This window comes from Ranitomeya variabilis, chromosome 7 (genome assembly GCF_051348905.1).
Source record: "Ranitomeya variabilis isolate aRanVar5 chromosome 7, aRanVar5.hap1, whole genome shotgun sequence".
NCBI classification, from domain to species: domain Eukaryota; kingdom Metazoa; phylum Chordata; class Amphibia; order Anura; family Dendrobatidae; genus Ranitomeya; species Ranitomeya variabilis.
Genome location: NC_135238.1, coordinates 233222934 through 233344829, shown reverse-complemented (window position 1 = coordinate 233344829; position 121896 = coordinate 233222934). Strand labels below are relative to the sequence as shown.

General features: G+C 45.7%; 1 protein-coding gene across 2 annotated transcripts; it reads left to right on the top strand.

Annotated features, from left to right (window-relative positions):
* The first annotated feature begins 6426 nt into the window (after window positions 1–6426).
* Window positions 6427–65302, top strand: WNT10A (Wnt family member 10A). Of its 2 annotated transcripts, none has more exons than XM_077273180.1 (4): window positions 6427–6894; window positions 25375–25637; window positions 49225–49598; window positions 57950–65302. In XM_077273180.1, the coding sequence occupies exons 1-4, from the start codon at window positions 6758–6760 to the stop codon at window positions 58424–58426; spliced, it is 1251 nt and encodes a 416-aa protein (XP_077129295.1). In that variant the 5' UTR covers window positions 6427–6757; the 3' UTR covers window positions 58427–65302. The 2 variants fall into 2 exon arrangements, with proteins under 2 accessions (XP_077129295.1, XP_077129296.1); XM_077273181.1 differs by lacking the exon at window positions 6427–6894 and adding an exon at window positions 10811–10951.
* The last annotated feature ends 56594 nt before the right edge of the window (window positions 65303–121896 follow it).

Below are 121896 nucleotides of genomic sequence, written 5' to 3'. Positions count from 1 at the left end.
GTAGTGGCTGCATATAGATCTATGAGTATATACACTGCTCAAAATCAAACTTCTGTGAAATCAAACTGTCCACTTAGGAAGCAACACTGATTGACAATCAATTTCACATGCTGTTATGTAAATGGAATAGACAACAGATGGAAATTATTGGCAATTATCAAGACACCCTCCATAAAGGAGTGGTTCTGCAGATGGGGACCACAGACCACATCTCAGTACCAATGCTTTCTGGCTGATGTTTTGGTCACTTTTGAATGTTGGTTGTGCTTTCACACTCGTGGTAGCATGAGACGGACTCTACAACCCACACAAGTGGCTCAGGTAGTGCAGCTCATCCAGGATGGCACATCAATGCGAGCTGTGGCAAGAAGGTTTGCTGTGTCTATCAGTGTAGTGTCCAGAGGCTGGAGGCGCTACCAGGAGACAGGCCAGTACACCAGGAGATGTGGAGGGGGCCGTAGGAGGGCAACAACCCATCAGCAGGACCGCTACCTTAGCCTTTGTGCAAGGAGGAACAGGAGGAGCACTGCCAGAGCCCTGCAAAATGACCTCCCGCAGGCCACAAATGTGCATGTGTCTGCACAAACGGTTAGAAACCAACTTCATGAGGATGTTCTGAGGGCCCGACGTCCACAGATGGGGGTTGTGCTCACAGCCCAACACCGTGCAGGCTCTTGGCATTTGCCACAAAACACCAGGATTGGCAAATTCGCCACTGGCGCCCTGTGCTCTTCACAGATGAAAGCAGGTTCACACTGAGCACATGTGACAGAGTCTGGAGACGCCCGTGGAGAACGATCTGCTGCCTGCAACATCCTTCAGCATGACCGGTTTGGCAGTGGGTCAGTAATGGTGTGGGGTGCCATTTCTTTGGAGGACCGCACAGCCCCCCATGTGCTCGCCAGAGGTAGCCTGACTGCCATTAGGCACCGAGATGAGATCCTCAGACCCCTTGTGAGACCATATGCTGGTGCAGTTGGCCCTGGGTTCCTCCTAATGCAGGACAATGCCAGACCTCATGTGGCTGGAGTGTGTCAGCAGTTCCTGCAAGATGAAGGCATTGAAGCTATGGACTGGCCCGCCCGTTCCCCAGACCTGAATCCGATTGAGCACATCTGGGACATCATGTCTCGCACCATCCACCAACGTCACGTTGCACCACAGACTGTCCAGGAGTTGATAGATGCTTTAGTCCAGGTCTAGAGGGAGACCATCTGCCGCCTCATCAGGAGCATGCCCAGGTGTTGTACGGAGGTCATACAGGCACGTGGAGGCCACACACACTACTGAGCATCATTACCTTGTCATTAGGTATTTCCACTGAAGTTGGATCAGCCTGTAATTTGATTTTCCACTTTGATTTTGAGCATCATTCCAACTCCAGACCTCCATGGGATATTAGCTGTGACTTACATTGATCATTTTTAGGTTTTATTGTTCTCAACGCATTCCATTATGTAATGAACAAAGATTTACAACTGGAAGATTCCATTCAGAGATATCTAGGACATGGGATTTTAGTGTTCCCTTTATTTTTTTGAGCAGTGTAAATATCTGTATACTAGTGAAATAGTGCATCAGACCCTTGCTAAATATATGTAAAAAATGTTTCAAATACTTTAATGATTTCCTAGAAAGATGAAGTGTGAAGTTCCATTCCCTTTAAACCTACAGTGTAGACACACACAAAGTCCTGTGTGTAATTAGCGATGGAGTAGAGCAGTAAATATGCGAGCGGTGTAATTACACATTGTGCTGCACTTCTAATGCTCTTTCATCATGCAGCACAATGATAAAATCACAGGTCTGCACAATGACACAGCGCATATTACAGAAAACCTCGCTGAGCTACATTGTTACTGAAATTCCTGTTATGTTGTTGACGCAGATAAAAGCATATTTGCGTAATTTATGAGCAGCCGCTGTCAGCGTGCGGCGGTGGAGTCTGGGACGCCGCGGCATTACAGGGACGCGTGAAGCTTTACATGTTACTGTATATTGTAATGAGAAGAGTAGGACAAGAGCTCCAGGCTGCCGGCGAGAAGTATGTGACCTACCGAAGAGGAGCTTCCCCGGCACAGACTTGTGCATCATCGCATAGAAATGGTGCGTTTCATCAATAGGAGGGAGGGAAATATTCTAGTGATACTTTGCTATTAAACAGCACGTTACAAGTTACATTAACATGACTGCGTTTGCAAATACATTGCTTTTTTTTTATTATTGATTTTTTTCCCCACTCACATCCCCATCTACAAAGATACATTTCACCTGTGGTGATACATTGTAACAAACTATCAGGAGAGTAGGAATGTCTACACCATGGATAGGAGAGGCCCCTGTGCAAAGAACGGTATATGGATCCTCTGCAGCCCAATAGCTCCTCACAATGCACAATTCCACCTGCTTTGGAGGCAGTAGTGGCCCCTTCTTTACCTCTGGGGCCCCTGTGCGGCTTCACAGGTTGCACCAATGATATGTCCGTCCCTGGCCTATATCACAAAAAATGATAAACTGTGGAGTTAAACAGGAATGTTTGCATTCACTGACAGGAAGCAGTGATCTTGAATGCAAAATTAAAGGGTTAGGAAGTTATCCCCTAATTTTAGGACAGTGAATAACTTGCTGAATGCAGGGGTCTGACCGCTGGGACCCCCCATCTATTCCAAGATGGGGGCTCTGTTTTTGAATGGAGCAGAGATGCACAAGCTAAACCTCCACTCCAGTCATTGTCTAGTGGAGTGCTGTAGACAGCTTTCTCCAGCAGTCCCATAGACGATGAATGGAGGGGAGGCCGAGCATGCACATCTCTGCTCCATTTTAGAGGGGGCTCTGCACCTGCTCTCTGGGCTGCAGAGACATTCTTGGCAAGGCTGGGGGGTCTCAGTGGTCAGACCCTCAGCAATCAGCAAGTCGTTCCCTATCCTATGCATAGAGGATACATTGCTCTTCTGAGAATAATCCTTTAAATTCTTTAGATGAATTTTAAGAATTGATGCAACTGTTACAAAATCATTTTCTGGACGATTTCGTTCACTGACATCAAGCGGAAATAATAGAAACTGCAAAGAATTGGAACACAAAAGTTTATTAGAAAGTTGAAGAACTTTTCGTTACACATTGATTTAAGCGACTTCCCCTCCACAAACATCTCCTTTTATTGTGATCGCCGTAATTTATTTTATGTTCCTCCCGCTTGGCTGCAAATGAGCCAAGATATGTCAAATGACTAATAAATTATCCCGGGGTCTTTCCTTCCTCACTGCACGGGATTCTGGTTAATACTGTGGCCCCTGTTGGCAGCAGTCAGCAGTGAACATGTTAACAGGAATCCCCGAGCGCAGGTCCTGCATCCCTAGCTGTGAATTCTTAGGAAATTGTCCATGACAAACATGCAGCACCCATCCTGAGACTTTCTCCTCCTGGGCCTTTACCCTCCTGGGCTCAAAGAGTTGGGCCGTCAGATTAACCCATTCATTCCCAACTGTTTTTCCAAATTCCTGCCGCAGCTTGCTGTCTCCTATTCACCCCCAGACATTTTGACCTAATACTTCTCACAGCTGGGGATTTATTAGCCAATGTTCCATGAGCTGAAACACACCAGATTCAGCAGCTCTAACCTCCTGTGATGAGTGTTTGTTACAATGTATCAGTACAGCTGAAATGTATCAGTCTGGTTCCAGGTTCTTTAGGTCATAGATTATTGCCTCATCTGGAAAAATAAGTAAACTATTAGGTCTGGACAGGCTTTCAACCTCTAAGTGAAAAATTCAAAGTTTCCCATTCAATTACAGCAAACAGAGATCTATAAAATGAATCAGGTCTCATTTTTTTAGGCCCTTTTACAAAAATCCAGAACAGATTTTGTGTCCCTTTCTTTTTGCTACTTTGTGCACATTTTCTCTTTGCAGTGTGATGTTAGAGCTGTAATCTGTGCTCTAAGCCAATCAGATTGCAGCAGGCAGTCTCACAGACACAGTGAGAAGCTGCAGCTGCATATCCCTCCTCTCCCCTCCTCTCTGTCTTTTCTATAATGAATTACACCAATTTACTATTTGGGATCATTTCTGACACAATTTACAGAAAAAAGGAACTACAAGCTGCTGGAGGGTGAGGAAGTTGCTATTTCCTCCTAATAACAGATATTTCTTCTATAGTTTGATGTATTCACAATGAGTCCACTTTACCCCTTTTTGGGCTGTGACCCCCATGTGCTTTTCACATCGGTGTGCTATATCCTCCATCAGGTGACTCATAGGTAAAACGGAACTGGCTACATTTAATATTTCCGTCACGGGAATTATGTAACAGAGCTGTGGTTAAATAAAGGCTTGTCAGTGGTTACTGCTCCTTAAAGGGGAAATGCAAGGTTCCCAAATAATTACTAATATATCAATATTGACCACTGTCCCGGTCACCTGACCCCGGCATTGTCAACAGAACGGCTCTGAAATAATCCATAAAGGGTCTAAAAGGTTCTCTGATGAATAATTTACCTTCAAAGCTCTGGTAATAAAAAGAGAAAAGAGCATTAACCCCCCAGCATCGGCCATGGAGTCTACTGCATCTTCACACTTACTGTATACAACCCCCTCCTTAAAGGTAAAGCTTCCACAACTATGCTACTTTTATGATGGTTCATCCTTCACCCTTAGGCGACAAGTTAAAAAAGATCATTTCTACTTTGAAATGTCACCAAGTCCTCGAGTCTTTCCTTTCTATGAAATTTTTGAAACATTTTCTCCCTTTTGTTATTGATAATTATTGAATGACAGCCGATATTACGGCCCCCACAGATGATGCCCCCCAACGTTCCCAGACTTCTGGGGTCTTACTTATCCAGTGACAGGCTTCTACAATTCCATTATCAGTGTGACAACCCCTGTGAGAGTTGTAATGGTGGGAGTATTAGTTGTCAACCCTAGAAAGGCAAACCCTTGTATATACGGGGTAGAAGATTATTATTATTATTATTATACATTTTTTATAGCGCCATTTATTCCATGGCGCTTTACATGTGAAAAGGGGGCAAACATAGACAAATACAATAAACAAGAATGTGCACTACACTTATTCGTGACTAACAACACAAGGAAAATCTAGGAAGACTGTCTGACAACCCCTATGAGAATTGTAATGGCAGGAATATTGGTTTATGGGGTGTCAGATCCTGTGCTACAATGTTATTGCTTAGGCTGGATTTACACCTCCGTGTGTCATGGCCCGGGTGCAGACTGCGATACATAGAATGGCCGAGGGTCTGCCGATCCACACCTGACCCCCGATATATCAATAGGAAACGGATGACTTCGGGTCAGGAGACCTGCGGCCTCTCTGTGCATCACGGATCATGACACATGGAGGTGTGAACGGAGTCTAACAAAGCAGAATGATCTATGAAGTCTGTGTGACAACCCTTACGAGAGCAGTGATATTGGTTGTCAGACTTTTGAATGGCAAACCCATAAGTTATAATGTAGCACCCTACCATTTTACTGCCTAACAAAGCACATTTACCAACTGGGATTCTGTGAAAACTGGTTGACAACCACTTTGAGAGTTGTAACATTGGAAATAATGGTTGTCAGCTACATTTAGGCGATTGTTTACCAAGTAGCATACGCTACAGTGACATTTTACTGCCGAAATATAGCAGATTTGCCAAATGTGAGTCTATGAAAGCTGGCTGACAACCCTTGTGCGAGCTGTAATGGTGCAAATATTGGTTGTCAGCCAGCTTTCCCAGACTCCAGAATGACGAACTCTTTCATTACCAGATCTCGCGTCACTATTAGAGTATCTAGTAGTTTTCGGTGAGTTTTCTTACACAAGTAATCTATTTTACTTAATAGAGACCTAGATAAAGACCTAAGAAGGTCAAAACGCGTTGTCTGCATGCATAACGCAGCTGTGTACTCTTTCTTTGATTTCTGCAAAATGGTTTATTTTAAAGATGAAACAATAAAATGGATTTTAACTGCCAAGTAGGATAGATCCGCTGGAATTATTTGTTGTTTACTTAATAGGTGCAGAAAATCTGCAACATCAAAACTCACCAAATACTCATCGTGGGAACGGCGCCTTATTATATGTCCTAAAAAAAGAGATAGGATTGCCAATTGGGAATCTGGCTGACAACTCACATGAGAGCTGAACCTGTGGGAACGTTGGTTGTCAGCCAGCTTTGTCAGAAGCAGAGAGAAGAGCCGCATCTCCCGGAGACTGTGTATTATTTTAGAGGGAATTGCCCTGTAATGGACTCCTTTGTAAGTAATGGGTATCATTAAGAGGGATAACTTGTGTGGTGAGCGGAATACTTGCTCCTGTCAACAGATGATAGTAGGGGAGGGAAGGACAGAGACAGGGGGAGTGTGTGACTGTCAATGTGGAGAGGGGAATTTAAAGAGGTGGAGAGTCACAGGGGAAGCAGCTCTCAGCAGGAGAGCAGAGTGGTGTGTGACAGCTCCCTGCAGCCAACAGCCCAAATCCTAAACTTCTAGCCAGGGATCACAAGGGGGAAGAGACCGCCGGAGACTGCCCGGAGGAACACTGAGGATTATAGGACAGGACAGAGATAGAAGACCTTGAACCTGTGCAGAGGATGGGATTGGGACTGAGCTCCAGGCATCGCTGATCCTGAACTCTGGGAGGTGTCAGAGAAGGAAAAGACCGATCCTAAAAGTTGTCAGGTCTCCTCCATCAGGAAAAGTTCTCTCCAGTGGAAAAAGAAAGATGAACCTTGGAGAGTTACACATCCATGAAATTAGGAAGCAGGGAAGGAACGGGTAAAGGTGACGGGAGCATCCCAGGCGCTGGACAGACAGGCATCATGGCACCCTGGCACCTTCCTGGCATCTTCTCTATCCTGGTGGGACTCCTGCTCTCCATGCAGAGGTAAAGCAGCTGAGATGAGGGATGCAGCAGAGATGAGTTTGTCATTAGTTCTGCATTGATTGGGTATCTGAGTTAAGATAATGCAGTAAGTTTACCTGCAGTCCTATGCAAAAAAAAGACTAACACATTGGGGAATCATGGGACTCTCAACTCTGCTTCATAGTGACATAAATGTAACAGAACTGGTTAGTTCTTTACTGTTTGATAACTAGCGGAGTTGAGTTCATGTAGTAGGTGTATCAGCAGTCCTATGTAAAAGAGACTATAACACACTGGGAAATCATGAGACACTCAGCTCTGCTTCAGGCCACGTTCACACGTCCAGTATTTGGTCAGTATTTTACATCAGTATTTGTAGCCAAAACCAGGAGTGGAACAATGAGAGGAAAAGTATAATAGACACAAGTCACCACTTCTGTATTTATCACTCACTCCTGGTTTTGGCTACAAATACTGATGTAAAATACTGACCAAATACTGCTGGTGTGAACGTGGCCTCATACTGTAACAGAACTGAGTTTGTGGTCAGCTCTTTACTGTTTGATAACTCTCTGAGTTGAGGCAGTAGGTGTCTCAGCAGTCCTATGTAAAGGAGATTACAACTTTGTGATATTATTATGAGTCACTCAGAGCTGCTTCATAGTGACGTAGATGTAACAGAACTCACAGTTAAATTAATTCTTCACTTTTTGATGACTCTCTGAGTTGAGATAATGCAGTAGGTTTGCCCGCAGTCCTATGTAAAGGAGACCATAACATTATGACATCATCATGAGTCATGCAGCTCTGGTTCATAGTGACGTAGATGAAACATACCTCAGTTTGTCATTTGGGGCTGAATCATTTGGCCATTTTGATGACTCTAAGTTGATATAATGCAGTAAATGTACCTGCAGTCCCATGTAACATTGTCAATGTGAAATTATTATTAATCGCTGCTCTTCCACATCTGCCTCTGCTGTGATATAGATTTTGCAAAGCTGAGTTTACTATAAATGGGAGAACATTTTTTAAGACTCTCAAAGTAACGATAATGCAGGAGATTTACGTGCAGTCCTGTGTAACAGTAAATAGCACGCTGTGAAATCATCATGAGTCACTGATCTCTGCTTGTTGTGGCCTCGCTAAGTAACCTAGTGAGGCAGGACTTAATCACCTAACTCTTTAGGTGCACCATAAGGGTCTACCTGCAGTCCCATGTAAAATTGCTAATGTGAAGGTATCTTGTCGCATTGTTTATCGGAAGCGTTTTATGGTCATTGTAACTGTCCTAAAAAGTAATATAAACAGTAAAATATTCCCCATTCTGATGCAGACGTTCTGATATTGGCACATTCATCTGTGGATATTTGGCAAATTAAATTCACCTTGCAATGATTCCCTTTTAAATCGATTTATTCAGTTTTCCACGCCAAATCATAAATAAATGGCGAATAGGTCGGATTATTTCGTTTTCTCACCATAATAATAGTTCTTCATGATGATTTGCTGATCTAAGCTCTTCCACTGTCTTCAAAGCGTCGCAGATACCTTGCTGCGTCCAAACCACTAATTGTCCACATGTCTCGCTGGTGGAGAAGAATGTAGTGAATTCTGCTCTGCGTCCTCTCCATCTATCGCCATCTACACGGTGACATATAATGTAACGTTTACAGATAAAGCGACAAGTATTTCATTTTTTTTTTCTTGAATTCAGTAATTTAAAAAAGGGATTAAAAAAATTTGGATTAATAAAATATTGGCGCAATTTTGATTGGATGCAAATGTAACAATTCTGTTCCATTCCAATATAATGTGGTTATTATCCCCCCCCCCCCCCCCCAAGGGGCAGAGCTGGACCCAGTGCAGCAGATAATAGACCCCTGTGTGGTTCCTATATGGTCTGTAGGATGGGGGGGCGAGGGAGTCACGATTTACCCATTCGCCTCTATGGAGTAAATATAATTGCATTACAGCAAGTACAGGAAAGTCAAGTGATTAAATCACATTAATGCGAGCGGTGGAGGGAGGAATTATACGCCCATTTTGATGACATTTCCAACATTAACCGCTCGTGCGCCAGCTGGTGCTTTACACCTTCAATCATTCTAGTGGTTAAAAGTAAATTTGCATTCAGTTGCTCCATAGTTATATCCATTCCTGGAAAAGCTGGGTCTGACAAGTGGCAGATTTTCCATTCACATGCATGGGAAAGCTGGGTAAAAAGGCTATAAAGTGCTGCCATATTGTCTGCCGCCCAGAGTGACTATACTCTAAGCAGGGTGACAAGGAGGTGGGAGTTGTAAGTGTCACACTTTGCATTTTATCACCCAGCTTTCCCAGATTCTTCATAAATCTGTCCTGACTCACACAGGACTCACACCCTGCAGGAGACTGAGAAAGCTGAGTGGTGCCCCCTGGGCTACTTCACAGGTAGCGGTATTGACGCATCTTTACATTTCGTTATTTGAGGAGAGAAAAGCTCCCCATAGCATTTCAAAGTAGCAGAAAAGGAATTACATTTTTAACATTTTTCTCATGTTTTTTTCCTTTAACTTGCTGTAAATTTAATTTTATAAATTGCGACATGTCCGTTATTTCAGCATTTTTATTCCTTTTTTTTTTTCCTTATTGAGACAAATGAGAAAACAAATTGGTCTCAGCATAAAAAAAATCATAATTTAGGCTAACGTTCACACGGTGCAAAAAGCATGGAGGGTTTTTCCTGGAGTATTTGCTTGCAGAAAATCTTGAGCTTTCTTAAAATCTGACACACGTGCTGGCAAATATAATCGGCAGCGCAGATCGGCCGGCGGTGAGGGTCTGAGATCCGCCACATGTCGGTGTATGGCGCTGATGGAGGTGACATGTGCGTCTTCCCCGATCCTCCTTCACAATCATGGCTGCGGATATCACTGCGGCGCTGGGGACGCTACGTGAGGATGAAGCTCAGTGCAGATTTACCGCTGTTTGCTTCCTGCGAAAAATAACACACAGGAAATGCCGAGTGTGAACAGTACCCTATGGGATACTCAGCAGCCATATTGATGGTCCCTCAGCTGTCCCAGAAAGATACAGGTCCTCATAAGGGTATGCTGACAGGCAGCAGAAACACCGACAATTACCAGAGAATCGTAGCGTCAAATACGCATTAATTTGAGTGGATTTGTTGCATTTTTATTGTCCAGAAACTAATGTGTATTTTTTCCACTGATCTCAATGGATAAAGAAAGCTATAAAAACACTGAAGAATTGACATGCTGCATTTATGATTAAAAAACAAAACGCAGGTTTTAGAAACCTCATTCATTTTGCTGCTACTCTAAAACATTGTTTTTTTCCTCTTTCTACATAACTAGATGGAAAAAAACATCCAAAATGCTCGGTGTATGAAGAAGACCTTACAGGGCAATGGTCTTTGTTGCCCATGGCAACCAATCAAGGCTCAGCTTTCATTTGTTTAACTGTGCTGGAGAAATGAAAGCTGTGCTATGATTGGTTGCTATGGGCAATAAAGGCAGTGTTGATAAAGCAGGGCCTACAGTAAGTAATTTAGACATGGCAGCCTATGGCAACCAATCAGGGCTCAACTTTCATTTTTCAAACTGCTCTTGAGAAATGAAATCTGCATTGTGATAGGTTGCTATGGGCAACAAAAACAACTTTGATAAAGCAGGGCCTACAGTAAGTAGTTTAGACATGGCAGCCTATGGCAACCAATCAGGGCTCAGCTTTCATTTGTTTAACTGCGCTGGAGAAATGAAATCTGTGCTACGATTGGTTGCTGTGGGCAATAAAGACAGTTTTGATAAAGCAGGGCCTACAGTAAGTAATATAGACATGACAGCTCATGGCAACCAATGAAAGCTCAGCTGTTATTTTTCAAACTGCTCTGGAGACATGAAAGCTGCTTTGTGATTGGTTGCTATGAGCAACTTTGATAAAAGAGGGCCTACAATAAGTACTTTAGACACTTCAGTACTTTAGGCCCTATGAACACTGGTCGCAGACAGCAGGTTCTCACCAGTATTTGCCCTGAGTACAGCGAAACCTATGATATTAAAGAGAAAGGTTCCAGGTAATGTGTTGTGGGCAATGTGGATGATCCGGTCGCACTGGGGAACAACTCAATTACTAAAGGTTGTAAAACTGTCATCTCATAATATACAACCCAAAACTGCCGCCATAACCAGTTTCTACAGTCATTTCTCGGTTTCTAGGATGATCTCGATACAGACTACCGCTATAACCCTGCGAGTCATCCAATATGGCTGCCACTACAGCTCGGTACCCAACTCTCCTGGAATCCTGGATGGCAATCCAAGTCACTCATATAACTGTGTGTATTACTGCATACGACGACTCGCAGGGATACAGGAAGCTGAGCTAGAAGGAGCTGCTTGTTGGGCGTCCGCATCATGTAGCTTTATTGCATTATTTGGTACTGTCTGGCGGAATTATTTATGAACAGTATAGTCACTGATTTGTGTTCATTATATGGTACTATCATATACGGAGTGCACGTTATGGAAGTATTTCATTCATGGTATGACACGGCTTTGTGCAGTCATATATTAGGAAATCCTTAAAGAGTTATTCTCAAGTTTGAAAGTTATCACTGAAGTATAGGATAACTTCCCGCTCCCTGGGGGTCCAACTGCTGAAACCTCCACTGATCCAGAGAACTCATGTGAATGGAGCAGAGGTTGATCACGTGCGTTGCATGGGACTGCTGGAGATAGCACAGCGCTGCGCTCAGTTGGTCCTTGGCACTCCAATCAGAATGGATGGAGCAGACGTGCGCATGATCGACAGATCTCGGGTTCTCGGCATCGCTGGGGGTCCCAGCAGTCAGACCCACAGCTATAAGAAAGTTATCCCCTATCCGGCGAATAGAGAATAACTTTCAAACCTGATAAAACCGCTTAAAGTACAACTATATAGTATGGTTCTATAATGTAATCACTATATGGCAGTATAATGTGGGCGCTGAATGGTACAACCAGGCAGCTCTGTACAGTGGTATTACTTAGGCACTGTATAACGCCGTAATGTGTTCACTGGGTGCTGTTATACCGTATTAGCATTGTACTGCAAAATTATGTAAGCACCGCATGGCATTATTTTGCGGTCACTATGATAGCTCATGATTTCCCTTTTTTGGTAGACGCGCCCCAGATTTTTCCACAGACCTTTGTCTGTCCTGGCATAGAAGTAGCTGAGCATAATCTTTTCTGTACTCAAATTATTGATGTTTGTAATTAAAGTGAAACTCTTCCAATGGGAGCCGTCCCTTTAAGACACATGGAAACAGCCGCAGATATGAAATCCCTTAAAATAAATGAAAGATTTTTGCTAAACAAAATATTTTGTCTGACACATGAATAGCAGACAAAAGCCGTCGGGACCCTGGTAATGACTTGTGTCTATAGAGGGGGAGGGGCAGACATTATTGAATCACCTAGCAATGAGGAGAAATTGTCACTTTATGTATCACGTTTGGCTTTATTATGTATTTACTAGCGTGAGCCAACACACGTCAGTATCATGATGGATCCCCCTAATATCAAGCCCCCCATGGAAGCCACAACGTAGTAGAAGGGGTAGAAAAATTGATTTCCCTAAAGATCTCGGATTAGATCCAGTTCACCACTACAAAGTCACTAAAACTTATTTCCACTGCACCAAAATAAAACCACCAAATAGTGGTCACACATAGTGCCATACAGTACCCACATATTGCCAGTGTATAATGAATGTATAGTAATGGCACAAAATACCCACGTATTACTGCCATATAATGAAAACATAATAACGCCATATAGTACCTGCATATTAGGACTAATTAATAGCATCATAAAGTGAAAACAAAATAGCACCGTATAGTGCCACCATAGTAGCACAATAAGGGGAACACATGAGGTGGCCACATAGTGCCTGCATAATAGCACCATACATTGAACACTTAATAGGGCCGTATAGTGCCTAAATAATAGCTTTACATAGAAGAACCATAGGATGAGCACAAATTAGCACAATGTAGTGTCCAAATAATAGTATCATACACTGGACGCAAAATTGCACGATATAGTATCCACATAACACTCATGATAGTGTCTTATACTGCCTAGATAATAGCTTTTCATTATATCACTGCAGTGTGAACTCATGATAGCACCATATAGTAGCTATATAACAGTGCAGCATCATACAATGAGCAGATAATTAAACCGTATAGTGCTCAAATAATAGAACTATAAAGTGAACATCTCATATCGCCAAAATGTCCCTACATGTTAGCACCATACAGTGAACACTTATTAGGGCCATATTGTTCCACTTTAAAGTCCCATATAATAGCATAGAAAAAACATATTAGGGCCATATAGAGCCATCCAGTGCACATGTAATATCACCATATAGCGCCCACATAATGCTGCAAGGTCTATGGGCCTTCATCTTGTAGATATAAATAAGTTCTATATGAAATTGTCCCTGAATAACTGAGCAGTTAGTTTGCGGACTGTAAGAAATCTGGATGATAAGCCCCATAGGAGCTATAATGGTGTCCAAAATGGTTGTCACCCATCTTTCCTAGAGAAAGATAATATTAAGAATTAAATTAAATCGTGCTGCTACAGTATTCCCACTAATTACAGGGTATTCATTGGATGCTTAGCTATAGGGTGCTGTTTGCAAAGCATACATTCTGTAATTCAAAAGATGTAATCATAAAATATTTAAAAGTGATGATGAAATGAAACCCTGTGTCACAAAGTGATCACTAAACTAAACCCTGTGTCACAAAGTGATCACTAAACTAAACCCTGTCTCACAAAGTGATCACTAAACTAAACCCTGTGTCACAAAGTGAACACTAAAGTAAACCCTGTGTCACAAAGTGATCACTAAACTAAACCCTGTGTAACAAAGTGATCACTAAACTAAACCCTGTGTCACAAAGTGATCACTAAACTAAACCCTGTGTCACAAAGTGATCACTAAACTAAACATTGTCACAAAGTGATCACTAAACTAAACTCTTTGTCACAAAGTGATCACTAAACTAAACCTTGTGTCACAAAGTGATCACTAAACTAAACCCTGTGTAACAAAGTGATCACTAAACTAAACCTTGTGTCACAAAGTGAACACTAAACCCTGTGTCACAAAGTGATCACTAAACTAAACCTTGTGTAACAAAGTGATCACTAAACTAAACCTTGTGTAACAAAGTGATCATTAAACTAAACTCTTTGTCACAAAGTGAACACTAAACTAAACCCTGTGTCACAAAGTGATCACTAAACTAAACCCTGTGTAACAAAGTGATCACTAAACTAAACCCTGTATCACAAAGTGATCACTAAACTAAACCCTGTCTCACAGTGATCACTAAACTAAACCCTGTGTCACAAAGTGAACACTAAAGTAAACCCTGTGTCACAAAGTGATCACTAAACTAAACCCTGTGTAACAAATTGATCACTAAACTAAACCCTGTGTCACAAAGTGATCACTAAACTAAACCCTGTGTCACAAAGTGATCACTAAACTAAACCCTGTGTCACAAAGTGATCACTAAACTAAACATTGTGTCACAAAGTGATCACTAAACTAAACTCTTTGTCACAAAGTGATCACTAAACTAAACCTTGTGTCACAAAGTGATCACTAAACTAAACCCTGTGTAACAATGTGATCACTAAACTAAACCTTGTGTCACAAAGTGAACACTAAACCCTGTGTCACAAAGTGATCACTAAACTAAACCTTGTGTAACAAAGTGATCACTAAACTAAACCTTGTGTAACAAAGTGATCATTAAACTAAACTCTTTGTCACAAAGTGAACACTAAACTAAACCCTGTGTCACAAAGTGATCACTAAACTAAACCCTGTGTAACAAAGTGATCACTAAACTAAACCCTGTGTAACAAAGTGATCACTAAACTAAACCCTGTGTAACAAAGTGAACACTAAACTAAACCTTATGTAACAAAGTGATCACTAAACTAAACCCTGTGTAACAAAGTGAACACTAAACTAAACCCTGTGTAACAAAGTGATCACTAAACTAAACCTTGTGTCACAAAGTGATCACTAAACTAAACCCTGTGTCACAAAGTGATCACTAAACTAAACCTTGTGTCACAAAGTGATCACTAAACTAAACCCTGTGTCACAAAGTGATCACTAAACTAAACCCTGTGTAACAAAGTGATCACTAAACTAAACCTTGTGTCACAAAGTGATCACTAAACTAAACCCTCTGTAACAAAGTGATCACTAAACTAAACCCTGTGTCACAAAGTGAACACTAAAGTAAACCCTGTGTCACAAAGTGATCACTAAACTAAACCTCGTGTCACAAAGTGATCACTAAACTAAACCCTGTGTAATAAAGTGATCACTAAACTAAACCCTGTGTAACAAAGTGATCACTAAACTAAACCCTGTGTAATAAAGTGATCACTAAAGTAAACCCTGTGTAACAAAGTGATCACTAAACTAAACCTTGTGTCACAAAGTGATCACTAAACTAAACCCTGTGTAATAAAGTGATCACTAAACTAAACCCTGTGTAACAAAGTGATCACTAAAGTAAACCCTGTGTAACAAAGTGAACACTAAACTAAACCCTGTGTAACAAAGTGATCACTAAACTAAACCTTGTGTCACAAAGTGATCACTAAACTAAACCCTGTGTAATAAAGTAATCACTAAACTAAACCCTGTGTCACAAAGTGATCACTAAACTAAACCCTGTGTCACAAAGTGATCACAAAATTGCACAGTGTCACAAAGTGCTCATGCACATGCCCATAAAAATCGTACAAATGTTATCCATACTTTTAACGGATAGCACTCGTCCCCATGTTATTATGGTGGGGAAAATAAGTATTTGAAATTCTGACAATTTTGCAAGTTTTCCCATCTACAAAGAATGGAGAGAGAATCTAAAAATAAACACCAGAAAATCACATTGTAGGATTTTTACATAATTAATTTGCATTTTATTGCATGAAATAAGTATTTGATCACCGACCAACCAGCAAGAAGTCTGGCTCTCACAGACCTGTTAGTTTTTCTGTAAGAAGCCTCCTACTCGGCACTCATTACCTGTGTTAATTGCGCCTGTTTGAACTCATTACTTGTATAACAGACACCTGTCCACACACTCAATCACATTCCAACCTCTCCACCATGGCCGAGACCAAACAGCTGTCTAAGAACACCAGGGACAAAATTGTAGACCTGCACAAGGCTGGGATGGGCTACAAGACAGTAGGAAAGCAGCAGCTTGGTGAGAAGGCAACAACTGATGGCACAAGTATTCTAAAAGGGAAGAAACACAAGATGACTATAAATATTCCTCGGTCGGGGGCTCCATGCAAGATCTTGCCTCGTGGGGTAAAGATGATTCTGAGAAAGGTCAGGAATCAGCCCAGAACTACATGGGAGGAACTGGTCAATGACCCAAAGAGAGCTGGGACCATAGGCTCAAACATTACCGTTAGTAACATACTACACCGTCATGGGTTCAAATCCTGCAGGGCATGCAAGGTCCCCCTGCTCACACCAGCACATGTCCAGGCCCATCTGAAGTTCACCAATGACCATCTGGATGATGCAGAGAGGCATGGGAGAAGGTCATGTGGTCAGATGAGACCAAAATAGAACTTCTTGGTATCAACTCCACTCGCTGTGTTTGGAGGAAGAAGGATGAGTACAACACCAAGAACACCGTCCCAACTGTGAAGCATGGTGGGGGAAACATTATACTTTGAGGTGCTTTTCTGCAAAGGGGACAGGATGACTGCACCGTATTGAAGGGAGGATGGATGGGGTCATATATCAGGAGATTATGACCAACAACCTCTTTCCCTCAGTAAGAGCATTGAAAATGGGTCGTGGCTGGGTCTTCCAGCATGACAATGTTCCGAAACACACAGCCAGGGCAACTAAGGAGTGGCTCCATAAGAAGCATTTTAAAGGTCATGGAGTGGCCTAGCCAGAATCCAGATCTGAACCCAATAGGAAATCTTTGGAAGAAGCTGAAACTCAATGTTGCCCATCAACAGCCCCGAAACCTGAAAGATCTGGAGCACATCTGTATGGAGGAGGGGGCCAAAATCCCTGCTGCAGTGTGTGCAAACCTGGTCAAGAACTACAGGAAATGTCTGACCTCTGTAATTGCAAACAAAGGTTTCTGGACCAAATATTAAGTTCTGTTTTTCTATTACGTCAAATACTTATTTTATGCAATAAAATGCAAATTACGTAAAAATCATACAATGAGATTCTCTGGATTTTGTTTTCAAGATTCCGTCTCTCACAGTTGAAGTGTACCTACAATAAAAATTACAGACCTCTCCATTCTTTGTAGGTGGGAAAACTTGCAAAATCGTCAGTGTATGAAATACTTCTTTTCCCCACTGTATATGAGTCCGTGCACATGTTCGTTTTTTCCCCGGCCCGTGTTGGTCCATCCAAGTTGCAGCATCCATGAGTTGCATTTGATTCAATCACACTCGCCCATTCATATCTATGGGTCCCTGGGGAAAAAAAATTGCACTGCACTCGGATGACATCTTAGTGAAGTCCGATTTTCACGGACTGACAGAATGGAGAAGACGGAGAACTTTTTTTTTCTTTTGCACATCCAAGAAAATCAGATCCCACTCTGATCAAACTTTGATCGAACTCTGATCATAGTGTGATTAGTAGAATTGGACAGATGTTCTCGGATGTCATGTGATCCCAGCCTTACACTGTTTCTAGAAATAAGCACTTTCTAATTAACTTTGAAACCCCTTTGGCAGTAAAAGCGATAAATGACGGGGGGCGGGGGGTCAAGCAATCATAACTGGTTTGGGAGAAGGTTGCACAGGAACGTGTAGGACTCGCACACATAACCCACTTCAAAGTGGAGCTCCTGAACCACAAGGCTGCGCCTCCTTTCATCGTGCCCAGTGCGACCGCAGGGCTCCCCCTATCCACGTGCTCGCTGCTCACAATGGAAATCGACTTTGGAAATGTGAACTTGTGGCCTGTTGTGAAGGGCGAGGGCACAAGTACACGTAAATAAAATATGTCACAAGTAAATTGCGGACGGGAAATGTATCAGAGACTTTGCTTTGATCAGGGGAACACAGGACGTGGAGGGATCACTGGCTATTTTTGGCTGGATTCTTGTTTCATCTGCTGGGGGAATGGCCTCGCTTTGATCTAAGGGCCATGAATACAATAAAATAGCAAGCTAGGCCGGGGGTACAAACTTATCCCGTGTACCCCTGTAAACTGAGAATGCTGCTCATGGTGTAAACTGCAGCCAAGTGTAAAGAGTATGTCAGGTCAAGTGCGGTTCCTGTACAATGTGCTGCAGATTCCTCCACCGTAATCATGTCCTTAGATACACCATAGGAAAGTGTCACACATGATGAGATACACAGGATATGTATCATACATGACAGAACTATTATTACACTATGAGTAGTCATAAGCTTTGATACAGCGGCCGAGCAGACAGTATCACATTTAATTGGCTTGGATACATCTTTTATAATATCAAATATAATACGCTTAGATACACCTGTCACACTCTTACATTGTTAGACTTAGGTTAGGGCTACATTGCGACCAGCAACTCAGAGAATTCATGCAACAAAAACATTTGTGCAGCTCGTCTGCAACTTAATTCATTCATGCAACAACTTTAGTGCTCTGATGTTTCTGTAAAGAAAATCGCTAAGTTACAAATAAGTCACAGACAACCTGCACTGAAGTCTATGACAAGTGTGTTGCTTGTAACGTGCGACCAACAACAGAAAATCCAACACATTTGGAAACCATGTGTCAGTGGCAGCACGTCACAGATCGCAACACCATAGGAAATCATTACATCCAATGTTGCAATGTGTCGCTGCGATTTCAGTGTCATGTGACAAATGTCGCCATGTATCCCTAGCCTTAGCTACATCATATGACTAATTGTAACCTTTTAATTATGCCCCATTATGTACAATACTTGCTGCAGTATTATATAGGATAGATTATCTGATCACACAATGTCACACTTGATATGCTTGGATACATCTATGACATTATCATTTATAGTGAGTTTGAGTAAACTTATTACAGCAATACACATGAAAGAGTAAGATACACTGACAGACCAGACAGTATCACCCATCATGTTATGTTACAGTGTAATATTGTTATTATTTATTTATATAGCACCATTGATTGCATGGTGCTGTACATGAGAAGGGGTTACATACAAAATACAGATATCACTTACAGTAAACAAACTAACAATGACAGACTGGTACAGAGGGGCGAGGACCCTTACATACTACATGATGATGGGGATGGAGGCAGTAGCTCGGGGGGGAGGGGGTGCAGCAGCTCCGATGGTGCTGAGATGGCAGCGTGGTCATTGTAGGTTGTAAGCTTGCTAGAAGAGACGGGTTTTCAAGTTCCGCCTGAAGGATCCAAATGTGGTGGATAAGGAATGGCAAAAGAATGGTGGTTTGATTCAGTGATGTCACGGAAGAGGAGGTGATATGCCACTGGAGTACTACATTCGAGAAGAGAGATTAGTCGGGCAGCAGAGTTAAAGATAGACTGGAGGGGTGCAAGAGTGTTAGCAGGTAGGCCACATTAGAGGATGTTGCAGTAGTCAAGGCGGGAGATGATATGGCATGCACTAGCATTTCAGTAGATTGAGGGTTGAGGAAAGGACGGATTATGAAAATATTTTTGAGCTGGAGGCAACAGGTGGTGAAGAGAGCTTGGATGTGCGGTTTGAAGGACAGGGCAGAGTCAAGGGTTAGTCTGAGGCACCAGATTTCCGGTACAGGGGAAAGTGTGGTGTCATTTATTGCTATTTATAGATCAGGTAGGTATGGAGGAAAGATGATGAGTTCAGATTTGTCCACATTGAGCTTGAGGAAGCGAGAGGAGAAGAAGGAGGATATGGCTGATAGGCACTCTGGGATTCTGAACAGCAGAGAGGTGACATCTGGGCCAGAGAGGTAGATCTGAGTGTCATCAGTGTATAGGTAGTAGTGGAAGCCATGGGACGTTATGAGTTGCCCCAGGCCAAGGGTACAGATGGAGAAGAGTAGGGTCCCAGGAAAGAGACTTGAGGAACTCCAACAGAGAGAGCGGGATGTGGGGGTGAGAGACGCTAAATGTGCAGTTGGAAAGGTATGAGGAGATCCAGGATAGGGCGAGGTCTTTGACACCAAAGGAAGAGAGGATCTATAGTAGGAGGCAGTGGTCAACTGTGTTGAAGACAGAGGACAGATCTTGAAGGAGGAGTATAGAGTATTGTCTGTTAGCTCTGGCTGTAAGTTATTAGAAATTTTGGTCAGGGCAGTTTCAGTGGAATGATGAGAATGGAGGCCAGATTATAGATTGTCGAAGAGCAAGTTAGATGAGAGGTGGGAGGAAAGTTCAGCGTGGACGTGCTGCTCAAGGAATTTGGAAGCGAATGGGAGCAGCGATATTGGGCAATAGCTGGACATAGCGGTTGGGTCAAGGGATGGCTTTTTAAGTATAGGCGTGATTGTGACATGTAAGAAAGCAGACGGGAAGGAGCCAGAAATTAGTGATAGGTTGAAGAGATGGGTTAGGGACAGGATAAGTGTGGTGGTGGTGAGGTTGGGGAGGAGATAGAATGGGGTCAAGTGTACAAGTGGTGTGGTGTGATTTGGAGAGGAGTTAGCTCTCCTTCAGTGATGTTGGAGAGGGAAGTTATGGGGGAAGGGCATTGGTCTGGTATACAAAAAGGTTGTGGTGGTCGGACGATAAAGACTTGCCTTGTTTGGTCAATCTTATTTTTGAAGTGTGTGGCAAAGTCCACAGCAGAGATGAGGGAGGTCGGAGGGGCAGTGGGGGGCGGAGGAGGGAGTTAAGTGTTGAATAACTGTTTGGGGTTGTAGGATAAGGAAGACATGAGGGTTGTGAAGTTGCCTTTTTAACAGAGGTGAGGGCTAATTTGAATGCGAATGTTGCTTGTTAGAAAGCGTTGAAGTCATCTTGCGAATGTGTTTTCTTCCAATGCCACTCTGCAACCCTGGACACTTACCGGAGATTTTTAGTGATGTTGTTGTGCCAGGGTTGTCTAACATGCCTCTCTGAGTTCGCTGCAATACAAGATAAAGAAGTAAACATATTCACGTCCCAAGTTCAAGTTCATAAAATCTATCTATATTAATTTTTTTTACCATCACATGCATTTTTTATGTTCTTCTTTTCTTTCTTTCTATTCATCACCTAGGAATCAGTATAAAACAATATAGTTTAGACGACAATAGTTTGTACATTATTTTTCTATATGTCAAGTTTATACTACCAACTCGAAAAAAAAAAATTCCTAATGAACGGTGATGAACTTTGAGACATCATCATCATGTATCTATTAGGCTCCAACATTTGAACTTTACTGTAACTTTAACCATAAATGTAACTGCATTGTGTTGTGGACTATGCTTTACTTGTGCTGATGAAGAACTCTGTAGTACTTCGAAATGTGTTGACTGAATAAAGGAAAAACACATATACTTTCTTTCTGGACTTGGATCTTTTATACGGGATATCAGCAGCACAGATTATTATTTTTATGTGTTGCTGAATTGCTTGTCCTTGTTTCTATGTGGAAGGTTTAGGTCTTCATCCTCAGTTGTTCCATGAAGACGACTCCTGGTCAGTCTTTTCCGAACAATAGATGGGTGTTACTGGTCCCACTGGTTGCTGTCAGTTCTGAGCTGATGGCTCTGCTGGACATCTTCTGATTTTGAAGGGAATGATGTGTCTTTCATCTGCTACACTAAGTTTCATTTGCCAACCACTGTATCTACAGTTCTCAGTGTTGTTCATTTATTCGTGCTTCTTCAAAAGAGCTTTAATAGTATATCGTGAAACTCCAGTTTGCTTTAAAACCTTTGCCTGGTAGAGACCTGGCAGATGCAGTATGACTACCTTGTGATTTCTTTCTGCACTCAATATTTCCATAATGTATGACCTGTGACATGAAATAGTCTTCCCCAACCTCAACTTTGTAGCAGGGTTTGGATGCTCCTCACCAGTTCTAAGCCTCCTACTCATCTGTTTCTGTTTTAGTTAATGACTATGTTTCAGCCTATAAGAAAATGATGATGCCTGTCACCTGTTTCTTATAATTGGTTACTCTTCTCACTGACTGTAAGCAAACAATATCCATGACTTTGTGCAATTGTGTATAGAAGAATTGATGCTTTGCTGCTGCGACAGGCGGTCACACCAGATACTGATGGGATTTACATTTCTCTTTTGTTATTTCACTTTGTCAGTTGTTTATTTATACAAATAGACTATTAACTCTTCTATTTTTAAAGCTTTATTACTTTGCAGAAATTTTTCCACACCTGCCTAAAACTTTTGCATAGTTTTTTACAGTGGCATGTAACAGTTTGGGCATCTCTGGTCAAAATTACTGTTATTGAAACAGGTAAGTAAGTTGAAGATGAAATGATCTCTAAAAGGGCTAATGTTAAAGATGACACATTTCCTTTGTATTTTAGGCAAAATGAAAATTTTAAATTGTCATTTTTTACATTTTAAAAATTACATAAAGGAAACTGGACAGTTGCAAATCCCTGCATGGTTGTACCTAGTATCACCCCCTTTTGCAAGTATCACAGCTTGTAAACGCTTTTTGTAGCCAGACAAGAGTCTTTCAATTCTTGAGGGATTTTCCTCCATTCTTCCTTGGAGAATTCCTCTAGTTCTGAGAGATTCCTGGGGCGTCTTGCTTCCTCTGCTATTTTGAGCTCTCGCCACAGATTTTTAATAATGTTCAGATGAGGGGACTGTGAGGGCCTTTGTAAAACCTTCTTCTTGCACCTTTTGAGGTCGTCTATTGTGGATTGTGAACTGTGTTTAGGATCATTATCCATTTGTAGCAGCCATTCTCTTCCTCTTTTCACCTTCAGCATTTTTACAAATGGTATTATATTTGCATCAAGAATTTGTTGAAAGGTCATTGAATCCATTCTTCCATCTACCTGTGAAATGTTCCCTGTGCCATTGGCTGCAACACTACCCGAAAGCATGATTGATCCCCCCATGGTTAATTGTTGGTGAGGTGTTCTTTTCCTGAAACTCTGTGCCTTTTTGCATACTTCTGACACTGAATTTTATGGTGAGGATGCAGGAGAGGTTTTCTTCTGATGACTCTTCTATGAAGGCAATTTTTATGCAGGTGTCTCTGAGCAGTAGAACAAAGTACCCCAACTCCAGAGTCTGCTAAATCTTTCTAATTTTCCTCTCTAGCATTCCTAAGAGCAGCTCTCACTTAAATTTTGCTTGGTCTTCCAGACCTTATCTTGACCTCAAGTGTACCTGGTAACTGTCATTTCTTAATTACTTTTTGAACTGAGGAAAGGACAACTTGAAAACAATTTGTGATCTTCTTATAGCCTTCTCCTGCTTTGTGGCCTCCACCATTTTCATTTTCAGATTGCTGGGCAGCGGCTTAGAACAACCCATGGCTGCTGTTTTTGGCACAAGGTTAGATGAGGCTGGGTTTTTATAAAGCTGGGAAATTTGCATCACCTGGTCTTTCCTATCGATGATAGTCAACAATTCATAACGCTAACAGGCTAATTAAGGGCTGAAACCTTGGTCTAAGTTATCTGTGCACACAAATCCCCAGGGGTGCCAAAACTTTTTGCATTCGTGGCCCATTTTCATTTTTGTAATTTTTAAAATGTAAAAGATGGAAATGTATATATTTTGTCTAAAATACAAAGGAAATGTGTCATCTTTAACTTTAGCCCTTTTAGAGATCATTTCATCTTCAACTTGCTTAACTGTTCATAATAACAGTAATTTTGACCAGGGGTGCACAAACTTTTACATGCCACCGCATGTTACTCTAAAATAAGTCATAAGCTTGTTACACTTATATGTAACACTCAGCTGACGAGACTATGACATATAGCTACATCTGTTCAGTATCATTTCACGGGGTTACATATGCCAATTACAGCATTAGATATGATACATTTAGATATATTTGCTGTTCAGAAAGTATCAAACATGTTTGTATCACACCTGAAAGGCTTCGATAGGCTGGATCATTAGACAGTATCACACATGAAGGCTTAGATACACTGTATCAGTAGGCAGCATCAGACATGAAGGCTTAGATACAAGGGATAAGTAGACAGCATCACACTGGAAGGCTTAGATACACTAGGTCAGTAGACAATCTGCCGAGCACAGCCACTAACATTGGTGTTGGCAGCTTAGAACTAGAGTTGAGCGAATTTGTTCGGATTTGGGTCCGAATACGATTAGCAGCGAATATTGTTTTTGCAATATTCGTTGAACACAGCCGAACGTCATTAGTGTCAATGGAAGTAGAACTTACCAAATATGTTCGGAACCGATTATCAAACATACATTCGGCACGGATATGGCAAATTCAGATTTGGCGACCGAATCCAAACAAATTTGTTCAACTCTACCTAGAACCACTTTAGTCTCGCCCATGTTCCCAGCAGAGACTGCCCCAATCCTGTTGGAAATGCCCATTTGGAGACAGGGTTTGTACAAATGGGACACCACAAATTTGCTGGGACCAAAAAAACAAATCAGGACACATGGCATATAATGGCGCAGTAATACAATGATCCTTTGCTATTCAGGAGCCTAGGAATACGGGGTGACAACCTATATGGCACAGTTTGGGCACCCAGAATAGTTGTCACACAATGGCTGAACACAAATTTTTACGTTTTAACAGAAGAGGACGAGGAATGTTAGGGAAGCGGGTTGCATGTTCACAGCGACAGAGCTCATCATGCTGCCATTCTGTGTTATTTTAGGGAAACATTTGTGTGATTTTTCACAATCAGTCACAGAGAAGCTGAAAAGTATGTGAAGTATGGCATCATTCCTGGCGATTTTCCGGGAGGCACATCTCTGCTGTCTTTTCTACCGGCACCTGCGTCTTTTCACCATAACGTGTCGAACATCCGTCAATCCGAGAATCCCCTCTGAAAGAGACATAATTATTTTAATGGCGCAGAGGCAGCACTTGAGAAGAACACACCTTGGGGCTTGTGTAGATAAAAGCCAGAGATGTCTGCACAATGTCAGGCAGGGACAGGTAAAGCTGCAGGATTGATAGGAGATTGACTAAACATTCCAGGTAAGTAGGAGCTAAGCTCACGGACGGTGAAATAAAGACACGACGCGTTTCATGTGACCTCATTCAGGTCCCTGTAGCTCCTCATTTGTTCAGCCATCAATAGTGACTTGCACACAATGGCTCGATTCTTACCACCAGGTGTTTGCGTTTAATACTGTCAGGTGAGACGGGCGTGCTTACCGCCATGGCCTGTCAATCACAGCGCTCGCTCAGCGCAGCTATGTAAACTCATAATTGTGGCAGTGCTGTATTCTTAGCCTGCTTCTCCTGCAATTTTTTTTTTATCTTTTCAGATCATTGACCAATGAAATTCTGGGCCTGAAGATACCGCCAGAACCGGTGCTGAACGCCAATACGGTGTGCCTGACGTTACCGGGCTTGACTCGTCGACAGATGGACGTCTGCATGCGGCATCCGGATGTGGCGGCGTCAGCCATACAAGGCATACAGATCGCCATCCACGAGTGCCAGCACCAGTTTCGGGATAACCGATGGAATTGCTCAAGTCTGGAGACCAAGAATAAGATCCCGTATGAGAGCGCCGTGTTCAGCAGAGGTGAGCGCCACATGGTCAGCTGTAGCATAGCGCCAAATTCCTATGGGAATTAGGTATAAATGAACGTATCATACATGACCGCCAGAAACTTAGACTAGGCTTAAAATGCGTCAAGTTTATCACGATATCTCATGCAGTTTGATAAATCGGGGGCATCTTTGACCACTTAGTCTTTGTATACATCACCTATTATTTGATTTAGGACCCCCATACACATTTGACCAATCAACGGGTCCGGCCAAAGTGTATGGGGGCCGGCCAATGGGAGAAAGGTTAGCTGCACATGTCCAATTTCGGACTGCTGATCGCATTGCTTTCACGGAGATAAGTTGCCCCCAGAAATGTCAGCCGGCGACTTTCTCATAGGGAACACAGGAGTGTTCAGACGAATGAGAGCTCATGTGTGTGTGAGAGACGGCCGAGATGGCTGACAGCCGGATGATTGGCTAAAACTTCATTTGTCTGCTAGCCATCTAATGGGTATGATGACAGCCTTATTCTGTAACAGCAATGTGCGCCAAAATTTGGGCACATTTTTTGAGCACAAAGTAACATGTTAAGACACACCGCCTTTCTGCTGAGTCACTCCCCTTTCTGCAAAGCCATGCCACTTTGTTGGAAAAGGCACAGAAATGGGCATAATTATTTATTTATAGTGCATGGCGCACTTATCTAAAATGTTGCACAATTTGTGACAATTTGCATGTTTTTTTGATAATTTTTCAGACTTCTTTTTTTTTGCAAAAAAACTCCACCTTGATAATTATTCGCCAAAAGTGTTTAATAGACATACACAATACATGTCATTACGCCGTGCCCCAGTAGTCACTCCATTGTTGGTCAATGAGACTCAGGTTTTGTATCCAGTCTATTAGTTGTTCTTACTCTCATATTGATCAGTGATTTCTGGGTTCACTTGACTGGTGTGTGTGTGTGTGTGTGTGTGTGTGTGTGTGTGTGTGTGTGTGTCTGTGTGTACACGTGCGTGCATGTGTGTGTCTGTGTGTGTGTATATACAGTTGTGGCCAAAAGTATTCACACCCCTGCAATTCTGTCAGATAATACTCAGTTTCTTCCTGAAAATGATTGCAAACACAAATTCTTTGGTATTATTATTTTCACTTAATTTGTCTTAAATGAAAAAACACAAAAAGAATTGTCCTAAAGCCAAATTGGATATAATTCCACACCAAACATAAAAAAGGGGTGGACAAAAGTATTGGCACTGTTCGAAAAATCATGTGATGCTTCTCTAATTAGTGTAATTAACAGCACCTGTGACTTACCTGTGGCACCTAACAGGTGTTGGCAATAACTAAATCACACTTGCAGCCAGTTGACATGGATTAAAGTTGACTCAACCTCTGTCCTGTGTCCTTGTGTGTACCACATTGAGCATGGAGAAAAGAAAGAAGACCAAAGAACTGTCTGAGGACTTGAGAAACCAAATTGTGAGGAAGCATGAGCAATCTCAAGGCTACAAGTCCATCTCCAAAGACCTGAATGTTCCTGTGTCTACCGTGCGCAGTGTCATCAAGAAGTGTAAAGCCCATGGCACTGTGGCTAACCTCCCTAGATGTGGACGGAAAAGAAACATTGAGAAGAGATTTCAACGCAAGATTGTGCGGATGTTGGATAAAGAACCTCGACTAAGGGTACCGTCACACAGTACCATTTACATCGCTACGACGGCACGATTCGTGACGTCGCAGCGTCGTATGATTATCGCTCCAGCGTCGTAGACTGCGGTCACGCGTTGCAATCACGGCGCTGGAGCGATGCCGAAGTCCCCAGGTAACCAGGGTAAACATCGGGTTACTAAGCGCAGGGCCGCGCTTAGTAACCCGATGTTTACCGTGGTTACCAGCGTAAAAGTAAAAAAAAACAAACAGTACATACTCACCATCTGATGTCCGTCAGGTCCCTTGCCGTCTGCTTCCTGCTCTGACTGAGATCCGGCCGTACAGTGAGAGCAGAGCGCAGCGGTGACGTCACCGCTGTGATCTGCTCTCACTTTCCGGCCGGCAGACAGTCAGAGCGGAAAGCAGACTGCAAGGGACCTGACGGACATCAGATGGTGTGTATGTACTGTTTTTTTTTTTTTACTTTTACGCTGGTAACCACGGTAAACATCGGGTTACTAAGCGCGGCCCTGCGCTTAGTAACCCGATGTTTACCCTGGTTACCAGCAAACGGATCGCTGGATCGCTGTCACACACAACGATCCAGCGATGACAGCGGGAGATCCAGCGACGAAAGAAAGTTTCAAACGATGTGCTACGACGTACGATTCTCAGCTGGGTGCCTGATCGCAGTAGCGTGTCAGACACTGCGAGATCGTAACGATATCGCTAGAACGTCACGAATCGTGCCGTCGTAGCGATAAAAATGCCACTGTGTGACAGTACCCTAACATCCAATCAAGTTCAAGCTGCCCTGCAGTCCGAGGGTACAACAGTGTCAACCCGTACTATCCGTCGGCGTCTGAATGAAAAGGGACTGTATGGTAGGAGACCCAGGAAGACCTCACTTCTTACCCCGAGACATAAAAAGGCCAGGCTGGAGTTTGCCAAAACTTACCTGAAAAAGCCTAAAACGTTTTGGAAGAATGTTCTCTGGTCAGATGAGACAAAAGTAGAGCTTTTTGGGCAAAGGCATCAACATAGAATTTACAGGAGAAAAAAAGAGGCATCCAAAGAAAAGAACACGGTCCCTACAGTCAAACATGGCGGAGGTTCCCTGATGTTTTGGGGTTGCTTTGCTGCCTCTGGCACTGGACTGCTTGACCGTGTGCATGGCATTATGAAGTCTGAAGACTACCAACAAATTTTGCAGCATAATGTAGGGCCCAGTGTGAGAAAGCTGGGTCTCCCTCAGAGGTCATGGGTCTTCCAGCAGGACAATGACCCAAAACACACTTCAAAAAGCACTAGAAAATGGTTTGAGAGAAAGCACTGGAGACTTCTAAGGTGGCCAGCAATGAGTCCAGACCTGAATCCCATAGAACACCTGTGGAGAGATCTAAAAATGGCAGTTTGGAGAAGGCACCCTTCAAATATCAGGGACCTGGAGCAGTTTGCCAAAGAAGAATGGTCTAAAATTCCAGCAGAGCATCGTAAGAAACTCATTGATGGTTACCGGAAGCGGTTGGTCGCAGTTATTTTGGCTAAAGGTTGTGCAACCAAGTATTAGGTTGAGGGTGCCAATACTTTTGTCTGGCCCATTTTTGGAGTTTTGTGTGAAATGATCAATGTTTTGCTTTTTGCTTCATTCTCTTTTGTGTTTTTTTCATTTAAGACAAATTAAATGAAGATAATAATACCAAAGAATTTGTGATTGCAATCATTTTCAGGAAGAGACTGAGTATTATCTGACAGAATTGCAGGGGTGTCAATACTTTTGGCCACAACTGTATACAGAAAGAGGAGAAGAGAACTGTCTGAGGAATTGAGAACCAACATTTTTGAAAAATATCAACAATCTCAAGGTTACAAGTCCATCTCCAGAAATCTTGATATCTTTTTCTATGGTGCACAACATAATCAAGAAGTTTATAACCCATGGCACTGTAGCTCATCTCCCTGGATGTGGACAGCCAATAAAAATTGATGAGAGCTTGCAACGCAGAATAGTCCGGATGGAGGATAAGCAGCCCTAATCAAGTTCCAAAGAAATTCAAGCTGTCCTGCAGGCTCAGGTGCATCAGTGGCAGCGGAAACTATCTGCCCACACGTGAATGAAATGAAATGCTACATCAGGAGGCCGAGGAGGAGCCCACTGCTGACACAGAGACATTAAAAACATAGTCTGCAGTTTGCCAAAATGTATGTGAGTAAGCAAAAATCCTTCTGGGAAAGTGTCTTGTGGACAAATGAGACCAATATAGAGCTTTTTGCTAAAGCACATCATTCTACTGTTTACCGAAAATGTAATGGGGCCTATAAAGAAAAGAACACAGTACCTACAGTCAAACGTGATGGAGGTTCAAAGATGTCTTGTGGTTGTTTTGCTGCCCCTGGCACTTTCTCCCTTGACTATGTGTAAGGCATCATGAAATCTGAAGATTACCAAAGCATTTTGGATGGCAACGTAGTGTCAAGTGTCAGAAAGCTGGGTGTATGTCCTAGGTCATGGGTAATCCAGTAGAACAGTGGCCTCAAACATACTTCCAAGAAGCCACCAGAAATGGATGGAAACAAAACTCTGGAGAGTCTGAAGTGGCAGCAATGAGTCCGGATCTAAATCTCATTGATCACCTGTGGAGAGAGCTATTGCTGTTGGGAGAAGGCGACTTCACATATGAGAGACCTGGAGCAATCAGCAAAAGAAGAGTCCAAAATTCCAGCTGAGAGGTGCAAGAAGCTTGTGGATGGTTATAGGGATCAAACATGTAGAACAAAACATGTAATTGCAATCATTTTCTGGGAGAAATACTTAAATTTTCTGGAACAATTTCAAGGGTGCCAACACTTTCGGATATGTCTTTATATATATATATGAACTCTGCTGTGGAGGTGTCACTTCTTGGGTGTAGGATCTTTTCAGCGCTCTCTTTGGATGTTAGTTTTTGTCATCTCGACTTTCGGACAAATTGTTGCTTTTCATACAAATCTTTTTTGCAGCCTCTGTAAATCAGGCCCCTTCTTTCCCGCTTACACTGAAGCTCCAACATGGAAAGTTTTACTCTTTTGCCAACTCCATAAAAGTTGTTTTACAAATATAATTTAGCGCCTGGTTCACGGGAAGACGGCGACTTGTGATATAAACCCGTGGATGAAGACTTCATATTGTTACATTCTAGTGAAAACATCTGAAATGAACAAAAGCCCCCAAGACCCTGAACTCCCACCACGTCATTTACTAGCAAACCCCAGACGATCAGCTCCCTCCCTTCCTGAAATACTTTGTGCTGCTTCTTCTAACACAGCAGCAGCACGCACCTCCCTGACTACTGAGAGCTAATTGCCTGCACGGAGTAAATCAGCTTCCCCCACATATCGAGGCTAGCCCCAACCTCCCACATTACTATCTGATGGTTTTGTTTCATGCAGTTTATAATACACTGACTTCCATGTAACCAATTTTATCAAGCAGAGCTGCAGTGTAAAGCATGGGACCTGACGCACAGGTTACCATAGATAATGGAATCAGACTAGAGTCACTGATCGCGGCTCAACTATTACCCAAACATAGTGACTAATGCACAATGTGAAAGGGATGACTCTTATGCTAGGATAGGCCATCAAGGTGTGGTCAGTGGGGTCTGACCTGCACGATCAAGGGTCTTTTGCACTTATTACAGTTACACCACTGAAATATATACCAACAGTATTAGTGTTGGGGAGGGAAAGGGATCTCTAAGTCTCGCCCACCGTGGTGTAACTACAGTAGGTGCAGGGGTTGCAGTCGCACCCGGGCTCTGGAGCCTAAGGGGCCCAAAAAGTCTCTTTGGCCTATATGAAAAGACCAATAATATTAAAGACTTGCCCTAATTGGGGACCCATTGGAGCTTTTATATTGGGGCCTCTGAGCTTTAAGTCACACCACTGCTCGTCCACTTCTGGCCCAGGAGAATGCCCCTCTAAGGAGCGGTTGACAAGTACGTCACTACTTCAGGAGATGGAAATATCCTTCTGATCTTTCTCTTCTGACATTAGGCAGCATTTGCCTTTAAAAATGACATCCGTCATTCGCCTAACATGGGATTACTGGAGATGGAGTGCAGATATCTGAGGGGGTCAGCGGAGGAGAGGCAGAGAGGTGTGAACACAGACACCGTTCGGCTTTATCCGCGTGCTCACACTTAGCGGCAGATAGATGCCGGGAGTCCTCGGTAATGGCTCTCTGCCCCTCTGGGGACGGCGGGTTCTGTACAGAATGTGCCGGGGAGGTCATCAGCCCAAATAGGAAGTGACAAGGTCTCGTCAATATTTAATCCCGTTTTCCCACTTCTCACCATCAGCCCAGCGGTGCGTGTGGCCACTGCTGAATAATTTGTGGCTCAGATATTTATACACACAGAAGAAAGTCAATCCTCCACGCTCCGTGTATGAGATCAGCTCTCCGGCCCCTCGCAGTGGTCGCCTGGTCGTTACATACCACTCAAGCTGTTTCTTCATCAACGTTGTTACACCGTGCCTGAAGAAGGGACCGAAGAAGTCCCGAAAGCTGCACGGTAACATCATGTATTTTATTTCTGTTAGCCATGAAAAGGTCTCATAACTACAAGATCCTCTTGTTTTTCACACTGAGAGCATTATTTTTTCAACTGGCTAGCACGGTACCAAACCCCTTTTTTTTCTTATACCACTCGAAGGGATACTTCCATCAGTAGAGCGGAGACAAAGTAAGTACTGCTGGCCCCGGAAACAGAAATAATAACCCATGATTGTCACAGTAAAACAAATAATGCCCCCATGAGCGGCCCCTGAAGAAGGTATAAGTGACTTCTTGGTGCCCCCTTTAAAAGTAATTATTATTTATTATAGCACCATTTATTTATTTATTGGTGCTTTACATGTGAGGAGGGTTATACATAATAAAAAAGAACTACAGAAACATCCAAAAACATATCAAAGTTTAAACAAGGACTATTCTGACTCATGGGTATGTAGAACGCAGTGGTGCCTGGATAGGCCAATTCTTTTGGGCGCTTCCGTATTGACCTGTACTCACGTTCATACCGATTTATCAGATAGCTTAACTCAGCCACGTTCTCATGTAAGAAGACTCCAGGAAAAGAGGATTGCTTTAACTGAAATTCTTGTATTATGATGAAAGCAGCAGGTAAAAAGGAATATTCAACAGAGGACATGTAATAGGATGCATACAGATATGGGGATGATGACAAAATGGAGAATAAGGGCGTGAACAAACATACATCACAGGACTACAGTGAGAGAGTTGGGACAAAATAAAGGGAAAGGCAAACTTCTGCCTAGAAAGAAAGGATGGAACACAAACAATGCAAACATTAAATGATTTCTCAAGTCGTGGGACATGACACTCCCCGTCTGAAATCCTTGGATTTCACGATGTCCGTAATTTTTCGAAGTCGTTCGAACCTGAAAAAACAAGAGGAAGAAAACATGCATGCAATAATAAACATAAAAGATTTTTAAGTCCAACTCGTTGTTGTTGACCCGTAGATCACACCGAAAGATAAGTTCAAGTATATAAAACCCATCTTCAGATTGGGGAAGCCGCAAACATGCAAACTCTTCCACCAACCCAGAATCCAATGGGAATGTTAAGGGTTCAATCCAATGGAAAATGTCAACATTCAATAAACTGGGGAATGAGGAGGAATGCTCCCCGCCGTGAACAACGTCCAGGAGCATGTTCAGTTCATGTGATGTCCTCCTTTCGTAGAAGCAGCACGAGTTCAGTGACCGGGCGGAAGAAGGTTCGGGTAGAGCCCCCTTTTGTCACCTTAACTTCTACCTTACGAGTCTTTCCGTCCTCACCGGGTAGGACTTTGGTGATAAGTCCCATTGGCCAGTCATTACGATGAGCCTCTTTGTCCTTTAAGAGAACAAGGTCTCCTTCTTGGAGATTGGGACTGGGCGTCTGCCATTTGTGACGGTTTTGAAGCAAGTGTAAATATTTGGTCTTCCATCGATGCCAAAACACGTTAGCCAGGTGTTGTACTTGCCTCCACTGACGTCTGTAAATGTCCTTATTATCGAAGTTCGCAGGCGGAACTGTAGCAGCTCCAATCTTCTGTGTGAGAAGTGTGGCTGGAGAAACATCAGAACCCAAGTTGAGGTCCTTTAGGTTTGTGGCGTGGTCCTCAGATGGAAACGCGTTCATTACGTCTTGTACAACTTCAGCAATTTCTACTGCCAATACCGCAGCGCAAAGCTCGAGTCTGGGTACAGAGTGTGCAGGCTTTGGAGTTAACTTGGCTTTACCCAGGATGAAACCACAGTGTACCTTGTTAGCTCCTAAGGTCATCAGATAAGCTACTGCGGCTATGGCTTCTGTAGATGCGTCAGAGAAAATATGAACTTCTCTTCTGATTGCAGTCAAAGGTGATCTTGGAGAATAACAACGTGGGACTTGGAGTTGCTCTAAGAACTTCAGAGACTTCTTCCACGCCTCCCACCTTTGCTGTTTCTGAGTTGGGAGCGGGGTGTCCCAATCCGTGTTCTCGGCCGTAAGCTGTCTTAACAGTATCTTGCCTTGAATAGTGATGGGTGCTACAAACCCGAGAGGATCATAGATGCTATTTATGACAGATAGGACTCCTCGTTTGGTAAAGGGTTTGTCATAGGGTGACACTTGGAAAGTGAAGGTGTCCCGTTTGATATCCCACAGTAGACCAAGGCTGCGCTGTGTTGGAGGAACATCGGAACCCAAGTTGAGGTCCTTTAGGTTTGTGGCATGGTCCTCAGATGGAAACGCGTTCATTACCTCTTGACTGTTAGAGATAATCTTGTGGAGTCTGAGGTTTGATGTGGATAGCATTTCCTGTGTTCTGGAGAGTAGGTCAATTGCATCTTCGCTTGTGGGCAAGGACTTGAGCCCATCGTCCACGTAGAAGTTCTTCTCTACAAATTGCCGAGCATCGGAACCGTACTCTCTCTCACCTTCCTGGGCTGTCCGTCTCAGTCCATAGATCGCCACAGCAGGTGAGGGACTGTTGCCGAAGACATGGACCTTCATCCGGTAGTCTATGACCTGATTGTTGACGTTGTTGTCCTTGTGCCATAGGAACCTAAGATAGTTTCTGTTGTCTTCTTTCACAATGAAGCAATGAAACATCTGCTGAATGTCGGCCATTATGGCAACAGGTTCTTGTCTGAAGCGGATCAATACTCCAAGGAGGCTGTTGTTCAGGTTGGGCCCAGTTAGGAGCAGGTTATTGAGAGAGAGGCCTTCAAACTGAGCACTGGAGTCAAACACCACTCTGATCTGATTAGGCTTGCGAGGGTGATAGACACCAAAGGATGGAAGATACCAACATTCTTCTCCCTCCCTCAGTGGTGGCGCAGGTTCAGCATGATTTCTGTCAAAGATGTTCTGCATAAAGTCAATGAAATGCTTCTCCATCTCTGGTTTCCTCTTTAGGGTACGCTTTAAGGATGAGAACCTTGCAGTTGCTTGCTGCAGGTTGTTCGGCAACCTCACTCTTGGGAAACGAAAGGGTAAAGGAGCTACCCAACTGTTGGAGTCGTCTTGAACAAATTCTTTATCCATAACCTTTATAAATTCTTTATCTTCCCTTGTGGGTGCCAACTTGTTGTCATTACTTGTGGAATCGAACACTGATGACCCGAGGTTTTCTTCCCAGGACTGGAGTGTGTTCATGTTGTTGAAGGATTCCTGTTGCCACTTGGTGTTGCTCACTTTCTCTTTCACCCAGTAGTGATGTGGGCATGGTTGGAAATGGGTGCTGCGACCATTTGACAAAATGTGTGTCTTGTAAGAGGAGATGTTGTTAGGTCTCTTCATCTTGTGTATGCAAACATTGCCTATGATTACCCAGCCTAGATCTAAGCGTTGGGCAAATGGTGCATCGTGTGGTCCATTAATTTGCTGACGCACCTTGTGCAGCCGGAGGATGTCTCTGCCTAGCAGAATCAGGATATCTGCACTGTTGTTGAGGGCTGGTATCTTGTTTGCTATCCCCTTGAGATGTTGGTGATGAAGAGCAGCCTCTGGCGTTGGGATCTCTTCTCGATTGGATGGAATCTGGTTGCACTCGACCAGTGTAGGTAACGGTATCTCGACGGTGTTCTCGAGAGATGTCGCTGTAAGACCACTGGCCCTTCTCCCATAAACCTCTGTAACACCACTGCAGGTACCTAAGGTGTAAGGGTAGGCATTTCCCTTTAAGTTAAACATATCAAAGAGTTCTGACCTTGCAAGTGATCGGTTGCTCTGATCATCCAGAAGGACGTACACCTTCACGGCTTTCTCTGGGTGACCGTTGGGATATACGTTCACCAGGCAAATCTTCGCACAGGACTTGTCCCAGAGGTCTTCTCCGCAGACTTCTGTGCATGAAGAAGATATTGTGGTATGGCTTGCAGTTTGAGCTGCGTCCTCCCCGCCATGGCTCGTGGTGGGGGAAGGAGTAAGTGTAGAGTCAGGACGGAATGGGTGGAGTGCTTGTACGTGGTCCTCACTGTCACACTCCATGCACTTAATTGTAGTTTTACAGTCTTTAGCAAGGTGTTCAGTAGAAGCACAACATCTGTAGCATACCCCGAACCTCTTTAGAAGCTCCTTGCGTTCCTGGAGCGGTTTCTTCCTGAAGCCGATGCACCTTTTTAAGGGATGTGGCTTCTTGTGGATGGGACATTCACGATTTGGGTTCTCTATCTTTTCACCTTTGTTACTCTTGTCTGGGGCTGGTGTTGGTAAGGGAAGAATATCCGTCTTCTTCACTGACACTGGACCTCTGCGGTTTCTGTCGTTCGAGCGTGCGCTGACGTATTTAGAAGGAGGTGAAGCTGGGCCACTGGATTCCTGGTAAGAAAAGCTTGGGTCGTTCTTGCGCTCTGCCACGTCTTTTATAAACTCACAGAAGTAGGAGAATGGAGGAAATGACACTTGATGGTCTTTCTTGTATTTTGACCCTAGTGTAGTCCACCTTTCTTGCACGTTGTACGGTAGCTTGGAGATAATGGGATTTACTCCACGAGCAGTGTCCAGGTAGCGGAGGCCAGGTAGGTGGGTGTCTGCCTTGGCCAGCTGGAGCTCTAACAGCAAGTCACTGAGCTCTAGGAACTTTGAACTGTCCTTGCTTGATATCTTTGGAAAACTCTGTAATCGCTTGAACAGTGCGTCCTCTATGGCTTCTGGACTGCCAAAGTTTTTCTCTAGTCTTTCCCATGCAGCCATGAGACCAGCCGTTGGATTACTGATATGTACAGACCTGAGTCTCTTGACACGCTCGGTGGATTGTGGTCCTAGCCATCTGATTAGCAGGTCCAGCTCTTCGGCAGCAGTGATGCCGAGGTCACTAGTTACGGTTCTAAAGGCATTTTTCCAACCTCTGTAATTTTCAGGTTGGTCGTCAAACCTTGTGAGACCGGTTTTAGTAAGTTCGCGGCGAATCATGTACCTTGCGAAGTCGGACATGTCTGTTCTTTCTGACTTAGGATGCACGAATGTGGGCTGAGCGGTGTTGTACATAGGAGTGGAGACGTCTTGGACTTGAAACGTGGGTAAGTATGGAGTGGCATATGCATTTAGTCCAGCAACCGGTTTGGTGGGTATAGTCTCTGCTACATGCGGAGCTGGCACTGTGCGGTTGTCGAGAGTATAATGACCTGCCGGTATATTGGGTTGCGTGTAGATAATAGCCTGTGGAGTTTGATGAGATGCAGGGTCTTGGCGCATACTGGAATACGAAGGAAGTTCAAGTTTGGGAGCATTGTACTGACCTTGAGTGTAGGGTTCTGTAAGTTGATCGGCATCCTGGTGTCCTGGAGAAGCATGAACGCCATCAGAAGTGTTAGTGATGATCTGCGGTTCGCCATTTTGGCTTAGCACGTAGTCTCTTGTGCGTTCAATAGGGTCCTCCGCCTCCACTTCACACAAACTGATGCTGTCTCTTTGACTCCCACTGATAGCTCGCTCCAGGATCCTTAACTCCGCCATGGCTGTTGCGTGCTCACATTCCTTCTCCAGAGCTTCCTTGCGTGCTGCATCCGCATCCATTTCTGCTCTCTTTTGTGCTGTGGCTGCATCCATTTCTGCTCTGGCTGCTTCTATTTCTGCTCTCTTTTGTGCTGTGGCTGCATCCATTTCTGCTCTCTTTTGCGCAAAGGCTGCTTGTATCTTAGACGTTTCTGCCTTAGCACGTGCCCTTATAAGCTGCTGGCTGAGAGTGGAATATTTTGATGAACTTGACCTAGATGAGCGTTTTGAGTGCTTAGACGATTTGGATGAGCGAGATGATGTATCTGGTGTCCGTGCAATTTTAGCCTCTATCTTTGTCTTAATGTCGCGTACGGTGCAGTCCCTTTCAGAATTAAGCTGCTGGAAACTTTGCAATTCTTTTAAAGTCTCTGGCAAATTCAGTTTCTTCAGGAGAATAATGTATTGGTCAGTCTTCTCCATATACCTTTGGTATGCTGTGCATAATTGTTCTAGGGCTCCCTCAAGTGGTAACTCATGAGAAGCAGGCCTTGATACAGTGTCTATGTGACTCAGCACTTTCTCCCACAGTGAAGACACATCACTATATACAACACATTTTTCAGTCTCTAAATTCTCCATGACTTTCCATGTAGGTTTAACTGTACGTTTTCCTCTTTCACTAGCTGGTGGATGGGGATCTGGGTCTCTGTCCTGTGTTTGTAAGTCTGGTAGGGACATTGTATTCCTTGCTTCAGACATGATTTGCTTGCAGGCAGGAAGAGTGGATGATGAGGGTTATACTTCTCACTGTTTATCTGCAGTGTGTGCTTCTATGCACACTGGGGTCTGGCTGGGAACTGGGTTACTGTGTATCTGGGAAATGTCCTTTTCCACTGAGGTTCAGCACAGACCTTGAGTTACTGTCTCTGAAGGCAGGCTATTCCTTTTTACTATTCTGACTCATGGGTATGTAGAACGCAGTGGTGCCTGGATAGGCCTTTCTTTTGGGCGCTTCCGTATTGACCTGTACTCACGTTCATACCGATTTATCAGATAGCTTAACTCAGCCACGTTCTCATGTAAGAAGACTCCAGGAAAAGAGGATTGCTTTAACTGAAATTCTTGTATTATGATGAAAGCAGCAGGTAAAAAGGAATATTCAACAGAGGACATGTAATAGGATGCATACAGATATGGGGATGATGACAAAATGGAGAATAAGGGCGTGAACAAACATACATCACAGGACTACAGTGAGAGAGTTGGGACAAAATAAAGGGAAAGGCAAACTTCTGCCTAGAAAGAAAGGATGGAACACAAACAATGCAAACATTAAATGATTTCTCAAGTCGTGGGACATGACAAGGACCCTCAAGTCAAAATAACATTTGACCCATTGTAATTAAGAAATGGGGTGTGTAAAAATTACATACAACCTAAGAGGTGGATATGCGGAGCGCCCCCGCACCGCCGCAGGGCCGAGGGGTACCCGGAACCGGGCCTCTGGGATCTCAGTCCTGGGGTTGTCACGGTGGCTAGACCCGGTCCGTGGCCCTGTCTGTCAGTGGGGGACGTCCGTTGCAAATAGGTGCTGTTAACGGTGGTGTAGCGGTGCGGTTGTGGGGTGCAGGTCGCGGTAAATAACGAGGACACCAGGTTGCAGTCTCTTTACCTCTTTACTGGAGATCTCTCGGTCCTCAGTCCAGAATCCGGTCCACCAGGCTGCGCAAGTCCGGCCGGTCCAATGGCACTTCCAGAGTTCTCCTCACAGGTGGAAATCAGTGCCTTCCTTCTTAGCGCTTTGTGTTGTAGTCCTTCCCTGCTGTGCTTACGGAAAGTACCCCACAACTGTTGTGTCTGTTTCTTAAGTTCCCTCACAACTCGATTAACTGATCTTCTGCTAATCTTCCGTCCCTTCCTGATGTTACAGTAAGAACGGCACCCGTTTGTCAGGTAGGCCTGGAGTTCTTCCGGGACCCTAGAGACGCCCCTCTCCCGCAATTGCCCCCCAAGACTTCATAGGTGATATGTGGTAGACAGCCCGCCTGAGACTGACTGTCCTGCCGCTGTTTGGAGTATGGCTTAAAGCTGTATATTATTCCACTCCCTCGGCGTTCCGGCCACCGGTAATGCGCCTCAGCAAGGTGCTGCCTCTTTCAACAAAACCCCTGCTGGTATTCTCCTTCTGCTTGATTTCGTTTCTCACTCAGCACAATCTATCTCGCTTCTAATCCTTTCTTAGAGCACCGTCGCTATTCTGAGCAGGCACGGTCCCGTTACGTTCTTTCAGGATCCCACCCCTGGCAGAGACCCTACTGTCTCTTCCTCCACAACACCCTCTCTCACTAGGTGTTGCTTCGTTCGATCCAGTCAGCTTTCTCTACTAACTTCCTGCCTGACCCCCAGTTTACCCACTATGGTGGGGAGTGGCCTAATGAATAGCATCCTTAGCTCCCCCCGGAGGCCCAGCTGTGAAACATATTGGTGTCTGTGATACCTGATTGGAGGAACTCCTTCAGTGCCATCGAACGCACCATGGCTCCCCTTAGTGGCGGAGCCACAGTACTGCAACGACCAGGACTCTGGGGCGCTGCACTCCCCCCTGGTTAAACACAGTACTCCGGGACTGGGAAGAAAACAACAATACAGGTTAGCAAAAAGACATACAAATTTGTTGAGTGCAAAACAATAAGCATACTTGAACAGGCTTCCCTTTATGGGAGGTGAGGACACTTTAACGTTACAAAACATAATCAAATATCATAGCAACAGGCTACAATTAACTCTCATTACCCAACCGGGTATTCTACTAAGTGCAAATGCTGGAACAATAAATTAACATTGCCTTTAAGAAACATACACTCTTAGTTTATCAAAGGCCTTCCTATAATCACATTACAGGGCAAGGTAACTTCACATTCTCCTACTTTGAACCTGCAGGACCGCCTGTCCCTATGGCACCAGACCTACTGCCTCTCCTTTCTTTTACAGGACCGCCCCGTTCAGCCAGGGCCTACTGCCTTTCTCTACTATACATAGTATAGACATAACATTCCTTTCAATTTGAGAGCATGGAGCTCACTCTGCTTGGCTCCTATAAGGACTCACTCACTAACCCCTACGGGTCTACTTTCTGTCCTTAGTAACGAACTAACTTTCTATGGGGACGCAGGGTTTACCTTCTATCCTCACCTTCGTTATTACTTCTTTACTTTTAATTAAACGGAACTCTACATCTACCCCTACGGGCTTTCTGCATCTTTCTCTTCAAAGAACATTATCTAGGTCTCACATTTTAAACAAATTAAACACACATAACTTTTCCATGAAAAACAGTTACATTTCCTTCAAAGCATTATCTTGACATTACTGTTCTAAAACAGTATCACTTTCAAGTTCCATTCTAACCTCCCCTTTAAGAGGAGATCAAGTCTTTCTGAGGTAGCTCTTCTTCTCAGCCTACCAGTCCATGTAAAGGCTCCGGAATGGTATCTTCGCAAAATGTCTTTAAACAAAACCAGTAGGAAGCACCTTTAAGAAGGTGCAAACTATTTACAAGAAAGTTCAAATCATGCACAGTCCATGATTTCGCAGTTTTTATAACATTGTGGAACAAAAAGCAAAAATGAAAGTGAAAGCAAAAATAAAAAGCAATAGGGATCCCGGGTAAACAAAGGGATCCCTTTAAGAGTTAACCCAGGACGGGTTTTAGCAGCAAAACAGCAAGGAAATAAACAGTTAACTATTTACAGTTTCAGGTTTCCGAGGCTTAGTTGGACGGCTTCCAGGGCTGCACCTGGCACTTAACCCTTCTTGGCCTGGGCAAAGTGAGGTCCAGGGTTACACCCAGTGCTGGACAAACGCCGTTAATCCGTCTTTCATGTACGATTAAATCATGCGCAGCGATGGAGGTCTGCGCAGCTTGAGTATGGGCATCTGCTGCAGCAGAGGTAGCGGCTGCTGCAAGATCAGTCACTGGAACGGAGTCAGCAGCTGTGGCACTAGCAGTCGCTGGGGTGGTGTCGGTCGTCAGGGCAGGGTGGCTCTTCCTACCTGCTTCAGATGCGGTTCCTCCGGTGCCGGTCTGCTCCGTCTCCGCTGGGGTCTGGAACGCTGGCTGCAGGGCCTTGTTCTGCGACACTGTCATCTCTGCTTGCAGCACCTCGCTTTCCGGCAGGGCCTTGCTTTCCAGCTTCGGAGCGCTGGGACTTCTTCCCTGCTCCGGACCAGATGAGGCTGCCGACAGATGTCCGGTGAGGCTCCTGATGATGGCCTTCTTCCACCCGGCCTCGGTGCTCAGCTGCGTCCGCCGGGGTCGGTCGCTGAGCTCGTCCACTCCGGCCTGCAGGAATTCAGCATCAGCGGTGGAGGCCTGGTTGCGGTGCCCCTCCGGGTGGCTGGGGGAGTCCTCTGCTCCGACCCCACGCTCCGGCTCCGGGTGGCTCGCCATGGCGTCCTCCATGTCGCTCGCTCCTTCTTCCTGGTCCTTTTCCCGCTCTCTTCTTCGTGGGCGGTTTCGTTTTCGTTGTCTCTGCCCACCATTAAGGATCAGGAGGCGGATCTCGGCTGCTGACGGACACGTCCTCAAGGGGCCGAGATATTTAGACTGGGCGGCCATTGTCTTTCGCGCTCTTCAGCTTGTTCACGCCCACTTCCACGCCCTTCTTCTTCTCCTGCGCTTTCCTTAGCGCTGTAATGGCGGCGGTTTTGGCGGGAACTTCTGGCGGCAAGTGGCAACACACAGTCCTTGTAATAAAGCACAGTCCAAGCACGATAAATCACAGTTCCAAGGCACACATGACCTGATTCTTCAGGCTTAAGTAGATCCTGTTCGTGACGCCAAGTTGCGGAGCGCCCCCGCACCGCCGCAGGGCCGAGGGGTACCCGGAACCGGGCCTCTGGGATCTCAGTCCTGGGGTTGTCACGGTGGCTAGACCCGGTCCGTGGCCCTGTCTGTCAGTGGGGGACGTCCGTTGCAAATAGGTGCTGTTAACGGTGGTGTAGCGGTGCAGTTGTGGGGTGCAGGTCGCGGTAAATAACGAGGACACCAGGTTGCAGTCTCTTTACCTCTTTACTGGAGATCTCTCGGTCCTCAGTCCAGAATCCGGTCCACCAGGCTGCGCAAGTCCGGCCGGTCCAATGGCACTTCCAGAGTTCTCCTCACAGGTGGAAATCAGTGCCTTCCTTCTTAGCGCTTTGTGTTGTAGTCCTTCCCTGCTGTGCTTACGGAAAGTACCCCACAACTGTTGTGTCTGTTTCTTAAGTTCCCTCACAACTCGATTAACTGATCTTCTGCTAATCTTCCGTCCCTTCCTGATGTTACAGTAAGAACGGCACCCGTTTGTCAGGTAGGCCTGGAGTTCTTCCGGGACCCTAGAGACGCCCCTCTCCCGCAATTGCCCCCCAAGACTTCATAGGTGATATGTGGTAGACAGCCCGCCTGAGACTGACTGTCCTGCCGCTGTTTGGAGTATGGCTTAAAGCTGTATATTATTCCACTCCCTCGGCGTTCCGGCCACCGGTAATGCGCCTCAGCAAGGTGCTGCCTCTTTCAACAAAACCCCTGCTGGTATTCTCCTTCTGCTTGATTTCGTTTCTCACTCAGCACAATCTATCTCGCTTCTAATCCTTTCTTAGAGCACCGTCGCTATTCTGAGCAGGCACGGTCCCGTTACGTTCTTTCAATGCCAAGCCTCTGCCAGGATCCCACCCCTGGCAGAGACCCTACTGTCTCTTCCTCCAGAACACCCTCTCTCACTAGGTGTTGCTTCGTTCGATCCAGTCAGCTTTCTCTACTAACTTCCTGCCTGACCCCCAGTTTACCCACTATGGTGGGGAGTGGCCTAATGAATAGCACCCTTAGCTCCCCCCGGAGGCCCAGCTGTGAAACATATTGGTGTCTGTGATACCTGATTGGAGGAACTCCTTGAGTGCCATCGAACGCACCATGGCTCCCCTTAGTGGCGGAGCCACAGTACTGCAACGACCAGGACTCTGGGGCGCTGCAGATACAAGGTATCCACACACCACTAAAGAGAGAGGTATACTGAATGTATTGTACTGAAAATATAACATTTTATTCAATACAATACAAAATATAAAATATCATGAATCACATGGTAGATCTGTCACATACTTACTTATAGCCTGTTACTACTCCACTTTGCCACTCGTATCTTACTTTAGTAACTTTTCCTCTTTTGTATCTCTTGTGCATGTTTCATAATACCTGTGATTCATGATATTTTATACTTTGTATTCTTTTGAATAGAGTTTAATATTTTCAGTACAATATTTTCAGTATACCTCTGTCTTTAGTGGTGTGTGTCGATACCTTGTATCCACCTCTTAGGTTGTATAATAAAAAAGTACAGTGATCTTAAACAGTACAAGTCACGACTGGTACAGAAGGAATGATGGCACCTGTATGCCATCCCCCATGGAAAAAATAAATACATTTTATATTTGGTCAATCCGATTCCTATTGGGCCCGCATTGCACATAGAGCTGGACGGCACAGGCGACATCATTGCTCTATGGCACACATGGGCTGCAGCGTAAGGGATGGAGTCTTACGTCTTCCTGCTCTACCATAGGATGATGGGCTGTCAGTGTCATGTTGGCCCTCACCTGGAGATCAGGGGCATCGAGTAAGAATTTGAGGACATGTAAGACTTTTGCACCCAGTCGATCACTCCCGCGCACCCTCCTCCTCCTCCCTTCCCTCCCGCACTGATTTCCCTTGTATATCGTGATGCCATATTGACTTGACCGGTCGGGGTCCATCCTCTGGGACCCCCAATGATCCTGAGAAGGAAGGACAGGGCCCTTCTGAAAGGAGCAGAGGTCGATTACATGCAACTCTGCTCCATTCATTGTTTATGGGACTGTCGAAAATAGTGGAGGGTCGTGCGGGGCAACCTACAGAAGTCCTATAGACAATGAATGGAGCAATGGTGCAGTGCTCATCCATCACTCCAATCAGACGGGAAGTTCCCAGTGGTCGGCCCCCCAGTGATCCCCCGTTCTTTGGAGATAACCCTTTTATATCAGTCTATTTATATACTACAACATAGGGGCAGATTTACGTTAACTCTTTGCTTGCTATGGGAAACCATCACAGTGCAGCTTTCTTCATCCTCTGAGCTGGTATGTCTCGCTCTGGGAAGTAAAGACCCTTCCGATAAAGGTGCCCCCATGTAATACGGGATGCTACCCCCGGACGTGACCTGCCGTCAGACACGAATGTGCAGAAATTCCACAATCTCCTTATTTTCTTTACACGCCGGGATTCTTTTTTCTTTGCAGGAGACAGAAGGTGTTTGGATGAATTGCGACAAGTTGGGATATGTGGTTGGTTTTGAGCCGAGGCAGGTTCACCCTCAGTTTAGGTGGAGTTTGGATGGTGGGGGGTTATGTGTTGGTTGCATAGGGGAGACATGTCCGGGCCGGTTCCGTGGAGGAGCACGAGGAAGGACGGCCTTGGCTCTCTCTCGCTCCAATCACTTTTCTCAGGAAGGTTGGTAAACAGAAGAGTCGATAAAGAGGATTAATGTAAAGAATGTCTTATAAGGAGCCGCCAAACCCGACGAGAAAAAACGCACATTCTGAGAGGAGAGGAGCGAGCACCAGAGACTATACCGCTGCGGTGTCATTACAGGAGCAGAACCGTGGACATACAACATGGAGGAGCGCTGCAGACGATCTGCTCCAACACGACCCGGCCTGCAGCTGCAGATCTGAGGGCCACTGACAGCTGTTAATATAATGTCACGGGAAGGAATTCACATGTAAACGTATTAACACCCCAGGCTCATTCACTAATTAAACCGTTTACAGAGATCTGGCCCCGTTATTAGCACCCGGCCTGTAATAACCATCATCTCAGCGCTGCTGAAATACGGAAGATGGAGGAAAGAACGGCGCAGATTCAGCAATAAGCTGGAGTGGGTGGAAATGGCGCAACTTGTGCAAAGCGAGTGAGAATGGTGCACGTGGCTAAGGGCATTGGATGTAGCGTGGTGGGCGTGCTGTCTAGACCCTGACCATGGGGTGGGCACCGCTGCTTTCTGATGGGGCATTTCTCAGCCCTATTTTCAGGATTTGTGGGGATCCCAGTAGGCCCCTTTGGAGGCTATCCAGTGCTGCCCAGTTCTGCACACTGCCACAACAGAATTGAGCGCTAATGATAGCCTGTACGCAGCGGCGAAACTACAAAGTTATGGGCCCCGATGCGAACTTTCAAATGGGGGCCCCCCATGCCAAAATACTTTCTACCCAAATTCACATTTTCCCTATTCATTTCACACACTATAGTTTTGTTGTAATGTTTTATTATGCAATATTTAATAACTATAGGCATAGTTAACAAATACAGTATTTAAAGCAAAAAATATTCAAATTATAGAGAAACAAAGGTCACACACCTGCCTGCCACCATGCTGCTCCGGGCTGCCCCCCTCACCTGCTGGCTACTGCTGGTCACATACAGTGGCACTGCCTGCCACCATGCTGCTCTGGGCCCCCCTTCACCTGCTGGCTACTGCTGGTCACACATCCTGGCACTGCCTGCCACCATGCTGCTCTGGGCCCCCCCTCCTCCCCTGCTGGTTACTGCTGGTCACTGCTGGTCACATACAGTGGCACTGCCTGCCACCATGCTGCTTCCCCCCCTCACCTGCTGGCTACTGCTGGTCACACACCCTGGCAGTGCCTGCCACCATGCTGCTTCCCCCCCTCATCTGCTGGCTACTGCTGGTCACATACAGTGACACTGCCTGCCACCATACTGCTCCGGGCCCCCCCCCCCTCATCTGCTGGCTACTGCTGGTAACATACAGTGACATCAAAATACAAACTCAAAAACAGAGATATCCAAACTCAGCCAGAGGCATACGCATTATTGCCTCCCCATCAAATTTTATCCAATCAAATAAAGATTAGTGGACAATATATGAAGTTCTAACAAAATGAGTAACTAGTACTCATGGACCACCATATCACAAAATCCCATAAAATCAGTGAAGTTTATTGAGAACATTTTAAAAAGATAATACAAAATATAAATTATTTCCAAAGAGGATCAATCAATATCCCAGATACAGCAGGAATTTAATACCCAACCATGTTAATGCATTATAGAAAAACATAGATAAACTAATACATAATTCCACAAAAACATCCTTTAAGGTAATGATATGTCCAAATCCCGGATGATGAGAATTCAATGTAAAAATATTAAGAATGGATCAATGCTTACCCATGGTTTGTGTGCCACTGCCTGGGAGCGCCCCGACGCGCGTTTCGCCCACGTGCTTTCTCAAGGGGAGTGTGCACTCCCCTTGAGAAAGCACGTGGGCGAAACGCGCGTCGGGGCGCTCCCAGGCAGTGGCACACAAACCATGGGTAAGCATTGATCCATTCTTAATATTTTTACATTGAATTCTCATCATCCGGGATTTGGACATATCATTACCTTAAAGGATGTTTTTGTGGAATTATGTATTAGTTTATCTATGTTTTTCTATAATGCATTAACATGGTTGGGTATTAAATTCCTGCTGTATCTGGGATATTGATTGATCCTCTTTGGAAATAATTTATATCTTGTATTATCTTTTTAAAATGTTCTCAATAAACTTCACTGATTTTATGGGATTTTGTGATATGGTGGTCCATGAGTACTAACATACAGTGACACTGCCTGCCACCATGCTGCTCCGGGCCCCCCCTCCTCCCCTGCTGGCTACTGCTGGTCACATACAGTGGCACTGCCTGCCACCATGCTGCTCCGGGCCCCCCCTCCTCCCCTGCTGGTTACTGCTGGTCACTGCTGGTCACATACAGTGGCACTGCCTGCCACCATGCTGCTTCCCTCCCTCACCTGCTGGCTACTGCTGGTCACATACAGTGACACTGCCTGCCACCATACTGCTCCGGCCCCCCCCCCCTCATCTGCTGGCTACTGCTGGTAACATACAGTGACACTGCCTGCCACCATGCTGCTCCGGGCCCCCCCTCCTCCCCTGCTGGCTACTGCTGGTCACATACAGTGGCACTGCCTGCCACCATGCTGCTTCCCCCCCTCACCTGCTGGCTACTGCTGGTCACACATCCTGGCACTGCCTGCCACCATGCTGCTCTGGGCCCCCCTCACCTGCTCGCTACTGCTGGTCACACATCCTGGCACTGCCTGCCACCATGCTGCTCCGGGCCCCCCCTCCTCCCCTGCTGGCTACTGCTGGTCACATACAGTGGCACTGCCTGCCACCATGCTGCTCTGGGCCCCCCTTCACCTGCTCGCTACTGCTGGTCACACATCCTAGCAGTGCCTGCCACAGTGGGCCCCTAAGCACTCCGGCCCTGTCGCAGCTGCGACCCCTGTGACCGTGGAAGTTACGCCTCTGCCTGTATGTGACTAGTAGGCAGTGAGGTAACTTGAAACTCATTTGCTCCGATGCAAAAGCTCCAATGGGGCCCCCAAATATTTTAAATCTTTAATAGCAATAGTCTCTTTCTATTGGCCAAAGGGACTTTTATGGCCCCCTAGGCTCCAGGGCCCGGGTGCGATCGCAACCCCTGCACCTGTTGTAGTTACACCCCTGCTAGTAGGTTTCATGCATGCGTCTTGGCAAGTGTGCAGCATCATAACATCATCGGCATCACTCACTTCTAAAGTGGAAGTGAGCGTATCTGGATAATCCCTTTAAATGTTGAGAATAACCCTTTAAATAAGAAAATGTCTCCAAAGGGGTTCATTTACTTTAGAGTGCATTCATAGTATGCAGTTCGTTCTCAGACTGTGATATTTTCCGTGGCTGGGTTGGGTGTTGTGGACTGAGCACTAATAATAATAATAATAATAATAATAATAATAATGATCTTTATTTATATAGCGCCAACATATTCCGCAGCGCTTTACAGTTTATCAGTTTCAAACACAACAGTCATAAGTAACAATGTTAACAATACAATAATAAAGCACAATAAGCCGCCCCTGCTTGTGAGAGCTTACAATCTACAATGAGGGGAGATACAAAGTACTGGGGTGTATTTACAATGGTGTATTTACAGTGATGGTCCAGCCATCTTCAGGGGGTGGGGGATAGATGGAGATAGTGAATGGGCTACACAAAAACAAAATAACTGATTAGGGAACATGATAGGCCGCTCTGAAGAAATGTGTTTTGAGGGAGCGCCTAAAACTATGCAAATTGTGGATGGTCCTAATATCTTGGGGTAGAGCATTCCAGAGGATTGGCGCAGCACGGGAGAAGTCTTGGAGTCGGGAGTGGGAGGTACGGATTAGTGCAGAGGTTAGTCGAAAGTCAGCAGTTAAAGGCGTTTTGTGTAGTTTCTGTTAAAAAAACAGACTGTGCTTTAATCACCCTCCCTGGGTCCAGCGCTGAGCTTAGTGATCGGGTGCAGCCCTGTGGATGGGCCATCAGCGCTGCAGGCAATTACAGAACTTAGAATTGGGCTGGACAAGGGCGAGTGAAGATCAGAATGTTTTATTGAAAACAAACAAGGGACAGGTTTTTTTTAAAGCCACAAAACCCCTTTAAGGCTTCCATACACAACCTTAAAGGTGCATTCACACCCCTCTAATTTCAGCAGGACCAGCGACTGATAAATGTATATTGTAGGGTCGAAATTCATTCAGCAAATGTTGTGAAAGTGAATCGGCATGTATAATTTCAGTAATATTAATCCTATACTCTCAGAGGATCTAAGACGCTGGTAGCTGAAACCTCATGCACACAGTGAGTTGCCTTTAATGTAGAAGGGACTAGCCCTTTAATAACAAGTGGCTTCTGATAGCAGCTCTTAGATGTGGCTGTTTCAGTTCCTCGCCATTTTCAATTTCTCTGCTTGCTGGCAGTGAATAGAAATATTCCTATGTATTTCGGCAGCCCGTCCGTGCGGATTTGATACGTCGCAGCGCTCTGCTAATATTGCGTCCAGTTTACACTTGTCCCTCTTTCTTCTCCAGGCTTCAGAGAAAGCGCCTATGCTTACGCCATTGCGGCAGCCGGAGTGGTGCACGCCGTCTCCAATGCTTGCTCCATGGGTAAGCTGAAATCGTGCGGCTGCGATGAGAAGAGGAGAGGAGACGAGGAAGCCTTCAGAGCTAAACTCCACAGACTTCAGATGGAAGCCATGAACCGGGGGAAGGGCATGGTACATGGGGTCATGGAGAACATCCCGGCGGAGGCACCCGGGCCCCAGGACTCCTGGGAGTGGGGCGGATGCAGTCCGGATGTGGAGTACGGAGAACGCTTCTCCAGGGAGTTCTTGGATTCTCGGGAGTTGTACAGGGATATTCATGCCCGGATGAGGCTGCACAACAACAGGGTGGGCCGGCAGGTGAGTTACCTGAGGTACCTGCTGATTGGATGGCAGGTAGACCTTCCTTTGATCATACACGTCTAATCGCATTCTTAAAGTAAATCTCGTAGATCCAGGTCATTTTAGATTGTGCAGTTATTCTTATAATATAACAAGAACTGAGCTGCTGTTTAGAGAAGTTTTAACATTCTGACTGCCCACTGCCACCACTAGGGGGAGCTCACTGCATGCAGCTTTATTATTGAGTATGTAGTGAGCTCCCTCTAGTGGTGGCTACAGAAAACTAAAATCATCAATATGAAGAGGAACTCTGATCCCTGTGAATAAACGTCATGGAATTACTGTATAGAGAGTAAAACACAATTATATTACTATCGTGTCCTGTGGTCGGATCAGGTTAGCGGTTGTAGTATTCTACGGAAAGTGTAAATAGAATTGCATTGTGACCATGTTCAGCGGTCAGTGATGCTGGGAGTTGTAGTGCTCCATGAATAGAGTATACTAGAATTGTATTGTAATCATATTTGGTGATGCTGGGAGTTGTAGTGCTCCATGTATAGAGTATTCTAGATTTGTTTTGCGATCATATTTGGTGATGCTGGGAGTTGTAGTGTTCTGGGATCCTCTCCCCAGCCTCGGAGCAGACGGTGCTGCTTGTACCTGGAGCTGCAGTGTGTTGTGTGTGTGGATACGGCATCTCTCAGATCCAGACCCTTCTGAGGCTGCGCCGCTCCGCAGATTATCCCCTCCTGTCATCTTGGTAGCGGTCCTGGGCCCCGGCATTGGGTGGGGAGTATTCGCCTCTGATCTTGGCTCCTCTCTTGTTCTCTTCGCTGTGTTTGATGTTAATGATCATCTTCTATAATGACACAAATCACCTGTACAAGTTCCTGGTAAAAAATCCCAGCTGTGATCGACCCAGCATTACCGCCGCACAATGGGGCCATGCCGAGAAGCTGGAGGGAACATAAAAGCATCCCAAATGTTCTCACACAGGTGCATAGTGGTGCGACCAGCAGCAAAGTCATAGGGGCCACAGTCAGTACAAAGCCCCCCAGCATGGAGGCCCAGTGCCAGTGAGGGGATGACATCATGCTGTCCATGTAATGATGTCATCACGTGTCACCGAGCTCGCAGACCTTAGTGGAGACTGCTCCATTCATACAATGAGGGCCGGGAGCTGTGGGCCGGGTGTCCACATGGCAGCAGCAGGGCAGCAGTGTCCACATGGCGGCCAAGACCCCCGTGGTGAAGCTTATCCACCAGTTCCAGATTGGCTTTTTCACCCGGATTTACCTGGATCCACTGGCAGGTTCATACAGGACATGCAACTTTCACAACTAAAGTATATTTATTGTTCCAAAGCATCTCAAATAAAAAAATGTATACAACTTTTACAGAAAAATAATAGGTTTTGTGTACACAGCAACTATGCAGAGCTATGTGCATCAATGGTTCCAGATGATCAAACACCCTGCATAGTCTGACCCGTATATATACATTTATTCCGAGTGATCTCTGTACGCTGAGGATTTTCAGTGTTTGCAGCAGATTTCAATGTGGATTTCACCTTTCTACATTGGAAGAGGTGAAATTTGCAGAGAAAATCCACACCAGAAATTGCAGTGGATCCTGAAATCCACACAACATGCCATTGTCCATGCAGGGAAACTCACAGCTCGACTTTCAGTGTAATCCACAGAGGATTCTCCAGGATCCGCAGCATTTCTGTCCGTATTAGGAAAAGTGCACACGAGCGTATAAAAAATGATCAGAGGTCCATCCAAAAAAACCAAAGTTTTTCATCTGGACGGAAGAGACTACTGTATAGTGTGGAAAACACTCATGTGAACGGCCCAGTGGAACAACATCGGTCCGTGTGATGTCTGTTTTTACTACGGACAACACTGAGTCCAAAAATACAGTCGTGTGAACATGGCCTTATAAATAGGAGGACAGAAAACATGGCTGTAGGGTCCGACTACACAGGGTTCACTGTAGTCTGTCACCATGGAGACGCATTGGGCTGCACAGGACTTCAGGCATAAACTGAAGTTGCTCTTTTTGCTACCTTTGTATCTTAGATGCACTGGAAGAATGGACAACTAAGCAGGACACAACCTGTAAGTAGCAATTCTTGGAAATTTGATAGAGGCAGCATTATAGATCACAATCATTAGGACAAGAGACAGTAATGGAGGAACAGACTGGCTCACAGGCGGACCACTGGGGTAAGGGACTAGTGATAACTCGCCCCATCCTCAACAAAACCTGTCAGACTCAGGAGACCCACTAACAAAACCCTTCACAATGCAATGGGCAGCAGGCCTGTACATGGATATCCGGGGCCCCATATCAAAGGTTCACATTGGGCCCCCCCAAAACCCATGGACCCTCTTACTACAAAAGCTTCACAGGGGTCTAATGACAGTGATAAACCCAGATAACAACCATGGAGTCTAAAGTGGCTATCGACCAAGGCTTGTAAGGGGTTAAACTACGGCAATCAGCGCTGGCTCCAGTTGCAGCGGGTACCGGAGGGGGTCAGCAGCCGGTGATGGAGCGGTCAGGGTTCATGACTCTGCTCCATGCAAATCTTCCTGACCTGGCTTTAAATATGTGGTGGAGTCGGGAGATGTGGGGAACCCCAGGCAGGGAGAGGGGCCGTTCAGTACCCGGACCCTCCCTGGACACCACTTATGTAGACAGTGCTGATGTCTAACCACAGGCCTCAGTACGGTCTCAGACAACGGCTTCATCCCATAATGTCTTAAAGACATGGTGCCACGGTCCTCTCCATCCTCAAGTGCCTGCGAGAACGGGGCTGTCCACGATTACACCCAAGGTTCGGTTTTTCTTTCCAGAGACAGCGCCACTTTTGATTATGGACTGTATCGGGTACTGCAATGATTTCTGTGGATAGTTTGCTGAAATACCTGACCCAGCCCACGGACCAGAGAGGCGCTGTTTTTGGAGAAAAATAAAATCAGTCCCTTCTGGATAAAAATTGAGAAATTTTTGGCAAATCTTCCCAGAACTGTTGATATTTCTAACCGTCCCGCGAGCAGAATCTGAGCTTGAGGTGTTCAGCGTGCTACTATTGCGACATGTCAGCGGGAAAGATTTACACCTTTAATTGTTCCATTGCAGCCGAGATTACAAATAAAGTAGTGTTGAAAACAGCCTTCATTAAAGCTTTCCTACCATCGCTGTACGCAGCTCCTGTGCAGACCTATGTGTCTCCCTGGTGGCAATCTGATCCTACAGCCATATTCACTGTCATCTTCCTCCTACTTATCGCTAATGTACCAAATGTTTGTCAGACGTAGAGGACAGAAGGAAGGAGCATCCGACTACACAACAGGGTGTGTTTGTTGTCTGTTACCATGGATACACATAGACCTGCACTGGAGCTGTAACAGTAAGAGAAACAAATATAATGCGTTGTCAAGATGGCCATAGCCTTTAAGTATAGTCAAAGCAATAATCAGGAAGATGTCCCCATCATGTACAGATGAGACGTCAAGGCCAAAAGAGATTCCGGAGATTCCAAGATGTCCCAAAGTTCCAAACAGCTGAACGACATTGTGCGATGTTCTCTGATCTCGTAATCAGCTCCACGAAATGACCAGTGTGACCACTGCTATGTAACCAGGGCGAACAATGAGCGCAGGACGGATCCACGGGAAGTGGGCGTCTGTGCAGAGAGCGGTCACCACCGAGGAAGCACAGATAGTACCGGAGGGTGATCCCCGAAGGATCAGGAGATTGAGGCGGCTAAAGTTATGAAATGTAAGCTGCCCAGACACATGGGACAAAGGGAGGACAATGTGGGCTATTTTTCATAACTGTATCTAGCCATCTTTTATTTATGGGATAACCCCTTTAACTATTAAAGTGACAGCTGCTTGCCAAGACATAGCAGTTCATTGTGTTCTTTCGAACTACAGCTGGCGCTAAATAGTTAAAATAAATCAGTGGCGCTTCTATATAGAAATACCTCTATATACAGTAGATAACACAGGATCCACCATTCACAATAGGGGATGTCACAGCTCACCTCCTCCTCCTGTACAATGACTGATAACCTCTATATACAGTAGATAACACAGGATCCACCATTCACAATAGGTGATGTCACAGCTCACCTCCTCCTTCTGTACAATGACTGATAACACCTCTATATACAGTAGATAACACAGGATCCACCATTCACAATAGGTGATGTCACAGCTCACCTCCTCCTTCTGTACAATGACTGATAACACCTCTATATACAGTAGATAACACAGGATCCACCATTCACAATAGGTGATGTCACAGCTCACCTCCTCCTCCTGTGCAATGACTGATAACACCTCTATATACAGTAGATAACACCGGATCCACCATTCACAATAGGTGATGTCACAGCTCACCTCCTCCTCCTGTACAATGACTGATAACACCTCTATATACAGTAGATAACACAGGATCCACCATTCACAATAGGTGATGTCACAGCTCACATCCTCCTGTATAATGACTGATAAAACCTCTATATACAGTGAATAACACAGGATCCACCATAAACATAGGTGATGTCACAGCTCACCTCCTCCTCCTTTCTGTACAATGACTGATAACACCTCTATATACAGTAGATAACACAGGATCCACCATTCACACCATTCACAATAGGTGATGTCACAGCTCACCTCCTCCTGTACAATGACTGATAACACCTCTATATACAGTATATACAGTTGTGCTCAAAAGTTTACATACCCCGGTAGAATTTTTGCTTTCTTGGCTTTTTTTTCAGAGAATATGAATAACACCAAAACTTTTTCTCCACTCATGGTTAGTGGTTGGGTGAAGCCATTTATTGACAAATTACTGTGTTTTCTCTTTTTAAATCATAATGACAACCCAAAACATCCAAATGACCCTGATCAAAAGTTCACATCCCTGGTGGTTTTGGCCTGATAACATGCACAGAAGTTGACACAAATGGGTTTGAGTGGCTACTAAAGGTAATATCCTCACCTGTGACCTGTTTGCTTGTAATCAGTGTGTGCATAAAAGCTGAGTGAGTTTATGGGATCCAGACAGACTCTTGCATCTTTCATCCAGCCACTGACATTTCTGGATTGTGAGTCATGGGGAAAGCAAAAGAATTGTCAACGGATCTACGCGAAAAGGTAGTTGAACTGTATAAAACAGGAAAAGGATACAAAAAGATATCCAAGGAATTGATAATGCCAGTCAGCAGCGTTCAAACTGTGATTAACAAATGGAAAATCAGGGGCTCTGTAAAAACAAAACCACGGTCAGGTAAACCAACAAAAATGTCATGCACACCTGCCAGGAAAATTGTTTGGGATGCAAAGAAAAACCCACAAATAACATCAGCTGAAATACAGAACTCTCTGAAAACTAGCGGTGTGGCTGTTTTAAGATGCACAATAAGGAGGCACTTGAAGTAAAGTGGGCTGCATGGTCGAGTCGCCAGAAGAAAGCCATTACTGCACAAATGCCACAAAGTATCTCACCTACAATATGCAAAACAGCACAGAGACAAGCCTCAAAACTTCTGGAACAAGGTAATTTGGAGTGATGAGACCAAAATTTATCTTTTTGGCCACAACCGTAAACATTACACTTGAAGAGAGGTCAACAAGGCCGATGATGAAAAGAACACCATTCCTACTGTAAAGCATGGAGGTGGATCGCTGATGTTTTGGGGATGTTTGAGCTACAGAGACACAGGAAACTCAGTCAAAGTTGAAGGAAAGATGAATGCAGCACGTTATCAGCAAATGCTGGAGGCAAATTTGCACTCATCAGCCCGGAAACTGCGCATGAGACGTAGTTGGACGTTCCAACATGACAATGATCCAAAACACAAGGCCAAGTCGACCTGTCATTGGCTACAGCAGAACAAAGTGAAGGTTCTGGAGTCGCCATCTCAGTCTCCTGACCTCAATATCATTGAACTACTCTGGGAAGATCTCAAGCACACAGTTCATGGTAGACAGGCCAGGAATTTACAGGAACTGGAGGCTTTATGCCAAGAACAGTGGGCAGCTTTACCATCTGAGAAAATATAGAACCTCATCCACAACTACCACAAAAGACTTCAAGATGTCACTGATGTTAGCGGGGGCAATACACGGTATTAAAAAATGTGAACTTTTGATCAGGGTCATTTGGATGTTTTGGGTTGTCATTATGATTTAAAAAGAGAAAACACAGTAGTCTGACAATAAATGGCTTCACCCAACCACTAACCATGAGTGGAGGAAAAGTTTTGGTGTTATCATTCATATTCTCTGAAAAAAGGCCAAAAAAGCAAAAATTCTGCCGGGGTATGTAAACTTTTGAGCACAACTGTAACACAGAACTCGCCATTCACAATAGGTGATGTCACAGCTCTCCTCCTCCTCCTCCTGCACAATGACCTCAGCACAGGTTACAGAGCATGCCCACAGCACTTTCTTCTATAAGTTTTTTCCTGCTGTTTTCTTTGATCCATATATCTGCTGCTAACAGAAGTTCAGGAAAGATGGCCGCCAGTAAAATCATGTACAGAAAATAGAATAAAGTCTACAACCAGAAAATGACAGACTGTGTCTCAGAATACTATAGTATAAAGATGTAGGCAACACCTCCCCTTTAAGAGTAGGACCAACATGGCGGACACCATTCCTGGCGCTGCATCCATTGTCATATGACACGTACGTGACACCAGACGCTCGCCGTGCCCCAGAGCGAGCGACTCGCAGCATAACTCCAGTCTGACCCTTAACCCCTCGGCTGCCTGCCCTACCTGTGACCCCCGCCGTCACCTGCGGGGCGAGTACCACTTTTCAGAAAACAACTTGTCAGGAGAGCTTTAAGCTTTCATACCAATTTGCTCCAGGCTTGTTTCCATAAATCTTTAAGCCTTCCTTTTATTCACCAAGTCTCATATTGACAGTCGTAGCAAAAAAAAATAAAAATATTGTTAACCCCTGAAAAGCTGCAACAGGATCTGGCTTCAAGGGGCTTTCTAGTTTACAGTGATTGAAGCCCCTGGTCGTGGAGTAATAAAGCTCCTCAACTTTCTTTGAAATCTGTTTTGGCTCCTTATCACTTTCAAGATCTCCACTTGCTTTTCCTGCACCATCTAATTAGCTGAAATTCAGATTTTAATGATATGCAAATTAGACTGGTAGTGGCGGGAGTATGGGTGCACTTGCAGTCCTCCGCTCCTCTCGGCCTCTTCCCACCAGCGCCGTCTCCACTTCTTGATTGACAGCAGAGACAGAGGTGCTGCAGGGAGCAGCATGGAGGAGCCGCGGACTGCAAGTGCATGGGTGGAAGTATGGTTGCACTTCACTGACAAGCCTAATTCTCTCCTCAATAAAACCCAAATAATGGCACAGTGGACAGTGCGAATGGTGTCTTCCATAGCATTTTACACTGCCCTATCTAGCATTGCACAGGGGCAGTGACTGACAGCTTCCCTTTAAATGCATGAATTTTGGGCCAAAACGAACTTTTGAACTTGGTTTTCAATAAAAATCTGCATTCTTTGATTCTGGTTATCGCTTGAAACTCTTTTTCTGACCTCAGTCTCCAATGATTTGTGACTACATTAAAGTTCAGCTCAACTTTCGCTATTTTATAATCTCTCCTATCAGAACAAGCTCTGGGACAGATTCTCAGCTAACAATGTACAGTGAAACAAAGAGCTTGTAAAAGTCAAAAGGTGCAAACATTTGAATTGCAAAAACGATTGTTAATCCAAAATAAATGTATTTAAGTAAAAAAAAAAGTCTCTTAAGGTTTCTATATCCCTTAAAGGGGCTTTCTCTGGCTACATCTGAGTGCACACTGATCCCAGGCCCCAGCTTCCTGCTTGCTGGAGGCGGTGCAGTTACAGAGACTGACAGTTCGGCATAGTGGCGCCACTCGTCTGAACTGTGCGCTCATCTTGCTTTGACTCTGCGGCAAGAGAGAAACCCAGGAGAACGGAGGCTTGAACGGATGAAAACAGCAAAAGAGTCGTAAAGAATCTCAGTGTAAAATGCATTCTGATCCTCATAGAACATTCATTGTTCACAGCTGAGCGTTTGCTACAATTGTATCCGGCGCAGAACATCTCTTTCAGCAGAAGTCTGAACAATAGACTGATACATTGTATCTATCAGGGCAGCAGGAGGGAGGTTTGCGCTTTGATGTGTTTGGCTCCCAGACCATTTTCTAGACTGGATACAATTGTAACAAACCCCCAGCTGTGAGAAGTAGAAGGTGTTTGTGGGGTCTTAGCTTCGTGGTACCCGGCGTGGACAGTGCAGAATTCTAGGATTTCGTGTAACTGATATCTTGTGCTCATTTTCCAGGTGGTGATGGAGAACATGAAGAGGAAGTGTAAGTGTCACGGCACCTCCGGCAGCTGCCAGCTGAAGACCTGCTGGCAGGTGACCCCTGAATTTCGGATGATTGGCTCTCTCTTGAAGGAGAGGTTTGCATTAGCCACCCTGATCCGGCCTCACAACCGGAATAACGGACAGCTGGGTCAGCTGGACCAGACTCACGCTCCATACAGGAGACGGGCCGGGATCACAGACTTGGTCTATTTTGAGAAGTCCCCGGATTTTTGCGAGCAGGAGCTCCATTTGGACTCAGCGGGGACGCAGGGGCGGATATGCAACAAAACCAGCCCGGGAATGGACAACTGCGAGAGCCTGTGCTGCGGCCGTGGCCACAACATCCTGCGGCAAACGCGCAGCGAGAGGTGTAACTGCAAATTCCACTGGTGCTGTTATGTGGTGTGCGAGGAGTGTCAGATCACGGAGTGGGTGAGCGTCTGCAAGTAGAGACGAAATATCACACCGCCACTGTGTGCCGAAAACCACCCGAGCAGGACGGACAGGCCATACTCCACCATGACGGGATTACTGCCTAGATCATCAATGTGTGTGAATGGATCCATCATTGCTTGAGTTCTCATGGCAGAGACGTGTGCAACGATACTGTATGGCGGCACAGGTCCGTAACATGCAATGCCATATGGTGCCTCCACACGTCACAAGGCACACTATGAATACTTCCATATATCAGCAGTTTTTCTGCTGGATACATATGGATAACAGAGGTAAAGTGGGACCCAAAACACTTCATGGACGCCGTATTATGGATCAATACAACTTGTATAAAGGGCACGAACCCTTAATCTGACCAAAGACTTAAATGGAACCAATCCCCTCCCGTTTTAAACAATGCCGGCATTCTCCATGAATGACAATACTGGAGCCTCTTTTCTTAAAAATTCTGCATTGTGCTGTTCCTGTGTTATCCCTCCTGGAAATAATTAAATAAATGGCTATTTGGTAATTAGTAGGGCGACGCCCCGCAAATTTGGATACTGTCCAATCATCGATAAGTGTCAGACTATATAGACGAGATTTATGGAATTGTCCAATGGCCAATTTATTCCTGCATTTCCAGGAGGAATAACAAGGAAATTACACAATGTTCATATCTCAAAAAGATGATTTCAAATAGGGTTTTTTCTTCTTTTTAATTAGTAATCTGTTACTGAAGGAGACAGTAGTTTTCAGCTGTGTTTAGTTACATCTATTCCTGGGAATCCAGGCGGATTATCACCAATAATGTGAAATTTGAGGTATGAATATGTCATTGGAAAACTAGGGGGATTGGTCATGCAGGATCCTGGGAAAGCTGGGGGAGGACATGCTCCTGGGCAGATACAATGCTGATTTCCTCTCTGGCCTTGTTTAGATAAATCTGCAATATTTTACAGCAGCAGCAAAGTGCTTGAGATTTTACCACAATTTGAAAATACAATTTATTCTACAGATTTTTAAAGCACAAAAAAACGAAATCCACAGCAAATCACCATCAAAGTCAGAGACAAAGCCACATGTAACATGTGGAGTTTGTCAGAGATTTTGATGTGTCATGATTAGGACATGGTTAATGTCCTGTTCTCTCAGGGTTAATGTTGTTGGCCTCTCTTTCAAGACGGGAGGGGTATTTATACTCACTCCTAGCTGGGTTTCTCTGTCAGCTATACTTTCTGCTTTAGTATGTGTGCTTGATCCCTGGAGTGTGTGTTCGGTTTGCATTGTGTTTATCTTGCTCTCCGTGCGTTACTCTGTTTGCTATTCTGGATTTCTGACCTCTGGCTTTGCTTCTGACAATCCCATCTCTCCCTTTTGGTACCTCGTGATCTCCTGGTTCCGATCTTTGCTTGTTTGGTAACTCTGTAGTGTTTATCCCTTCTCTTTTCCCTGGTGTCTGGGTCCACCCCCTGACCGCCCCCACTCTGTCACATGTCTAAGGTCCTGTTGGTTACCAGTTTAGTACCCGGTGTTTAGCTCAGCTCCTTTGCTGCTGTGTGCAGCTCTCCCTGCAGCATTAATACCTGGGAGCTGTGACAGATGCTGATTTGCTTCAGATCTGCAGCAGAAAATTTGCACGCATGAACGTTTCTACAAGAGCTTTGAATTTCCAAAGAGAAAACTCCACATCCACAGGCATTTCTGTAAATGCCACCACAGGCTTATTGTGGGAAAGGTGCAGATTTGCTGCGGAACTTAACCACTTTACAGACATATATGAGGCTGTCGAGTTCACGCCAGGAGACCCACGGTCTGTACTTGGAGCGTGAATGTCGGAAGTGTGAAAACCAAATGTTTTTAAGTCACCGTAGTGCAGGGATAAAAGAAAGAAACAAGCCTTACTTTCTGCAGGACTTAGGCCCCGCTCCAGCACTGCTGGTCCGCCTGTCTCCACCAGAAGTGATGACATCCTGATCCGCAGCCACCGGACCACACAGTGCACTCAGAAGTCAGGTCACCGGTGGGACGGATGGCCTCCGTTCTGGTTTTGTGGATCGGAGTGGGGGTCAGATTCTGAGGTTTTGGTGTTAAGCTTGGCTTGTTTCTTTTATATACATCCTTACTCTATGGTAATTTAAAAAAAAAATTGGAGCAGAAAACCCCTTTAAGGATTTATATTAAAGGGATTGTGTAAAACTTGAAAAATATGGCTGCTTTCTTTTCGAAACACATTGAAGAATCTGCTATTGCAGCTCATCCTTATTTACTAAAGCTGCAATACCAAAAACAACCTATGGACAAGAGTGGCGCTGTTTCTGTAGGAAAGCAGCCGTGTTTTATTAGTTTCATACAAATCCAGCATCGCATAGGTTCTGCATTGTGGTTTTGACACCCGGACCCCCATTACTAGGGACCCAAAGTGATAGATCCATTAGCAGAGAGCGTAAGAAAGGGTTAACCGCGGCAGCCATCACCTGGCGCATACGCTCTAATAAACAATTATTCCGGCTGACAGCTAGAACGTTCTGCGGATACTTCGAGCTCATTACATGTAAACCTGAGATTAAATAAAAACCTTCACACCTGCTAGAATCCCCCGCGGACTCCTGGATACATTCTAGCATCGTCCTGAAGGCCGCGATGACACATCGTCTGAGCCACATACCACGAATACTTCCGCAGAATAATGTTTGTCTATAGGTGACGGTTTTATTTATTCTACCGGATAGCATGTGACTTCCCAGCTGTTGTTCAGCGAGGGGCGTGCTGAGACTTGTAGTCCGAATTGGAAAGTCACGACTTGCCTAGCCTCCGGCGGTGGTCTCTGCGTTATCATCTCAGGCTTATAGCAGTGCAGACAACTGTCTGACGTGGAGTCAATATTAGTTTCTTAGATTCACCCCGTCATTTTTTAAGAATTTTGTGGTGCAATTTTTGTGTTAAAATTGCACACACAAAAATTGATTGACACACGGACACCCGCCTTCAGGTTTATACAAATAGAGATTGAAAATTTCTACAAAATTCGATTTAACTTTTTTGTTTAATTCCTCGCCATGTTCAAGCTCTCTGCTTGCTGTCAGTGAAAGCGAACATTGCTGTTTCCATTCAGAGGCTGAATACAGATCTAATACTTGTTTGCTACAAATGTTGGGATTCTAGACAATTTATTATGAGCCACAACACACATTTTCCAACCATTCTGATAGTTTGCTACAATGTATCAGTGAAGGGCAAATCTCACAGGGGATTGTTCAGGTTGGATACAATTCTAGAAAAGCCCTGGCTGTGAGAAGTGTCCAGGTAAATTTACATGGCAGACATTTCAGGCAGATTTTAGCAGGTATTCTCCTTCACAAGGGGCGTCCTCCTTCCAGTCCATCCACGTGCAGATCCTTGGTACGTCACACTGTGAGGGTATGTGCAGACGTTGCGGATTCTGCTGCGGATTTTTCCGCAGCGGATTTTGAAAATCCGCAGTGCAAAACCACTGCGGTTTTCACTGCGGATTTCATCGCGGTTTCTTCTGCGGATTCCTCTGCGGGTTTTCAACTGCACTTTCCTATTGGTGCATGTTGGAAACCGCTGCGGAATCCGCAGAAAGAATTGACATGCTGCGGAAAATAATCTGCTGCGTCTCCACGCGGATGTTTCCGCAGCATGTGCACAGCGGGTTTTTTTCCCATAGGTTTACATGGTACTGTAAACTTTGGGAAAACTGCTGCGGATCCGCAGCATCAAATCCGCTACGGATCCGCAGCAAAATCCCCAGCGTGTGCACATACCCTAAATCCACAGCAGAAATATAAGTATTTATCTTTAAAATCCACAGTTTATTTATTTTACTCACCTATATAGTGCCATTAATTCCACAGCGCTTTACATACAGTTGATTTAAAGTTTGTATCTTCTGCAAGTAAACAAAAATGCTTTCATTCAATGACAGCAAGCGGAGACCCTGAAAAATTATCCCAAAGTATATTAAAAAGTCGCAGAATAATTATGTTTCATTTATATAAAATTGGAAAACCCACTTGATCACATTTTTGGTTTCTGAACACTTTATGGTAATAGGCCGTTTAGTGCAGTATACAATTCACCTGTTATTCTTATTAAAGGAATTGTCCTGTAAACAATATAAATCGCCTGTCCAAAGCTCATGAAATCCCTGTATGATCCTTGGGGAACCAACTGCTAGAACCCCACACATCACAAGAACAGGGGGTCCTAAAATCTCCTTTTTAGTGAGTACATGTGACCACTCACGATCATTACTGCTCCCTTCATACAGGGGATTTGGGACATCTATTCTCAGGATTGGTGGGGTCTACGCAGCCAGACCACTAGCAATCATACATTTATCACCAATAATTTGTTGGGTTTTCTATTGGATTGTAATAAAGTGTTAATAATGAACAGTTTTAATGACAATGAATCAAACAGTCAACCTTCCTTAATTATAAAGAAAACTTTTGTAACTTTGATGCAGACAATTTGTTGAAGCACAGATTTAAAGGGGTTGTCCAATATTTTTTATATTAATAGCCTGGTGGGGGGTCTGACACATTGCAACCCCACCACTGAGTGTTTTCTGTATATAGCGCCAGCAGCGTCCAGAACTATAGTGTGAAGCACCACAGCTCCATGCTCTGCGTAGTGGCTGTTCTCAGGTACTGCAGGTCGACTCCTATTGAAGTAAATTTAGTCTGAGCGGCAGGACCCAGGAATGCCCACTACACTGCGTACATCTGTCCTCCACTGCAAAAAAAAAAAAGCCAATTGCTGGAGGTGTCAGTTGTTTGACCCTGACCAATCGAATATTGACAACCGATCCCACAGATTGGTCATCAGTTGGCGTTTCCCAAACTCCAGTCTTCACGGCTCCTCCACAGATCATGTTTTCAGGGTTTCCTTAGGATTTAACAGGTGAGAGAACCCCTGACAATTCCCAATGCATTAACAATAAATCCATAACTGGCGCAATACTAAGGAAATCCTGACAGCTTCACCTGTTGAGGACAACATCTCAGACCACATGTTTGACACGAGTGGTTGTGAATGTCTTTACTGCACCCGCATGATCCACCGCAGCCGAAGGAAAGAAACGAGAAAATAACTGCAAGCGATGACAGGGAGCTAAGTATCCAAAAGCCACTGATAGCAGTATGGATGAGAACATGTTTGGGGTCTCAGTGCTGGGGAATTGTGTCATGAAGTAGTGATCATGGGGGGCATCGGATCTCCACAGTTATCTCATTGGAGAATACTACAGGTTCACCTTTCTGTGGCTGATAACTTAGAACAATAGTTTGCATTTAAGTGCACATTAAAGGGAGATTATACGTCGAGGTGCCCACTGAGGCCAATGTGCCCGTGCTGACCATCTGGAATTAAAGGACAATTAGTGTCAGTGAAGTCCCCGGGACACAGACTTCAGAGCAGGAAGCGGAACGCTGCGCAATAATTCATGTCCTCATTACCAGGATGAATATTTCATGGTCTAAAAAAGTGAAAGTTTGCTAAGTACACTGCCCAGGGCACATGTGCCGGAGCAAGAGTATTATAACCCCGTCCTGTCATCACCTAGATCCCCCCCCCCCCAGCTCCTGTATACATACAAACAATATACAGTAGGGGAAATAAGTATTTGATCCCTTGCTGATTTTGTAAGTTTGCCCACTGACAAAGACATGAACAGTCTATAATTTTAAGGGTAGGTTAATATTAACATTGAGAGATAGAATATCTAAAATAAAATCCAAAAAATCACATTTTATAAATTACATAAATTTATTTGCATTTTGCAGTGAGAAATAAGTATTTGATCGCTCTGGCAAACAAGACATGGCTCCATCCATTCTCCCATTGATGCAGTGAAGTAGTCCTGTGCCCTTAGCAAAGAAACACTACAAAACATAATGTTTCCCCTTCCATGCTTGACAGTGGGGATGGTGTTCTTTGGGTAGTAGGCAGCATTTCTCTTCCTCCAAACATGGAAAGTTGAGTTAATGCCAAAGACCTCAATTTTTGTCTCATCTGACCACAGCTCCTTCTCCCAGTCACTCACAGAATCATCCCGGTGTTCATTGGCAAACTTCAGACGGCCGCACATGTGCCTTCTTGAGCAGGGGGACCTTGCGGGCACTGCAGGATTTTAAACCTTTACGGTGTAATGTGTTACCAATGGTTTTCTTGGTGCCTTGAGATCATTAACAAGTTCCCTCAGTGTAGTTTTAGGCTGATCTCTCACCTTCCTCATGATCAAGGATACCCCACGAGGTGAGATTTTGCATGGTGCCCCAGATCGATGTCGACTGACAGTCATTTTGTATTTCTTTCATTTTCTTACTATTGCACCAACAGTTGTCTCCTTCTCACCCGGCATCTTACTTATGGCTTTGTAGCCCAGTCCAGCTTTGTGCAGGTCTATGTTCTTGTCCCTGACATCCTTATAAAGCTCTTTGGTCTTGCCCATGTTGTAGAGGTTAGAGTCTGACTGATTAATGGAGTCTGTGGACAGGAGTCTTTTATAAATGTGATTAATGCAGGTAACGAGTTGATTAGAAGAGTCTAGTTGGCCTCTAGGTGCCAGAACTCTAAGGGTATGTTTCCACCTTCAGGATGGCCGGCGGTTTGGATGGAGCGGCAAACCCGCTCCGCCCTAAACCCCGCCCACTTCTGTGACGCGATGATGCCGGATGTGTTCATTGCACACATCTGGAATCATCGCACCCCACACATAGAGCCCTGTGATATACCTTGCGGCGCTGCGGACGATCTTAAAAGACGCGCATGTCCGGAATCGCAGGGCCGCCGGGTGCGTGTTACCACGCATAGTGGAGACAGGATTTCATAAAATCCCCTCCACTATGCTGTAACATCTGGACGCAGCGTTTCCTGAACGTGGACACATACCCTTAATGGTTGGTAGGGGATCAAATACTTATTTCTCACTGCAAAATGCAAATAAATGTATACAATTTATACAATGTGATTTTCTGGATTTTATTTTTGATATTCTATCTCTCAATGTTAAAATTAACCTACCTTTAAAATTATAGACTGTTCATGTCTTTGTCAGTGGGCAAACTTACAAAATCAGCAAGGGATCAAATACTTATTTCCCCCAATGTACCTGTGCTACATGTTATAATCACCACTGGACAATCAGATCCCGATCTGTACATTACAGAGAGGACGAGATGTGATACATTGTATATAATACACCCTGATTGTGTTCTATGTGAAATATATTATACTGTTATTATATTGTAAATTATTATCTTGTGAAAAGTTGTGAAATAAACTTTGGTTTGGAAGTGTCCTTATTTTCGACCCTTGTGTACTTGTCTCCCCCAGTAAATAAAATGGAATAGAGCAGACATAGGCCTCATTCAGATGTCCATGATTTTACTAGTAAGTAACAACACAGACTTTTCAGACGCAGTGGGGAGACGACTGTCCATCACCAAGACACAAGAATGGAAGAGATGGAACTGCTCTGTCGGCCGGACGTCACAGGAAGCAGGAAAATGGCCGGAAGGAGCAATCTGTGACTGCGCTGAGCGAGATCGCCGCAGGGCAGCACAGGTAGGTAGTTAGCAATTATTTGCCGACAATTATTTGCCGACAAGTGCTCAGCCCTACAGGGGAAAAAATAAGGCTGGAGGACTAGAACTCCAGCGCCACCTATAGTAAGTAGCAATCCTAAAAGTCAATATGGACTCTAACGAGCCTGGTCACATGACTTGGGGTAAAAGCCAAAACCTCAATTTGCAGACACTATGTTTCAGGGCTACTGCCCCTCGTCAGTGCAAAGTGTGAGAGGCGTCTGACCGGGATCTAAGGAGTAACATTTCTCCGTGCAGAGAGTGACAGTCGCAGGACCACAAGCTGCAGAAAAATTAAACAAGTGTTTTTGGTTGTGTGACTTGTCTGAGAATTACTGACACACGTCGCTGTGCAGTCCTGGCCTTAAGCTTCCAACCCTTATTTCATAGGGTTAATACAATCTGTACAGACAAGTACAATGTCCAGCAGAAGCCTGTACTCTGTCACTTTTGGCATGGTATTGAGCACATTGTTGCATTTTGTACTCTGCCCATTTCCTTTTGGTCACTTTGTTTCTTCTTGCCAAATATATTACAAAAAATGTTTACACTTTTTGTTGTGATTTTTTTAAAAAAAACTGCAGTAAACCTACTGTAACCCTTTTGATTAATGATCCATTTTTTGACTGCTGTTCGGCCAGTGCTGAATTATTACCCACTGGTGAAAATCCTGATGACTTTACAGGTGCAGCTGTAGCTTCACCATTATCAGGGGCACAGTACTGAGCCTGAAGCTTCACCATTAGCAGGGGCGCAGTACTGAGCCTGAAGCTTCACCATTAGTAGGGGCGCAGTACTGAGCCTGAAGCTTCACCATTAGCAGGGGCACAGTACTGAGCCTGAAGCTTCACCATTAGCAGGGGCACAGTACTGAGCCTGAAGCTTCACCATTAGTAGGGGCGCAGTACTGAGCCTGAAGCTTCACCATTAGTAGGGGCGCAGTACTGAGCCTGAAGCTTCACCATTAGCAGGGGCACAGTACTGAGCCTGAAGCTTCACCATTAGCAGGGGCGCAGTACTGAGCCTGAAGCTTCACCATTAGCAGGGGCGCAGTACTGAGCCTGAAGCTTCACCATTAGCAGGGGCGCAGTACTGAGCCTGAAGCTTCATCATTAGCAGGGGCGCAGTACTGAGCCTGAAGCTTCACCATTAGCAGGGGCGCAGTACTGAGCCTGAAGCTTCACCATTAGCAGGGGCGCAGTACTGGGAATCTTGGCACTCGACCTCACAGCATTTATTTGTGTGTGCGCCTCCTCAAACCTGCAGTATGTTTGCACTTAATTAGTCATGAGCGAGCGTGCTGGGATAAGGTGTTATCTGAGCATGCTCGGTGCTAACCGAGTATCTGCGGCCTGCTCCAATAATATATTCAATGCTCTGTGGCTGCATGTCTTGCGGCTGTCCTAACAAATAGACAATCCCTGCATGTGTTGCGGCAGTCGAGCAGCTCCTAGACATGCAGCTGCGGGGACTTGAACTTATTATTTGAGCACATTAAAGACACTACTCGGTTAGCCCCGGAGCATGCTCAGATAACACCTTATCCCAGCACGCTCGCTCGTCACTGCACATAACCTATTATGCAGCCTTCACCATCTTGGCAAATTTGTAGCAATTTGACTTTCACGCCTCCTTTATAAAGTGTCCAGGTAAAATCACTATTGATAATGTGCCGTCATTTATAATACCCTTGGCTTCATACATAGCAGAGCAGCCGCTCTAGTGATTGAGGGGCTCCTGCACTGGTGATATCCATAGCATCCACTTCTGACCACGCAGCTAATGGTGAGACATTATTATAGATCATCACAATGACAGACGCGTCTAACATTGCTGAGACTATCTGCTGGACGGACACATAGATCTTTATTTTAAACACTATTATTCATATCTTCTATGCAGCAAACGCTGCTGCAGGGAACATATGAATCGCGGCTTCAGCACCATGTGGGGGGGACAGCGCTTACTGTAGCGCTGTCTCCTGCACGCACACGGACCCCAGACGGAGAACGTCCGTGTGAGGTCCGTGTTTTACACGGACCCATTGACTCTATTGGGTCCGTGTAATCCGTGCGCTCCCACGAACACTGACATGTCTCCGTGTTTGGCACACGGAGACACGGTCCGCAAAAAAACAATGACATCTGAACAGATGCATTGATTTTTATGGGTCTACGTGTGTCAGTGTCTCCGGTACGGGAGGAAACTGTCACCTCACGTACCGGAGCCACTGACATGTGAAACCGGCCTAAGCCGTTTGTTTTGTCTCGTACTGATGGAGGATTCCCAATCTTCACGTTAGCGCAGGTGCAGACCGCCCTGTGTTCTCCAGCCGAGAAACTCGGTCCCATTATGATAATCAGACTCTGATCAGAGAAGGGGCGTAACTACCGCGGTCGCAGCAGTCGCCATTGCGACCGGGCCCCGCAGGTCAGGGGCCCCGGGCCGGCAGGTCTGAGCAGGGCCGGGCTGGCCATCGGGCACTTCTGGCAAATGCCAGAAGAGCCGATGCCAGTAGTGGGCCGCTGCACTGTTCCTCCCCCGGAACCCCCCCCCCCAGTGCCGACGGCGCCGCCGCATTTAACTATACCGGCGTCTATGACACCGGTATAGTTCAATGCAATGATGGAGGAGAGAGCGTCAACTGACGCCCCCTCTCCCATCATTCCCCGCTCTGCCTCTGACAGTACACTGCGGGTGCGCGATGACGTCATATCATCGCGCACCTGCTGTGTCCTGGGCAGACTGCAGCCGCCGGGAGCAGCGCGGGCAAAAGGAAAGGTGAGGAGAGTTTTTTTTTTCTTTTTAACCGGACTGTGGGGCCATTATCGGGGGGGGGGATGAGATGTGCGGGCTGTGCTGTATATACCACTGTGCGGGCTGTGCTGGATATACCACTGTGCGGGCTGTGCTGTATATACCACTGTGAGGGCTCTGCTGTATATAACACTGTGCGGGCTGTGCTGGATATACCACTGTGCGGGCTGTGCTGTATATACCACTGTGCGGGCTGTGCTGTATATACCACTGTGCGGGCTGTGCTCTATATACCACTGTGCGGGCTGTGCTGGATATACCACTGTGCGGGCTCTGCTGTATATACCACTGTGCGGGCTGTGCTGTATATACCACTGTGCGGGCTGTGCTCTATATACCCCTGTGCGGGCTGTGCTGTATATACCCCTGTGCGGGCTGTGCTCTATATACCACTGTGCGGGCTGTGCTGGATATACCACTGTGCGGGCTCTGCTGTATATACCACTGTGCGGGCTCTGCTGTATATACCACTGTGCGGGCTGTGCTGTATATACCACTGTGCGGGCTGTGCTGTATATACCACTGTGCGGGCTGTGCTCTATATACCACTGTGCGGGCTCTGCTGTATATAACACTGTGCGGGCTCTGCTGTATATACCACTGTGCGGGCTGTGCTGTATATACCACTGTGCGGGCTGTGCTGTATATACCACTGTGCGGGCTCTGCTGTATATACCACTGTGCGGGCTGTGCTCTATATACCCCTGTGCGGGCTCTGCTGGATATAACACTGTGCGGGCTCTGCTGGATATAACACTGTGCGGGCTGTGCTGGATATACCACTGTGCGGGCTCTGCTGGATATACCACTGTGCGGGCTCTGCTGTATATACCACTGTGCGGGCTGTGCTGTATATACCCCTGTGCGGGCTGTGCTGTATATACCACTGTGCGGGCTGTGCTGGATATATGCAGCGCCCCAGAGTTCTGGTCGTTGCAGTACTGTGGATCCGCCACTATGGGGAGCCATGGTGCGTTCGATGGCACTGAAGGAGTTCATCTGATCAGGTATCACAGACACCAATATGTTTCACAGCAGGGCCTCCGGGGGGAGCTAAGGGTGCTATTCATTAGGCCACTCCCCACCATAGTGGGTAAACTGGGGATCAGGCAGGAAGTTAGAGGAGAAAGCTGACTGGATTGAACGAAGCAACACCTTGTGGCAGAGGGTGTTGTGGAGGAAGAGACAGTAGGGTCTCTGTCAGGGGTGGGATCCTGACAGAGGCTTGGCATTGGAAAGAACGTAACGGGACCGTGCCTGCTCAGCATAGCGGCGGTGCCCAAGAAAGGACTAGAAGCGAGATAGATTGTGCTGAGTGAGAAACGAGATCAAGCAAAAAGGAGAATACCAGTAGGGGTCATGCTGTAGGACCGGAGCAACATCCTACTGAGGCGCATTACCGGTGGCCGGAACGCCGAGGGAGTGGAATAGCATACAGCTTCAAGCCATACTCCAAACAGCGGCAGGGCAGTCAGTTTAAGGCGGGCTGTCTACCACATATCACCTATGAAGTCTTGGGGGGCAATTGCGAGAGAGGGGCGTCTCTAGGGTCCCGGAAGAACTCCAGGCCTACCTGACAAACGGGTGCCGTTCCAACCTGAATAACAGGGAGGGATGGAATACGAGAAGAACATCAGTGAATCGAGTTGTGAGGGAACTTAAGAAACAGACACGACAGTTGTGGGGTACTTTCCGTGAGCACAGCAGGGAAGGACTACAACACATAGCGCTAAGAAGGAGGGCACTGATTTCCACCTGTGAGGAGAACTCTGGAGGTGCCATCGGACCGACCGGACTTGCGCAGCCTGGTGAACCGTATTCTGGATTGCGGACTGAGAGATCTCCAGTAAAGAGGTAAAGAGACTGCAACCTGGTGTCCTCGTTATTTACCGCGACCTGCACCCCACAACTGCACCGCTACACCACCGTTACTGCACCATCATCATCACTTATTGCACCGGACGTCCCCCACTGACGGACAGGGCCACGGACCGGGTCCAGCCACCGTGACAACCCCAGTACTGAGACCCAGAGGCCCGGCTCCGGGTACCCCTAGGCCCTGCGGCGGTGTGGGGGCGCTCCAACTTGGCGTCACGAACAGGATCTACTTAAGCCTGAAGAATCAGGTCATGTGTGCCTAGAGACTGTGATTTATTGTGTTTGAACTGTACTTTATTGCAAAGACTGTGCTGTGCCAGTTGCCGCCAAAATCCGCCGCCATTGTAGCGCTGAGGAGAGCGCAGGAAGAGAAGAGGGGCGTGAAGTGGGCGTAGGCAAGCTGGAGAGCGCGAACAGCAATGGCCGCCCAGTCTAAGTATTTCTGCACGGTGAGGACGTGTCCGTCAGCAGCAGAGATCCGCCTCCTGATCCTTAATGGGGGGCGGAGGCAGAGAAAACGAAACCGCTCCCGAAGGAGAGAGCGGGAAAAAGACCAGGAAGTGACCCACGTGGAGGACGCAATGGCCAGCAGCTCTGAACCCGACAGTGGGGTTGAAGTGGAAGTCTCCCCCGACTACCCGGATGAGCCCTGCAGCCCGGCCTCCGTGGATAACACCAGATTCCTGAGAGCCGAGATGGAGGACTTATATAACCAGCTCCTCCAACTGAATGTGAGAGTCCAGGCTCCGCACCCGGTGGAGCCGGCAGAGGGTTCCCGGACATCGAAGTTCTCACCGGAGGAACCAGCGGGACTTGTTACGGAAAGTGAACTCGTACCAGTTGGTGAGTCCGCCGATCCTGCCCCGCCAGCCGAGGGGGTGCTAGTGGGTCCCGTAGCGGCACCACCTCTCCCGGGAACCCATAGACTCCAGCGCCTGCTACCATGGGAGGAAGCCACGGGCATGGAACACCGTATGCGAGCCCCAATCACCCCTACTCCCTTGCTGTGTGAGGTCCACGCGGAGCGCACGGTGTGCCGCTGGGTGAATCCCGGATCCAATCTTATGGGGTTCCCCGGGGTGGAGACCCAGAAGGGGGAGATGGTACAGGCTCTAAGTTGGGAGGAGTACCGAATCCAGCTAGAACAACGGTGGCGAGAGGAGGAGAAAATACATCAGGCTGGGCGGGAGGCCCACCATCAAAAGGATTTGGCGGTCAAGGACCGGGCCCGTAAGGACCCCACCACTCACCAGGCCCCGCGTAGGCAGGGCATCGTCACCACCTTTAAACTCCGAGGAGGCTGGGGCTTCATTAAAGAACCGGGGCTATATGCGGAGGTCTTTGTTAACCGACGGGATGTCGAGTCGCACCTTAGGGAGGGCCACCCCGATCGGGACCTCTACCCGGGGGACAGCGTTACTTACACCCGGCATTTTGGGGAAAAGGGGTGGTTCGCTCTGAACGTCTACAAGAAAGAGAAACCAGCCCCTGTAGCCAAGGTGTCACCGTGTGACCGATCTGTAACCACCCTGGTCGCCCCCACCCGTCTGATCACAGAACCTGCGATCTGCCGCCTGACCACCGCAACCACCGTAGTGGCCAAGGAGGTGCCTTCTCAAGTAACCGATGTTCCTGATGTACCAGCGCAGAAAGAAATGGGAACGCAGACCCTCATCACCGCACACGATCTGGTCGTGCAACAGACCCGCACCCATGGGGTGTACCTGGCTGCGGGAGTGAACCTGGAACCTGGACTGCCTGTATTGCAGGGGTTCACCCACCAGGTGGCGCCTCGTGGGGGGTTCTGAAATTGAATGCTTCAAGAATGTAAATAGTTTTCTAGTTAACTGTTTGAGTACTGTTTGCTGCTAAACCCGTCCAGGGTTAACTCTTTATGGATCCCTTAGTTGACCCGGGATCCCTATTGTTTGCTTTTCCTACCAGTTTTGCACAAGTTTTACAAACTGAGAAATCATGAACAGTGCATGATCCAAACTTTCTTGTAAATAGTTTGCACCTTATTAAAGGCGCTTCCTACTGGTTTTATTTAAAGACTCTTTGCGAAGATACCGTTCTGGAACCTTTGCGGAGCAAAGACTGGTAGGCTGAGAAGACGAGCTACCTCAGAAAGACTTGGTTCTCTTTTAAAGGGGATGTACAACAGCGTACTTATGAGAAGATACTGTTTTAGAACAGTAATGCAATGATAATGTTTGAACGAGAAAAGTTGTATGTGTTTTAACTAGTTAAATGTGAAGAAATACTGATGATGATGCTATGGAAAGAAATGTAACTGTTTTGCATGAAGAAAAGTTATGTGTGTTTAATTTGTTTAAAGTGAGAAATCTAGATAATGTTCTTTAAAAGGAAAGATGCAGAAAGCCCGTAGGGGTAGATTTAGAGTTCTGCTTAGTTGAAAGTAAAGAAAGTAGTAATGAAGGTGAGGATAGAAGGTAAACCCTGAGTCCCCATAGGAAGTTCGTTCGTTACTAAGGACAGAGAGTGAACCCGTAGGGGTTAGAAAGTGAGTCCTAATAGGAGTCAAATAGAGCTGGCTCAATGTTCTCTAATTGAAAGGAATGTTATGTCTATACCATGTATAGTAGCGAAAGGCAGTAGGCCCTGGCTGAACGGGGCGGTCCTGTAATAGAAAGGAGAGGCAGTAGGTCTGGTGCCGTTAGGACAGGCGGTCCTGCAGGTTCAAAGTAGGAGAATGCAAAGTTAAAATACCTTATAATGTGATTATAGGAAGGTCTTTAGCGGATTAAGAGTGTATATCCTTAAAGGCAAAGTTAAATTATTGGTCAATAATGTTTGCACCTAGTAGAATACCCGGTTGGGTAATGAGAGTTAATTGTAGCCTGTTGCTATGATATTTAATTATGTTTGTAACGTTAAAGTGTCCTCACCTCCCATAAAGGGAAGCTTGTTCAAGTATGCTTATTGTTTTGCACTCAACAAAATTGTATGTCTTTTTGCTAACCTGTATTGTTGTTTTCTTCCCAGTCCCGGAGTACTGTGTTTAACCAGGGGGGAGTGCAGCGCCCCAGAGTTCTGGTCGTTGCAGTACTGTGGATCCGCCACTATGGGGAGCCATGGTGCGTTCGATGGCACTGAAGGAGTTCATCTGACCAGGTATCACAGACACCAATATGTTTCACAGCAGGGCCTCCGGGGGGAGCTAAGGGTGCTATTCATTAGGCCACTCCCCACCATAGTGGGTAAACTGGGGGTCAGGCAGGAAGTTAGAGGAGAAAGCTGACTGGATTGAACGAAGCAACACCTTGTGGCAGAGGGTGTTGTGGAGGAAGAGACAGTAGGGTCTCTGTCAGGGGTGGGATCCTGACAGAGGCTTGGCATTGGAAAGAACGTAACGGGACCGTGCCTGCTCAGCATAGCGGCGGTGCCCAAGAAAGGACTAGAAGCGAGATAGATTGTGCTGAGTGAGAAACGAGATCAAGCAAAAAGGAGAATACCAGTAGGGGTCATGCTGTAGGACCGGAGCAACATCCTACTGAGGCGCATTACCGGTGGCCGGAACGCCGAGGGAGTGGAATAGCATACAGCTTCAAGCCATACTCCAAACAGCGGCAGGGCAGTCAGTTTAAGGCGGGCTGTCTACCACATATCACCTATGAAGTCTTGGGGGGCAATTGCGGGAGAGGGGCGTCTCTAGGGTCCCGGAAGAACTCCAGGCCTACCTGACAAATGGGTGCCGTTCCAACCTGAATAACAGGGAGGGATGGAATACGAGAAGAACATCAGTGAATCGAGTTGTGAGGGAACTTAAGAAACAGACACGACAGTTGTGGGGTACTTTCCGTGAGCACAGCAGGGAAGGACTACAACACAGCGCTAAGAAGGAGGGCACTGATTTCCACCTGTGAGGAGAACTCTGGAGGTGCCATCGGACCGACCGGACTTGCGCAGCCTGGTGAACCGTATTCTGGATTGCGGACTGAGAGATCTCCAGTAAAGAGGTAAAGAGACTGCAACCTGGTGTCCTCGTTATTTACCGCGACCTGCACCCCACAACTGCACCGCTACACCACCGTTACTGCACCATCATCATCACTTATTGCACCGGACGTCCCCCACTGACGGACAGGGCCACGGACCGGGTCCAGCCACCGTGACAACCCCAGGACTGAGACCCAGAGGCCCGGCTCCGGGTACCCCTAGGCCCTGCGGCGGTGTGGGGGCGCTCCAACTTGGCGTCACGAACAGGATCTACTTAAGCCTGAAGAATCAGGTCATGTGTGCCTAGAGACTGTGATTTATTGTGTTTGAACTGTACTTTATTGCAAAGACTGTGCTGTGCCAGTTGCCGCCAAAATCCGCCGCCATTGTAGCGCTGAGGAGAGCGCAGGAAGAGAAGAGGGGCGTGAAGTGGGCGTAGGCAAGCTGGAGAGCGCGAACAGCAATGGCCGCCCAGTCTAAGTATTTCTGCACGGTGAGGACGTGTCCGTCAGCAGCAGAGATCCGCCTCCTGATCCTTAATGGGGGGCGGAGGCAGAGAAAACGAAACCGCTCCCGAAGGAGAGAGCGGGAAAAAGACCAGGAAGTGACCCACGTGGAGGACGCAATGGCCAGCAGCTCTGAACCCGACAGTGGGGTTGAAGTGGAAGTCTCCCCCGACTACCCGGATGAGCCCTGCAGCCCGGCCTCCGTGGATAACACCAGATTCCTGAGAGCCGAGATGGAGGACTTATATAACCAGCTCCTCCAACTGAATGTGAGAGTCCAGGCTCCGCACCCGGTGGAGCCGGCAGAGGGTTCCCGGACATCGAAGTTCTCACCGGAGGAACCAGCGGGACTTGTTACGGAAAGTGAACTCGTACCAGTTGGTGAGTCCGCCGATCCTGCCCCGCCAGCCGAGGGGGTGCTAGTGGGTCCCGTAGCGGCACCACCTCTCCCGGGAACCCATAGACTCCAGCGCCTGCTACCATGGGAGGAAGCCACGGGCATGGAACACCGTATGCGAGCCCCAATCACCCCTACTCCCTTGCTGTGTGAGGTCCACGCGGAGCGCACGGTGTGCCGCTGGGTGAATCCCGGATCCAATCTTATGGGGTTCCCCGGGGTGGAGACCCAGAAGGGGGAGATGGTACAGGCTCTAAGTTGGGAGGAGTACCGAATCCAGCTAGAACAACGGTGGCGAGAGGAGGAGAAAATACATCAGGCTGGGCGGGAGGCCCACCATAAAAAGGATTTGGCGGTCAAGGACCGGGCCCGTAAGGACCCCACCACTCACCAGGCCCCGCGTAGGCAGGGCATCGTCACCACCTTTAAACTCCGAGGAGGCTGGGGCTTCATTAAAGAACCGGGGCTATATGCGGAGGTCTTTGTTAACCGACGGGATGTCGAGTCGCACCTTAGGGAGGGCTGTTATGACCCCAATGGCGAGGGTCTCAGAGGTACGTGGAAGTCTGCAGAATACAAAAATCCAGCTCATAGGGCAGTGGTAACTGGGTTGACCATATATCTACTCCTAACGCCAACACTAGAAGTAGCCGGGGATCATTCCTACGTTGATTCTAGATGACACGCTCCAGCCGGAGAATCTAGCTACCCCTAGTAGAGGAAAACAAAAGACCTTTCTTGCCTCCAGAGAAGGGGACCCCAAAGCTGGATAGAAGCCCCCCACAAATAATAACGGTGAGGTAAGAGGAAATGACAAACACAGAAATGAACCAGGTTTAGCACAGAGAGGCCCGCTTACTGATAGCAGAATAAAGAAAGGTAACTTATATGGTCAACAAAAACCCTATCAAAATCCACACTGGAAATTCAAGAACCCCCGAACCGTCTAACGGTCCGGGGGGAGAACACCAGCCCCCTAGAGCTTCCAGCAAAGGTCAGGATATAGATTTGGAACAAGCTGGACAAAAATACAAAACCAAAACAAATAGCAAAAGGCAAAAGGCAAAAGGCAGACTTAGCTGATATAACTGGAACCAGGATCAGTAGACAAGAGCACAGCAGACTAGCTCTGATAACTACGTTGCCAGGCATTGAACTGAAGGTCTAGGGAGCTTATATAGCAACACCCCTAACTAACGACCCAGGTGCGGATAAAAGGAATGACAGAAAAACCAGAGTCAAAAAACTAGTAACCACTAGAGGGAGCAAAAAGCAAATTCACAACAGTACCCCCCCCTTAGTGAGGGGTCACCGAACCCTCACCACGACCACCAGGGCGATCAGGATGAGCGGCATGAAAGGCACGAACTAAATCGGCCGCATGAACATCAGAGGCGACCACCCAGGAATTATCCTCCTGACCATAGCCCTTCCACTTGACCAGGTACTGAAGCCTCCGCCTGGAGAGGCGAGAATCCAAGATCTTCTCCACCACGTACTCCAACTCGCCCTCAACCAACACCGGAGCAGGAGGCTCAGCAGAAGGAACTACAGGCACAATGTACCGCCGCAACAAGGACCTATGAAATACATTGTGAATAGCAAACGACACAGGAAGATCCAGACGAAAAGATACAGGATTAAGGATTTCCAATATCTTGTAAGGCCCAATAAAACGAGGTTTAAATTTGGGAGAGGAGACCTTCATAGGAACAAAGCGGGAAGAAAGCCATACCAAATCCCCAACGCGTAGTCGGGGACCCACACCGCGGCGGCGGTTGGCAAAGCGCTGAGCCCTCTCCTGTGACAACTTCAAGTTGTCCACCACATGATTCCAGATCCGCTGCAACCTATCTACCACAGAATCCACCCCAGGACAGTCAGAAGGCTCCACATGACCCGAAGAAAAGCGAGGATGGAAACCAGAGTTGCAGAAAAAAGGCGAAACCAAGGTGGCGGAACTAGCCCGATTATTAAGGGCAAACTCAGCCAACGGCAAGAATGTCACCCAATCGTCCTGATCAGCAGAGACAAAACACCTCAAATAAGCCTCCAAAGTCTGATTGGTTCGCTCCGTCTGTCCATTAGTCTGAGGATGGAAAGCAGACGAAAACGACAAATCAATGCCCATCCTACTACAAAAGGATCGCCAGAACCTAGAAACGAACTGGGATCCTCTGTCAGACACAATATTCTCAGGGATGCCGTGCAAACGAACCACGTTCTGGAAAAACACAGGAACCAGATCGGAAGAGGAAGGCAGCTTAGGCAAAGGAACCAAATGGACCATCTTGGAGAAGCGATCACATATCACCCAGATAACGGACATGCCCTGAGATAGCGGAAGATCAGAAATGAAATCCATGGAGATATGTGTCCAAGGTCTCTTCGGGACAGGCAAGGGCAAGAGCAAACCGCTGGCACGAGAACAGCAAGGCTTAGCTCAAGCACAAGTCCCACAGGACTGCACAAATGACCGCACATCCCTTGACAAGGAAGGCCACCAAAAGGACCTGGCCACCAGATCTCTGGTGCCAAAAATTCCCGGGTGACCTGCCAACACCGAGGAATGAACCTCGGAAATGACTCTGCTGGTCCATTTATCCGGGACAAACAGTCTGTCAGGTGGACAAGACTCAGGCCTATCAGCCTGAAATCTCTGCAACACACGTCGCAGATCCGGAGAAATAGCTGACAAGATAACTCCATCTTTAAGAATACCAACAGGATCAGCGACTCCAGGAGCATCAGGCACAAAGCTCCTAGAAAGAGCATCGGCCTTCACATTCTTTGAACCTGGTAAATACGAGACAACAAAATCAAAGCGGGAGAAAAACAATGACCAGCGGGCCTGTCTCGGATTAAGGCGTTTAGCAGACTCGAGATACATCAGATTTTTGTGATCAGTCAAGACCACCACACGATGCTTAGCACCCTCGAGCCAATGACGCCACTCCTCAAATGCCCATTTCATGGCCAACAACTCCCGATTGCCCACATCATAATTTCGCTCGGCAGGCGAAAACTTCCTGGAGAAAAAGGCACAAGGTTTCATAACAGAGCAACCAGGGCCTCTCTGCGACAAAACGGCCCCTGCTCCAATCTCTGAAGCATCCACCTCAACCTGAAAGGGAAGTGAGACATCGGGCTGGCACAAAACAGGCGCCGAAGTAAACCGGCGCTTCAACTCCTGGAAAGCCTCCACGGCAGCAGGAGCCCAGTTAGCTACATCGGAGCCCTTCTTGGTCATATCCGTCAACGGTTTCACAATGCTAGAAAAATTAGCGATAAAACGACGGTAGAAGTTAGCGAAACTCAAGAACTTCTGAAGACTCTTAACCGACGAGGGCTGAGTCCAATCAAGAATAGCTCGGACCTTGACTGGGTCCATCTCCACAGCAGAAGGGGAAAAAATGAACCCCAAAAAGGGAACCTTCTGTACACCAAAGAGACACTTTGAGCCCTTGACAAACAAAGAATTTTCACGCAAAATTTTAAAGACCAACCTGACCTGCTCCACATGCGAATCCCAATCATCAGAAAAAACCACAGTGCTTAGCAAATGACAGATCCATAAGACTCAGGGCAGCACCTGAATCTACAAACGCCATGACAGGATAAGACGACAGTGAGCAAATCAAAGTTACAGACAGAATAAATTTAGGTTGCAAATTACCAACGGTGACAGGACTAACAACCTTAGCTATACGTTTAGAGCATGCTGAGATAATATGTGTAGAATCACCACAGTAGTAGCACAAGCCATTCCGGCGTCTATGAATTTTCCGCTCATTTCTAGTCAGGATTCTATCACATTGCATTAAATCAGGTGTCTGTTCAGACAACACCATGAGGGAATTTGCGGTTTTTCTATCACATTGCACCGAATTAGGTGTCTGTTCAGACAACACCATGAGGGAATTTGCGGTTTTGCACTCCCGCAACCGCCGGTCAATTTGAATAGCCAGTGCCATAGTATCATTGAGACCTGTGGGAATGGGAAAACCCACCATAACATTCTTAATGGCTTCAGATAGGCCATTTCTAAAATTTTTGGCAATACACTTCAGCCTCGTCCTGCCCCTGAGACATAGCCAGCAAGGCCTTTTCTGCCTGAATCTCAAGATTGGGTTCCTCATAAAGTAAACCGAGCGCCAGAAAAAACGCATCAATATCAGCCAATGCCGGATCTCCTGGCGCCAGCGAAAAAGCCCAATCCTGAGGGTCGCCCCGTAAGAACGAAATAACTATTTTTACTTGCTGAGCAGAGTCTCCAGATGAACAGGGTCTCAGGGACAAAAACAATTTACAATTATTCACAAAATTCCTAAACTTAAACCTGTCTCCGGAAAACAGTTCAGGAATCGGTATTTTAGGTTCTGACCTAGGATTTCTGATAACATAGTCTTGTATGCCCTGCACACGAGTAGCCAGCTGGTCCACACTTGTAATCAAGGTCTGGACATTCATGTCTGCAGCAAGCATAGCCACTCTGAGGTAAAGGGGAAGAAGAAAGAAAAAAAAAAAAAAAAAACTCAGAATCTTCTTTCTTATAATCCCTCTTCTGCAACGCATTAAACATTTAATACCGGCCTGGCAAACTGTTATGACCCCAATGGCGAGGGTCTCAGAGGTACGTGGAAGTCTGCAGAATACAAAAATCCAGCTCATAGGGCAGTGGTAACTGGGTTGACCATATATCTACTCCTAACGCCAACACTAGAAGTAGCCGGGGATCATTCCTACGTTGATTCTAGATGACACGCGCCAGCCGGAGAATCTAGCTACCCCTAGTAGAGGAAAACAAAAGACCTTTCTTGCCTCCAGAGAAGGGGACCCCAAAGCTGGATAGAAGCCCCCCACAAATAATAACGGTGAGGTAAGAGGAAATGACAAACACAGAAATGAACCAGGTTTAGCACAGAGAGGCCCGCTTACTGATAGCAGAATAAAGAAAGGTAACTTATATGGTCAACAAAAACCCTATCAAAATCCACACTGGAAATTCAAGAACCCCCGAACCGTCTAACGGTCCGGGGGGAGAACACCAGCCCCCTAGAGCTTCCAGCAAAGGTCAGGATATAGATTTGGAACAAGCTGGACAAAAATACAAAACCAAAACAAATAGCAAAAGGCAAAAGGCAGACTTAGCTGATATAACTGGAACCAGGATCAGTAGACAAGAGCACAGCAGACTAGCTCTGATAACTACGTTGCCAGGCATTGAACTGAAGGTCTAGGGAGCTTATATAGCAACACCCCTAACTAACGACCCAGGTGCGGATAAAAGGAATGACAGAAAAACCAGAGTCAAAAAACTAGTAACCACTAGAGGGAGCAAAAAGCAAATTCACAACAGAGGGCCACCCCGATCGGGACCTCTACCAGGGGGACAGCGTTACTTACACCCGGCATTTTGGGGAAAAGGGGTGGTTCGCTCTGAACGTCTACAAGAAAGAGAAACCAGCCCCTGTAGCCAAGGTGTCACCGTGTGACCGATCTGTAACCACCCTGGTCGCCCCCACCCGTCTGATCACAGAACCTGCGATCTGCCGCCTGACCACCGCAACCACCGTAGTGGCCAAGGAGGTGCCTTCTCAAGTAACCGATGTTCCTGATGTACCAGCGCAGAAAGAAATGGGAACACAGACCCTCATCACCGCACACGATCTGGTCGTGCAACAGACCCGCACCCATGGGGTGTACCTGGCTGCGGGAGTGAACCTGGAACCTGGACTGCCTGTATTGCAGGGGTTCACCCACCAGGTGGCGCCTCGTGGGGGGTTCTGAAATTGAATGCTTCAAGAATGTAAATAGTTTTCTAGTTAACTGTTTGAGTACTGTTTGCTGCTAAACCCGTCCAGGGTTAACTCTTTATGGATCCCTTAGTTGACCCGGGATCCCTATTGTTTGCTTTTCCTACCAGTTTTGCACAAGTTTTACAAACTGAGAAATCATGAACAGTGCATGATCCAAACTTTCTTGTAAATAGTTTGCACCTTATTAAAGGCGCTTCCTACTGGTTTTATTTAAAGACTCTTTGCGAAGATACCGTTCTGGAACCTTTGCGGAGCAAAGACTGGTAGGCTGAGAAGACGAGCTACCTCAGAAAGACTTGGTTCTCTTTTAAAGGGGATGTACAACAGCGTACTTATGAGAAGATACTGTTTTAGAACAGTAATGCAATGATAATGTTTGAACGAGAAAAGTTGTATGTGTTTTAACTAGTTAAATGTGAAGAAATACTGATGATGATGCTATGGAAAGAAATGTAACTGTTTTGCATGAAGAAAAGTTATGTGTGTTTAATTTGTTTAAAGTGAGAAATCTAGATAATGTTCTTTAAAAGGAAAGATGCAGAAAGCCCGTAGGGGTAGATTTAGAGTTCTGCTTAGTTGAAAGTAAAGAAAGTAGTAATGAAGGTGAGGATAGAAGGTAAACCCTGAGTCCCCATAGGAAGTTCGTTCGTTACTAAGGACAGAGAGTGAACCCGTAGGGGTTAGAAAGTGAGTCCTAATAGGAGTCAAATAGAGCTGGCTCAATGTTCTCTAATTGAAAGGAATGTTATGTCTATACCATGTATAGTAGCGAAAGGCAGTAGGCCCTGGCTGAACGGGGCGGTCCTGTAATAGAAAGGAGAGGCAGTAGGTCTGGTGCCGTTAGGACAGGCGGTCCTGCAGGTTCAAAGTAGGAGAATGCAAAGTTAAAATACCTTATAATGTGATTATAGGAAGGTCTTTAGCGGATTAAGAGTGTATATCCTTAAAGGCAAAGTTAAATTATTGGTCAATAATGTTTGCACCTAGTAGAATACCCGGTTGGGTAATGAGAGTTAATTGTAGCCTGTTGCTATGATATTTAATTATGTTTGTAACGTTAAAGTGTCCTCACCTCCCATAAAGGGAAGCTTGTTCAAGTATGCTTATTGTTTTGCACTCAACAAAATTGTATGTCTTTTTGCTAACCTGTATTGTTGTTTTCTTCCCAGTCCCGGAGTACTGTGTTTAACCAGGGGGGAGTGCAGCGCCCCAGAGTTCTGGTCGTTGCAGTACTGTGGATCCGCCACTATGGGGAGCCATGGTGCGTTCGATGGCACTGAAGGAGTTCATCTGACCAGGTATCACAGACACCAATATGTTTCACAGCTGGGCCTCCGGGGGGAGCTAAGGGTGCTATTCATTAGGCCACTCCCCACCATAGTGGGTAAACTGGGGGTCAGGCAGGAAGTTAGAGGAGAAAGCTGACTGGATTGAACGAAGCAACACCTTGTGGCAGGGGGTGTTGTGGAGGAAGAGACAGTAGGGTCTCTGTCAGGGGTGGGATCCTGACAGAGGCTTGGCATTGGAAAGAACGTAACGGGACCGTGCCTGCTCAGCATAGCGGCGGTGCCCAAGAAAGGACTAGAAGCGAGATAGATTGTGCTGAGTGAGAAACGAGATCAAGCAAAAAGGAGAATACCAGTAGGGGTCATGCTGTAGGACCGGAGCAACATCCTACTGAGGCGCATTACCGGTGGCCGGAACGCCGAGGGAGTGGAATAGCATACAGCTTCAAGCCATACTCCAAACAGCGGCAGGGCAGTCAGTTTAAGGCGGGCTGTCTACCACATATCACCTATGAAGTCTTGGGGGGCAATTGCGGGAGAGGGGCGTCTCTAGGGTCCCGGAAGAACTCCAGGCCTACCTGACAAACGGGTGCCGTTCCAACCTGAATAACAGGGAGGGATGGAATACGAGAAGAACATCAGTGAATCGAGTTGTGAGGGAACTTAAGAAACAGACACGACAGTTGTGGGGTACTTTCTGTGAGCACAGCAGGGAAGGACTACAACACATAGCGCTAAGAAGGAGGGCACTGATTTCCACCTGTGAGGAGAACTCTGGAGGTGCCATCGGACCGACCGGACTTGCGCAGCCTGGTGAACCGTATTCTGGATTGCGGACTGAGAGATCTCCAGTAAAGAGGTAAAGAGACTGCAACCTGGTGTCCTCGTTATTTACCGCGACCTGCACCCCACAACTGCACCGCTACACCACCGTTACTGCACCATCATCATCACTTATTGCACCGGACGTCCCCCACTGACGGACAGGGCCACGGACCGGGTCCAGCCACCGTGACAACCCCAGGACTGAGACCCAGAGGCCCGGCTCCGGGTACCCCTAGGCCCTGCGGCGGTGTGGGGGCGCTCCATATACCACTGTGAGGGCTGTGCTGTATATACCACTGTGCGGGCTGTGCTGGATATACCACTGTGCGGGCTGTGCTGGATATACCACTGTGCGGGCTGTGCTGGATATACCACTGTGCGGGCTGTGCTCTATATACCACTGTGCGGGCTGTGCTCTATATACCACTGTGCGGGCTGTGCTGGATATACCACTGTGCGGGCTCTGCTGTATATACCACTGTGCGGGCTCTGCTCTATATACCACTGTGCGGGCTGTGCTGGATATACCACTGTGCGGGCTGTGCTGGATATACCACTGTGCGGGCTCTGCTGTATATACCACTGTGCGGGCTCTGCTCTATATACCACTGTGCGGGCTGTGCTGTATATACCACTGTGCGGGCTGTGCTCTATATACCACTGCGCGGGCTCTGCTGTATATACCACTGTGCGGGCTCTGCTGTATATACCACTGTGCGGGCTCTGCTGTATAGACCACTGTGCGGGCTCTGCTGGATATAACACTGTGCGGGCTCTGCTGGATATAACACTGTGCGGGCTGTGCTGGATATACCACTGTGCGGGCTCTGCTGTATATACCACTGTGCAGGCTGTGCTGGATATACCACTGTGCGGGCTGTGCTGGATATACCACTGTGCGGGCTGTGCTGTATATACCCCTGTGCGGGCTGTGCTGTATATACCACTGTGCGGGCTGTGCTCTATATACCACTGTGAGGGCTGTGCTGGATATACCACTGTGAGGGCTGTGCTGTATATACCACTGTGCGGGCTGTGCTGGATATACTACTGTGCGGGCTGTGCTGGATATACCACTGTGCGGGCTGTGCTGGATATACCACTGTGCGGGCTGTGCTCTATATACCACTGTGAGGGCTGTGCTGGATATACCACTGTGAGGGCTGTGCTGTATATACCACTGTGCGGGCTGTGCTCTATATACCACTGTGCGGGCTGTGCTGGATATACCACTGTGCGGGCTGTGCTGGATATACCACTGTGCGGGCTGTGCTCTATATACCACTGTGAGGGCTGTGCTGGATATACCACTGTGAGGGCTGTGCTGTATATACCACTGTGCGGGCTGTGCTCTATATACCACTGTGCGGGCTGTGCTGGATATACCACTGTGCGGGCTGTGCTGGATATACCACTGTGCGGGCTGTGCTGGATATACCACTGTGCGGGCTGTGCTGGCACCCAACACCATGTTGCAGTGCAGGAGATTCCTGCAACAGTCCGAGGCGTATCTAGGGGAAGGTGGGGGGGGGGGAAGGTGGGGGGGGGGGCCCATTTGGAAGTTCGCACCGGGGCCCATAACTTTGTAGTTACGCCACTGGATCAGAGTATCCATCATGTTTCCATTCACTGACAGCAAGCAGAGGTATTGAGGAAGAATTGGAACACTACACGTTTTTCTTCCACAATGATCAATCCATACCTCGTTTTATATTCTCACCTTTGTTCCAAGTTGATGTTCGTGGCTCGGGCCTTGTCATAGGGATGGGTGCGATGTCAGAGACACATCAAACAGCAATTAACTCCTTCAAAGAAGCTGGTGATGATTACCCCTCCGCCTTGTGCCTTTTTTCTCCTCCGCCTTGCGCCTTTTTTCTCCTGGATGATAATCGGCGGCCATGCACCTGGCAGGGAGCGCTCGCTGGCTGAGCAGGTCTCAGATCCTCCATGTTCCAGGCACCTGTCCATTGATCTGCGCACACAGTGATGCTTCTCTAGAAGATGAGGCGTCCAACCCTGAAGTCCGCGCAGCAGAACTTGTTTTGGAAATTATGATGTTTCTTTGTAAATGTTTTTCTCTTGCTTTGTTACAATTCTTATTTGTAGTAATGGGATTCTCTTCATTCTGCGTGCAGCTGTTGTAGAGACCGAGCATGACACAGGGATTCTCCATTCAGAGTTCTTTAACCCCTTAATGACCATTTCTGTTGTTTGCTCCCCTTCTTCCAAGAGCCATAACTTTTTTTTTAACTTTTCCATCAATATGGCCATGTGAGGGCTTGTTTTTTGCGGGACAAGTTGTACTTTTGAATAACACCTTTGATTTTACCAATAAATGTACTGAAAAACGGGGAAAAAAAAGTCTAAGTTTGGTGAAATTGCAAAAAAAGGGAAATTCCACAATTTTATTTTTTTATTTTTAAGCATGTTCACTAAATGCTAAAACTGACCTGCCATTATGATTCCCCAGATCATTACAAGTTCGTAGATACCAAACGTATAGGTTATTTTTTATTTACGTGGTGAAAAAAACATGCCAAAGTTTGTTTAAAAAAAAAAAAAAGCGCCAATTTTTGTGGTCTGGATGAGGGTTTATATATTGCACGCCGAACTGATGTTTTATTGATACAATTATAGATACAATGTTTTCATCGCCCGTTATTGCATTTTATTGCAATGTTGCATCGACCAAAAAACCTTAATTCTGGCATTTTGATTTTTGTCTCATTACACCGATAGGATTAATTCTTTTTAAATCTTGACAGATCGGGCAATTCTGAACGCGGCCATAACAAACGTGTATTTTTTTTTTAAATTGTTTTATTTTGAATGGGGCGAAAGGGGGGAGATTTGAACTTTTTATATTGCTTTAATATTTTTTAAAACTTTTTTTTAGTCTTCATGGGAGACTAGCAGCTGTGCGAGGGTGTATGTAGTTTTTAAATGCTTGTGTCATGCACCTGCAGCGCCCCAGAGTCCTGGTCGTTGCAGTACTGTGGCTCCGCCACTAAGGGGAGCCACGGTGCGTTCGATGGCACTGAAGGAGTTCCTCCAATCAGGTATCACAGACACCAATACATTTCACAGCTGGGCCTCCGGGGGGAGCTAAGGGTGCTATTCATTAGGCCACTCCCCACCATAGTGGGTAAACTGGGGGTCAGGCAGGAAGTTAGCAGAGAAAGCTGACTGGATCGAACGAAGCAACACCTAGTGAGAGAGGGTGTTGTGGAGGAAGAGACAGTAGGGTCTCTGCCAGGGGTGGGATCCTGGCAGAGGCTTGGCATTGAAAGAACGTAACGGGACCGTGCCTGCTCAGAATAGCGACGGTGCCCTAAGAAAGGACTAGAAGCGAGATAGATTGTGCTGAGTGAGAAACGAAATCAAGCAGAAGGAGAATACCAGCAGGGGTTTTGTTGAAAGAGGCAGCACCTTGCTGAGGCGCATTACCGGTGGCCGGAACGCCGAGGGAGTGGAATAATATACAGCTTTAAGCCATACTCCAAACAGCGGCAGGACAGTCAGTCTCAGGCGGGCTGTCTACCACATATCACCTATGAAGTCTTGGGGGGCAATTGCGGGAGAGGGGCGTCTCTAGGGTCCCGGAAGAACTCCAGGCCTACCTGACAAACGGGTGCCGTTCTTACTGTAACATCAGGAAGGGACGGAAGATTAGCAGAAGATCAGTTAATCGAGTTGTGAGGGAACTTAAGAAACAGACACAACAGTTGTGGGGTACTTTCCGTAAGCACAGCAGGGAAGGACTACAACAAAAAGCGCTAAGAAGGAAGGCACTGATTTCCACCTGTGAGGAGAACTCTGGAGGTGCCATTGGACCGGCCGGACTTGCGCAGCCTGGTGGACCGGATTCTGGACTGAGGACCGAGAGATCTCCAGTAAAGAGGTAAAGAGACTGCAACCTGGTGTCCTCGTTATTTACCGCGACCTGCACCCCACAACTGCACCGCTATACCACCGTTAACAGCACCTCTTTGCAACGGACGTCCCCCACTGACAGACAGGGCCACGGACCGGGTCTAGCCACCGTGACAACCCCAGGACTGAGATCCCAGAGGCCCGGCTCCGGGTACCCCTCGGCCCTGCGGCGGTGTGGGGGCGCTCCAAAATGGCGTCACGAACAGGATCTACTTAAGCCTGAAGAATCAGGTCATGTGTGCCTTGGAACTGTGATTTATCGTGCTTGTACTGTGCTTTATTACAAGGACTGTGTGTTGCCACTTGCCGCCAGGAGTTCCCGCCAAAACCGCCGCCATTACAGCGCTAAGGAGAGCGCAGGAGAAGAAGAAGGGCGTGGAAGTGGGCGTGAACAAGCTGAATAGCGCGAAAGACAATGGCCGCCCAGTCTAAATATCTCGGCCCCTTGAGGACGTGTCCGTCAGCAGCCGAGATCCGCCTCCTGATCCTTAATGGTGGGCAGAGACAACGAAAACGAAACCGCCCACGAAGGAGAGAGCGGGAAAAGGACCAGGAAGAAGGAGTGAGCGACATGGAGGACACCATGGCGAGCCGCCCGGAGCCGGAGCGTGGGGTCGGAGCAGAGGACTCCCCCAGCTACCCGGAGGGGCACCGCAACCAGGCCTCCACCGCTGACGCTGAATTCCTGCAGGCCGGAGTGGACGAGCTCGGCGACCGACCCCGGCGGACGCAGCTGAGCACCGAGGCCGGGTGGAAGAAGGCCATCATCAGGAGCCTCACCGGACATCTGTCGGCAGCCTCATCTGGTCCGGAGCAGGAAAGAAGTCCCAGCGCTCCGAAGCTGGAAAGCAAGGCCCTGCCGGGAAGGGGTATGCTGCGAGCAGAGATGACAACGCCGCAGCACAAGGTCCCGCAACCAGCGTTCCAGACCCCAGTGGAGACGGAGCAGACCGGCACCGGAGGGACCGCATCTGAAGCAGGTATGAAGGACGACCCTGCCCTGACAACTGACACCACTCCCGTGACTGCTGGTGCCACAGCTGCTGACCCCGTTCCAGTGACTGATCTTGCAGCAGCCTCTACCTCTGCTGCAACAAATGCCCCTACTCAAGCTGCGCATGATTTAACCATACATGAAAGACGGATTAACGGCGTTTGTCCAGCACTGGGTGTAACCCTGGACCTCACTTTTCCCAGGCCGAGAAGGGTTAAGTGCCAGGTGCAGCCCTGGAAGCCGTCCAACTAAGCCTCGGAAACCTGAAACTGTAAATAGTTAACTGTTTATTTCCTTGCTGTTTTGCTGCTAAACCCGTCCAGGGTAAACTTTAAAAAGGTGACCCCTTTGTTGACCCGGGGTCACTATTGTTGTTTTCTTGAAGTTTTGCACAAAGTTACACAAACTGCGAAATCATGGACTGTGCATGATTTGAACTTTCTTGTAAATAGTTTGCACCTTCTTAAAGGTGCTTCCTACTGGTTTTGTTTAAAGACATTTTGCGAAGATACCATTCCGGAGCCTTTGCATGGACTGGTAGGCTGAGAAGAAGAGCTACCTCAGAAAGACTTGATCTCCTCTTAAAGGGGAGGTTAGAATTGAACTTGAAAGTGATACTGTTTTAGAACAGTAATGTCAAGATAATGCTTTGAAGGAAATGTAACTGTTTTTCATGGAAAAGTTATGTGTGTTTAATTTGTTTAAAATGTGAAACCTAGATAATGTTCTTTGAAGAGAAAGATGCAGAAAGCCCGTAGGGGTAGATGTAGAGTTCCGTTTAACTAAAAGTAAAGAAGTAATAACGAAGGTGAGGATAGAAGGTAAACCCTGCGTCCCCATAGAAAGTTAGTTTGTTACTAAGGACAGAAAGTAGACCCGTAGGGGTTAGTGAGTGAGTCCTTATAGGAGCCAAGCAGAGTGGGCTCCATGCTCTCAAATTGAAAGGAATGTTATGTCTATACTATGTATAGTAGAGAAAGGCAGTAGGCCCTGGCCGAACGGGGCGGTCCTGTAAAAGAAAGGAGAGGCAGTAGGTCTGGTGCCATAGGGACAGGCGGTCCTGCAGGTTCAAAGTAGGAGAATGTGAAGTTATCTTGCCCTGTAATGTGATTATAGGAAGGCCTTTGGTAAACTAAGAGTGTATGTTTCCTAAAGGCAATGTTAATTTATTGTTCCAGCATTTGCACTTAGTAGAATACCCGGTTGGGTAATGAGAGTTAATTGTAGCCTGTTGCTATGATATTTGATTATGTTTTGTAACGTTAAAGTGTCCTCACCTCCCATAAAGGGAAGCCTGTTCAAGTATGCTTATTGTTTTGCACTCAACAAATTTGTATGTCTTTTTGCTAACCTGTATTGTTGTTTTCTTCCCAGTCCCGGAGTACTGTGTTTAACCAGGGGGGAGTGCAGCGCCCCAGAGTCCTGGTCGTTGCAGTACTGTGGCTCCGCCACTAAGGGGAGCCACGGTGCGTTCGATGGCACTGAAGGAGTTCCTCCAATCAGGTATCACAGACACCAATATGTTTCACAGCTGGGCCTCCGGGGGGAGCTAAGGGTGCTATTCATTAGGCCACTCCCCACCATAGTGGGTAAACTGGGGGTCAGGCAGGAAGTTAGCAGAGAAAGCTGACTGGATCGAACGAAGCAACACCTAGTGAGAGAGGGTGTTGTGGAGGAAGAGACAGTAGGGTCTCTGCCAGGGGTGGGATCCTGGCAGAGGCTTGGCATTGAAAGAACGTAACGGGACCGTGCCTGCTCAGAATAGCGGCGGTGCCCTAAGAAAGGATTAGAAGCGAGATAGATTGTGCTGAGTGAGAAACGAAATCGAGCAGAAGGAGAATACCAGCAGGGGTTTTGTTGAAAGAGGCAGCACCTTGCTGAGGCGCATTACCGGTGGCCGGAACGCCGAGGGAGTGGAATAATATACAGCTTTAAGCCATACTCCAAACAGCGGCAGGACAGTCAGTCTCAGGCGGGCTGTCTACCACATATCACCTATGAAGTCTTGGGGGGCAATTGCGGGAGAGGGGCGTCTCTAGGGTCCCGGAAGAACTCCAGGCCTACCTGACAAACGGGTGCCGTTCTTACTGTAACATCAGGAAGGGACGGAAGATTAGCAGAAGATCAGTTAATCGAGTTGTGAGGGAACTTAAGAAACAGACACAACAGTTGTGGGGTACTTTCCGTAAGCACAGCAGGGAAGGACTACAACACAAAGCGCTAAGAAGGAAGGCACTGATTTCCACCTGTGAGGAGAACTCTGGAGGTGCCATTGGACCGGCCGGACTTGCGCAGCCTGGTGGACCGGATTCTGGACTGAGGACCGAGAGATCTCCAGTAAAGAGGTAAAGAGACTGCAACCTGGTGTCCTCGTTATTTACCGCGACCTGCACCCCACAACTGCACCGCTATACCACCGTTAACAGCACCTCTTTGCAACGGACGTCCCCCACTGACAGACAGGGCCACGGACCGGGTCTAGCCACCGTGACAACCCCAGGACTGAGATCCCAGAGGCCCGGCTCCGGGTACCCCTCGGCCCTGCGGCGGTGTGGGGGCGCTCCACACCACCCCCTCAGGACCTACAATGGGTGTAAGGTTTTATTATTATGTTGCACTGATGTAGCAAAATGGCTCTTAAAGGTGTTGTCTCAAGCTAACTGGGGTCCAACCTTGGGATCCCCACTGATCTCAATAATTATGGATCTAAAGAGCCCCCGGTGAATGGAGCGGCATTGATCATGCGCTCTGCTGCTCCATTCTATTTAATGGGACCCCCAGAGATGACCGAGCTGAGTTTTATTGGTCTTCGGAATCCCATAAAAAAGAATGGAGCAGCAGTGATTGCTGGGGGTCCCAGTGGTCAGACCCGCAGTGATCAGGAAGTTATCCTCTATAGGACTTCAGATTACCACAGAATCCAATGGACTCTACAGCCGAGCCGGAGTCACTGTAAGTCCCGTCCTAAAAAAAAGGAAACTCTATAACTGTCTCCCGTTAGAGCAGGCAAATAACTTTATATGTTCCTGTCGTCGGACCCCCTCCCCCATATACCGGTGTCACCATCGTCCTCTGACTTGTTCTGGAAGCTTCTTCCTATGTGAGTAATGGCTGTGTTATGAGGTTATTGTCTTGGGTCGCCATCGTCGCCCTGTGACACCCATCCTCCCAGCGTGAGAACTGGGCACCGCTGGCAGGGAGGGACGCCAGCGACATCTTTTATCACACTAAACTTCACTTGTCCTCAGGAAGAAGGAAATGTCCGCGCTCCTCCCGAATCGCCAGCCTTTGTGTCGGGAACAAGTGGGTCAGAATATAGAGGGAACCAGGAGGCGGCGAGTGCGACCCCCGTGCCCCGGGGCCCGGAGGGTGCAGAGCACCAGAGTAACATATACACCAACAGATGGAAGCTTGTAAGTCTCCAGCGCACGGCGTCCTCACGTCTTGTGTGTATGTGTAGTCACAGCCGCTGCGGCAGGAGCACCATTGGAAGAGGACGGCGGCGGTGACCATGGGATCCAGCCGGCTTCATAACACTTACAAGTGCTGCACTCCTTGCCCCGGAAACTGGCCACCCCTGATAGACTACAAAAGTGGCGGGTAACCTAGGTAACAAGCTGTAAGCTGGAAAAAATAATGATCCCTTCTTTCTTAAGAACAGAGTTTTTAAGAAGAAAGAAACTGTAAAATTGCTTCTTTTTATAAGCACTTTACAAAGATACCTATAAACAGGTGAGAAAACCCCTTTAAAGTGCCCCTGTCAGCAGGATTGTGCTCAGCGACTACAGACAGGGTCAGGTCGGCGCTATTATACTGATTGCACTGATACCTGGTGATGAAGTCCGTCTTGTGGTTCTTGTGTAATCTGTATTTTCAGTTTGGAGTTAATAAGATTTTTGCGGGCGGGGCTTTATGTGGGGTTCTGCTCACATATTCAGCTGTATGGGCTTATGACAAGTTACTGATCCTTCACAGACCCGACCCCTATTTTACATAATACATATACTGTGGTGGATTTAGAAAAATAAATTACATTGAGCAAAATGTTGCAGCGCCGCATCGTGTGGGTGCAGCACCGCATCGTGTGGGTGCAGCACCGCATCGTGTGGGTGCAGCACCGCATCGTGTGAAGCATTTGCCTATAATATTGGCGGATTTTTAAAAAATAAAAATCATCAAAATGACGGCAGCGTGGGCGCATGTGCAGTAGCATCTATCACGTTCCCATACATGCTACAGCGCTGGCGCCATTTTACTACAGCCAAATTTTTTCTTTTATCTAGCAAAATGGCACTGGCAGGGGCACTTGCGCAGTAGCATCTTTCTGAAAGCAATAAATGCTATTCCACACCTGCCCAACGGCACCATTTTGATGAAAGCAATATTTATTATTTTTTTTTCTTAAATAGCAATATTATAGGCATAATGCTGTACATTATACTGCGCCAGCGCCATTTTACTCAATGTAAAAAAAAATGTTTTTCTAAACCCACCATAGTATATGCAGTATGAAAAATAGGGGGCGGGTCTGTGAGGGATCAGTGACCTGTCATAAGCCATACAGATGAATATGTAAGCAGAGCACCACATAAAGCCCCACCCACAGCCCCGCCCACAGGCTGCCAGTGCCCCACCCCTGAAAAACTGAAAACTACAAATACAGATTCCACAACAACCACAAGACAGATTTCATCACCAACCAGATATCATTGCAATCAGTATAACAGCACCAACCTGACATTGTAGTAATTGAGCACAATTCTGCTGACAGGGGCACTTTAAGAGAATTATTCCAAGGCTGTGACTTATCCCATATAGGGATGGGAACAACATAATGGTCACTTAGTGTCCAACCGCTAAGGAGCTCATCAATCCCAAGAATGAGGTTCTGCAGCGCCCAATCTAAACTAATCAGCTCTGGAGTATAATACAGGATGTAACTCAGGATCAGTAATGTAATGTATGTACACAGTGACTGCACCAGCAGAATAGTGAGTGCAGCTCTGGAGTATAATACAGGATGTAACTCAGGATCAGTAATGTAATGTATGTACACAGTGACTGCACCAGCAGAATAGTGAGTGCAGCTCTGGGGTATAATGCAGGATGTAACTCAGGATCAGTAATGTAATGTATGTACACAGTGACTGCACCAGCAGAATAGTGAGTGCAGCTCTGGAGTATAATACAGGAGCTAACTCAGGATCAGTAATGTATGTACACAGTGACTGCACCAGCAGAATAGTGAGTGCAGCTCTGGGGTATAATACAGGATGTAACTCAGGATCAGTAATGTAATGTATGTACACAGTGACTGCACCAGCAGAATAGTGAGTGCAGCTCTGGAGAATAATACAGGAGGTAACTCAGGATCACTAATGTAATGTATGTACACAGTGACTGCACCAGCAGAATAGTGAGTGCAGCTCTGGGGTATAATACAGGATGTAACTCAGGATCAGTAATGGAATGTATGTACACAGTGACTGCACCAGCAGAATAGTGAGTGCAGCTCTGGAGTATAATACAGGATGTAACTCAGGATCAGTAATGTAATGTATGTACACAGTGACTGCACCAGCAGAATAGTGAGTGCAGCTCTGGAGTATAATACAGGATGTAACTCAGGATCAGTAATGTAATGTATGTACACAGTGACTGCACCAGCAGAATAGTGAGTGCAGCTCTGGAGTATAATACAGGATGTAACTCAGGATCAGTAATGTAATGTATGTACACAGTGACTGCACCAGCAGAATGGTGAGTGCAGCTCTGGAGTATAATACAGGAGGTAACTCAGGATCAGTAATGTATGTACACAGTGACTGCACCAGCAGAATGGTGAGTGCAGCTCTGGAGTATAATACAGGAGGTAACTCAGGATCAGTAATATATGTACACAGTGACTGCACCAGCAGAATAGTGAGTTCAGCTCTGGAGTATAATACAGTATGTAACTCAGGATCAGTAATGTAGTGTATGTACACAGTGACTGCACCAGGAGAATAATGAGTGCAGCTCTGGGGGTATAATACAGGATGTAACTCAGGATCAGTAATGTAATGTATGTACACAGTGACTGCACCAGCAGAATAGTGAGTGCAGCTCTGGAGTATAATACAGGATGTAACTCAGGATCAGTAATGTAATGTATGTACACAGTGACTGCACCAGCAGAATAGTGAGTGCAGCTCTGGAGTATAATACAGGATGTAACTCAGGATCAGTAATGTAATGTATGTACACAGTGACTGCACCTGCAGAATAGTGAGTGCAGCTCTGGAGTATAATACAGGAGGTAACTCAGGATCAGTAATGTAATGTATGTACACAGTGACTGCACCAGCAGAATAGTGAGTGCAGCTCTGGATATAATACAGGATGTAATGCAGCTTTAGTGGAGGATAAGTGATGTCATGTATGTACACAGTATATAAATGTTAGTGAACCCTATATGTAACGTTCGGCGGGGTGCCTTCCTTGGCTGGGGGAGAATACTGTACATATCATCCGGCTGACATCTTCTTTGTAAATAAAGGTGTAGTAACACTGGGGGATTAGGAGTTCTTCTATCCTGTAAAGGTACCTTCACACGAAACGACTTTGTAACGATATCGCTAGCGATCCGTGACGTTGCAGCGTCCTCGCTAGCGATATCGTTTAGTTTGACACGCAGCAGCGATCAGGATCCTGCTGTGATGTCGCTGAATAAAGTTCAGAACTTTATTTGGTCGTCCGATCGCCGTGTATCGTTGTGTTTGACACCAAAAGCAACGATACCAGCGATGTTTTACGCTGGTAACCAGGGTAAACATCGGGTTACTAAGCGCAGGGCCGCGCTTAGTAACCCGATGTTTACCCTGGTTACCAGCGTAAAAGTAAAAAAAACAAACAGTACATACTCACCTGCGCGTCCCCTGCCGTCTGCTTCCTGACACTTACTGAGCGCCGGCCCTAAAGTGAAAGTGAAAGCACAGCGGTGACGTCACCGCTGTGCTGTTAGGGCCGGAGCTCAGTCAGTGTCAGGAAGCAGACGCTGGGGGACGCGCAGGTGAGCATGTACTGTTTGTTTTTTTTACTTTTACGCTGGTAACCAGGGTAAACATCGGGTTACTAAGCACGGCCCTGCGCTTAGCAACCCGATGTTTACCCTGGTTACCCGGGGACCTCGGCATCGTTGGTTGCTGGAGAGCGGTCTGTGTGACAGCTCCCCAGCGATCAAACAGCGACGCTGCAGTGATCGGCATCGTTGTCGCTATCGCTGCAGCGTCGCTTCGTGTGAAGGTACCTTAACGTTTCGGCTCCATGTGTCGGGTTTAGTTCCCTGATAAAGGTGATATAATAGGGAGCGGGGATTCGGGGGGTTTCACAGGCAGATTCCTTTACACAAACCATCTGGCCTAGGATGTGTCAGTGATGTGGGACGCGCCCGCTGTGTTGTGTGCACAGAGCCGCCATCGTCCTATGGAGCCGCTGCCACTTTCTGCGCCAGGACACTTTGTATCGGATTTCTCTATTGTTGGAGTCTTGGCAGCGCCGCGCTGTGTAGGACGAACCCATCCCAGCGATGTGAGCGAAACCTGTCGTGTTCTCGTCTCATGCCACCTGTCTGAACATCGTCCTGGACAAGCAGCGGTGCAGAGTCGTGTGCGTCAGTGTTTGCAGAGCGCTCTGACGATCAGACGTACAAAGGGAGACTTTGTGCCTCCTCCCCGGGGTGTTACGGACAACATGTAGGCGAAGCTTTCATCCCAACATCCAAGGAGTGTCGCTTATAAGAGCCCCATTCCCAAGAGGGGTGTAAAGTGCAGGTTCACCACAACTTCACTTTTTTATTTTAATTATAGGGATTTTCCATCTCAGACATTTCCTGTGGATAAAGCATTTTAACTGATGAGGGTCACATAGGTCAGACCCCTAATTATGAGAAAAATGGGGGTGAGGGTTTCTGCAAGTGCAGCTCTCTATGGGGGTTACTGAAGCAACCAACCTCCTTGGTGGGCTCGTCCCCCCTAATCTGTGATTAGCCTATAGGGGCCATAAAGTCCCTATGGACCGAATACTTTCAGACATCAGTGACACTGACTTGTCTTACTTGTTGCCATGTTTCTACTCGCTATAAATTTTACATGGTGAAATAATATAAATAATGTTATAATTAGGAGCTTTGACGTCACAGTGCCAAATAGCCACCAGCAATAGTCAGGACAGTCTGAACAGGGCTATGTTTTCTCAGACTGTTGTGAGCATCTGCTAAACCCAGCAGCCAATCAGCAGGAGCAGAGCTGCAGTGTAAAGCATAGTGGGGACACAGCAGCAGAATTGGCCTATTATCCTGACCATGGAAACTTACCCTTAGGAGACGGAGCGTGGATTGCAGACTGGTCCAGACACGGCCTGCGGCTAATGGCGCAGTCAGACGACCGTATAATCGGAACGCAGTGCACGGACTGGCCAGCGGCTCTCCCGACCCAAGCGTGAAAGTCTCATAGAAATCCATGAACTGTCCTGCTCGGGTGCGGAGAGCCACCGGCCAGTCCACGCACGGCTATTCGACCCCTGTCCGATTTATACGGCTGTATGACTGCGCCCTAAGCCAAAGTCATTCCTCATAGTAGGCCTTTATTGGAGCAAAGATGCAGAGGAAAACATAGTGAGTGACACTATCTGAGCAGTGCTTCAGTGTAAAGTATAGCGAGGGACAAAGCAGAAGTTTATTGGAGCAGAGCTGCAGTATAAAGCATAGAAAACAGAGCAACAGTGAATACAGTGAATATTAGGAGACGGCTGAGCTAAAACCACTGGTCAGATTGGGGCCATATGCTCCATTAGAAGTCATGGGAAGAGGTGCAGCAGCAGCACAAGCGTTGTAGGAGACACTGCAGCATTATATATGTTATAACCAGAAGGTCATGGTACAAAATATCTTTCCTGGTCGATCACAGCTGTAATCATTGTGTCTCTGGACTGTTGTACAACGATCAGGTTGCAGCAGCTTCTGTGTATGTGGGATAATTAAGGCGGTATTATGTCGTACACGGTTATTAAGTGTAAGGTAAAGTGTTTAATTGTATGTTTTGGACACTTCCCAGTTCAGATTCTCCTCCTGGAAGTCGTATGTGCCGCTGGGTCCTCGCACAAGGATTAATGCATTTGTTTTAACTTGCAGATGAGGTCACCATTACCTGATGAGCATTTCCTCCTGAAATAAACACATTAGTCCTCAGGTCATTCCTACAGGAACCTATATAGCGCAGGGCATGCACTATTACCTGCGGAGACGTTACACCAGGATGAGGGACATTACTACTGGAAGGGGCACGTTCAGGTGAAGCACATGGACTCCAAATCACTGTGTATGTGGCCACAAATTGTGGGGGGTCGCACCATAGTCTCCATTTATGGCCTCATCCCCGTATTAGACAATAATTTGTTTTATTTTCGTTGACTACAGATTTAATGCTTCTTTGTTTCTTAAAATATGCAAATCGACATCTGCTCACACTCTTCAAGATCTCTTCTTGCTGTCAGTGAATAAGAACATTGTGGTTTAAATTCAGAAGCTGGAAACCTACAACTAAATTTCTCCATCTTGGGTTCCCTTTCCTGGTGTAATGTTTCCATCCTGTGCCCCTTCCCGGTATAATGTCCCCAATCCTGGTATAATATCTCCCTTTCCTGATATAATGTCTCCATCCTGGACCCCTTCCTGGTGTAATGTCTCCATCCTGTGTCCCTTCCCGGTATAATGTCCCCAATCCTGGTATAATGTCTCCATCATGGGCCCCTTCCTAATATCCCCAGTTCTGGTATAATATCTCCCTTTTCTGATATAATGTCTCCATCCTGGACCCCTTTCTGGTATAATGTCTCCATCCTGGGCCCCTTCCAGTAGTAATCTCCAATCCTGGTATAATGGCTCCATCTTGGTTTCCTTCCTGGTGTAATCTCTCCATCCTGGGCCCCTTTCTGATATAATGTCCCCATCCTGGGCACCTTCCTGGTATAATGTCCCCCACCCTGCTGTAATCTCTCCATCCTGGTTCCCTTCCTGGTATAATGTCCCCAATCTTGGGCCTTTTTCAATTATAATGTCCCTGTTCTGGGCCAACAAATAAAAAAAAAAAATAATAATAATTTTTACCGTCCCCGGTTCCCAGAAGGTGCGGCATCCTCTGTGGCCGGCGCAGAAGATGGCAGCTGACTTCAGCGTGCAAACGACAGAAAGTGACTTGAACGCTGACGTCGGCTGCGGCCTCTGATTGGCTGGCACTCAGTATCGCGGTGCAGGGAGTCAGCGGGTCTCTGCTCCACAATACATTTCAGCTGAATGTGCGTCCTTGGTCGGGGGGTCGGTCGCACCCTCTGTGACCGCGATCTTTACGCCACAGCTCTTGATGCAGACAAAAATGTATCTATTCATTGACAGCAAGTAAATGGAGGTGGAGAATGTGTAGTGGACGGAGATGAATGCGCGAGGAGAAGGTAATTGTAGTGCGCTGGGGTCCGGCGTGTTATCACAGGCTGGGAGACCGATGATTCTCTCGCGGACTGTGCCGGAGGATCTCAGCAGCTGGCATAGGGACTTTCCACAAACACTAATAATGGTTGTAGTGGGAGGGGGGCAGCTTTCATCCTGTGGATAGAGGGGGCTTATGGGAGACGCAATGGAGAAAATGCAGGAAAACAGGTGCAGAAGCTGAGAAGGCCCACACCAGGAAAGATGGCCGGGGCGGACTGTCCCCATGGTCTCACCCCATGGTGCACACATCCAAGTCGCCCCCTGCTATCGCCGCACCCCTATGGCTCCTCAGCCCACCTGTACTGAAGTGCATGGAACTGTAGTAACCAGACGCGGAGCTCTTGTCTTTAGGATATTCATGAGATAAAGGTTTAGGGGTGAATCTGTGCCCATTTCTGGATGACTCTGCTCCGGTGGAGGTGAAGCTCGGTGACACGATCCCATTAACTGGTCACTGGTGTTACAGCAAACTTCGCATAAAATAAAAAAAGTACAAAGGTGCAGCGCCCCAGAGTCCTGGTCGTTGCAGTACTGTGGCTCCGCCACTATGGGGAGCTATGGTGCGTCCGATGGCACTGAAGGAGTTCATCTGATCAGGTATCACAGACACCAATACACTTCACAGCTGGGCCTCCGGGGGGAGCTAAGGGTTCTATTCACTAGGCCACTCCCCACCATAGTGGGTAAACTGGGGGTCAGGCAGGAAGTTAGATCAGAAAGCTGACTGGGTTGGAACCAGGCAACACCTTGTGGCAGAGGGTGTTGTGGGGGAAGATACAGTAGGGTCTCTGTCAGGGGTGGGATCCTGACAGAGGCTTGGCAACTTGAACGAACGTAACGGGACCGTGCCTGCTCAGCATAGCGGCGGTGCCCAAGGAAGGACTAGAAGAGAGATAGATTGTGCTGAGTGAGAAACGGGATCACGCGATAGGAGAATACCAGTAGGAGTCGTGCTGTAAGACCGAAGCAACATCCTACTGAGGCGCACAACCGGTGGCCGGAACGCCGAGGAAGTATTACAACATTCAGCTTCAAGCAATACTCCAAACAGCGGCAGGACAGTCAGTCTAAGGCGGGCTGTCTAACTTACATCACCTATGCAGTCTTGGGGGGCAACTTGTGGAGAGGGGCGACTCTAGGGTCCCGGAAGAGCTCCGAGCCTACCCGTCATACGGGTGCCGTCCCAACCAGAACACCAGGGAGGGACGGAGGATTAGCAGAACATCATCTAATCGAGTTGTGAGGGAACTTAAGAAACAGACACAACGGTTGTGGGGACTTTCTGTAAGCACAGCAGGGAAGGACCGCAACACATAGCGCTAGAAGGAAGGCACAGATTTCCACCTGTGAAGAGAGCTCTGGAGGTGCCATTGGACCGGCCGGACTTGCGCAGCCTGGTGATCTGGACTCCGGACTGAGGACCCAGAGATCTTCAGTAAAGAGGTAAAGAGACTGCAACCTGGTGTCCTCGTTATTTACTGCACCGCACTACTACAGCATCACCGCCGTCACCCGTCACATCATTCATTGTGCGCCCCTCGGCAGGGTCACGGACTGGGCCTAGCCACCGTGACAACCCCAGAGCAGAGACTCACAGGCCCGGTACCGGGTACCCCTCGGCCCTGCGGCAGTGGGGGCGCTCCAAAGGCATGTTAGACAACTTATAAAAAACATCTTGTCATAGGCATCTGCTTCTTTCTTCCCTTATGAGCCACTTCTCCTACTTGTCTGACTTGGTCAAGAAATGATGGACTGCCAGGTCACAGGAGGGGGGACAAAGATTGCTGCTAATTCTTCTTCTTTCTTTCTTCTTTCTTCCTTTTTTTATGACGCTTTACATGTGAAAAGGGGTACACATAAAAAAAACCGAGTACAATAATCTCAAACAAAACGAGTCACCGACTGGTGGAGGAGGAGAGAGGACTCTGCCCACGAGGACTCACAATCTGCTACCTATTGAAATCTTTGAAGAAAGGAGGATGAGGGATGAGCAGAAAGAAGCACCAAAACCAACCATGCTGCTCCTTTCTAGTAGGTGGTTTTATATCACTATGGTGCTGGATTCACAGATAAACTGCTCAGTACTAGCTGCTTGCTAGTTAGTGTTATAGCTCAATCCAGTGCTAGATTCACAGCTATACTGCACAGTATTACTGTAGAATATCCTCCATACTGCTGTTGCTTGCTTGTTAGTGTTATAGCTCACTCCAGTGCTGGATTCACAGCTGCACCGATCAGTACAACTGTATAATATTCTCCATGCTGCTGCTTGCTAGTGTTATAGCTCATCCCATAGCTGGATTCACAGCTACACTGTTCAACAATGCTGTAAAATGTCCTCCATGCTGCTGCTTGCTACTTAGTGTTATAGCTAAATCCAGTGCTGCATTCACAGCAACACTGCTCAGTATTGCTGTATAATATTTTCCATGCTGCTGCTTGCTGATTTGTGTTATGGCTCCTTCCAGTGCTGGATTCACAGTTACACTGCTCAGTATTGCTGTATAATATCCTTCGTGCTGCTGCTTGCTGGTTTGTGCTATGGCTCCTCCCAGTGCTGGATTTACAGCTACACTGCTCTGTATGTCTATATAATGTTGTCTATGCTGCTTCTGCTGTTTCTGAACATGTGCTACATAGAGAACGGAGAGCGGGAAACACTCATGCCTCTTTTTGCTGTGTATGATAGACATTATTGCAGCTAGTCTACACACAGTAGCACAGAGACAACTGAAAAGTAGAGAAAGAACCTGGAGAGGGCAAACAGGATAGCTTATTCTGAACAGTCGCCTGAAAGTACAGGTACGCTTTACATACAGCATGATTTTTCCTTAGTAAGCGCTGCAGCATATAAGAAGCAGAGCAGTATTCATACAATGCACAGATTGCAGCCGTGACCTGCGGATAATTCTGCCAAAAGCGATGCAGGGAACCCTGCTGTCAACAGCGCTAAACCTTCCAACATACGCTCCTAAATTAGTGCGGGCATGGAGGAGTGCCAGGCAGCTGATTAAATAACACCAGCACCACGCCAGGCAAACAGAAAGGCCACACCGTGTGTCACTTCCCAGAGGATACACAAGAGAAGTAATCCTATTGTAAAACATTTTTCTCTTACAGGAGCTTCTCACAAAATTACTAAATCATTCAAAGGTGAATTTATTTCAGTTCTTCAATAGAAAAAGTGAAACTCACATATTCTATAGAGTCATTCCATAGATCACTCTGTGTGTAAAGACTCTATAGAATGAGTTTCATTTTTTTGTATTGAAGAACTGAAATGAATTAACTCTGATGATATTCTAATTCTTTGAGAAACACCTGTACTTGCTAATTTGCGCAAAAAAACCATAGGTATGTTAAATCCACAGAACATTTTTTTTGACAATTTTAAAAGGAATCTAATGAGACACATCTGATATTTGTAACGCAAATTAATAATGGATTTGTCAGATGCGTTTGCACTAAAAAGACGGCGCAGCTCATGACAATAGTAAATAAGGCTAAACCCCACATCTTTGTATCTTCAAGAGCAATTTCTGGTCAACTCACGATTGTCTGAAATCTACTCGTTCTACAGCGGATGAAGAGAACCTGCCTGGTGAAATAATAAATGTATCATTCTTGTGTTCTGTAACTTCATTATTGTGAGGTTTTTGTTTCTTTCTTTTGTTTCTTTTCCCATTGTGAGTATAAACATTGTAGCTTTGTGTCCATAAACAGATTCTTAACTGTATTCAGGAACTTCACACATTGTAGAATCTGAAAGCCGCACAGAAACTACATTTATATCTAAAATAAACCTTTTCATTATGAATGGAGTCATTGGCCGACTCCTCCTCCGACAACTCCGGTGATACAGGAAATCTGCATCTTTTATGACATATGCTCTGCTATGGAAAGTCAGACCTGCACCTACAGACATGGTGGTAACCTTCCATTATGTCTAAGGATCTGAGAACGAGCAGCCAGAAGGGCACAGAAACCACACTGAGCGGCATTACGGGCTGTCAGCCTATAACACCACACAAATGATTCAAGACAATCACCCGCAATACTGGATCCTGCAAATTAAAGGTGGATCAAAGGCTGCAGGATCAGAAACCTGTCTGAAGATTATTGTACTGCTACAAAGATGCCTGAGGCAAAGAAAGAAAAGATGGGGTACAAGAATGCAAATCATGCACATCCAAATAACCTCATTATAGGGCAGGAGGGGACATTTCTGTTTGCCCTTTTCCTATTCCTTATAGGCTAGAAGAACCGAATGTCCCCAGGAAGCTTCTCCTAACTGTATTATATGTACACAGTGACCAGCAGAATAGTGAGTGCAGCTCTGGGGTATAATACAGGATGTAACTCAGGATCAGTAATGTAATGTATGTACACAGTGACTGCACCAGCAGAATAGTGAGTGCAGCTCTGGAGTATAATACAGGATGTAACTCAGGATCAGTAATGTATGTACACAGTGACTGCACCAGCAGAATAGTGAGTGCAGCTCTGGAGTATAATACAGGATGTAACTCAGGATCAGTAATGTAATGTATGTACACAGTGACTGCACCTGCAGAATAGTGAGTGCAGCTCTGGAGTATAATACAGGACGTAACTCAGGATCAGTAATGTAATGTATGTACACAGTGACTGCACCAGCAGAATAGTGAGTGCAGCTCTGGAGTATAATACAGGATGTAACTCAGGATCAGTGATGTAATGTATGTACACAGTGACTGCACCAGCAGAATAGTGAGTGCAGCTCTGGAGCATAATACAGAATGTAACTCAGGATCAGTAATGTAATGTATGTACACAGTGACTGCACCAGCAGAATAGTGAGTGCAGCTCTGGGGTATAATACAGGATGTAACTCAGGATCAGTAATGTAATGTATGTACACAGTGACTGCACCAGCAGAATAGTGAGTGCAGCTCTGGAGTATAATACGGGATGTAACTCGGGATCAGTAATGTAATGTATGTACACAGTGACTGCACCAGCAGAATAGTGAGTGCAGCTCTGGAGCATAATACAGAATGTAACTCAGAATCAGTAATGTAATGTATGTACATAGTGACTGCACCAGCAGAATAGTGAGTGCAGCTCTGGGGTATAATACAGGATGTAACTCAGGATCAGTAATGTAATGTATGTACACAGTGACAGCACCAGCAGATTAGTGAGTGCAGCTCTGGAGTATAATACAGGATGTAACTCAGGATCAGTAATGTAATGTATGTACACAGTGACTGCACCAGCAGAATAGTGAGTGCAGCTCTGGAGTATAATACAGGATGTAACTCAGGATCAGTAATGTAATGCATGTACACAGTGACTGCACCAGCAGTATAGTGAGCGCAGCTCTGGAGTATAATACAGGATGTAACTCAGGATCAGTAATGTAATGCATGTACACAGTGACTGCACCAGCAGAATAGTGAGCGCAGCTCTGGAGTATAATACAGGAGGTAACTCAGGATCAGTAATGTAATGTATGTACACAGTGACTGCACCAGCAGAATAGTGAGTGCAGCTCTGGAGTATAATACGGGATGTAACTCGGGATCAGTAATGTAATGTATGTACACAGTGACTGCACCAGCAGAATAGTGAGTGCAGCTCTGGAGCATAATACAGAATGTAACTCAGGATCAGTAATGTAATGTATGTACATAGTGACTGCACCAGCAGAATAGTGAGTGCAGCTCTGGGGTATAATACAGGATGTAACTCAGGATCAGTAATGTAATGTATGTACACAGTGACTGCACCAGCAGAATAGTGAGTGCAGCTCTGGAGTATAATACAGGATATAAATCCCGATCAGTACAGGATCAGTAATGTAAGGCAAGACACAGATTTGGGAGATAATGCAAGAATGAATCAGTTTAATCTTAAGCTTCCTGGTTAATGTCACCAAGTCTTATAATGTCATCAGGGAAGGGTGTTTGTTTGCTGGTCCGGGGAGACGCCTCTGACCTCTTGGCACACATATTGGCAGATGATGAAGTCAATATTACACTTAAGTGCACAGGAGTAAATCAGACCTGTTATCGCTGACAATGTCCCAACTGTAAACAGTCCCCTGTACACAAACAGCAACGGGCACAAAATGTAGAAATGCCAACCTGCACCGTTACCAACACAATGAACTGCTGCACTGACTCTGTATGTTTTCCTTCTCATTCAGGATGCAGGGGCTCTCCATGGGTTTGGTGTTTGAGCTCCGCCATACTGTAAATAGTAGAATTTGATTTGCCCGCAGCTGCCTCTAGGGGGAGCTCCCAATGAAATGAGATAAAACAATAAATCTGTGTGAAGTGATCGCCACCTAGTGGCAGTTAAAGGCAGCTACAACTTCATATCTTTAGTTCTAAAGGTAAAGAAAAAAGGATCTTATTAAAGTAATAATCTGATCAACTCGTGTGGATTTTTTAAAGAAAACCAATTGTGTATAAACAGCTTCACCACTACTTTGATATTGATCACCTTTCCTACGAACCTGTGATTTTCTAATTTCCTATGATAAGGTGTTCTCAGCTTTGACCTTTGACTTGAGAAAAATAAGGGACTTTAAAAGTAACATCAAGGACCTAGAAGCTGCAGTCACTCTTACATGCATGGTGGAACTTCTAAGCAAACAGATCCAGAAACTGCTGATACCAGTAGTGCGGCGTGAAACAGGGCCGGACTGGCCATCGGGCACTTCTGGCAAATGCCAAAAGGGCCGGTGCCAGTCGTGGGCCACTCGATCCGCCTCCCCCCGCCGCCGCCGACTCACCATCCCTGCCGCCGCATTCAACTATACCGGCGTCGACAGTTAAATGCAATGATGGAGGAGAGAGCGTCTACAGACGCTCCCTCTCCCGTCATTCCCCGCTCTGCCTCTGACACTGCGGGTGCGCGATGATGTCATATCATCGCGCACCTGCTGTGTCCCGGGCAGACTGCAGCCACCAAGACAGGAGCAGGAAGCAACGCGGGCAAGAGGAGAGGTAAGGAGAGTGTTTTTTTGTTTTTTTTTACTGGACTGTGGGGACATTCTCGGGGGGGAGGAGGAGAGATGCGGGCTGTGCCGTATATACCACTGTGCGGGCTGTGCTGTATATACCACTGTGCGGGCTGTGCCGTATATACCACTGTGCGGGCTGTGCTGGATATACCACTGTGCGGGCTGTGATGGATATACCACTGTGCGGGCTGTGCTGGATATACCACTGTGCGGGCTGTGCCGTATATACCACTGTGCGGGCTGTGCTGGATATACCACTGTGCGGGCTGTGCTGGATATACCACTGTGCGGGCTGTGCTGGATATACCACTGTGCGGGCTGTGCTGGATATACCACTGTGCGGGCTGTGCTGTATATACCACTGTGCGGGCTGTGCTGTATATACCACTGTGCGGGCTGTGCTGGATATACCACTGTGCGGGCTGTGCTGGATATACCACTGTGCGGGCTGTGCTGGATATACCACTGTGCGGGCTGTGCTGGATATACCACTGTGCGGGCTGTGCTGTATATACCACTGTGCGGGCTGTGCTGGATATACCACTGTGCGGGCTGTGCCGTATATACCACTGTGCGGACTGTGCTGGATATACCACTGTGCGGGCTGTGCTGTATATACCACTGTGCGGGCTGTGCTGTATATACCACTGTGCGGGCTGTGCTGTATATACCACTGTGCGGGCTGTGCTGTATATACCACTGTGCGGGCTGTGCTGTATATACCACTGTGCGGACTGTGCTGGATATACCACTGTGCGGGCTGTGATGGATATACCACTGTGCGGGCTGTGCTGTATATACCACTGTGCGGGCTGTGCCGGATATACCACTGTGCGGGCTGTGCTGGATATACCACTGTGCGGGCTGTGCTGTATATACCACTGTGCGGGCTGTGCTGGATATACCACTGTGTTGGCTGTGCTGGATATACCACTGTGCGGGCTCTGCTGTATATACCACTGTGCGGGCTGTGCTGGATATACCACTGTGTTGGCTGTGCTGGATATACCACTGTGCGGGCTCTGCTGTATATACCACTGTGCGGGCTTTGCTGGATATACCACTGTGTTGGCTGTGCTGGATATACCACTGTGCGGGCTGTGCTCTATATACCACTGTGCAGGCTGTGCTGTATATACCACTGTGCGGGCTGTGCTGGATATACCACTGTGCGGGCTGTGCTGGATAGACCACTGTGCGGGCTGTGCTGGATATACCACTGTGCGGGCTGTGCTGTATATACCACTGTGCGGGCTGTGCTGTATATACCACTGTGCGGGCTGTGCTGGATATACCACTGTGCAGGCTGTGCTGGATATACCACTGTGTGGGCTGTGCTGTATATACCACTGTGCGGGCTGTGCTGTATATACCACTGTGCGGGCTGTGCTGTATATACTACTGTGTGAGCTGTGCTGTATATACTACTGTGTGAGCTGTGCTGTATATATTACTGTGTGGGCTGTGCTGTATACTGCTGTGTGGGCTGTGTTATCTACTATGCGGGCTGTGCTATATACTATGCGGGCTTTGCTATATACTATGAGGAGTATATTATCTTCTATGGGGAGGCCATGTTATGTACTATGTGGCTGTGGTATATACTATTGTGGGGGTATATTATATTCTATGGGGGAGGTTGGGTTATATACTATGGGGGAGGATGTGTTATACACTATGGGGGGCTGGATTATATTCTATGGGGGCTACATTATATATTATGGGGAGGTGGGCTGTATTATATTCTATGGGGTTACATTATACTCTGTGGGGTGGCTGCATTATACTCTGTGGGGTGGCTGCATTATACTCTGTGGTTGCCGCATTATATTCTGTAGGGTGGTGGCTGCATTATACTGTATTGGGGAATACGTTATACTATATGAAGAACTATGGGGTGCATTATACTATGGGAAGTGAATTGTACTACATGGATGACTATGGCGGTGCATTATACTATATGGAGCACTATGAGGAGTGCATTATACTATATGGAGCACTATGAGGAGTGTATTATACTATGTGGAGGACTGAGCAGTGTATTTTAATATATGGAGGACTGTGGAGCACATTATAATATATGGAGGACTATAGGGAGTGTGTTATACTATGTGGAGGACTGAGCAGTGTATTTTAATATATGGAGGACTATATGGAGGACTGTGGAGCACATTATAATATATGGAGGACTATGAGGAGTGTATTATACTATGTGGAGGACTGAGCAGTGTATTTTAATATATGGAGGACTATAGGGAGTGTATTATACTATATGGAGGACTGTGGAGCACATTATAATATATGGAGGACTATTGGGTGTATTTTACTAAACAAGTAAAATGCTGCATATTCAGATTGTTTTTGCTGGAACAAAAATCATTGTTCTCAGCAGCACATCACCGCTGTAAACTGTAGATGTGCTGCTGATAACATGATACTGTGTGGTGATCTGTTAGTGATCTGTTAGTGATCGTTCTGTCCCATCATTCTTTCTCAGACGGTGGAAAGAGGCCGGGAAACAAGCGTTGAACAACTTCAGTATTGTCGATCAAACTCATTTAGCGGCCTGAACTCAGTGCACGTAAATACAACCGAAATGCTTCTGTGTGATGTGCAATATGTTAGCATTTTGGGCCCCATTTTAAACTTTGACTAGGGCCCCACTTTGCCTAAAACCGGCCCTGCCTACAAATGTACAAAGATATTATACAGTCACCATGTGACAAGTGGGCCTGTGTAACTTCAAATGCCAGGGCTGAATTTTAGTCCCAGTCCGGCCCTGGCGTGAAAGCAAATGCATATGCAAATTTGGATTTAGAGGATTGATGAGAATTGAAATGCCGGCAGTATGCGGCGCAGACTTGTGGCTATACTGAGACATATGAAATATACATCACTGGGGGTCTGGTGGGTTTCTGCACAGTTCTGTTAATCTGGTCAGCATTAACCTGCGCCTACACAGTATACAGAAGCCTAGAAATCACAGATTACAGTGTTTCCAGGGAGCAGAGATAATATTCATGTTTCCTTTTTCCCAGTGGTTGTACCTGCTTAACCTGCTAACCAGAAAGTAAATGTTACACTACCAATTTTCCAGGCGGCTAATAATAGGGTGCATGTCCCATGCAATCAGCGCGCCCCCTGCAAACACTGCTGTCCATATATACAGTATACAGTACAATATGCACACTGTGTCTCCACCTGCTGGCAGAGAAGAGCAACTGTTGGCAGTGATGTATCCTGCAAGTTATCAAGAAATTGCTCATATTTCTAAAGGGGTCATCCGGTGTATTGTGAATAAATCTGAATCATTTTGTACATACATGTTAATCATTTTCTAAACTAAAGTTCTGCAATTTCTTGCATATTTGTGTTTCAATTCTTCAGTATTTTCTAGATTAAGTACAGAAAACGGTAACTTATGCACTGTGTAAATCTCACACATGGCTTGCTACATTTGATAAGTCTTCGATTTTCTGCATCTAAGGGCTCATACTCACTTGCAAGCAAAACGGATGAGTGCAATCCGATAAAAAAAAATCAGATTGCACTCGGACCAATGTTATTCAATAGGTGACATCTCATTTGCGATTTTTTTCTCAGCCGAAATCGGACTGAAAAAAAATTCGCAGCATGCTGCGAGTCTTGCCAATGCAAGTCAATGGGTGCGATAAAAAAAACCCACGGAATACGGACCATCCATTTTCCGTCCATTTTTTACAGAGACCTCACCATTCTGTGGCATAGAACACTGTAAATGGTCCTGTAAATGATTGTAAAAAAATAGTTGCAGAGGAAAAAAAGCGCATTGCATACGGATGTCATACGGATGTAAAATGTATGGTGCGATTAAAAATCGCATTGAACTTGCATGACAATCACATAGTTTGCATCCAATTTTTTTTGGTCCAGATTACGGACCGTTTTTTTTCTCGCAAGTGAGTATGAGCCCTAATGCTGATGACCGGTTTGGACTCCAGAGTAATGCGATAGCTCCTAAGTTTACAGATACAATGTAGCAAAGCCACAGGAAGCACGGAGAGTGATCAATCCTGCTGTTTTTAGTCCACTGAGAGTTTAACAGATTGATACATTGCAACAAACTTTCATCAGTTATCAAAACTGGGTCAGAAAAAGTTTTCAACCGCTGGATAGAAAGTTCAGTCGGAAATTCTGAAAATGGTGAAGAGTTGAAACACTATAATCCCGATTCATCATTCACTGTTTGTTTTTTTTAATTCATTTATTTTTTGCATTGTCTTACGTCTTGACAAATTTTGGTCCAAATTGATCAACAAAAGCGCACAATGTTTAGTAAATTGATACAAATTTACAGATACTTATTTTTAAGCTATTTTGCTTTTTGAAACTTTTAAAGGGAACCTGTCAGCAGGATTGTGCTCAGTAACCTACAGGCAGTGTCAGGTCGGCGCCGATATACTGATTACAATGATACCTGGGATTATGAAATCCATCTTATTTTGTTTTTTAATCTTTATTTCCAGCTTTTTGTTAATGAGATTCTTGTGCCCTGAGGTGGGGTTGGTGTGTGTGGTGCACTGATTATATATAGTGGTGCCGATCTGACACTGTCTGTAGGTTACTGTGCACAATCCTGCTGACAGGTTCCCTTTAAGAGCAAAGATTCACACAATACTCTCCATAAACATCACACATTAGTTTTCAACTGCACCACAAAAGAATCAGATGTTGTACTCCAAATGGGTACTGCAGCATGACTGTACACAATTTCCATTCCCTAAACAACCCCCCAAAAAGAACAAAAGCATCAATTTATCATGTTGCTCCCTACTGGTGGATGTGAGAAGTGAATTTGGTCACTTAAAACTTTCAGAAAACTTTGACGTCAGACATGACTGTGGTGGTGCCGAGATCACAACAAAGTGCTAAAACAAAAGAGCAGAATCTCTCGGGCAAATAATGTGTTCTAATGTCAACTATTGTTGTAAACTAGCTTTCCCAGTAAAAGATTTTTAACAACTCCACTTACATAATGAAGCTTCTCTACCTCCTAAAATCCTTCTAGTTCTTAAAAGGAAGAAAAGAATAAAACAGTTGATACTTTTTTACCAACAATCTACAACTGTAAAGTATAGTATAGTAGCATTCAATACATCACAGTGATCCATAAAGAATGCTACATGGTATTGTTACACCGGCACCTACAAAACACGGAGAACAATGGTGTTTACATAGTGAGAAGAGATGTCACTTCTGAAAGATAATTTACTATAATTATAACTGTCAGCAACGCACACAGCAAGCGAGGTCACAACTGTGCCCAACACTGGGAGCTGTATATAGTGATCTACATACATAGGAGCAGTATTATAGTAGTTATATTCTTGTACATAGGGGCAGTATTATAGTAGTTATATTCTTGTACCTAGGAGGCAGTATTATAGTGGTTATATTCTTGTACATAGGGGCAGTATTATAGTAGTTATATTCTTGTACATCGGAGCAGTATTATAGTAGTTATATTCTTGTACATAGGAGCAGTATTATAGTAGTTATATTCTTGTACATAGGGGCAGTATTATAGTAGTTATATTCTTGTACATAGGAGCAGTATTATAGTAGTTATATTCTTGTACATAGGGAGCAGTATTATAGTAGTTATATTCTTGTACATAGGGGCAGTATTATAGTACTTATATTCTTGTACATAGGGACAGTATTATAGTACTTATATTCTTGTACATAGGGGCAGTTTTATAGTAGTTATATTCTTGTATATAGGGGCAGTATTCTAGTAGTTATATTCTTCTACATAGGGGGCAGTATTATAGTAGTTATATTCTTGTACATAGGGGCAGTATTATAGTAGTTATATTCTTGTACACAGGAGCAGTATTATAGTAGTTATATTCTTGTACATAGGGGCAGTTTTATAGTAGTTATATTCTTGTATATAGGGGCAGTATTATAGTAGTTATATTCTTGTACATAGGGGCAGTATTATAGTAGTTATATTCTTGTATATAGGGGCAGTATTATAGTAGTTATATTCTTGTACATAGGAGCAGTATTATAGTAGTTATATTCTTGTACATAGGGAACAGTATTATAGTAGTTATATTCTTGTACATAGGAGCAGTATTATAGTAGTTATATTCTTGTACATAGGAGCAGTATTATAGTAGTTAGATTCTTGTACATAGGGGCAGTATTATAGTAGTTATATTCTTGTACATAGGAGCAGTATTATAGTAGTTATATTCCTGTACATAGAGGCAGTATTATAGTAGTTATATTCCTGTACATAGGGGGCAGTATTATAGTAGTTATATTCTTGTACATAGGAGCAGTATTATAGTAGTTATATTCTTGTACATAGGGGCAGTATTATAGTAGTTATATTCTTGTACATAGGCGCAGTATTATAGTAGTTATATTCTTGTACATAGGGGCAGTATTATAGTAGTTATATTCCTGTACATAGGGGGCAGTATTATAGTAGTTATATTCTTGTACATAGGAGCAGTATTATAGTAGTTATATTCCTGTACATAGAGGCAGTATTATAGTAGTTATATTCCTGTACATAGAGGCAGTATTATAGTAGTTATATTCCTGTACATAGAGGCAGCATTATAGTAGTTATATTCTTGTACATAGGGGCAGTATTATAGTAGTTATATTCTTGTACATAGGGAGCAGTATTATAGTAGTTATATTCTTGTACATAGGGGCAGTATTATAGTAGTTATATTCTTGTACATAGGAGCAGTATTATAGTAGTTATATTCTTGTACATAGGGGCAGTATTATAGTAGTTATATTCTTGTACATAGGGAGCAGTATTATAGTAGTTATATTCTTGTACATAGGAGCAGTATTATAGTAGTTATATTCTTGTACATAGGAGCAGTATTATAGTAGTTATATTCTTGTACATAGGAGCAGTATTATAGTAGTTATATTCTTGTACATAGGGGCAGTATTATAGTAGTTATATTCTTGTACATAGGGAGCAGTATTATAGTAGTTATATTCCTGTACATAGGAGCAGTATTATAGTAGTTATATTCTTGTACATAGGAGCAGTATTATAGTAGTTATATTCTTGTACATAGGGGCAGTATTATAGTAGTTATATTCTTGTACATAGGAGCAGTATTATAGTAGTTATATTCTTGTACATAGGGAGCAGTATTATAGTAGTTATATTCTTGTACATAGGGGCAGTATTATAGTACTTATATTCTTGTACATAGGGACAGTATTATAGTACTTATATTCTTGTACATAGGGGCAGTTTTATAGTAGTTATATTCTTGTATATAGGGGCAGTATTCTAGTAGTTATATTCTTCTACATAGGGGGCAGTATTATAGTAGTTATATTCTTGTACATAGGGGCAGTATTATAGTAGTTATATTCTTGTACACAGGAGCAGTATTATAGTAGTTATATTCTTGTACATGGGGCAGTTTTATAGTAGTTATATTCTTGTATATAGGGGCAGTATTATAGTAGTTATATTCTTGTACATAGGGGCAGTATTATAGTAGTTATATTCTTGTATATAGGGGCAGTATTATAGTAGTTATATTCTTGTACATAGGAGCAGTATTATAGTAGTTATATTCTTGTACATAGGGAACAGTATTATAGTAGTTATATTCTTGTACATAGGAGCAGTATTATAGTAGTTATATTCTTGTACATAGGAGCAGTATTATAGTAGTTAGATTCTTGTACATAGGGGCAGTATTATAGTAGTTATATTCTTGTACATAGGAGCAGTATTATAGTAGTTATATTCCTGTACATAGAGGCAGTATTATAGTAGTTATATTCCTGTACATAGGGGGCAGTATTATAGTAGTTATATTCTTGTACATAGGAGCAGTATTATAGTAGTTATATTCTTGTACATAGGGGCAGTATTATAGTAGTTATATTCTTGTACATAGGCGCAGTATTATAGTAGTTATATTCTTGTACATAGGGGCAGTATTATAGTAGTTATATTCCTGTACATAGGGGGCAGTATTATAGTAGTTATATTCTTGTACATAGGAGCAGTATTATAGTAGTTATATTCCTGTACATAGAGGCAGTATTATAGTAGTTATATTCCTGTACATAGAGGCAGTATTATAGTAGTTATATTCCTGTACATAGAGGCAGCATTATAGTAGTTATATTCTTGTACATAGGGGCAGTATTATAGTAGTTATATTCTTGTACATAGGGAGCAGTATTATAGTAGTTATATTCTTGTACATAGGGGCAGTATTATAGTAGTTATATTCTTGTACATAGGAGCAGTATTATAGTAGTTATATTCTTGTACATAGGGGCAGTATTATAGTAGTTATATTCTTGTACATAGGGAGCAGTATTATAGTAGTTATATTCTTGTACATAGGAGCAGTATTATAGTAGTTATATTCTTGTACATAGGAGCAGTATTATAGTAGTTATATTCTTGTACATAGGAGCAGTATTATAGTAGTTATATTCTTGTACATAGGGGCAGTATTATAGTAGTTATATTCTTGTACATAGGGGCAGTATTATAGTAGTTATATTCTTGTACATAGGGAGCAGTATTATAGTAGTTATATTCCTGTACATAGGAGCAGTATTATAGTAGTTATATTCTTGTACATAGGAGCAGTATTATAGTAGTTATATTCTTGTACATAGGGGCAGTATTATAGTAGTTATATTCTTGTACATAGGAGCAGTATTATAGTAGTTATATTCCTGTACATAGAGGGCATTATTATAGTAGTTATATTCCTGTACATAGGGGGCAGTATTATAGTAGTTATATTCTTGTACATAGGAGCAGTATTACAGTAGTTAGATTCTTGTACATAGGAGATTCTAATCTCTGCCAGTTGTAGCTCTTTTTAGTTTGTTGTGTGTTTGTTCTGCACTTTGAGTTCTAGTATTTTGATCTTTGTTGTTCGACCTTGGATTTGCCTTTGACCATCCCTTTGCTTAGCCCCTTTGTTTTGATTTGTTTTCTGACCCTGGACTGTGACCAGACTATGCCTTTATCTCACCCCTCTGTTAATGGCCTACCTTCCTGGATTTTGACCTTGGACTCTCTGACTTCCCATTCTCACGATGTGTCCATAAGTAGTGATTATCATCACAGAGACATTATAGTGTAAGCAGAGCCACAATGGGGGACATTATTACTACATGGAGGGTAGCATGGGAGACGATGCAGGTCTACACAAGCCAACTTGAGTTGCTAAATGACTGTTGATTGGCTACATGTTTGCCAATAGGTGGTTGTTTAATAGCATGTTTATATAGATTGAGTGCATTAAATATGTGTAAAGGATGGTCAGAAAAATTGTCATTGTTCTCAGCGGCACATGCCCTGGTTACAAAGGACAATGATTTCTAACCCAATTTTGTAAATATTTTTACTCAATGATCGAGCATTTAGTGCAATGTTTACTGAGGTTACGTAGGTGGTGTATTCACTATTGCTTGATTACATATATGTTATGACCCCAATGGCTGAGGGTCTCAGGAATAATGCTAAGTCAGTAAATACAGAAAACCAGCTCATAGGGCAGTGGTAACTGGGCTGACCATATAACTAATCCTAGCACCACAAATACCAGCAGCCGGGGAACGTTCCTACGTTGATCCTAGACGTCTCGCGCCAGCCGGAGAGCTAACTACCCCTAGAAGGGAAAAGAAAGACCTTTCTTGCCTCCAGAGGAAATACCCCAAAAAGTTGGATAGAAGCCCCCCACAAATAATAACGGTGAGGTAAGAGGAAAAGACAAACATAAGAATGAGCTAGGAATTTAGCAAAGAGAGGCCCACTAGCTAATAGCAGAATATAGAAAGATAACTTATATGGTCAGCAAAAAATCCTATCAAAAATATCCACACTGGAAATTCAAGAACCCCCGAACCGTCTAACGGCCCGGGGGGAGAACACCAGCCCCCTAGAGCTTCCAGCAAGGTCAGGAATCACATTTAGTACAAGCTGGACAAAAATGATAGCAAACAAATAACCCAAAAAACAAAGAAGCAAGACTTAGCTTAATTTAACACGAACCAGGACCAGCAAACAGGAGCAAACAGAATGTGTCTGATAACACCGATGCCAGGCACTGGACTAAGGTTCCAGGAGGTTTATATAGCAACACCCCTGAAGTAACGACCCAGCTGGGTGCAGACAGAGGGAAGGAAATCCCAGAGTAATATCACTAGTAACCACTAGAGGGAGCCAAAAAAGTCTAATTCACAACAGTACCCCCCCCTTAAGGAGGGGTCATCGAACCCTCACCAAGACCACCAGGGCGATCAGGATGAGCAGCGTGAAAGGCACGAACCAAATCGGCCGCATGCACATCAGAGGCAACCACCCAGGAATTATCCTCCTGACCATAACCCTTCCACTTGACCAAATACTGAAGCCTCCGCCTGGAGAGACGAGAATCCAAGATCTTCTCCACCACGTACTCCAACTCGCCCTCAACCAACACCGGAGCAGGAGGCTCAGCAGAAGGAACCACAAGCACAACGTAGCGTCGTAACAAAGACCTATGGAACACGTTGTGAATGGCAAACGAAACCGGAAGATCCAAGCGAAAGGACACAGGATTAAGGATTTCCAATATCTTGTAAGGACCGATGAAGCGAGGCTTAAATTTAGGAGAGGAGACCTTCATAGGAACAAATCGAGAAGACAGCCACACCAAATCCCCAACACGAAGTCGGGGACCCACACCGCGGCGGCGGTTGGCAAAACGCTGAGCCTTCTCCTGTGACAACTTCAAGTTGTCCACCACATGATTCCAGATCTGCTGCAACCTATCCACCACAGAATCTACCCCAGGACAGTCAGAAGGCTCCACATGTCCCGAGGAAAAACGAGGATGGAAACCAGAGTTGCAGAAAAATGGCGAAACCAAAGAAGCGGAACTAGCCCGATTATTTAGGGCAAACTCAGCCAACGGCAAGAAGGTCACCCAATCATCCTGATCTGCCGAAACAAAACACCTCAAGTAAGCTTCCAGAGTCTGATTAGTTCGCTCAGTTTGTCCATTAGTCTGAGGATGAAAGGCAGACGAGAACAATAAATCAATGCCCATCCTAGCACAAAAGGATCGCCAGAACCTGGAAACAAACTGGGATCCTCTGTCAAACACAATATTCTCAGGAATGCCGTGTAAACGAACCACATTCTGAAGGAACACAGGAACCAGATCGGAAGAGGAAGGCAGCTTAGGCAAAGGCACCAAATGGACCATTTTTGAAAAGCGATCACATACCACCCAGATGACAGACATACCCCGAGACACCGGGAGATCAGAAATGAAATCCATGGAAATATGTGTCCAAGGCCTCTTCGGGACAGGCAAGGGCAAGAGCAACCCGCTGGCACAGGAACAGCAAGGCTTAGCTCGAGCACAAGTCCCACAGGACTGCACAAATGACCGTACATCCCGTGACAAGGAAGGCCACCAAAATGACCTAGCCACCAGATCTCTGGTGCCAAAAATTCCCGGATGACCTGCCAAGACCGAGGAATGAACCTCGGAAATGACTCTGCTGGTCCACTTATCAGGAACAAACAGTCTGTCAGGTGGACAAGAGTCAGGTCTACCAGCTTGAAATCTCTGCAACACACGTCGCAAATCAGGAGAAATGGCTGAGAAAATAACTCCTTCTTTAAGAATACCAACAGGTTCTGTGACTCCAGGAGAGTCAGGCACAAAGCTCCTTGAAAGAGCATCAGCTTTCACATTCTTTGAACCTGGTAAATACGAGACCACAAAGTCAAAACGGGAGAAAAACAATGACCAGCGGGCCTGTCTAGGATTCAAGCGTTTAGCAGACTCGAGATACATCAAATTTTTGTGATCAGTCAAGACCACCACACGATGCTTAGCACCCTCGAGCCAATGACGCCACTCCTCAAATGCCCACTTCATGGCCAGTAATTCCCGATTGCCCACATCATAATTCCGCTCAGCAGGCGAAAACTTCCTAGAGAAGAAAGCACATGGTCTCATTACCGAGCAACCAGGGCCTCTCTGTGACAAAACGGCCCCTGCCCCAATCTCAGAAGCATCCACTTCGACCTGAAAGGGAAGTGAGACATCAGGCTGGCACAAAACAGGCGCCGAAGTAAACCGGCGCTTCAACTCCTGGAACGCCTCCACGGCAGCAGGAGCCCAGTTAGCTACATCAGAACCTTTCTTGGTCATATCCGTCAAAGGTTTAACAACGCTAGAGAAATTAGCGATAAAACGACGGTAGAAGTTAGCAAAACCCAAGAACTTCTGAAGACTCTTAACTGACGTGGGTTGAGTCCACTCATGAATAGCTCGGACCTTGACTGGGTCCATCTCCACAGCAGAAGGGGAAAAAATGAACCCCAAAAAGGGAACTTTCTGTACTCCAAAGAGACACTTTGAGCTTTTAACAAACAAGGCATTCTCACGCAAAACCTGAAACACCATCCTGACCTGCTCCACATGTGAGTCCCAATCTTCAGAGAAAACCAGAATATCGTCCAGATAAACAATCATAAATTTATCCAGATACTTCCGGAAAATATCATGCATAAAGGACTGAAATACTGAGGGAGCATTAGAAAGCCCAAAAGGCATCACCAAGTACTCAAAATGACCTTCGGGCGTATTAAATGCAGTCTTCCATTCATCACCTTGCTTAATGCGCACAAGGTTGTATGCACCACGAAGGTCTATCTTGGTGAACCACTTGGCACCCTTAATCCGGGCAAACAAGTCCGACAACAGAGGCAAAGGATACTGAAATTTTACAGTGATTTTATTCAGTAGCCGATAGTCAATACAAGGTCTCAAAGATCCGTCCTTCTTGGCCACGAAAAAGAATCCCGCACCAAGAGGGGAAGAGGATGGACGGATATGCCCCTTCTCCAGAGACTCCTTGATATACGAACGCATTGTGGTATGCTCAGGTACCGACAGATTAAATAATCTTCCCTTAGGAAATTTACTACCTGGAATCAAATCTATGGCGCAGTCACAGTCCCTATGAGGAGGCAGAGCACTGGATCTGGACTCACTGAATACATCCTGATAATCAGACAAATACTCAGGAACTTCCGAAGGAGTAGAGGAAGCAATAGACACCGGCGGGGAATCAGCATGAATTCCCTGACAGCCCCAACTTGACACAGACATTGCCTTCCAATCCAGGACTGGATTGTGGGTCTGTAACCATGGCAGACCCAAAACGACCAAATCATGCATTTTATGCAGAACAAGAAAACGAATCACCTCCCGATGTTCAGGAGTCATGCACATGGTTACCTGCGTCCAAAACTGCGGCTTATTTTCCGCCAATGGCGTAGCATCAATACCTCTAAGAGGAATAGGACTTACCAACGGTTCAAGAACAAAACCACAGCGCTTGGCAAATGGCAGATCCATAAGACTCAGGGCAGCACCTGAATCCACAAACGCCATAACAGGGTAAGAAGACAATGAGCAAATTAAAGTCACAGACAAAATAAATTTAGGTTGCAAATTACCAATGGTGACAGGACTAACAACCCTTGTTAGGCGTTTAGAGCATGCTGATATAACATGTGTAGAATCACCACAGTAAAAACACAACCCATTCTGACGTCTATGATTTTTCCGTTCATTTCTAGTCTGAATTCTATCACATTGCATTAAGTCAGGTGTTTGTTCAGACAACACCACCAGAGGATTAGCGGTTTTGCGCTCCCGCAAACGCCGGTCAATTTGAATAGCAAGCGCCATAGAATCATTCAGACTTGTAGGAATGGGAAAGCCCACCATCACATTCTTAATGGCTTCAGAAAGGCCATTTCTGAAATTTGCGGCCAGAGCACACTCATTCCACTGAGTAAGCACGGACCATTTCCGAAATTTTTGGCAATACACTTCAGCTTCATCCTGACCCTGAGAAATAGCCAGCAAGGCTTTTTCTGCCTGAATTTCAAGATTGGGTTCCTCGTAAAGCAATCCGAGCGCCAGAAAAAACGCATCAATATTCGCCAATGCCGGATCTCCTGGCGCTAGCGAGAAAGCCCAATCCTGAGGGTCACCCCGCAAAAAGGAGATAACAATTTTAACTTGCTGAGCTGAATCTCCAGATGAACGGGGTCTCAGAGAAAGAAACAATTTACAATTATTCTTGAAATTCCTAAACCTAAATCGATCTCCAGAAAACAATTCCGGAATAGGTATTTTAGGTTCAGACATAGGACTACTGGTAACAAAATCTTGTATACCCTGCACACGAGCTGCCAGCTGGTCAGCACTTGTAATCAAGGTCTGCACATTCATGTCTGCAGCAAGCACACGCCACTCAAAGGTAAAGGGGAGGAAGAGAAGGAAGGAAAAAAAAAACAACTCAGAATTTCCTTTCTTATTATCCCACTTCTGCAATGCTTTAAACATTCAATATTGGCCTGGCATACTGTTATGACCCCAATGGCAGAGGGTCTCAGGAATAATTGCTGTCTGCAAACACAGAAAACCAGCTCATAGGGCAGTGGTAACTGGGCTGACCATATAACTAATCCTAGCACCACAAATACCAGCAGCCGGGGAACGTTCCTACGTTGATCCTAGACGTCTCGCGCCAGCCGGAGAGCTAACTACCCCTAGAAGGGAAAAGAAAGACCTTTCTTGCCTCCAGAGGAAATACCCCAAAAAGTTGGATACAAGCCCCCCACAAATAATAACGGTGAGGTAAGAGGAAAAGACAAACATAAGAATGAGCTAGGAATTTAGCAAAGAAAGGCCCACTAGCTAATAGCAGAATATAGAAAGATAACTTATATGGTCAGCAAAAAATCCTATCAAAAATATCCACACTGGAAATTCAAGAACCCCCGAACCGTCTAACGGCCCGGGGGGAGAACACCAGCCCCCTAGAGCTTCCAGCAAGGACAGGAATCACATTTAGTACAAGCTGGACAAAAATGATAGCAAACAAATAACCCAAAAAACAAAGAAGCAAGACTTAGCTTAATTTAACACAAACCAGGACCAGCAAACAGGAGCAAACAGAATGTGTCTGATAACACCGATGCCAGGCACTGGACTAAGGTTCCAGGAGGTTTATATAGCAACACCCCTGAAGTAACGACCCGGCTGGGTGCAGACAGAGGGAAGGAAATCCCAGAGTAATATCACTAGTAACCACTAGAGGGAGCCAAAAAAGTCTAATTCACAACACATATATTTATAAGTATTTTTTTCCTGGATCCATGAGTACACTTACAGTATGTATACAGTGAATTTGCTGCTGATATATACTTGTACAATTAGAGACGTTAGGTCGAAAGTGCAGACCCGGTCTATTACCCCCTTTTTTCATGATAATTTACTTTTTTCCCTGATTTTACTGATACAAATAAATGTGCTGTTTTAACCACGTTCACCATTGTTTCTGCGGATGCTGGAATCATATATTTTTTTCTTGGCTGTACAATTTTTTCAGTGCTGTTTGCTGATTTCTTCAGGTTGGTATATATTGATATGTACGGCTTCTTTGCTTCTTATGTATATTTATATATATTTGTGAATACAGTTTCATTGCTGTATTCTAGCATATATTTATGTATATGGTTACTTCGCTTCTGATAATATTTTTATGAGTGCTGTTTATTCACTATGGAATACTGGTATATATTTATGCATACGATTTATTCACTGCTCATATATATTGTTCTGCACGGTTTATTCAGTGCTGGATTGTGGTATAAACACGTATTCAGTTTCTTCACTGCTGATATATACATAGATATACATACTGTGTGCATATACGTGTATTTCTTTGTAGCTGATCTATACGGTATTAGTCTGGACTTGTTATTCACTGCTGATCTATATATATAATTGCCTAAGGGGTACTTCCGTCTGTTTGTCTGTAACTTC

Excerpts from the sequence above, each read along its gene's own strand:
- WNT10A (XM_077273180.1), top strand. The coding sequence starts at position 6,758 with ATGAAATTAGGAAGCAGGGAAGGAACGGGTAAAGGTGACGGGAGCATC. Across the intron at positions 25,638-49,224 it reads GAGCGCCGTGTTCAGCAGAG|GCTTCAGAGAAAGCGCCTAT; the intron begins GTGAGCGCCACA and ends TTTCTTCTCCAG. Across the intron at positions 49,599-57,949 it reads ACAACAGGGTGGGCCGGCAG|GTGGTGATGGAGAACATGAA; the intron begins GTGAGTTACCTG and ends CTCATTTTCCAG.